At 49.7% G+C, this 144,179-nt stretch overlaps 2 protein-coding genes, 1 non-coding gene and 1 pseudogene across 3 annotated transcripts; 1 reads left to right on the top strand and 3 right to left on the bottom strand.

The window, feature by feature from the left end:
- Positions 1–5,999: 5,999 nt before the first annotated feature.
- Positions 6,000–9,598, bottom strand: LOC142432570 (uncharacterized). The gene is made up of 3 exons (XM_075537795.1): positions 9,499–9,598; positions 8,792–8,923; positions 6,000–6,943 (listed from the first exon to the last, which is right to left on the bottom strand). The coding sequence occupies exons 1-3, from the start codon at positions 9,596–9,598 to the stop codon at positions 6,000–6,002; spliced, it is 1,176 nt and encodes a 391-aa protein (XP_075393910.1).
- Positions 9,599–31,167: 21,569 nt separating this feature from the next.
- Positions 31,168–39,629, bottom strand: PEG3 (paternally expressed 3). Its single transcript, XM_075536537.1, has 7 exons — positions 39,236–39,629; positions 38,973–39,053; positions 38,501–38,572; positions 37,830–37,927; positions 37,437–37,539; positions 36,845–36,937; positions 31,168–36,748 (listed from the first exon to the last, which is right to left on the bottom strand). Exons 1-7 carry the CDS (start codon positions 39,612–39,614, stop codon positions 32,826–32,828), a joined length of 4,749 nt encoding a protein of 1,582 aa, XP_075392652.1. The 5' UTR covers positions 39,615–39,629; the 3' UTR covers positions 31,168–32,825.
- A 6,882-nt stretch (positions 39,630–46,511) lies between these two features.
- Positions 46,512–127,836, top strand: LOC142432569 (G kinase-anchoring protein 1-like; annotated as a pseudogene).
- LOC142432991 (U1 spliceosomal RNA) lies at positions 97,764–97,925 on the bottom strand. The gene has a single exon (XR_012781058.1). It is a non-coding gene; the product is annotated as a U1 spliceosomal RNA (small nuclear RNA).
- Positions 127,837–144,179: the final 16,343 nt, after the last annotated feature.

The raw sequence follows: 144,179 nt of genomic DNA, 5'->3' as shown, positions 1-144,179 counted from the left end.
TGTATTAAAGGGACACCACATTAGTATTGTTGAGAACTACTGACCTAGAATGAGAGCTCAAAGAGGGTAGCAGAATGAAAGATTAAAAGTGCCTTCAGGAGGCCGCCCAAGGTCAAACTGGAGCCAATCATAGGAGCAAAGTGTCAATAAGGCACTGCGACTGTCTGTCTCCCCATAGGAGGCAGCTCCCTTCTTCCACAGAGGCCAATGGGCCAGCATGAGGTTGAGCAGGGCAGACTGATGTTTTCCTTGGGTGGGTCCCATGCCTGTAGGAGTAAAAGTGACAGCCACAAGAAAGACACTAAAACACAGAACAAGTAGTGTACAGACACACACAGGTGTCTTAAAACTGAACAGATTACCTGAGGCTCTACACAACGTCTTGGGGAGAACTCGGCTGGTGGGTTTCCCTGCGGCCAGCACCCAAACACAGCCCCAGAGAGTGCACTCTTCAGAAACAGAAGGTGGTTTGGCCCATAAACCTCTAGGTGTCTCGCTGGGCCCTCCAAATGTTGTAGGCAGGTTGTTGAATAAACAAAATGAACAGAGACTGAGTACAGCTTCAAGAAGTTTATTGAGTTGAAACCCAGACTCAGCGCTGAAGGACCACACCAGACTTTGTCCAGTGCCGAGTGTGGACCTGGGACAAGCTTTTTTAGGCGTAATACATACAGCTGTCTTTTTTTAAAAGGGGAACTTTAGCTTGCAGTTTTTCCATAAAGCTGCGTGTATCAGCACGTGGTTTTTCTAAAAGCTACAGTGCACAAAAGCAGAGTATTTTTCAATAAGGCTGACATTTGCACAAGCTTAGGCACATCCTGTCGTCTAATATTCTTATTTTAGACCCAGACTTAATTTAACTTTTTATTACAGTTTCCTCTTTTTTGTGTGTGGACCTTCTTCTTCAAGCCTGATAGCCTTTTCCAAGGACTAGTTCCTTCTCGTAACATGTCCAAAGCATGTGAGACAAAGTATTGACATCCTCACATCTGAGGAGTACTCTGACTCTTCTTCCTCCATGACAGACTTGCTCATTTTTTTCGGCAGTCTGTGGTATCTGCAATGTGGTCCACCCAGACTCTAATTCAAAGTTATCAGTTCCTCCTTGGCATTTCTCATTGGTCAGCTACTGGGGCCGAGGTCAGGCAGACCTTCCTTCTCAAAGTGGGATCTTTGCTCTTACACTTCAGAGAGGCCTTGTGCAGTGGATTCGCCCAGTGCAATCCATCGTTCGATCTCTTGACTATGGCTTCCATAGGCATCGGTATGGGTCCAAGTGTAACGAACTCCTTGACAATCCCAGTCTTTTCTCCATTTATCACGATGCGGCCTGTTGGTCCGTTGTGAAGACTCATTTTCGTTAGGGCAGTGATTCTCAACCTGTGGGTCGTGACCCCTTTGGGAGTCAACTCTTTCATAGGGGTCGTTAAGACCATCGGAAAACACATAAATATTTCACAATATATAATTACATATTCTGTGATTAATCACTATAATTATGTTTAATCATGTTCAATTTGTAACAATGAAAATACATCCTGCATATCAGATATTTACATTACAATTCATAACAGTAGCAAAATTACAGTTATGAAATAGCAATGAAAATAATGTTATGGTTGGGGTCACCACAACATGAGGAACTGTATTAAAGGGTTACAGCATTAGGAAGGTGGGAACCACTGCTTTAGCGTGAGGTGTTATCTCCACTGACAGGGGTCGTCTTTTGTCTTCATCAGTGAGAGTCCTTCTTCAACGAGGGCTTAATAAGTAGGATGAAGAGATAAAAACATGGTGCACACATTTCCTGACTTTAAACTGTGCAGCATTCCGTTGGTCTGTAGATAGAAGACTGCTTCTTGGTCTTTGTACAGGTCCTCATGAGCATAATTAAGGGTTCTAGAAAATCAATTACTTGAAATTTCAATTTCTTATCCAAAATTTTTTATGATCCCCAGAGTCAAATGCCTTTTGCATATTCCATAAGACACAAGTAAAGATCCTTCTGGTATGCTCCACTTCCGGCCAAGATCCATTTGGACCTCAAGCATGATTCCCCGTCTTCTTCGGAATGTTGCTTGAATTTCTGGCAGTTCCCCATTGATGTGGTGTGGCAATTGTTTTAGAAACATCTTCAGCAGCAGAATTCACCTGCATGTGATATTACTGATATTGTTCAATAACTTGCACACTGCTTGATCACTTTTCTTTGGAGTGTGCTCCACTGTGGATTCCTGCCAGCCGTTTGGCCAGGTAGGTGTCTTGGTTAGACTAGTGGGTGCTGTCGGCGATGTGTCAGTGTGTTGAAACGTTTGACATTCCGTCAGTTCCCAGAGCCTTGTTTTTCACCAATGCCTTCCATGCAGCTTGGACTTCTTCCTTCTGAATCCCAATGACCCAATAGGATTGAGTAAAACTCCCCCTTAAGGCTTCCTAGGCTGAAATTTTTTATAACAGTAAGTCACCACATCATTCTCCCATGGACTTTTTGATTAACAGCCAAGCACTTACCAGTGGGGCCACCAGAGGCTCCTTGGCTAACGCTGTACACTAACAGAGTAAATTTGACTCTTCCCAGTCTGCAGTGTGAAAAACTGGCCATTGCATTTCTTTACTATGAACTCTGTTCTATATTTCATCAGTTTTTGATGGGGTCATTGGTCTTTTTCTTATTTATTTGTGAGAGCTCCTTATGTACTGAGGATATTGATTGTGAATGTTAGGTTTATCATGCCAACTAGGCCAATAGAAATGTGTGGGCAGAGTTTGATTGGAGGGCAATGAGCTAGATGGCTCTGCAAGGCCCGTCCCTGTCTCTTGTCTCTCTTGCTCCCTGGTAATTGGACCAGCAGCATGCTGCTGCTTTAGCTAGTTCTCTGCCTCAACCTGTGTGCTACACTACCTGTGGGACAAGCCAACCCATGGATGATGTCCCTAGAGTTCGAGGCTCCTTCAAGACCTGCTTCTCCACACTGCTGGTGCGTACATTCTTGAACTTGAGGCTGGTGGATCCTGCTGGAGTTCCTCGTTAAAATTCTCATCAAAGAATGTTACACAAGTGACAACTCAAAGGGGAGGAAAGAGATAAAGAAGCCCCTTCACTATCACCTATAAATGAAGGATTCATCACCCCATAGGCCATATCCCTGGAATTGATGCAGTCTGGTTGCCATGGTTCTGCTGTGGGGAAGAATACCCCTGCTTGCCAAAAGAAGGACAAGACAATGACAGGCAGAGATGACTAGAGATGTAAAAATAATGCTCACATCAAATTCTCGATTCCTGTCTAGGTCTTCTGGTCATAGATCTTTTGAGCAAGAAGCCTTTTTTGGTCTGTGAGCCAGTTGCAGTTGGTCTCACTTAAACTAGTGTTTCTGTTACTTGCATCTAAAAAGAGGTTGGTGAAGATATACGGAAACATTCTTCCCTTAGACTTGAGAAGTCTCCTTCACCCACCCACCTACCTGACACCACACTCTTCACCCAAAAAAACCCAACCCAAAACAATTACCACCTGACACATGAGTACTCCCCACCCTTCTTTGCCCTTCTCCTGTGAGGATTTCCAGAAGGATGAAACCACATAGACTTATTTCCCACACAGCGTGCCCTTGGAAAACTCCATGTTCTTTCTTCCATCACTCTTAGGATATCAGTGGAACCACCCCAGTCCTCCCCATACTGGGAAGGAGACTGGGGAGGAAATGACCTGAGAACATAAAAGCAACTCAGAGGATCTGAGGTTATTTCTAAAACCATACTCTCTACTCTCCATAGAGTAGAGGGGCATTTTTTGGAGTAAGAGCACAGCTACAGGCTTGACATCTGAGTGCTTTCCATCATCAATCTTCTCATAAGTCCTCCAGTGGTGAAGTCACCTAATGCCACAACTGAGAACTGTAGGCTTCTGGTGTCTCCCAAAGTCAAAAGAGAATAGCATATTATGATCTCACATTGCCAAGCCATTAAATGATGCTCTACAAATGGTAAGTCACACCCCAGGATGGTTAGTGGAGTCCACTTAGAACGTTTCAGAAGGCTGTGACCAGTGTTTCCCAAGTGGCAAGTCAGCTGGTGCATGCATGCCTCAGGGATAAATATAACACATTTGCTTGCTGTCCAAAAGGTTAGAGATTTGAGCTCATGCAGAAGCGCCTCTGAAGAAAGGCCTTGCAATCCACTTCCAAAAGGCGTTGCCCTTTAAAAAGCCTAGGTGGCAAAGTTCTACACTGACATCCATGAAGTCATCGTGTGTGTGAATCAACTCAGTGGCAACTGTATTTTTAACTGGTAGCATTTCAGGAAACCTTTTCTTCAAGTATACATAAACACATGCTCACACGCACACAGAAGCACGTGTGTGGAATCCCTGGGTGGTGCAAATAGTTAACATTTTCAACTGCTAGCCAAAGATTGGAGGCTCGAGCCCACTCCCAGAGGCACTTTGGAGAGAAGCAGCAAGCATGGGAATGCACTCCTGAAAACCAGCCGTTGAAAAGCTTGTGAAGCATAGTTCGCCTCGACACACTTGGGGTCACCACGAGTGGGAATGTATGTAGTGGGAACCGGATTTCACCACAAAACACCTTTTCCACTGCGAGTCATAGTCACGATGTTGGAGTAAAGTCATTTACTTTGCAGGTCATGCGATCTCTGTCACATCGACTTCACTTTACCATTGGAATGAGAAAGCACTGTGATAGTACATACATGAATGGGCATGGCTGTGTCCCAATAAAACTTTATTAACAAAACCAGGCAGTGGCTGGACCCGATGCAGGGGCCTTAACTTCCTGGAATAATCGCCTCTGTGCCAGCTCCTGCCACAGATAAATCCAAACTGCTCTCTGCTTTCATGAGCACTTTTGAGCACTCTAAACAAGAATGTAAACCGATATGTCTTTCTTTTAAAAATATTTTGTGAAAATATGCATCCTGTCAATTTGAAAAGATCTAAAAATAGCCATAGAACCTTACTTTACATGCAACTTCTGAAGTAATTCTTTCTAAAAAGCAAATGTGCTCATAAACTTCTGATTTCTCATCCATAAAATGGTATCATAATAGTTTGGTATAATAATAGATATTCTCTGATGAGGGTTAAGCATGATGCCTGGCAGGTAGAAAGTCCTTGGGAAATATTAGCTTTACATTTTCAAGAACGTGTTGGTTGCTCTGTCCTAGGCGAAATGAAGGCGTCTGTGAGATGGGCACTGGCCAAACTTGAGACTTGGACATGCATGGCCACCATGGGTGCAAAGATAGTCTCTAAGCGCAATTTTAAAAGTGATGCATTTGACTGTGCTGAAAGTAAAACCCTGTGTCCTGCAGCTATGCACGACCATCCTCACTTTCTTGGGGCTACACTGTGTGGTAATTCTGATAACTCACGAGACCACTGCGCAGACCCTTCTGCAATGCTGCCAATATTCGATATGATTGTTTTAAAATGTCCAATAGCATCTCCATTCACCACATTTGACCGCCGGGCAATTGAAACGTGGCTGCTGCACATGAGAAACTGAATTTAAAATTTTAATTTTGATCAATTGAAATTTTTAAAAAGTTGTTTGTGGGTAAATGGCTACTGCCTCACGTAGCACAGAAAATTAACATTATACCTGGATTCTTTCTCAAACCACAGTAATTTTACCGAATGCAGCAGCACTATGGACATTGTTTGCAAAGAAATCATTTGTTCTGGGGGCTGTCCTGTGCCTTGTAAAATCTTTATCGGCATCCCTGTTTCTGTCCTTTAGATGCTACCCCTCCCCCCAGGGAGGAGAACCAAAAATGTCCCTAGACATGACTCAATGTCTCCATTGGAAGATGGACAGAAATTCCTCCAGTTAAAAGCTACTGGGCTGATAGCACATCTCTGGTGAGAAATGAAGGGAGTCTACTAACAGTTTTCCTTCTATTTTGGTGCTTCGAGAGAGTACAGAGATGTGTGTTCTTGTGAAAGGCTCTTTCATAGACACGGGGCTTACTTGTCCTTTCTATAGAGCATGTATTTTCTGGTGGAGCGTCAAGGAAGTGACCTTCCTGAAGTCTTTCCCACATTTGGCGCATGGATTTGGTTTCTCTCCAGTGTGGGTTTTGCAGTGATTATTAAGGGCCGAGTTCCCACACTCTGTGCACATGTAAGGCTTCTCTCCAGCATGCATTCTCTGGTGTCTTTGGATGCTTGATTTACACCGGAAGGTCTTTCCACATTCCTTGCACTGATAAATATCATCTGTTTCATGGCTTTTCTGGTGCTTGAGGAGGGCCACCTTGTTGGGAAAGGCTCCCTCGCACTCTTGGCAGGCCTCAGGAGGTCCTGGCAGGTGAATTCTCTTATGCTCTGAAAGGTGGGAACCATTTCGGAAGTTCTTCCCACATTCTTTACACTGGTATGACTTCTCCTCTTGGTGAATTCGATGATGCTCTGAAAGGTGGGAGTTACATCTGAAAGCCTTTCCACATATTTTACAGTGGTAGGGCTTCTCACCCGTGTGGATCCTTTTATGCTCTACTAGGGATGAGCTGCGGCTGAAAGATTTCTTACACTCCCCACAATGATAGGGCTTCTCTCCAGTGTGAACTCTCCGGTGGCGAGTCAGTTTTGTGCTCTGCTTGAAAGTTTTCCCGCATTCATCACACTTGAAGGGCTTCTCCCCCGTGTGGATCCGGTAGTGGCTGCTGAGGGTGGAGCTGCTGTTGAAGGCTTTCCCGCACTCCTTACACTTATAAGGCCGCTCCCCTGTATGGATCCGGTGGTGTGTAAAGAAGTACGAGCTATGTCTGAAGGATTTCCCACACTCGTTGCATTTGTGGGGTTTCTCTCCAGTATGAATTCGCTCGTGCTCAATAAGGTGAAGGGTCTGGTTGAACGTTTTCCCACATTCTTTACATTCAAAGTGAGTCTTCCCCCTTTTGGGTCTTGGCTGTCTTGTTACATCTGCATCCTGTGTTTGTCCATGGGTATTTTTCTTGAAGGCCTTCCTTTCCCTAAGAGAGCTCTGTGGTGTTATAGTTGATGGCATGTGGCTCTTGTGGCTTACATGTCTCCTCAAGACCACGGACTCATGGTTTTGCTTGCCACGGGAGATTTGTTTGTGTGATTTGTCTTGTGTGGCCAGGCTTGAGTCAGATTTCTGCTTTCCCTCTGGTCCTCTGTTCTCACTTTCCAAGGCCCTTTCTGACCTAGCAACCTGAGGACCACCCCTCTGGGACACGTTCTTTGACTTTCCTTGTGACGACTCCTTTAGAAGTGATGTCTTCAGTTTACACCTAGCCTCCTTATCTGAAAGAAATTTAGAATGCAAACACCTTGTGTTTTTTTTTCTAAATAGTATAATATACTTCATAAGTACAGCCTAAATAATACTCACAAAGTGAACGTGTGCTCATATGCATAGGACTAGGATGAAGAAAGAGAACTCCAGAAAGCATCACCCCAGAACCTCCCCTCAAACACACACACTCCATTCTCTTTCAGTGATGCCCCACCGAAACTCACCATCCGGGCTTCTAACAGCATGCATTTACCCCTGCTCACCTTTCCACATTATGAAACTAACACTATAGCACTCACCCTTCTGTGTCTGGCTTCTTCCACTCAGCATCCTGTTGTGAGCCGTATCCATATTGTGGATGGAGGGAGGGATAGATGGATGAGAGGTTGGGTGGGTGGGTAGATGGATGCATGAAGTGATGGGTGGGTGGATGAAGGCATCTGGCTTGGCATGACTTTATTTCTGCCTGAAACCTTGTGCCTTTCAACATTTACATCCAACATTCTCTTCCTTTTTCCATTGGAAAACTCCTCCTCGGGTGAGACGCACTCTTTGATAAGCAGTCAGGGGATGGAAGGGGCATGTGACCAAGCAACCGTGGCTAAAAGTTACTGTCATCATACCTCTCACTCAACACGATGTTGTATTCAGAACCTCCCCGTGTGAGCCAACTACCTTATCTCCAGCTTCTCTCTCACAAGATGAATTTCCACACAAACATCTATCATGACAGAGGAACTGAAGATCAGTGAGAGACACTTTTCTGGAAGACAAAGGCTGGATTCTCTATGTCCTGGCTGTTGTCAGTGGGTGCTATCCAGTTGATTCTGACTCATCGCAACCCTGTGTGACAAAGAACTGCTTCACAGATGTTCCTAGGTTGTCATCTCTAAGGGAACAACCCATCACTGGGTTTTTCCCTCAGGAGTTGCTGGTGGGTTCAAGCCACCAGCTTCTCGTTTATCAGCCACGTGCTTAACCATTGTACCCCAAGACTATTACGTGCCAGTAGGAATGGAGGGAAAGGCCACTTGAATAGTAAACCAACAAAGCAGTGATAGGTCTAAAAGCCTAATTTTAAAATGCTGATATGAGCTGGAAAGTGACTTGGTGTGTTTGTTGGGGGGGGGGTGTGCTGGGGGAGGATGGAGTGGGCCCTGAGGAAAGCCTTGAAGAGGAAGTGAGAACTGAGCTGAGAGGTGCATGGTGGGCCCTACAGGCACACAGCATATCCGATGCAAAAGCCTTGAGTTCAGGTTTGTCTTTTGCTGCCCCAAGAGTTTGACACTCTTGGAGCGTGGTACTCCACCCTCACAGACTGGATGGAGGGAAAGGAAGAAGCGTGGTACTGAGGGGGCCAGAGTGGGAGCAGCTCTCAGAGGGGAAGGACAGGAAAGGAACCCCAGAAGACGACACCTCTTGCACCCTGGTCTCTCCTCCCTGACTCTCGGTGTGGTGGGCATCTGGGGAGAATTTGTCATGGAGATTTCCACAGCGTAACCTCCACTCACCAGTGGAGATGTTGTGTATACAGAGTCCCTCGTCACCTCGCAGGGCTGCTCCAGGGCCTTCTCTCTCCTTGACACAAGGCTCATCTCCTTGCTCCAAGCTGGTGATCAACTTCGGCTTGAAAAACCGATACCCTGCCCCGGAGGAGAAAGGGGAAGTGACGTTGGATCCCTCTCAGAACTCATGTTCGACCCAGATGATCGCCGTCCTGTGATAAGAAGGACCTCCAAAGGGGAATGTGGGAGACTGTCTCCCAGCTTCTACCCCATCCTTAGCTGCCCCCACCTGCACCCGCGTCAGCTCAAATGGACATAGGTGGGGATCCGTGATGGGCCCAGAAAGTGGAACAGTCAGCTCATTCCTGGGCTCATTGGTTATCTGGTTGGTTATCTGTGACCACGGGACCAAACCAGTCAGGTTGAGGGGGAAGACTACTTTCAGGAACACCCAAAGAAAAACGCACTCAACTGTGACGGCTGCAAATGAAGAAAGTATGTGTTTCTGCAGCACTGATCCCTGGTCCCTGTAGCACCCAGCTGGGAGCCATGTTGAGACTTTGCACAGAGCCAACCTTAGGATGAAGGGAAGCATACCAAAGCCTCAGTGGGTGATCCCCATCCAAGTGCAGAATGGATCAATGCCTCCCAGAAGCTTCACAACCTTTCATTCTAAGAAAGCCAATAGAGACTCGCAAGGAGACTGTCCTTACCTACGGAGGCTAGGTTCCGATAGTTCTCCAGCATCACCTCCTTGTACAGGTCCTTCTGAGAAGGATCCAGCAGCTGCCACTCCTTCTGGGTGAAGTACATGGCCACATCCCTGAAGATCACTGGCTCCTGTAACACCAAGCCCCACCCCTCGTGTGAAAAGGCTGAGGAGGCCTGCAGAGCTCTACTTTCTGGTAGATTGTGGAAATGAGCCTTTGCTGTGTACTTGTGCGTCATCCTCCCCTTCTGAATGCGCACCTTCGTGGGGTGAGCTCTGGCCCATGGAATGTGAGCAGCGGGGACAGGATGAAAATAGACCTGGAGAAATGAGCTTCCTCTACCACTCGTTCCAGGAGGACATGCCCAAGCTAAGCCCCTGGGGGATTACAGACAGGCAGCGCAGACCCCCAAGGCATCCCACTCATTCAAGAGAAGGCAGCCTAGATGAGGTGGAAGCTGTTGGTTACCACCAGCTTCTACCTCGACCTATGAGCGAACTAGCAAAGCCGCACGTATCCAACCTCTTACCTTGGGCATGACCTTGTGGTACTGGGGGTATTTGTTATGGGACCTTACAGTGGCTATAGATGACTAATACATGCATGTTCCAATTTTTCCCCCTGTGGTATGGGAAAAGGTGAGCACCTGGATGCTATTGGAAACACCATGGATGTTAGAAACCGCAACAGATTGGATGAGGCTCTGTCCCACATAAGCTCTGTCAGGGAGTGAGACTCCAGTTTCCATAGCCGTGAGGTAGATACCATCATAATTAAGAGCCTGGGCTCTGGGACTAGATGACGTGGGTTCGAATCCTGACTTGATTGCTTATGACTCACGTGGCTTGGGCGTGGGGCCTGAGCTTTTGCTTCCGTTCCTATACCCCTGAATTGGGGACGCTAACACCACCTGCCTCGTGGTGCGATGACTGCTCAGCTGCAGACCACAAGGTTGGCAGAGTGAACTCACCCAGCCGAGGAGCCCTGGTGGTGCAGTGGTTATGAGTTGGGCTGTGATCCATGTGGTCAGCCGTTCAAAACCTCCAACAGCTCCACAGGGCAAACACTGGGCTTCCTACCCCCATAAACAGTGACAGTCTCAGAAATCCAGTGAGTTGAGTTTGTTTGTTTAGCAGCACTGGGGAGGGAGACCTGGCAGCCTGAATCGAAAAAGATCATAGCCAAGAAAAATCCAATGATGACAGTTCTTCTGTATCAACTGGGGGTGAGTTGAGTTGGATTTGACCTGACGACACCCAGCAGCCTCACGGAGTTGTTGGATATATTAAACCCATCACCCTGTGTCTGTTCTGACCCATAACAGCATGGTTGTTAGGTTCCATTGAGTGGATCCTAACCCACAGCAACCTGATGTACGACAAAAGGAGACACTGCTCGGCTCAGTGCTGCCCTCAGGATGGTTATTCTGTTTGAGTCCATTGCTGCACACACACTATCCCCTAATTCTGTTCAAATGACTGCCTCTTGGTTCGCAGAGAGGTCCCACTTGGGCACAATGAAGTGTTCTGGGCTTCCTTTTCTCAATACAACCCATGGCGTGTGAGGACCCACGCAGCTGGATGCCTTTTGTAGAGTCAGACAATAAAAGCAAGCATTGTTCCGCTATCAGCCCACGTCCATCAGGCAGCAGCCATGAGATTCCCTTCTCCGCGTCTTCTGCATTCAGCTGCATTTTCTGACCTCTCCAAGCCGATGGCCTGTGCAGCCATGGTTGAATGGCCTGGAGCCAAACTTTTCCTTGCCTGTGATATTAATGATAATATCACAAACTGGATGCCAGGGAGGCGTGAACTGGCTCTACCCCTGGGGCCCTGGGACACAATAACTGAGAAATCCGAATTCACTGCCATTGAGTTGACGCTGGCTCCTAACGAACCTCCAGCACGGGGCAGAACCGCTCCTGCTGACTTTCTGAGAGTATCACTCTGTCAGAGTAGAAGCCTCGTCGCCCTCCTGCAGAGCAGCTAGTGGTTCTGAATTGCTGACCTTGCCATCAGCAGCCCAACCCATAACCTGCGGCGCAGTGGGTTAAGTATTTTCCTCACAATCCAAAGGTTGGCAGTTCAAACCACCAGCCGCTCCACGGGAGACAGATGAGGCTGCCTGCTCCCATAAAGATTTACAGTCCCGGAAACCCCAAGGAGCAGTCCTACTGTGCCCTGCATACAGGGTTGCTGGGAGTCAGAATCAGTTTGATGGCAGCAGGTGCATCTGTCTCCAAGGAGCCCTGGTGGCATAGGGGTACACATTGCACTGCTACCCAAAAGGCCAGTAAATCCAGATGATGGGAGAAAGACGAGGCTTTCCACTCTCAGAAATAGTGACAGCCTTAGAAACCCACGGGGCAGTTCTACCTGCCCTACAGGGCCGCTACAAGTATGCATGAATTCAATGGCAGTGAGTGTGCTACTCACATAATTTCATGTCAACTTGAAGATATATAAAAGTGTAGGGGTGGAAGCCTACCCTGGCACGAATGCTGAAGACAAAGAGGGTGCAAGGGCAAGTGCGGTGAAGAAAGCTGATGGCGCCCAGTTGTCAAGATATATAGAATCGGGTCCCATAGGCTGGAAGATAAACAAGGGGCCATCTAACTAAAAAACAACAAAGCCCACATGGAAAATGCACACCAGCCTATGAGATGACAAGGCATCGAAGGGATCAGGTATCAGGCATCAAAGACAAAAAAAAATCATAGCATTGTGAATGAGGGGGAGTACAGAGTGGGGACCCAGGGCCATTCTGGGGGAAATTGGACAACCCCTTGCAGAAGGGTTGTGGGGAGGTGACGAACTAGTCAGAGTGTAGTGTAACAACGATGAAACATACAAATTTCCTCTGGTTCTTGAATGCTTCCCCCCTCCCCCCACTATCATGATCCCAATTCTACCTTACATAACCGGCTGGACCAGGAGATGTACACTGGCATGCATAGGAACTGGAAATACGGGGAATCCAGGACAGATGAGCCCTCAGGAACAGTGGTGAGAGTGGCAATATAGGGAAGGTGGAGGGAGGGTGAGGGAGAAACGGGAAACAGATGACATGGTCTACATGTAACCTCCTACCTGGAGGACGGACAGCGGAGAACTGAATGAGGAAGACATCGAATGGTGTAAGATATGATAAAATAATTATTTATAAATTATCAAGGGTTCAGGGGGCAGGGAGAGCGGGGAGGGAGGAGAAAATGAGCTGATGCCAGGGGCTCAGGTGGAGAGTGGGTGTTTTGAGAATGATGATGGCAGCATATGTATAAATGTGCTGCACACAAATGATGTATGTACGGATTGTAAAAAGGGTTGTATGAGTCCCTAATAAAATGATTTTTTTAAAGTGTAGGGGTGGAGTCTAGGCTGTCAATCAGGTCACAACCTGATGGAGACTCCTTGTGGGCGTGGCCTTCTCATAAGGAGGATCCTGGGAACCTCCTTGCTCACTCTGCTTTCACCATCCTGCTGGCTGACCCTGGTTGCTGCCAGAGCCCTGAAGGATGTCACCACCACCACTGGATCCACGGGAGTTTGCACCCACCAACCTGCTTTCTTCCTGCATTCTGCACCATTGCTTGTGACTGCATGAGTCTGAAGAAGGACTTGCAGACTGATACCAGACTTATGGATTTGAGTTGGACTAGCCTGGGATCTTCTCTTGAAATATAATTACTACTTTATAGGATTATATATAATTTATGAAATTCTAATATGTCATCACAAAGCTCTTCCTTACATATATGTGTGAGGGCCTCTCTGGACTTGGATCTCTAGTCAACCTGGTCTAACACAGGGAGCTCGGAGTGATTGAATACTTAAGGACTGCTGGTGGTCTGTGAGTTAAGCGACTGCTAAATGCAAGGTTATTGAGGGTAAATTCTGCCCTCTCCTATAGGGTTGCTATGAGTTGGTGTTGACTGGATGGCAGTGAGAGGGAAATTTTCATTAGCAAGTTGTCTTTCTTCTGAGGTACCTCGGGGTGAACACAGATGGTGTGGCATTTACATGATGTGTCAACCTGTGAAGGGGTGGAGTCTAGCCTCTCAATCAAGTCACAGCCCAGGAGGCCTCTGTGTGGGCCTGGCCTTCTCCAGAGGATTCTGGAAACTCTGATGTTCCTCCTTAGAGGCAGGGCACACATGCTTGCTGCGAGACATTCTGGATGACAAGCCCAATGGAGTTACACTGAGGGAGCCAAAGCCCTGGAGCTAGAGGAGCCACATGGAGACCCACCGCTACTGGATCCATAAGACTTTCCACCCACTGGCCTATGACCTTCCTGCATTCAGCATTATTGCATGTGCTGCATGAGGCTGAAGAGTAATTTATAGACTGGAATTGAACATATGGGCTAATATCGGGCTTATGGACTTGATCTGGACTGAGATGGGATGCTTCTTAATATACAATTACTCTTTATATAAAACTTTTTCTTATACACTTAGGAATATCTATGAATTTGTTTCTCTAGCCCACCCAGACTAACACAGATGGCCAGCCTCAGGTTCTCAGTCAAGGGTGTTACCATCTGCACCGCCAGAGTGTGACAAAAGTCCCCCAAAACACTAATGTCGTGAAACGTGAAGGCTGAAGGAGTGTTCGCCAATTCCGTCCTTCCATAAGCCAACCCATGTGTGTGGGTGCAGGAACCCTGGTGGCATCATGGGTTATGTGTTGTGCTGCAAACCACGAGGTTGGCAGTTCAAGACCATCAGCTGCTGCGAGGGAGCAAGATGAGGCTTTCAACTTCCTTAAAGAGTTGCAGTCTCAGAAACCCGCAGGGGCAGTTCAAACCTGTCCGTTTGGTCACAACTTGATAGCAGGGAGTTTTGTTTGTTTCTTTATGTTGGAGGACGAACCAATCATTGGAACAGACTGGATAGTGTGGTTGGCACACAGAGCTGTGGCCCCCGGGATGTGTCATGGAGAAGGCGGAGACCCTGCCCTCACGGTGCAGTGTGCAAGACTGGAGTTAAGTGGGGAAGCCGATAGTATGCTGTCTGGTAGCAACAATCGCTACGGAGACAACAAAGGAGGTCAAGGGACAGACAGAGATGGGGGATGGTGACCAGGGAATCTTCCTGGAGGAGAGGCCATGTGAGCCCCCTCCCTCCTGAGAGTTGAGGGTCTAGAGCAGCTAGACACAGCCAGGGCACAGAGCCAGATGACCTGTGCTACCACCCCAGTGCCACGGCTGGTCGCTGAATGGTCTCAGGAAGATGATGCCCCTCTCCATGAGGAAGGGGAAGGAAGCAGGAGGGGAATGTGTCCCCCAGGGAACCACCCCCTGCCCCCCAACACACACAGGATGGGCTTAAGGGACATACGGAGCCCTCCAGCCATGGCAGAGATTCTGCTGGGTAGAGAGAGTGGGCCCTCCCAAACAGCACTGATCTCCAGCAAAGTGAGAGGCCAGCAGGCTTACCGGTGTCCGTGCTGGCAGGAGTCTGGCTGGCATTCTCCCCGTCTCTTTGGAGTGCTTGCTGGAGGGCTGAGCAGGGGTTCTGACAGGCAAGGCTGGTGGCGTCAGGAGGTTTTGCTGCCCACCGAGGAGTGGGAAGCCCAGTCATTAAAAAAAAAGTAATCATAAATAACAGTGTACTAATAAAGCAATAAAATTAAGTTCATAATTAGAATTTTAAAACCCAATATGGGAACAAGTGACCAGGGCAAACAGATATGGAGTACTTACTCTACGCCAGGCATTGCTGTACAAGACCCCATTGACATGCTAAAGAGCAAGGACATCACTTTGAGGACCAAGGTAACCCTGACCCAAGGCCATGGTATTGCCCATAGTCTCATATGCGTGTGAGGATCCCCGGCGGGGGAGCGTTTGGTTCTGTACTGAGCTGACACCTGGAGGAGCAGAGGTTTGAAAGCATCAGCCATTCCTTGGGAGAAAGGGCTTTCTACTCCCATACATGAGTTACGGCCTGAGACACTCAACTCTGCAGGGTGCCCACGTGTTGGCAGCAACTCAGCGGCGGTGAGTTTGGTTTTGCGTTTCCTCTGTGTGTGGGAGGGGGGCATGAATAAGGAAGACTGAAGGAGGACAGATTCCTTTGAACCGAGATGTTGGTGAAGAAGATCAAAAGGACCTATGGACGGCAGGAAGAAAAAAACAAACGGGTCTTGGAAGAGGTACAAGACCCTTTAGAAGCATGTCTGATGAGACTCTGTCCTGCAAACCTTGGCCTTGCCATGGGGAGGGACCAGTCCCTGGAGAAGGACATTGTGCCTGAGAAAGTAGAAGATCAACAAAAAGGGGGGGTACGACTCTTTGACCATTGAGATGGATTGACACAATGGGGTGCAACCACAGGCTCAAACAGAATGATTGTGAAAATGGTGCAGGACCATGTGGTCTCTCTCTCTCTCTCTCTCTCTCTCTCTCTCTCTCTCTCTCTATTGTAGAGCTGCCATGAATCGGAGCCAACTCTCAGACACCCAACAACACTCTTCTTGGCAAGAACCCTGCTAATCCAATGGGTAAGCACTCAGCTGCTGACCCAAAGGTTGGTGGGTCAAATCCACACTGTAGACTTCTCACATCTGTCACCTGGTGACGCCATCCTCACCTGTACAGTGCCCTTGTCCTTGTAGGTTATGTGTGGGGAGAGGCAGCCTCATGTGTCCCCTGCTTACAGTGACAGGGCAGGCCCTCCGCAAGGGGCAGATGACCAGAACAGCTAGGACACTGGCTCGGGAGCCAGCACCCTGTTGATCAATGGGCTGGTCTTGGGAATGCAATGTCACCTCTCCAAGTGTTGGCGTCCCAGACAGGGAACAAGCCTTTCTCTCAAGCCTCTCTGGGTGGACTCGAACTGAGAGAGACTCGCACTAGCCACTGTGATGCCACCTTATTGACTGCCGGATGACCTGCCTCCTTCCCCCTCCCATCTTGGAAAAGTCCTGCTCGTGATTGATTGTACTCTCATGTTCTCGAGATCAGAGCACTGCAATTCGTAAGGTTGTTCCTTTTGATGTTGTGACCAGGATATTGCTGTTTTATTGATGATAACCAGGTGGTTATCATCAATGCTGTGTCCTGTACCGCTGCTCACTAACTCTAAAGAACAGTAACATTAATTCTGATGTCTGCTTCTGCCCACGCTTGCTTAAGTCCTAGAGGAATGATAAGTGGATTTGGGGCCTTTAAGGACGGACTGACATGTCCACTCAGAACTGCAATCAAAGAATGGCTTTTAGATTCTAGCAGTCCAGTTAGCGCCGAATAAAGACTCTTCTAAATTATAGAGACAGTATGATGCCTGTCATCTTTTTGAACACACAACAAAACCACCAAGACCTTTTGATCTCCTTCCCCGAATCGCTTCCGAGAACGAGTGGCATGCATGGGAGCTACAGAGTGGTTGGAACCGAGGACATGGGGAGAGTGCTGTGACAGCGAGCGGACGCTCACCTATGCCACCGCGTGAAATGTGACTACGCCACTGAACAGAAATCGAACTTGTTCTGTGAACTTCCCCTGGAGCCACCAAAAAAAATAATTATGATTTATTTTCTGGGCATGTATATGACACACATATGCGAACCTTCCAATATGAGTGGGCCCGATCACAGTTCCAGAGGCAAAGCTGGGGCCGTCCAGGGGATCCTCACTCTAGGACAGCATAGAGCTGCCCCCACAGGGTTCCCAAGGCTCTACTCTTTTTTTCCCTCAACACAGTTTTATTGGCACTGCTTCCACATGTCAACGATGCAATAATTCAGTCCTATCAAGAAGAGCCGTGCAGTTGTCCCCACCATCGCTTCTAGAGCACTTGGTTCTTCCCCTGCTCAGTGTCATTCCTGTGGCTATTCTTTTTCTTATAATGGTGGCAACAAGATTGACACGACACATTCTCCCATTCAACAGCCTCTGCCTGCGTCACTCAGCGCCACACATTTCACTCCGAGTGTGGAACAGCCATTATTGAGCTCCTATTCTGTCCCCATGAACACCACGAACAGAAACTCAGTGTCCCCTAAGCACAAAGCCGCTCTCTCCTTCACCCAGGATCAGGCTGTACTCTTTAGGGAAAGCAGACTGCCTCATCTTTCTCCCAAGAAGCAGTTAGTGGGTTTACACCGCTGACCTTGGAGCTAGAAGCTGAGTGCTTTCACCACCGTGTCACCAAGGTAGCAATTGCCATTATTTCGGTACATGCCCAGTGACCCAGTCATCAGGAGAGACCAGTCTCTGGGAAAAGGACATCAGGATGGGTGAAGGGGAGGGGCAGGGAAGAAGGGAACCACCCCACCCTGGACCAGTTGGACGGACACAGCGGCTACAGCAATGGGCTCACACATAACAATCCTCGTGAGGACGGTGCAGGACCAGGCGGTGTTCCGCTCTGTGACTCACTAGGTTGCTGAGTCCGACCCGACCCGACCCGACGGCATCTCCCTATAACGACACCACAGATAACATTTAAAGACCGGAGCGGAGGTCCTACATTTCAGGACACGCACTGCCCTCGAGTTCTTGCTGACTCATGGTGGCCCCACAGAGCAGGACAGAACTGCCCTTGTGCATTTCCTGAGACCATAACCCTTTATGGGAGGAGAAAGCCCCATCTTTCTCCCAGGAAGCAGTTGGTGGTTTCGAACCGCTGACCTTGCAGTTAGCAGTCAGACGTATAGCGTGGCGTAACGACTAGGGCACCCCAGGGCTCCCTGTATTTGAGCTAGTAACCTTAGATTGGGAAAGGGGGGTGTCAATCTCGGCACGGTAGGTTCCCCCTCTGTAAACAATGAAGGCCACCAGCCCTTCGCTGTGAGGATTCGGTGATGAGACGCACGGGTGTTCAAACAATGCCTATCAGAGAGTGAAATGAAGTCCCACCGGAGCCTGGGAACTTCACACTGGGCATGCTGGTGCGCGTGCATTAAAGTCAAGTACGTGGACAAGGCAGATGTCAGGCACCGGTGCTTTAGTGACCGTGCCCAAGGGCTGGAGGCGGCAGGGGGAGAAAGTCCATGTGTGTTTGTTCATGTGGAGGGACAACCTGGCAACAGGTATCGGCAATGGTTGCTGCACTCGGTCGCCATTGACTTCACTGAGGTGTCTGCGTGAAGGATGTGCACTTGACAAGCGTGGGGGGTGGGGTGGTCTTTCTCTCTTCACAACAGTGAACCAACAGTAGCAGCAGCACCCAAAGCAGGGGCTGCAATGGAGCAAGGGCACGGCCTAATTGTTCTCAGGGGGCTCTCTGTCTTCCTTCCAACTTCCCAGCATCTCTGTCCCAGTCTGTGGGGCCTGGGATGCTGGTGCCCGCCCCAGCACTCCTCACTCCGTGCCGGGCCCCCAGACCTGGGACAGGCCTCCCACACAAAAGTGAAATGAGACAGTGGGATCATCAGAGAGGATGTAGCCCCCAAGCCTTGGGGTAGCTGAGAGAACTGGGGCTGGGAACCAACAGGATCATAGCCCCACAGTGAGTCCCTCACTGGCCTCCCCCTCCCACCCCCCGCCCCGCACTTGAACACTTAGAAACATAAATTGAGATCAACACACATGTTCAAACAGTAGAACTAAGATAGGCAGACTCAACCACAGCCCAGCCCCCCTCCCCCCCAAACACACCAACAGACACACTCAGACACCCTCACACTCCCGTGGGTGGACACCTCCCCCCTCTAGAAACTCAAAAGATGCCCCCTCCCTTCAGCTTTGAAGGTGATTTTAGAAATGAGACCCACTCATCCACAGACCTCACCGTAATCATGCTTCAAAGGGGGGGATACTCAGGCACACACGTTGTATTAGGCTGACTTCTCTAGAGAAGCAGAATCAGTGTATAAAGAGAGATTTATATCAAGAAAATGACTCATAACGTGAATGCAGGGAAGGGCAGAGTGAAGACCCAAAGCCCATCTGTAGGCAACTGGACATCCCCCTTACAGAAGGGTCACGAGACAAGCCATTCAGGGTGCAGTATAGCACCAATGAAACAGACAACTTTGCTCTAGTTCTTTAATGCTTCCTCCCCCCACTATCATGACCCCAATTCTACCTTACAAATCTGGCTAGACCGGAGCATGTTCACTGGTACAGATAAGAGCTGGAAACACAGGGAATTCAGGACAGATAAACCCCTCAGGACTGATATTGAGAGTAGCAATACCAGGAGGGGAAAGGGAAGGTGGGGGGGGGGGGAAACGACTGATCACAATGATCTATGTATAATCCCCTCCCAGGGGGACGGACAACAGAATAAGTGGGTGAAGGGAGACATTGGTCAGTGAAAGATATGACAAAAATAGTAATTAAAATAGTAATTTATAAATCACCAATGGTTCATGAGGGAAGGGGTGGGGGAGGGGGGAAACGAGCTGATACTAAGGGCTCAAGTAGAAAGTACTTTGAGAATGATGATGCCAACATAGGTACAAATGTGCCTGACACAATGGATAGATGTATGGGTTGCAATAGGAGATGTATGAGCCCCCAATAAATGTATTTTTTTTAAAGGAAATGACTCACAGGGCTGTTGAAGCAGCAGAGTCCTGCCCGACTCCCCACAAGGGCTTGCTGCAGAGGCAGGTGACCCTCAGGTCTACAGGTCCGATGGCAGACCAGCAAGGGTTCCGGGGTCGGCAGGCAATATGGCGGGCTGTTGGCTCCCAAGTCCAAAGAATCGGAGGTTGAAAAGCCAGATGCAATGCAGGAAGAAAGTAAGCTTTCCCGCAGTGTCCACTTACAAGGGAATTAGGACACCCTCCACCCCACCCCCACCCGAGGACATTTCCTTCCAATTGAATCGGGGCCATGACCAACCCTCCCATCACCGCTCGTTCACTCCAAGCAGATGCCCCTGACGGAGTTGATGCCACAATGTTCGATCACATTGTGAGGTGGGGTGGGGGTGTTAATGACAGCCTCACTGCCAAACCACTGGGAGTCTTGGCCCAAGTCAAGCACATGCAAAGCCTAACTCTCACAAACTGGCAAGACACACTTTCAGATATGCTCCGAGGACACACGGACAGACAAGTGCACGCACACACACACACACACACACACACAGTTGCAGACACACATACACATACCCTGGCCTTGGCCTCCCTCCCCCACACAGGACTACCACCTCAGAGACCCACCTCAGGCTCTCCATCCTGCACCCGGGGCTCACTTGAGGTCCACCATCCTAAGACCAGTCATTCCTCAAGAGGTCTCCCTATCTGCATCCAAGGTGTTCCAGACCCCAAAACTGCTGCCTGAGGGATACTGCCTACACCTCCAAAACGGCCCTCAGAGGCGCACTCCTCTGCCCCAGCAGGTCAAGGCGTTACCTGATCCCCTGGCCCCAAATGGACACCTCAGATGTGCTGTAGCCCTTCTGGATAGCCCTGGCCTCTTGCGTCAGACTAGCCTTCACCAAAGACTGACTTCCCAGCCCCCAAAGGTCTTCTGGACCACACAGGCCCCCCGGGCATCTCCTCCTCTGGCACATTCCCCACTGCCCCCATTCCTTCCATGTGGACTCAGAAATCCACGCCTCCTCCGGCCACAGTGACTGACCCAGGGTCCTCAGACTGATGACCCCTTGCCCTGCGCGGTTTGCCTCCGCCGCTCACCCCACAGCAACACCCCACCCACACGTGGATGGACATCTGATCCAGGGGCCACCTCACTGTCCCTACAGTAGGGTTCTGTCCGTAGATCAGGGTCCTCATGCAGGTGGGGGGATGGAGTGGGGTGCTTGAGAGTGAACTGGGGTCTGTGCAGATGTGCTCTGGGACCTACACAGCATCCCCAAAACACAGCTAAACACATGTACACACCCTGACACATACCCCTTAACACACCCACATAATGCACACTCAGTACATACACACACTGTAACATACGCATAACACAAAGACACACCCTAACACATACCCTTTAACACACCCACACAACGCACTCAGTACATATACACACCCTAACACACTCCACACACAGCACCCCCCACCACAGCTAAACACATGCACACACCCTAACACATACCCCTTAACACACCCACACAGCACACACCCTCAGTACATACACCCTAACACACTTACCACACACCCCTTAACACACAGCACAATACACACACTCCAGCACAACCCTAACTCATCACACCCTAACACACCCTAACATACACACACAAACATACATGCCTTTATACACAGCAACACACACCCTTACTGCATATATCATGCACCCTAACACACCAGCACACACACTAACACACTTTTCCAGTCAGTCCAGCACTGCCACACTCACACCCAGGCCCTGCCAACCAGAACCAAGTCAGAGGCCCCTTGGACTCACACTGCTGCCGGCAGACTTAGACATGCACCAGTCACACAGACACATAGATACCGACTCAGGTGTGTGCACACACTGTCCTTTACCCAGCGCGCGCACATGCACACACAGGTGCAGCCTCCGCACACACATCCCCTCCCACGGACACACTCACCCAGGTACACATTTGCCCACTCACCCTCACACACAAGGAGAGGGGCACACTCTCCTCCCAACAGACAGCTCACGCAGGTCTGGGAAAACCATCTCGGAGAGTCAGCTAGCACCTGCAGACCTTTACAAAGCCGGTCACCGGCCACACAGCCAGGTACTCAACTCAGTCCCACCAAGTCCTACAGTTGGATGCCACGTACCCAGCGGGTGAGGTTTGGGGGGCACAGACGCAGCCTCAAATGTACCAGACCCACCATCACAGACTACTACACACACATACACACACAAAAATGCATGTGCAAGCAGACACAAAACCACTCAGACACATGCAGGGGTACACACGAACTCGGGACCACACTGGAGCAGACACACTCGGGGACACACACACACACACAGACACAGGCAGGAATTCATGACTCACAGATTCGCAGACACCCATACAATCACATACAGTCATACACACCCCACACCCCGAGACACAAACTTGGGACAGAGGCACACAACCCTGCGGTGCCACGCAGTCCCACCAATACGACCCCCGCAGTCTCGCAATCTCCTGCCCTCGCTCCCTCCAGCTCCCTTGCACCCCCCCACCACACACACCCCCCAGGCACTCACCCCCCACCTGGGCGCCCCCCGCATCCTCCCCCCACACACACACACACACACTGGCAGGCGAACATGACCCGCACTCCCGACGCCCTCTCTTCGCCCCTCGCGGGCGCTCCCGCGGCCCACTCACCACCTTCACCTGGAGCTACTGAATGCCTGTGGGTGGAATTCAAACCCGGACCCCAGCGCTCCTGAGCGCCGCCCGCTAAACTGCAGATCCCAGAACGCCCCGCGCCGCGCCGCGCCCGCCGCTCCGTGTCTGCCAAGGGGCTCGAGCCCCCGCCGCGCCCAGCGACCGATGGGAAATGTAGTCCCAAGATCGACACGGGCTGTGCCACGCGCGCTGCGCTGCGGGGGGCGGTGAGGGGTGTCCCCGCGGAAGTGGCCCGTGTCCCCAGTGATAGAGCGACAGACTAGCCCTTAGCAGAAGGAAGGGGCGTCCGGCTGGGGGAGCTCTTCACTGTGTACCCCTCACTTCAATGCCATGGAGTCGATGGGGACTCCTAGGCACCCTATAGGACAGGGCGGGACTGCCCCTGTGGGCTTCTGACACTGCCACTAGATCTAAGTAGAAAGCCCGGTCTTTCTCCCACGAAGCAACTGGTGGTTTCGAACTGCGGGCCTTGCCCTAGCAGCCCAACGAGTGGTGTAACCCCAGCAGGACCAGGGCACGCTCCTCCCAAAAGCTAAGCCCCATCCCGCAGCAGCGCTGCAGTAGGGGTCCAGGTGCACCCTGACACCCCAGCCCCAAGAAAGACAAATGGCCTCCGTCACCTTCACAAAGTTGATGCTGCTTTTCTATGGAGGGGGACCCCAAAAACCAACCTCACTGGTTTCATAGGGATCCTCTAGGACTGGGTGGAACCGTCCCAGTGGTTTGTCAGCGGCTGTACCTCTTGATGGGAGTAGAAAGCCCCAGCATTCTCCACAGAGGCTGGTGGTTTCAAACTGCTGACCTCGCAGACCGCAGCCCAACACCTACCTAACCACTGTGTCTCCAGGGCTTCTATGGACAGAAAAGTACTTTCCAAATACGCAGTCTGCTCTCCTAAAGATTCCCAGGCTGGGACACACTGGGGAACAAGTCTACTCTGCCCTACCGAGTTGCTGTGAGTCAAGGTCGACTTCTTGGCAGCAGTAGTTAATGTGTCTGAGCATCCTGGAAGTCAGAATGTAGATCAGCCATCATTCTGTGGGGGAAACTGAGAACCAAGAAGAGTGGGAAAATTCTCGAAGCTCACATTGAAGGATTCTGGGAGGCGGGGATTCTCATGGAGGCAGGGTGCTAGTAGAGGGAGGCCTTCCCATTGGTGGGTTGGAGCTGCATCCCCATCATTCTCCTTAGAAAAGGTTCCCCCCACCAGGACCCCCGTAATAATGCCATTTTCTAAGGTGCTGCTTTGCTCCGATACTCTTGAAGGTTTAACTGCTTGAAGGCTATCTGCCCCATTCCTTTCAATTTACTGCCCCTTGGACCCATTCCGTTCTGGAGGTTGGTCCCCAACAACTCTATCACCAAAAGAAAAGTGTGCTACATTGTAGCGATCCAGAAGCTAATTGCAACCAAAAGACAATTGGTGTCATGGGATAAGCATTGGGAAGTTGTGTGGAACCTCAGGTTAGCTAGGGTTAAAATTCACCAGGAATAGTCCCACTCGGTCCTACAGACTCCCTGTGAGCGGGAATCGACACGATGACAGTGGGCTCGTTTTATTTTGGAATTCATTGAGACTGCTTTAATACAGCCACACAAGGAAGCACTTGGGAGGGAGCGTGCGGAATTGTATTTGATGACACGGGAAGTTGATCATATACGTTGTTAGGTGCCTTCCAGTCCATTTCACACACAGAACAAAACACCAGTCCTGCACCAGGCTTACAGTCATGGCTGCGATTGAGCCCACTAGTGGCAGCCATTGTGTCAACACAGCTAACTGAGGGTCTTTTCTCTCTCTCTCTCTCTCTCTCTCTCTCTCTCTCTCTCTCTCTCTCTCTCTCTCTCTCTCAATATCTCTCTCTCTCTCTCTCTCTCTCTCTCTCTCTCTCTCTCTCTCTCTCTCTCTCTCACCTCTGCTCTATTTAGCATATGTACTTCTATAGCAGCAGTTCTCAACCTGTGGGTCGCGACCCCCCTTGGGGGTCGAATGACCCTTTCACAGGGGTCGGCCCAAGACCATCAGAAAACACATTTCTGATGGTCTTAGGAACTGAGACGCCGCTCCTCTGTCCGTCTCCAGGCGGGTCCGCCCACACGCAGATATGGCCCCAGTGTGAAGACTGTTACCCATGCTACACCATGCTTCAAGACAAAATGTAATTGATTTGTCATTAAAAATAAATATTACACAGTCTATAATGATATATTGTTCTTGTGATTCTTTGCTATACTTTAATTATGTTCCATTTGTCACAATGAAAATTCACCCTGCCTATCAGATAGTTACATGACGATTCATCACAGTAGCAAAATGACAGTTACGAAGTAGCAACAAAAATGATTTTACGGTTGGGGGTCACCACCACATGAGGAACCGTATGAAAAAGATCATGGCATTAGGAAGATTGAGAACCACTGGTCTATAGGGACTGGGTTCCCCTGATAACAAACCCAAAGTACGGAAGACGAAGTCTCCCTGCCCCCACTCCTAAGGAGCCCTGATTCTGCCTACTTCTTCCAAGACAGACCTGTGTGTGGTATGGTCAATATTCTTCCCCTACACAATTGGCCACGCCTATCCACTCGTTATTTTAGCTTATTGGGTCTGCTCTGTTCACTGTCCACCTTTTGAGGGAAACCTGAGCTCATTGAAAATACCCCGGCTTCGGCCACGTGCAGCTCAGCCTTCAAAGGGCCAGCTTCGCTCGTTAACACTGAACAGCGGTCTCGTGCAGCAGATCAACGCAATGCAATATGTGGTTTGATTGCATTTTTCTTTCTTTTCTCCCCTTCCCGCCACCCCCCACAAAGTGGGTTTGTTTTTTGTTTTTCTATTTAGACAGGTAAGAACGCTGCATCAAATAAAACCCAAGCAAACACCCCTAGTTGTGAGTTGATCTTGACTCAAAAGGACCCTAAGGAATCCTGGTGGTATAGTGGTCAGTGTGTCGGGCTGCTACTGCAAGGGCGGTGGTTCAAAGCCACAGGCACTCCGCAGGAGAAAGACCAGGCCCTCCAGAGTCTCAGAAGCCCCCGGGGACAGTTCTGAACCTGTCCTATAGCTTCACTATGAGTCACAACCAGTGAGTTGGTTTGGGTTTGGCATACAAGTTGGGCTGCTAACTGCAACTTTTCACCATCAACAGTTCGAAACCACCAAGCACCACTTGGAGAAAGACGGGCTTTCTACTCCCTTTAAGAGTTACCATCTCGGGAGCTCACAGGGGCTGTTCTACCCTGTCCTATAGGGACACTCAGAGTGGACATTGGCTAGACGGCAGTGAGAAGGACCCCATAGGGCATCGTAGTGCAGTCCCATTGGTTTCTGACGCTGCAAATCTGCACCGAAGCCCTCTGCCTCAACTCTCACCAACAAACAGCTGGCAACTTCTAGCTGCCCAACGACTTGCTGCCCAACGCCCACCTCATGGTGCCACCAGGGCTCCTTGAAGGCAGGGGGCTGCTATTTCACATCCACGTAATGGTATTGGCAAGCGCTGGCGTTCCAATCGAGTCCAACTCGTCCTGGGGCAGAGGGTTTTCAAAGGCCGAGCTTTTCGATTGGAAGGCCAACGGTTTAGCGTTTACAGATACATCCCAGAAGTATGTGTGGATGAAAAACACCAAGAAAATGTGGCGTGGATTTGAAATAACGCCCCCTGAGGTGAAGCTGTCCCTGTTTCTAAGGAATCCCACACGCAGGCCTGGTAGTGTTCCACTTCTTCTTCTTTTATCCCCCCCTGGTAGTGGTTTTTGCCCCAGGAGGGACCCCCTGGGTCCTGAGGCAACTGAGTGCCTCCCTCCCCCTCACTATCACCTGGAGAACCCAAGGAATGAGTCCCAGGCCGGCGTGGGAGTTGGAAGCGTGGGGTCCAAGGGTGCGTGTGTAGCTCAGTCTCGGGAGGCCAGACACAGCTTCCAGGACCCTCGGAGCGACAAATTGTAGGTCGCACTCGGGAACCATGAGAACAGTTCACTAGCATCTGCTGTGGCTCCCTTCTCACTAGTGGCCAGAGGCCATTCCAGTGGCCCCTCCCATCAGCATGGCCCCTCCGACATCTCCTGTGGGGGAGGGGTAGCTTCCTCGGATGGGGAAGAAGCGTCTCCTGAAGATTTGAGGATGCTGCTCAAGGGTTGTCTCCACTTTCTCAAAATGGGATCTTGACCCGCCCTGCCCCCCAAACACCTGGGAATATAATTTTTTTTTAAATAGGGCCTATGGAGCTTCCGGGTTCTTAGGCTCTTCCCTCAAGACTCCTCACCACCATCTTGCCAATAAGAGCCAGCCAAGATCCCCTGTCTCTACTAGCACCCAAACTCTTCACCTGAGGGATTGGCCAAGGCTATGCATTTAACCGAAACTGGTCAGGGACTTGAAGGAAAACGCCTGTCTTACCAGGAACCTTTGGGCGTGCTGTCCATACGTTGCCCATGCTGTCAGGAGAGACCAGTCCCTGGAGAAGGCCATCATGCTCGGGAAAGCGGAGGGGCAGAGGAAGAGAGGAAGGTCCTCCAGGAGATGGAGGGACATGGTGGCTGCAACACTGGGCTTGGGCACAGGCATGGGGAGAAGATGGCGCAGGACCGGACCGTTCTGTTTCATTCTGTTGCGCACGGGGTCGCTGTGGGTCGGAATTGCCTCATTGGCCCAAGAACCATCAGGAACCAAGCATCCTCAACTCTGTATGGCTGGCTCTCTTTCTGGGTCTGCCTTTCCACACAACCACCCAACTAACCCTCCCTCTAGTGAGTCTGACCGGACAGACACATGGATCACATTAACTAGTGGGCCAGAGCTCAGGGACCATTCATGACCATGGGGGGCGGGGACAGCTATCCTTTTGTCAGGGTTGTGGATGGAGGGTGTGGTAGTTACATAATTTGTCAACTTACAAAGGGGTGGAGTCTAGCCTGTCAATCAGGTCATAGGCAAGGAGGCCTCTGTGTGGGCATGGCCTTCTCCTGAGGATTCTGGGCACTTTGGTCTTCTTCCCTGGAGGTGGACCCACACTCTCTGCTACACACAATACCTTTGAAATGTCTTGACAGTTTGCTACACAGACTCCTGTTGACAAGCCACATGGAGCTACACTGATAGAGCCAGAGCCCTAGAGATGGGCTGGAGGAGCCACGTGGAGACCCCTGCCAGTGCTGAGATGCTTTCTACTGTCCCTGGAGCGACTAGACTTTCCACCCACTGGCCTGATCTTCCTGTATTCAGCATCATTGCATGTGTGGCATGAGTCTGAAGAGGAATTTATAGATTGGCACCGGACATATGGGGTAATAATTGGACTTATGGACATGATCTGGGCTGGGATGTTTACTTAGCATACAATTCTCCTTTGATATGAAGTTCTCTCTTACCCACATATGAGTCTCCCTGGATTTGCTTCTCTAGTCCACCTAGACTAACACAGAGGGAGAGCCTCAGGACCCATAGCGGCCTGCCGCCCATCCTTGTGGTTCACTCCTCTCCTCCCTGTGGCCTCAGCTAACCCCCGTAGCATCTGACTCAGGAGCGCGACTCCCTTCTGCCCCGTCTCATGCAGGGGCCACTTGAAGCCACGAGCTCAAGGCAGAGCCGTGAGTGTTCGGAGTGTGAGGTCAACAGTGTTAATATTAAAGAATATTAGAGAATGTGGGTCTCCCAACTCAAATTCCAAAGTAGTCAGAATGAAGTGGGGGATAAGGTGGTAGGGGTGGTACGCTTTTCGATGAGAGCCAACTCTGGGAATTGCGCAGGGAAACGCCAAGTGGTGGGAAATGCTGGGCCATCTCCTCTGAGCTAGGGACTCAGGGGGCATGGCAACTGGCCTCCAGTGTAAGGGACACGGGGAGCAGCTTGACCCTACACCTCCACAGTCACTCCGGAAACTCAAGTACAGGTACAACCAGGTCCCCTCTCCCCCTCCCGCCCCCCTCCCCCCACTCCCTGGTCTGGTTGCATGGCTGCTTCCAGTGGCAAGGCCAGGCTAAGCATGTGAATGCTGGGAAGAACTGCCAAGACATTTCAAAGGGATTCTAATCCCATATATCTTTATGTTACCTTTATAACAGCCCCCCTGTCCCCCAGTGGAAACGTGGAATGGAGTTGCTGGGTGCATTTGTGAGCCTTATCAAGTTTAAAGATGGGTCTGGGACATGGGTTTTTTAACTTTTTAAACGGCCATTTAAAATGTGGATCAAGTAGGGATTGGAAGGTCCCTTAGAAGGGATTGTTGAATTCTGTGGGTTTTTTGAAAAGTACCCGAATGTCCAGCCCAAGGTGGCTCTAAGGTTTGGTGACGTTTAATGATGGACAACCCCACTCAAACAAGGGAGAGACTGAGAAAGATCTTATTTTTAACTTTATTTGTTTATTGTTGACATTATTACAGATAGATAGATAGATAGAACGATCACACAACCATAGCGACAGAACCAAAAAACCTGTGCACAGAAACAAGATGGAGAAGATACATTGGGATGGTAACAACGGTCTTTGGACGGTGTGAACACGGGTGGATTTCTCGTCGACATGTCTGCGACTTTCCAGTTTCTATGATGCGTGTGTACCGCACGCTGACACTGGAGATAGATGCAACAAGGGTGGGTCGCCAAGACACAATGAAAAGGCCATTCCAGGGAACAGAGACCAAGGAGTGAACCCCACCTCCCACAACGACCACACAACTGTTTCGTTCCCATGGTTTTCCAGATTTCTCCCCTCTTTGACACGCCTCTCCATTCGCAGACGCACCCTGTTAGAATCCAGACCAGTGCACAGGCCATGCTGAAGGAAACAGATCCAGGTGTTGGCAGTAGTTGTTGGGCGTTGGGGATATGGAGTAACTTTCTTTTAAAATTCTACTTGACTGGGTTTTCCAAAGTTTCTATGAGTATGCATCGTTACAGTTGTAATGGAAAAATACATCCATAAACTTGATTACCAAGACACCAAAGACCACTCAAGGAATTGGAGACAAAATATTTAACCATGATCCCACAACGACCACACTATTTTAAAATTATTTTCCACATTTCTTGTCATTTTAGACTTTAAGCACACCTATGGAACACACTGCTATAAGCACAAGCTTGTGTACTGAAACAAGATGGAGGGCTTCGATCACGATGTTAACAGCGGTTGTTGCGTGTTGGGAATATGGGCACATTTATTCTCTTTGCTTTTTAAATTCTCTTTTCGAATTGACTGTACTTTCTGAATTTTTTTCCTTCTGGGTGTCGAATCAGCTTAAAATAGAAACATACATGATAATCTTTGTTATCTGAGCACTGGAATAAGGAACATTTGAACAAATGAAAAGAATTTAATCATAATTCCAAAGGTAACGTAATGAATTTGGAGTACACATCTGACACGGTTCTAATCATAAACCTGTGTACAGAAATAAGAAACACCAAGATAGAGGAGAGTATCATCTATCTTTGGATGGCGGGAATATGGATATTGTTGGGTATCTCTCTCTTTTTTTTTCCTTCTCCACTTTTGTTATTTCCCAAATGTTTGATAATGAATTCAAATGATGTCCACCATGGAAATGGGACCGATTACACACTTTCGTGACTGACTGCAAACATTTTAGGGACACCATGGCAAAGAACACTGGAGGACTTTTAAGAAAATAATGCGAAACTATCAGTCTACAACAACACAACAGCTTTTGACTACAAGCGCACATTTTTTTTAAACACTTAGAATTGTAGTATAAATATAATTTCGTGTCCTGCTCCTTTCACTTACTGGTCCAGGCTGTTACCTAACTCTCCGTGATTATCATGTTCCACAGCTGCACTTAGGCCATCGCTCCCCCTATGGTTTGGCAAGGGAGCCGTTCATCTCATGAATCTAAGGCTGCCGGCAAACGGGTGGGCCCCCTTGACATCTGTTTGCCAAGTTGCCTTCTGGAAGGGTCTGACCCATCAACGTTGCCGGCAGTCATCAGCCCACCCAGCTCAGCCAGGAAGGCATCGGTGTGGACCCACATGGGAAAGGTCCTCCCCGGGGCTAGTGCTAGTGCACCTCCATTTCCAATGCTCTGGTCATTCTAACCCGGGGATCTTCTGTGCAGCTGGCCCTCGGGGACACGAGGTTATCAAAAAGGCCTCCTGCTGTTCCCATGGTGGCCTGCTCTGTTCCTTCTCACCAACCCACCCTTGCCAGCCCCTGCTGCCCTCCCTCCGAGGTCTCGGTGACCGAGCAGGACCCCTTCTTTGGCTTACTCCTAACTCCTGTTTCTCGCTGGCATCTCCCCCTACCCCACCCCACAACACCCCCCCCAACACCCTCCCCTAGGCTTTGGCACTCCCTGCAGTGTCGAGCCTTCTCCCCCCCCTGCCACCCCGACGGGCCCTCATCTTCACGCCCAGGAAGAGGGTGGTCTTCAATTCTGTCCACATCATCTGCTCCACTTTTTTTTTTGCTCACTTCTTCTACAGATCTTAACAAGGTTGGTTGATTTTTTAAATTTTTTTGTTTTGTGGTTTTTTTTGAACTTTTAAAATTTTTAATATTTTTTTATCCCCCCCAACCCCCCTCAGCCAACTCAAGGCCTAAGAATTTCTTCCTCTGGCCATGATGTGGTTGAGGAGTGGGGACGCAAAGGAGGGTGGGTAGTCCACAGACAAGGACGCGGGACATCTCGAGCGAGCCGCGTACCACGAGGCAGATTGGGGGCAAGTGGGACACAGACGACTAAACAAACACAAGGCCCTAGTGGCCAGCTGAGAAATACGCAGGGAGGGCCCAGAGGGGAAGGGACAGATAGCCAACACAACAAATTAAGGCTGCTGGGGAACCTGAGTCCATGTTAAGCTTGGGCTGAATATAAAGAAAGCTTTTTTTGTGTGGTTTTTTTAATTTTATGTTTTTTTTGTAGTTTTCTTTTTTTTAATTAGGAAAGACGGAGGGTCCGGGGAAAGGGGAGAAAAGAGAGTTAAGTTTGCGATAGAAAGCTCTAAGGGGACGGGGTCCTGGGGACCCAGGGTGGCGGCACACACAGGCTCACGATGCGCAGGTGGCCGGAGCCGCCTTGTCACTTTTCACTTAAGGCAAGAAGCGCACAGGGGAGGTGAGGCGTCGCTTATCTGCAACCCTATTTACATCAAGGGAGCTTCTGCTCCCGGGGTTCTCCGCCTTCACTAGCCATGGCTGCTGTGTGCTAGCGAGGGCGACAGCCCACTACTTCAAGGCAAAGATGTACAGATTTGGGGAGGGGGCTGGATGGGGAGCTTCTGAGCTGTGACTTGGGGGACTGCACTTGTAGTGAGTGCTTTTTGTTTGTTGGCGAATTTTTTGTATGAGAGCTACCCTGAGGTACCAGGTAGCAGCGGATCGAATCCGGTTGTCGAAAGGCCAATCCTGGGGTGGTCGAGGCTCATGCAGTGTCCACTGCTGGAGCACTGGGGTCAGGGTAGGCGGGGGTAAGTGGGGGCCAGAGGGAGCTACCAAGTGCTTCTTTTCACCCAACAGTCAAGGGTAGCCATGCCCCTCCCCAGTGTCTCGTTCAGGCCTCCACCCAAGGAGCGAGGAGCGAGAACCAGGCACCTACTGGAGGGGTCAGATGCTCCACAAGCCATCTTCTCGGGATCTGAGTGCCTTACAAACACATTCTCATTTGTCGGTGTTCTCAGCCCTGGCCCCCGGTCCCAAGTCCAGGATGCCTGGGGTCAGGTGACTCTGCCCCTCAAGCTGTGAGGTGCATGGCATTAGCTCCAAATGCATGAAATGAGTGTTGTGCTGATTTGCTGTCCAGCGAGGGAGCACGGTCACAAGGGGGTCACTGACAGTTGCTGGGGGCACTTTCTAGAAGCTTGGATAGTCAGGAGGGTGCCCCTCCTCAAAATCTGTGGATGGAGGGGAGAGGTCGGATGTGAGGGACCACTGTCCCAGAGCACACAGTGAGGTCTGTTGGGGAGGAGTCTCCACGGGCTTTATTTTCACAAGGGGTTTGGTTTGCTGATGTCTGCGAAGGCAAGCACACACCAGAGTCGAACTGGGATTGTCCAGGGTTAGTTTGAATTCTCCACTGTGTCAGAAAGGTCAAGTCCTAAGGTCGGGTCTTCCAGCTTTCACACTTGGATGTTCTCAGCCGGTGTGGGAGTTCTGGTGCCTGGCAAGAGACAGGCGGTCGGTGAAGAACTGCCCGCAGACGTCACATCGGAAGTATTTCTCGTCGTCCCAGTCGTTGGCGCCGGCGCTGGTGCTGGCCTGCGCAGTGTAGCGAGAGCTCTCTCCGTAGCCGTTACCTGGCTCGTGCAGGATCATGCGGGCATGTGTCTTCAGGTGCTCCCGGTAGGCCGAGTTGGAAGGGAAGGTTTCAGCACATTCCTGGCAGTCGTAGTATGGTTCTTCCACCTGGATCTCCTGATCTTCGTCGTCGTCCTCCTCCTCCTCCTCCTCCTCCTCTTCCTCCTCCTCCTCTTCTTCTTCTTCTTCCTCCTCCTCCTCCTCCTCGGGGTCTTCAATTCCCGCACCATCGGGCTCGTCGGCATCATCCTCTGGCTCCTCCTCGGCTCTTTCTTCTGGGTCTTCGATGTCAGCACCATGGGGCTCCTCGGCGGCGGCGGCGGCGGCGGCGGCAGCAGCAGCATTGGCAGCGGCGTCCCCTCTGGGCTGCTCTGCTTCCCCACCGGGCTGCTGGGCCTCACCGCTGGGCTCGGCGGCCTCCCCAGTGGGCTGCTCGGCCTCCCCGCTGGGCTCGGCGGCCTCCAAGTCGGGCTCGGCGGCCTCCACGTTGGACCCCTGAATGCGCAGGACTTCCTGGGGGACCACGGAATTGGCCTCCACCTCCTGGGCCGCTTCCGCCTCCTCCACGTGGAGCTGCTGGTGCTTGACCAGGATCGTGCTGTGAATGAAGGACTTGCCGCACTCCTTGCATTCGTAGAAGGGCCCGTCGCCGGCGGGGAGGTCGAAAAAGGAGGTGTGGACGAACGTGGCTCCGTAGTCGAAGGCTTCGCCCTTCTCGTGCACCCTCATGTGATCCCTCAGGTCGGACTGGCTGAGGAAGGTCTCGCCGCAGGTCTTGCACTCGTGGCTCCTCTCTTCGGCTTGGTCCCTCTGGAACTCGGTGAGGGCCAGGCCCTGGACGACGGTGTCCTCGCAGACCTTGCTCTGCTCCGGCTGGTCCTCGCCAGTGTGGATGCGCATGTGCTCCTCCAGGACGGAGCTGTGGATGAAGTCCTGCCCGCACACCTGGCAGCGGAGGTTCCTGGACCCCGAGGGCCGGCTCTTGGCCGACCGCCGCCGCTTCTGCGTGTGCAGCCGGAAGCGCCGCAGGGAGCCCTCGCTGTACTGCCTGCAGGCGTAGAAGGGCTCCCGCTCGTGCAGCTTCTGGTGCTCGAAGAGGAAGTTGTTGCTGATGAACGACTCGCCGCACTGCGGGCACTCGAAGAGCTGGTCGCCGTCGCTACTGCGCTGAGCATCGCCGAAGGAGCAGGGGGTCTGCATCCCCGAGGGCCCGCACGAGGGCCCGCACGGGCGGTTCTCCAGGAGGCACGCCTGCTCGTGCACTTCCTCGTGGTCGCGGAGGTCGTCGAGGTCGGTGAAGCCCATGCCACAGTCCTTGCACTCGTAGATTGTGCACTCGGACACGCTCTTGCCCGGGCGCCGGTCGAAGCCCAGGCTCTGGACGACGGAGCGCTCGAAGGACGCGGCCCCGTGCAGCCGCTCCCGGCAGTAGACTTTCTGGTGGCAGTTGAGGGCCTCGCGGGTGATGAAGCACTTGCCGCACTCTCTGCACTGGTGGCGCCGGCGCTGCTCCTCCGAGAAGGCCTCGTGGTCCACGAACGCCAGGCTGCGGATGACGGACCGCTGGTAGGTCTGGCTGCCCGAAGGCCCTTCCAGGTCATGGACCTTCAGGTGCTCCCGGAGGTCGGCGCTGCGGGCGAAGGACGCCCCGCACTGCTGGCACGTGTACGGCCTGGAGCGCCACTGGCTACTCTGCGGAATGCCGAATGGGGAGTGGGTCACCGGGGCCTCGCGCTGGGTGGGCTCCAGGTACTTCTTCTTCGAGCGGGCCTTCTGATGCTGCGCTGGGGCCGGGGCCGGGGCCGGGGCCGGGGCCGGGGCCGGGGTGCTGGGGGCGGGGGGCTTGCCCTCCTCCCTGGACTCGCTGGACGCCCCCTCCTTGGTGGGACTGCCATCGCCGTGGGGCGGATCGGCGCGGGGCGCGCTGTGGATGACAGTGTACTTCAGGTAGTCGGCCTCAGCGAAGGGGTTCTCCAGGACCTCGAAAGGGTTCTCTCTGATGTCCATCTTCGGCAGCAGGCTGAAAGCTGACATGGAGGTGGAGGGCTCCTGCCGCTCCTGACCCTTGGCGAGCGGTTCAGCCCCCGAGCGATGTCGGTGTCGAGAGGGCCTGGCTGCGGCGGCCGTGGCCGTGGCCGTGGCAGCCGTGGCCGTAGCCGTGGCCGTGCTCCGGATGACGCCGCACGCGTTCCCTCCGTAGGCAGCGCTCTCCGCGGCCCCAGCTCGCTCGCATTCCATGGCGTCGGTGCTCTGCACGATGGTGCACTCCGCCCGCGACCTCGGCTTACTGAGCTCCACGGCGCTGTGGCTTTTCTGGGGGTCAGTAAAGGCCAATCGGTGAATAATGGACCGATCGCACCGCCTCCCCTCACAGACACGCTCGTGAGCTGGGGATCTCTGCTGCTCGTCGGGGTTGGCGCTAACGGTACACGCTCTCTCCTCCTGCTCCTGCTCCTGCTCCTGCTCAAGGCCCGGCGGTCTTGTAATGGTGTGACTTTTCTGGGACCCGGGGCAGGGCACGCTACAAATGACTGACTTCTGGTACCCCCTGCCTTCACAGCGGTTCTTTTGAGAGTGACGTGTCGGGTGCTCGCCGAGGGCTGAGCTTTGGGCAAAGGCATCCCTGCCGTCTTTCAATTCACAGAGCTTCTCGGCAGCGGGAGCTTCCTGCTGCCGTCTAAGGGCCTGGCCGGGAATAAAGGTCTCCTCCCACACCGTACCCTGGTTTTCAGAGAGGCTTCCAGCGGGGGCCTCCAGGTGCTCTTTCGGGGCGGGGCTACGCGGAAGGGTCTCCGCACGCGCCTTCCTTTCACGGGCGCTCTCCTTCCCGCACGCTGTACGGGGCTCATTGGGGGCCAGGCTGGGCTCAGGGGCCTTCCCGCAGCACTCACGGTCAGAGTCAGAGTCTGAGTCCCCGCTACGGTGGGTTTTCTGGTGGCCGGCTAGGGCTGAGCTATGGAAGAAGGTCTCCTGACAGAAGCTACATTGATAGAATTTCTCCTTGCCGTACATTCTCTCGAGCTCATTAAGGGTTGGGCTGGGCAGGATGGCGTCCTCGTCCTCCTGCGCCTGACACTCCGTGAGGTCCTCTCTCCCCGGGGCTTCCTGGCACTGCCCAAGCGCATCCCTGGAGGCGCTGCGCTCGGAGCGCTGCGCTTTGGCCAGCTTTTTCCAGGCCTCGCTAAGGGCCACGCTATGGATGAAGGATTCGCCGTAGTCATGGAGCCTCTCCCTCGTGTGCTTGAGCTGGTGCTCAATAAACTCAGAGATCACACTGTAGGCCCACCCGCACACATCGCACGTGTAGGGCAGGGCCTCCCAGCCGGCGGGCGGCCACTCGACCGGGGACGGTGAGATGAGGCTGCTCACGCGCCTGGCTTCCCTCACCTGGCTAAGTGCAAAGGGTTTCTTTGCCCTGTCACCTTTCTGACCAGGGGCCATGCCCTTCCCGTCCATGTCCAGGACTCGCTTTCTGAACAGGAGGTGTGAGTTCAGGCTGAGGCCTCCCCCGAGCACGCTCCCCGCACGGCCCTGCTCCTGAATTACCGATTCCCTCCTGCTGAAGGGGGCCTCCATCCAATCATCACCGAGCACCCCGGGGAAGCGCTGGGGCCGGTCCATGTGGTCCCTCATTCTTCCCGCCTTGGTGTTGCGCGAGACATCTTTGATGAACTTCTCCATGATCACCCCGTGGGAGGATTCGTCCTCACATATTCCCCGCCAGTAGCTCGGCTTTCTGGATTCCGGCATGATTCTCAGGCCTGAAAGGAGAGCTGGGGGTGAGTGCTCACGGACCTGTGGGAGTGTCATGGCAGCGCCTCGCCTTGGCCCCAGGGCCAACCCCGCCAGGCCCTTACCTCGGCTGGTGCTTGGGTAGGCGCTTCTCCTGGACCTGGATGAGTGGCCCTGTGTCATGTGAGAGTGTCCGTCGTCCTCAGCCAGCTGGACCCCTGTGCAGGAGGAGGGAGGGTGGCTCACATTAGAGGGGGTAGGAGTCGGGGGGAGGGCCAAGGACCACCCTCTAAAAGACTTAGGATTCTTAAAACCCCAAGTAGATGAGCACAGGCTATGGCAGTCTGAAGGTGCCCCGGTAGCACTGTGGGTTAAGCGCAAGGTCAGGGGTCCACATCCACAGAACAAAGAGGCTCCTGGGAAGATTTACCACCTGGGCAGGTCTACCCTGTGTCTGGACTGACTCGCTGGCAGGATTGGGTTGCTGGTTGCAGCATGCGGCAGGCACCGGTGGGTCACAATGGCATCTGACCGTGCTCAGCCGCCAATTGAAAGGTCAGCCATTGGAGCAGCCGGAGGCTCCTGCAGATCACAGCCCCAGAAACCTTTGTGGGGTCCCCTGGAGCCCCTAGCAGAGCATCCTGCAGCGAGCTCCACATGGACAAGGCACCCAGGCAGTGCACCCGGGGGAGGGGCTGAAGGACGCGGCCCCCTCACCCAGAGAGAGCAGCTTCCTGTAGTTCTCCATGTTGTCCTGGATCGTGTTCGGGGGCTTTCTCTCCTCCGCAAAGTCCACCATGTCCTGGTAGGACTCCACCTCCTGCAATGGCAAGCAGACTGCTCAGCGGATCGCCCGTCTCCGTGCTGGAAACGGGGGCGAGACACACCGAGGGGCATGAGAAGAGGCCGGCCGTGCCAGCCTGCTGAAGGAACCCATCCCGTCTTCCTGGGGGTCCCACCTCGGCGTGACACGGAGGACCCAAAGGATGCCCATCTGGTGGGTGAGAAAAGACTCTTGAAGTGACCGGAGAACGTGACACGACCTAGCAGGGGTCTCGAAGTGCCCACCCTATGGCCTCTCGGGGCAGGGTGGCCACCTGGTGTACATACCTGCGAGGCAGAGCCAAAGTCCATCATGGAGTCTTGGTCACTGTCGTCATCCCTCTCCATCAGGGGGAGGGGGAGGGGGCGGTCACGTGATGGCGACCCTAGGAAGGAACATGGGGCTGCAGCAGCGTGGCCCAGCCCTCTGCAGACCCCAGACCCACCCTGGCCAGCCGCCCTCCCTGGGGGTCTTCCTGCGGGTACGGGCAAAGACTGGGATGGGTTCATGGATCCAAATTTCTTTTCCCGGCGAGGTCGCTGTATGTTCACGTTCAAAATCAAAACCGAAAAACGACCTATTTTAAAAACATGCTGCCCTATAGCTTACCTTTATTTCTCCCCCAATGGTAATCTTGGGCCAATTTTGCTTAATTTTTATGACATCTTTGCTACAAGATCAAGGGGGAGCAGGGGAATCGATTTCCCTTTGGTGCTCTGTGTCTGATGCCAAAGGGCTCAGGGAAGTCCCCCCATGTCCCCCCAGACAACACAGCCAGAGCCCCTGAGGGTCACTCGGGTGTGAGCGTGGGGTTCAAGGCAGGCACGGTGAGGTGGCACTGGCTGGCCGGGAGGAGCCAAAGGTGCGGGAGATGTGGACCAACCTCTGGGAGACACTGCGTGCTGTCCGCACTCCCTCACCCGGCAATGTGCAGTTGAGGAAGGGGCAGGCCACTTACTATTCCGGTAAGTCTGGGCATACGGCCACTGGTCTCTGGATTCCATGTCTCTGCTCCTGCTCCTTCGGCCGCCTACGTGGGAAGTATCAGAGCAGCCTTCAGTGGCGGGGGTGCAAGCCCCTACGGGGCCTCCCTCACAGGCACGGAGCCCCCCAACCCCAGAGAGAAAGCATGTAGCACCCACCCCCATGGGGGTCTGGTCCACAAGCTCAGGCTCTCCCACTGTCTCCACGGAGAGTGGCCTCTTGCGACCCTCTACCTACAGTGTGGAGAACCCCACCCAATCGCACCCTGCAAAGGAACCAGACCCAAGTCTCCAGATATCAAAACCCTCCTCCCCCCTGCACTCTCCCCTTCGAGCTCTGGGGAAGCAACCATAACCGTCCTCTGGGAACCCCAGCCCTGAGGCCACCTATGCAGGCTGATGGCAGCCCCCCCCCCTTCCCCCCAGCCATCGAGGCTAAGTACTTACTGCCAAAGGAGTGCACTGAGCGGGGTGGTGGGGACTCAGTGCCAACTCGGCTCAAGTCATCGTCACTGTGGACCTCGTTGTCTAAAGGGACATCAGGGACGAGTCATTGCCTTGCCACCACCTCCCAACATAGGTGGCTAGTCCATGCCCACCCCACCTGCACAGGAGCAGGGGTCACCCGGTCCAGCCACCTCTCCGCTGAACACCCACCACCAACTGATGCCAACCCCGGGACTGGGCCACGCACCCGCTGGCGGCCTCACCTTCTGGCTGGTACATTTCGTCCTCTTCCTCGTAGTTCTCCAGCAGGCTCACCAGCCTCTCGCAGTTCGCGGGCTTCTGGGCCAGCACCCAAGGCTTCACTCGCTCGGGGATGATGGTCAGGAACTGCTCCAGGACCAGTAGCTCCACGATCTCCTCGTGGGAGCGTGTCTCCGGCTGCAACCAATCGAGGCAGAGGTTTCGGAGCTGGAGCAGGGTCTTCCGAGGCCCGATAAACTCCACGTAGAGGAGATTCCGAAACCTCTGACGAGATAACTCAGAGTCAGAGGTGCCGTCTCCTGCGTCGCCGTCTAGTGCCCACAGGCCCAGGGCCTGGGACTTCTGAGGTTTGGTGATGGACAAGAATTTTGGAGGCAGCATGGCTCTAAGTCAAAGTCTTGCTGCAGCAATAGCACTTAGGCCAACAGGACCGTCAGAACCCAGGGACCTGCAGATCGCAAGGAGACACACATGTGGCCTGGGCGGTGGGTGAGCAGGGTGTGAGGGGCCAGCAGTCGAACCCTTCCTTCTTCCCCCCCACCGACCACACCACCCCTCCTTGCTGACATGTGCAAGTGCATACTGCCTGCCTTGCCAGCACAGACACCACTGGGCTTCCCGACGCCAATTTTCACGCCTCTGTCTGCTTGGCTGGAGATCTTGCTTCTCTGGAAAGCACCAGCCTCCTGCTTCACGAAGCTGCTCTCCCTCCACACCCACGCCCCCCATCTCCTGGACTCTCTCTCTGACCTGTGTTCATTTCCAACCAAATGCCTAGGCTTCCCAGAGGTTGATTTCCGACCTTCCTTCCTTTCTAACGTGACCACGGACAGCCGGTCGCATGTTAACTTCAGGGCCGCCAGCCCGACTGTTCTCAGGCTGGCCTCCTCTCCCGTGTTCCACCTCCGGGAAGCCCTGGGGTGGGAACTTGCAGCAGGACTGGTCTCCGTCGTAAAACCACCCTGCTGGCTCGTTTCGAACAGCGTGATGGGTACCACAGTCAAGAGCACTGGCTGGTGCAGAACCCAGGCAGAGTCAGTGCACGGACAACTGAGCCACGTTCATGGTGGGGACAGTGTCCTCTCCGCCTGGTGCTGCCCAGGGCACGCCTTTACCAGCCATGTGTCGTGTGGGGAGAACTGGACGCTCACGGGCAGCCCTGCACGAGCCGTCTCTTCACGCAGCTCAGGCACAGCGCAGCTTCTCAAACCAGCCCGCCCTTTCTCTGGTCCTCTGACCTTTGTTGTTGTTGTTATAGAACACAGCCACGCAGCAGTGCGGGGCATGGGGTGGGGGTGGGGGTGAGGGTGTCTGAGAAAGAAATCCAGGCTCTGGTGGGTGCTTCGGGGTTTACTTCCATAAAAAACAAAACCAAACCAGCACGTTTCAAGCAGCTGCTCTGGGGTGACGCCGAGCCAGGTCTGACTCCCCGGTGACAGGTCTGGGCATCCCCAGGCTGTGAGTTTTACAAAAGTGGATTGCCCGGCCTTTCTACCGCTCACCTTTCAGTGAGCAGCTACATCTTAACTGTGGTGCCACGCACTGAGGTTCACTGGTTTAAAATTAATTTTGAGGTCTGAACGTGGGCATTTCCATCAGCCAGCAAGTCCCAAACCAGGTTTTGCCACCTAGACCTAAGTGCAGAAAATATAGCCCTGGCTCCTCCTTGCTTCCACCCTCTTCTCTGAGCAAATGTCCCTTGGCACCTGTGACCCTGAACCCGGGGCCTGAAGAGACTGAGTGCCTCTTGCCCTGTAACCTTCCCTTTGGAGGATGGTGACCCTGGAGGCAGCTGGACTTCTCAGAGCACTCCCGAGGACGCCGTGCCATCTGGCAAGAGCCGCCGAAGCACAGGTGGCAAAGGCTGTGCCAAGGGCAGAACCCAGCCAGCGCCCTCCCGATCACGGACCACAGGGGGTCCCTTGGGTATGGAAATCACCTGTTTAGCCACAGAATCCTTTCTGGAATGTCACACCAAACTGTGTCCACTACAAGGCTTCAGGAGCAGAGCCAAAACGCAGGGACCTGCAGGAATCATAGAGACAGACAGACGGGGGGCCGATGAGCAAAAGAAATGAGTGTCAGAACCTCTCGTGTCTGAGGGCTCATACCCTCTCAGGGGTCAGGTCTCCAGCAGCGTGGCGACGAGGCCAAGGCCACACAAACCACACAGTGGGAAGTGGCAGTGGCCCGGCTCTGTGTGCGAGGCCAAAACATCCAGGAATCTGATGGGTGGGAAGGACAGATTGCAGGCTACACTCGGCTGGCTGTGAGTACTGCTCTGTGGTGTCCTAGCCAGACACATGGGCACAGGGTGACAAGAACCAGAGGGATGAAGAGAGATCCAGGTGAAAAGATCCTGCTGTCGTGCAGGATGACCTGTGCGGATACCGCACATCAACTGCGAGCTGGACGTGCCACCGCTCGAGGGTGGAGCTACTAACATGAAACACTCCCTAAGTATGGATCAACGATAGGAGGGAGGGGGGCAAGGGGGGACGGGAGGGCTCCATTAATAAGAGAGAGAAAAAAAGATTTAATTTAGGGAAATGGCATTCACATTAAAAGGAAGAAACTAATCTGTATTGAAATACAAACCTAATGGTCACCAGAGACTTAAAGCAGTGGTTCTCAACCTTCCTAATGCTGCGACCCTTTAACACAGGTCCTCATGTAGTGGTGACCCCCCCCCAACCATAAAATTATTTTCGATGCTACTTCATCACTGTCATTTTGCTACTGTTATGAATCGGGCGAGCCCTGTGACAGGGTCGTTGGACCCCCAGGTTGGGAACCGCTGCTTTAGAGTGGAGATGAAAGCCTAAGGGGGCATGGACTAGGATGAAGGCAGAAACTTCTGGTGGGGAGCCCCAACAGCAACAGTATTGTTTCTGGGAAGAGGGGGGCAGGGCAGGAGAGATCCAGGGGCTTGGCAGAGGAAGGCAGTGTGGTGAATGGTTCTTCCTGCAGACACACCAGGCATGTGTTCCCATAAAACGAGGGTGCTCAACGCAGTGGGGCCTAACGCAGGTCTGAGAGAGCTGTCGGGGTGGGGGTGGGGCATTGACAGAGCCTGCAGGGCGTGTAAGCAGCCTCCCGCTAGCACATCACCACCCGTCCCTGTCAGAACTGAGCGCGTCTACAGAGCAGTCTGGTCCCCTTTCAACAGCTTTAGCCTGGACATTGGTACTTCAGTGGCAAGGCCGGTGGTTCAAAACCTCCAGCCCCTGTAAGGGAGAACGATGAGGCTGCCTGCTCGCGTGAGGACGTAAACCCTACAGGGCCGGTCTCTCCGGCAGTGGGTTTGCTCGGTCTTGGTGGAGCAGCCTGTGGGGCTCGGGATGAGTGACAGCCTTGTTCTGTGGGAAGCACAGCTCTGCTTTCCCATCTACTGGGATGGCCACCTGCTCTGAATGGTCCATGTGACAGCCAGTGGCACGGGAACACCTGGCACGGGGGAATCTAGTAGGGAAATCACGGGATGTTTGAAAACAACAGAAAGTGATGAATACAACCTCACCAAAAATGGGGGGGTGTCGGGGAGGCACATTGGACCTTCAACCAAGAAGCCAATTGGAGAATGTGCATCAGAGGCCCAGGGACAGAGAGTTTGACCTAAATATCTGATGACCTCAAGCCCCCTGACCCCACCAGACAAGAAAGGGTTACAAGGGGCTTCCTTCAGCCCCTTCGGCAGGTGCCTAGACAAAGCCTCTGCTCACCCCACCGCCTGCTTTAAGGGGGCTGGAAGCGAGAGGGTGTCAACATCAGGAGCAAGGCTGCTTTGTTCACCTCAGGGACAGGGTGGTGGCGTGTGGGTACCTCTCGCCCCTGCCTCTCTGCTGGCATGGCTCATGGAGGGAGACCTTGCCCCAAGGTCTTAGTCATCTCCCAGGTGAAGGCCGCTGCACCAGGTCAGTTGGTGGCTTCTTTCACCCCTGCCTCGGCATCTAAATGTGCCCAGATGACAGCTGGGGCTCCGGGACAACTGGTGGGCCAGTCACTGGGCTGAGGGCGGCGGGGGGGAGGGGGGGCGCGGGGGGCTCAGGCACAAGACCTGAACACTCGCTTGGGAGATGTGCTTTGACAAGGGCCACTCCAGGCTGAGCAGCCGGGCGGGGCTAACCCAGTGCAGAGGAAGAAAGGCCACCCCGCTTTGCTACATTGCCCATGCCCCCACCCTCCCCTCTCCCTTGCTCCAGGGCTCACCACTGTCACAAGGGCTGAGTCCTTATGACTTGGGCAAGGACCCATCCTCACTGCTGGCTGTTGCCAGGCAACAACATGAAGAGAAAAAAAAACCCAGCAGCTGGAGTTGTCTTCTGACCAGCCCTTGAGGGATGGAAAAAAGGGCAAAATAGAAGAGACAAAGTTGTCTCCCAAGCCCTTTTGTCCTATCTCACCCCACCTACTGCCACGGAGTCAACACAGTCACCCAGTGACGCTACAGGGCAGAGCAGAACTGCCCCACCGGGTTTCCAAGGCTGCAAAATCGCTCCATCTCTCTCCCTATCCTGAGAAGACATGATAGGTTGTTGGGTTTGTTTTAAAGAGGGACGGGACGAGGCAAGCCACTGAGACATCGCAGGGAGTGGCGGGTGAGCGACTCGTCAGGGAGCTGTGGGTGCTGGGCAGCCGGTATCCTGGAAAGCCCAGCCCAAGTCTCTGACAAGGCGGACACTGGCCCTGGGCCCACCCCCACCCAGCACGGGTCAGCGTCTTAGGCGGTTCATCCACATCCTCCTGTTCTGACTCCATACTTACCACACAACCTCATTACAGCTTCCTTTACTATGTTGGCCTGTCAACAGGGAGAAGAGGTGCTGATCACACAGACTTGAGCATCTGGCAGCCAGCTGGGGACACCTGCACCTCCCAGTGAACCGGAAGTGAGGGGATGGGTACAAGCTATTTCATTCACACCACACTGAGGCCTGAGGCAGGCTGGCCTTTGTCCACGTGCAAACACACAGCAGGCTCCCAAGACCCCTGTGGGTAAGAGCGTGTTTTCTTACTGTGCATAGAAGTGGCGTTCACATTCAGCAGACACTGAGGCCGGGAGGAAGCTACACTTGGCGACACCCCAAAGGTTAGTGCATCTCTCTTCCCAGACAGGATGGACAAGCTGTGGCTATTTTGCTCACATCCCACCTAATGTGGTTTATTAAGACTGGTCTCAGCCCATTAACTGGGGCATAGGTCCTGTCAGCCTCTCTCAAATCCCAGGGCTTTCCCACCCTCCCTCCCCCTGCCCCCAGGCCCAAGGTAGCCCCCTCTCTACCCATTCTTTCGGCCTTCCCTTCTCTGGGTTACAGCCAAAATGGCGCTTAACTTAAAGCAGACATCTGTGTGCCTGTCACCCCACAATGTCAGAACACTCCAGGGACACCCTGCTGTTCTTTGATGGAGCCCAATACTCACCGCAGATCACAAGGCGACTCACCATCTAGCTTCCATGTGCCTTCACGGCTCCCCACTCCAGACAAACACCACGCCACGCCCCCTCTCCCTTGCTTCAGGTATCCCGACCTCCAGCTCCTCTCTGTAACCCTCAGGGACGTCATTCACAGGCCCCCACCTCCCCCTTATCAGAGGGCTCTTCCCATGACCTCAGTCAGGCTTTCTCTGACACCCGATGTGGCTTCACCCTGATTTAAAAGTCAGCTGCATAAAATGAACATTCTCTTTCAAAGGCACAAAACACACCATTTTTTTCCAATGTTTTTAATCCCCACCCCCCAAGATGGGAAACTCCGTTAGAAGACTCCCTGTCCGTCTGTGGACTCGTTTCCAGTGCCTGACGCAAGACAGGCGGCTGCTGGGTGTTTAGATGACGACACGATGACTCTCACACACGCTCTACTCACCCAGTGAGAGAAAGGACAGGCTTGAGCACCCGAGTGCTGAGGAAAGAGGCAGGAAGCTGAGGAGGAGGGCAAGGTGCCAAGGAAGGGAAGTTTTAGTGGGCACGTGGCCCAGCATGGAGAGGGGGGATCTGTGTGCAGGAGGAAAGTGTCTAGATGAAGAAGCAACAAAGGCCTCTCTGAGGATGGGTGTGGTGCTGTGAAGGAGGAACTCACCTGGAGCCAGGCACCCGACGTGTGGACCCAGTCCCTCCTCCTCGTCACACAAGAGCACAGGCAAGAGCTGGGGAAGGAAAAGAAATCATGAGCGGGGGTCCTTGGGCTGCACCCTGGGCGATATTCCCAGCACTGTCCGAGTCAGCTGCTGGGGCTTTCACCTCAACGTTGCTCTCGGAAGTCCAAGGACACCTGTGTTGCAGGTAAAAACTGGCGGAAAAAGAACCTGTCAAGAAGGCTGTCAAGCCTCAGTGCGCACCAAGACACACACCAGGACCCCTAAGTACCCACTAGAAGGAGGCACTGACACTCCATCGCTGCCATTTAGTGGGCGATGACGGAGGGCTACTGGTTCTAGTTTGCTGTGAGTTTAAATATTACAAGGAGCCTGGCCTAGGATCGTGAGGTAATGGTGTTGTTATTTACACATGCACCAGCACTTCAGAGTTACTTTAACAAACAAGTTTCAACACTTGCTGGCGCTCAAATGCTAATTACTGCTATTGGTATACACTTTATAACTAAGTTTCCCTAACACATAACTGGGAAGGGGCAATCCCAAGTGCTACTTTTCAAACTCCAAAAACTCCTTGCGTGGGCTAGGGTGAGAGAGGCATCCCGCCTACACTGGGTAAAAGCGAGTCCAGCGCTGCCAACTAGTCCCTCGAGGGGGCGCTCAGCGCGCGCAGTCCCCAGCGCCGCGGGATCGGGCCCCGCCCGGTCTCCACGTGTGCAGAGGCTCGAGCCCCCTCCCCAAGTCCAGCACACCAGACCTCCTGGGGACCCCAGACCTCCTGGGGACCCCCCCCACACACACACACAGCTCCTCAGTTCTTCATAGGCATTTCCTTAGCCTTCCCACCCTCCGCAGAGTTCCAACACCCCCGCCCCGAGGTGTCTTCTCATTTGCAATCCCACCTTTTCTCTTCAGACTCCTGCACCCCACCTCGTTAGGCACGCCCACCAGATGCCATACCGGGGCTCCTGAACTATAAAACTTCAGGGGAACAGCCTACTCTTGGGCCCGCAGAACCGCTGGTGGATTAGATTCACCAACTTTGTGGTAGAGCCTAACACCTAACCCACGGTGCCATCTGATTAGCTAGATCTAATTCCCATATAATATGTGCTGACCCTGAACCAGGAGACCCCATAGTTACGTGTCTTGAAAACGTGGCGCAGCGCCAACAGGGTAAAAATGGCCGAGCTGCGGCAAACCTGTCCGCGCTCAGGCCCCGCCCAAGTCCGGCCCCCACCCGCCCTGGACCCCACCCCCAGCAGGCGCTACTGGGCTGCGAAAGGCGGGGCCAGGAGAAGGCCCCGCCCCCTCAAGCCCAACCAGCGTCCTGTCAACCCGCAGAAAAAGAGGGAGAGATCGGTGGATCGAATCTCCAAGTGGACATCAACAGACAGCACTTGGCCACGGCCCCAGACCACGGGGACCTCCCACTGCCATTCAAGGTGGCAAGGTGCGGCAAACCCCGGACCCTTTCTCTCAGCCAGCAAGGAAGGCTCAGCCGCAGTACACGTCATCACTCAGAGCCCGCCCCTTTTCAGATGGGCTGTCATTCAAATCGGCGCCTGCGCACTACGCCCCATTTCTCCCCGCCCCCTCCCTACCCCGCCCAATCCACTTGGAGGCCGAAGCCTACGTCATTATCCAAGACCCGCCCCCTGCAGCTCAGCTGTCATTCTCGGAGGCGCCTGCGCACTACGCCCTGGAAGCCACCCCATTGCCCACAACCAGGCGGCATCTCACGTCATCACCCAGGCCCCGCCTCCTGCAGCACATCCGTCATTCCGAGTGGCGCCAGCCCCCTCCGCCCGCGCTCTGCAGCCGCTCTGTCATTCAGACGGTGCCAAAGTGGGCAGTTCTTGGCCCCGGCTCAGGGCCAGCCCCCTGGGGCCACACTGCCATTCAAGTAGGCACCTGCACAACAGGCTTTTCTGAACAATTCTTTGGCCACCCCTGGGCCAGCTGTCAGGACTCGTGTGCAACGTATCTCGGTTATCATTCCTAACAAGGTGACCAAGCACACTGCAGAGTGAAGGGCGGCTGGGCTGGCAGAGAACCGCTGACATGGCAGGGAGGGTGGTGGTCTACAGCCCTCGGACGAGCTAGGCATACTGACAACCTGTAACCCTGTCCTGTACGGCAGTTTGTGTGGACATCCAGGTGCGGCAAGCTACAGGAGCTCCAGCCTGATAAATTGGGCCGTGGCCACGGGCCACGAGCTATCACTCAATCTCAGAATTTAACGAGGCTATGTCATGACGCATGACTACTGCCAGCCTCCTAGACCACCAGAGCGCGCGCGGTTGGCAAGACTCATAGTTCTGGCTCCGCCCACTGCCGCAGGTACAATCAGCCAGTCAACACCATCTGCGCGGCAACCCGCTGCCACACCAAAGATGGCGCCAGATGGGCGGGGCCCCGAAACCCCACCTACCTGCAGCCCCTGCTCTATCACAACTGTCAATGGCCGGTCTAGACAGCGCCTGCGCGGCAAACCTGCTGCCACACCAAAGATGGCGCCAAATGGGTGGTACCATATAGCTCCGCCCAATCGCGGTTGCTAGTCCTATCCAATCGTGGCAAACTTCAACTGCCTCACCAAAGATGGCGCCCAGAGGGGGTTCGGGGGAGGGCCCAAGCACAACGCTGCCCGGCCAATGGCAGTCAGAATAGCACCTGCGCGGCAAACCTATGCTCCCTTACCAAAGATGGCAGAGATGGACAGGGCTCCAGTCCCGCCTACCTGGCCCCGCCCCATGGTAGCCAACCAATCAGGACAGCCTCTGAACAGCACGTCATTGGCCTCCAGGAGACTGTGCTGGGATGGGCTGGGCTCAATGCCAAGTCCCGCCCAGAGCCGCCCCCGCCCGCTTCCCACTGTCCGCTACTCTTCCATTCCTTTGGCCGACTCACTGCGGCAATCTAAGCCCCGCCTCTACTACGAATTTCGAGATTCAGGGCGGGCCCAGGAGAACCCAGCCAACCAGTAGACAGGTGGGAGGGGCAGTCCTCTGTTGCCCCCAAAGCCGGTCAGCAGCGCGAGGGGCGCTCAGCAGTCCACGGCCCCTCCACTTTTCTGGCGAGCGTTTGCACTGTACAGACTCATTAGTGACAGGAATCCTTGGCCCCAGCCCAGGTTGGCACGGTAGCCCGTCCCCCCGACCCCCCGACCCCCACCAACAAGATGGCGCAGGGAGCCCCCCAGGATCCCCAGCCACCTCAACAGCTGGCCCGAGCCCCACCCCCGCCCACGACCCCGAAAAATGGCGCAGCTGCGGCAAACCCTGCCACCCCCGCCCGCGACCCTGGCTCTATAGTCCTCCCCAGAACCTAGGAGACCCCCAAATGGTAACTGGCCACCTGGGCCACTGCCGCTGCCCGCTCCGGCTACCGGCAATAGTGCCACTCGACGCAGCCTTATTCCTGGCTGCGGAGGCCATGCACGATAGCGACCGGGCGGTACGGGCAGCAGGTAGCAGCCCTAGTCCTCCCTGTGGACCAGGTGGTACGGAGGCTGTGAGGACTCACCTCACCTCGCGCACGCCGCCCCGCTGGCACGAGGCTGCTCCTGGAGTCAGCACACTGCGCGCCTGACGCCGTCTAGCACGCCCACCCGGCAACGGGCACCTACTGGCGCCACCAGCCTAGAGTCGACATGTCCAGCTGTCCCGCAGAAACGATCCCCGACTGCCTCGTCCCGCGGCTCCCAAGCGTCTGGACAGAAGCTCTGCCGAGGACTCCTAGTCAAAGGCTCCTCTGCAGAGGCGGGGCCAAGGCGCAGCCAATCAGAGACAGCGCAGCCCAACTCGGGCCCTCGCCACGCCCCCAAACTGTGCCAGTCAGGCCCGTGTTGCCGCGCAACGGCATGGCGCGAAGGTGGGCGGTTGACGTCAATCAGGCAGGGGCGAAGTGGGCTAGTGAGGGCTCCCCCCCCCGTTCAGCAAAGAGGGGGCACGTGGGTGCGACCCCAAGAACGAAATGGCAAATGGGAGAAAGTCCACCTCTTATTCCTAAACCCCAACGCAAGAAAAAAACCGCTAAAAAATTGAGAGTGTACATTTCCCACTTAAGGAAACGAACTCCAGCCACCAAAACCATACACCTCACCACCATCATATATAACAAGCTACAAGCTGGGGACAAGACTGCTTCTCTTGGGACACCAGGAAGGCAAGGGCCTGATGTCCTGAGTAAACAAAGAGCTCCGGAAAACCAATCCCGCCAGTACCAAACCAAGTCTAGGGAAACAAGAGGTCCAGAAAAACCCCACCGCCATCCAGTTGACAGGGGCTCGACAAAGACTCCTTAGGGCAGGGTGGAACTGCCCCTCCGGGTTTCCCAGAATGGGAATCTTTACAAGAGCCGGCAGTTTCACCTTCGTTCTGGTCACGGAGCTGGTGGCTTTCAACTGTCTAGGGGCTTGTTAGCACAGAGACAGAGAGAGTAGCCCACTATGACCACAGAAGACCACAGATGGCCCGCAGAGGGGTTTCCCCCCCACACACACACTGAAGACCAGCCACCACCCAGCCCCCCCACCACCACCCGCAAGCCCTGAGGGACAGGGCAGGCTACTGACCCATCAGCTTCCTACAGGAACCTCCCTTGGGAGGACTCCACTGCTGGGGGGAAGGCGGGAGGCATTTAATCAACACACATGCACATACTTGAGCTGGGGTCTGATGCCATGTTATGTAGGAAAATGGCAGGGGGACCTGAAAGGGACTAACAAGGACCTTTGTCTCAATTGATTTAGGGGGCGGCCCAAGTTGTTGGGTGGTTTGCAGACTGTGAACCAGCAAGTGCTTGCCTTTGTCTGTTTGTGAAGGATCATCACTTGCGTTAAGGTTTTTTAAGACAGCATGCAAGAGACTTGCAAGCCGTTTACCCCTGGGAAAGAGGATAAGGGGGTGAAGGTCACACTCTTGGGATTTCTTAGCCCCCAAATATGGATTTCTCCTTTGATATCACCAAGTTATATAAAGCTCATTAATTAATGTCCCCTTTGACCCAACTATTCCACTCGCAGACAACTGGAGGGAGGGAGGTGAGCAGGGTGTGTACAAGGTGTCTGTAGGGCATCGCTGTGGTCAGCAGAAACGTAGACAAGGATTCAGCCCTATTTGGCTATATCCACCTACCGCAGCTTTATACAGTTAATAAAAATGTCATGTAATTTAAAAGAAAAAAAAACTCCAAAGAAACAGGATGACACAAAAAGCAGGCTGCCCAAGAGCAGAGATCTAAAATGAAATGCCATTGCTTATACTTAAAGACTATAAGGAGTGGTGTGTGAGTGCTTGCGATCTTAAGAAGCTGTTAGACCCGGGTGAGGGATAATTTGCTGCTGCTGTTAGGGGCTGCCACCGTCTGTTTCCACTCAAGGAACCCGTGCACAATAGAATAAAACACTGCCGGGTCTGCCGCTATGTTTGAAACCCAATCACGGAGCCCCTGTGTTCATTCCTCCTCTTGAGGGTCTTCCTGGTCTTTGTTGACCTTCTACTTGACTAGGCACGCCCGTCTGTCTCCAGGGACTAATCCCTCCAGGCAGCGTGTGTGCAAAGCATGTAAGCTGAAGCTTCAGCATCCTGGATTCTAAGGAGCATTCTGGTTCTGCTTCGTGCGAGACACATTTGCTCTGGCAACCTGTGGTAGATGCCATGTTGGTCACAGAAACCTAATGCAAATGTATCCATTCTTATGTGTGTTTTCCTTATTCATTGTCCAGTTTTCACAGGTGCATGAGGCACCCGGAAAGAGCCTCAAAGTGACATCTTTCTTTTTAATCCCTCATTTCCAGGGGTCTGTGGCAGCGGATCTGTCCAATGCAATATGCACTTTGAGGTCTGGAGCGCTGCTTCCTGGTGGCGAAGTGGGTTGGGACGGGGCTGCAAACCACAGGATCGGCACGGAAACCATCAGCCGCTCTGAGGGAGAGAGCTGAGGTTTCTGCCCTCACAGCGCTGCAGTGTCTTGGGAACCCACAGGATCCTATCAGTCAGACTCTAGGGCAGTGAGTTTGTTTCTTGAGTCCTGGAGCTTCCACGTGCCAATTGTGTATCCAGCTGTGTTTGGGCAATCCCCAAATCGCCAGCAGTTTCTTCTTAACTCAGTCAAAACCCAACTCCCTGCCAGCAAGCCGATGCCAATACCCCACTGATTCTCCTTTGCCAGGGCCAAGCAAACAGGAAGTGTGCATGAGGACCCTGCACTTGCTAATTCACACATACCTTCCAAACACAGTCCAGAGCTCCTCTGCTAAACTCCAGCGGGACCAACAAAACGCACTGAGCTACTACCATCAGGTCAATGTGGCTTCCCATTATGTTCACTGGAGGGTCCTGCGACTCCCACAAACGCCCAAGAACCCACCCAACAGAGGGGTTTGTTCTCAGCTCCTGGTGAGTCTCACATCGAGCTATGGGTCAGCAGTGATTTTAACCAAGTCCAAGTACTGGTAGACCTCCATTTCCAACATAGTCAGTGGTAATAACTGTCTTGCTTTTTGTGAGCTCGTCTGTACATCTCAGAATGCGCTACAGTGCTGCAGCAGTAATTGCCGATGGGTGTTCACGCACAGATGCTCAGAGTGATGATCTATGGAGCTGTGGATAATAAAATGAGGTGTCTGCGCCAGAACTGCTGTGCGTCAGCGTTGCTAAGCGGGATCCCGACACAGGTCGGGGGCTGCCTATATTCTATGCTTAACTCAGGACACTGAGCCTCTGGGCTCCTTCTCAAAAGCCGCTGGCCAGAAACACCAGCTTAAGCACTCACTTCTAGCTCACTCCTAGCAAGCCACTCTCTGGCTCCCCTGCCCACCGCCTGGAGGGCTTCTCAGCAGTGCGGTCTCAGCCACAGGGCATTCACAAGGCCTCCTGAGCCCCAAACCTGTGATCAGCTCCCTCCCTCCCAGGACTGGGAGCCTGTCTTATCTGGAGGCTGAAGACTTCCATAAATCCTGTGGCCACCTCTCTCTTTTGAAATATGCAACCAGACATAGAAATACTCCCCTTCTAACCTATATCTATTCCTGGGTGCCATCCCATCTCCTTCCCACACCTTCACAGGCTGCGTGTCTGTCGACCTAAACCTGTGTACGCCACAGGATATGCCTCTGGTGCCTTCAGCACCCTCTCCTGCCTTCCCCTTCACCCCAGGGCATGCCTGTCCACCTGCATGTCTCTTGTTGGGTCACCCACATGAGCAGCAGCGGAGCAGCCCCACCCCCCCACCCGTGTGACAGTCTCAGAAACCCACGGGGCAGTCCTGCTGTCCGGTGGGGCTGCTATGAGTCACAATCGATTCGGTGGGAGGGAGTTTGTTTTTAGGGACCCCACACCGAGCCCCATTTCTCTTGTCTCCGCCCTTGTTTCCGTGATTGGCTTCTACCCGGTTCACAAAGCAGCCCTGGTGGCGCAGCGGCTAAAATGCTCGGGCACACATAGATTAGTGGGCGGTCCACACCAGCCACTCCTGGGGATAAAGGCATGGAGCCTTGCACACCCTATGGGGTTCCTCCCTGTTCTGCGTGGAGGGTCCGGGTGAACTGGGGTGGGCAGGCGGGGGGGAGGGGGGGAGGCCGCTCAGCTAGAGCCCCGCGGGGCTCACTGCACAGAGGAGGCTTGCCTTCTCCCAAGGGGAACAAGGAATCCAGTGCTTCCGTATTTAGCGCCGTGGAGAATACTCCGCGTGGTGGACCCCGCGACAGCTGCCAAAACCGCACCACACCCACCGAGCCCCTCCAAAGCACAGCGACCCTTTAGCACAGAGCCTGGCCACTCCAGAGCGCTTCTTTCTGAGTCGGCACATCTCCTCCGAGGGACTCTGGCGGCTGGGCTGCCAGGTCCTTCTCCCGCAGAGCTGCGAGCCCAGCGGGTGGATTTGATCCTCCCCTCAGACAGCCGCCCCAAACATTTGCCCTGGCACTGCTGGGGCTCTTCAATGCGAAGGTAGCACCACAGGGGAGATTTTCCTGACAGAAAGATGCTTTGAATCTCTCCAGGGCTTTTAGGTCAGCCTCAAGCAAGGCAGGGGCGCTGGTGGCGGAATGGTTATGCATCCCACTGGACTGCTAAAAGTGCAAAGTCAGCAGCTCAGGACCACCAGCCGCTCTTAGAGGCAAAGATGCGAAGCGCTACTCTCCTGTCCCGTTGCCGTGCGTCCCAATCGATTCGATGGGCGTGAGTTTGGCTTTTGAGTTTATCACACAAACCATTCTGCATTAAGGCAACCGAGTCATTGCCAATGGGTTGATTTCCATGCACAGAGACCCACACATCCTCACAGGAGCAGACAGCCTCATCTTTCTCCCCAGGAGCATTACACAGGAGCCACTGCTACAGCCAAACATTAAAATCAGTTACAAACTAGAGAGGCGGGCGAGAGGCAGGCACCCTGCCAGCAGTCAGATGTTACAACAGGGAAACACGGCAAGCCTGGCACACTGGCAGCGTGAAGCATCAGAACTTTCGGCATTTCTGTGTGTTAGGTATTGAATGACGTGCACCCCCTCCCGCCCCAACGCCCCCTTCCCAAATATGACACCATACCCAGTATGATGTAATTACCTCGTGTGGGATGAAGGCTCACCAAACCTCTCTGGTGTGAAAGAGGGAGGAGTTGACTGCAGGTTGGGTTGCATTTTGAGTCAACGCCTTCTGAGATGCAGGAGATTAAACAAGCAGGGATGAGCAGATGAGCAGCATCTTCTACCACCAGGAAAGAAGAGTGTCCCTGCGCTGAGAACCTCCTAGACTCAGGGGGAGAGCCTAAGCTATCTGAAGATCCTCACTGTTGGGATGGGACAAGAGCCTTCCCTTCCAGCTGTCAGAACCAGGCTGCTAGACCTTTCCTTCCAGGGTAGAACTTGGTGGATTCTAACTATCAATTAGTTAGGGGCCAACCGTCATCCAGGTGAACCACTCAGGACCCTATCCAAATGCTGGAAATCCCATATTTCAGACAGTGGGACACAATCCCTGCCTTCACGGGGATCATAGCGCATCAACCAAGCAAAGCCAGCACACAGCCACAGAGCAGGGGCGGGCTTTGGGGGCCAAACAGGGCTATGCTCTTGTTTGCTGCTTGCTTGCCCCCTCTTGTAAAGCCCTTGCTGGGGAGACCCAGGAGATCATAGGTCCTGGCACAGTGCCACCTTTGGTCCTTAGAGCCTGGGGTGGGGAGGCTGTGGAGACCCACATCTGCCCTGCTGTTGTCTGGCTTGTCACCTTGTGAGTAAGCCCTCAATGTACTCCTACTATACCACCAACCTGAGGCTGCTGACCCTTCCTTCAGTATCTCAGTTCCATCTCTGGAGGCAGATTTAGAGGTATTGGACCATGCCCAGATGTGCACAGATGAAATGAAATGAAAAGTAGCCATGAATAAAAGATGCCCTGTGCTCTATGCATGTGTAATGGGGGAGCCTGACCTGGCCCCTGTGGAAAGGAAGGACATTCCACGCCTGATGACCAGGCACATGGAGGTTACACGGAGAAGGGAAAATGGAGACCCGTGTCGTTAGAATCCAGGATGGCTTACACTGAGGCCAGGGAAGCAGCAAAGGGCTAGACCCTACAGTGCTCTATCGGCCTCCTAAAGTCTAGAGTTTCCCAATGGCCCAGCCTTCTGGCAGACAGTAGGAAGACGCACACTCAAAGCTCATCCAGGTTCCCAACTGCTTAAAAAACGGCATGCGTTGCACACACACTCACGTGTCGACATCCGTCGGGAGGATCATAAAGGTCAGGCCAGGTGCACCGCTTCTGCCACGGGGCTCAAGCTCATCAGGCCAGGAGGGAAGCTGTTCCCCTCCGGTTGTTTTTGTCAAAGGCCAATCATGAGATGCCACTAAAGAGAACGGGGAGTTGACAATCACTGAGATGAGACTAAGTCACGTATTGGACATGGGAGATGGACAGACACCCTGGCTACAACAATGGATTTGAGTAAGCCGATGACTGAAAAGAGGCTGCAGCAGGCTTAGGCTCATGGTCGCTGCGAGTCGGGGTGGCCTCCCCAGTAACAAACCCACAGCTGGATAAGCAGGCTCTAGCTCTAGCAGGAAGCTACCTCCTGGAGGTCCCAGTGAACAAGGGCCAGAGGACCTCAAACCTGGGTCTTTCTGACTCCACACTCCACACAGGCCCAGGAGAATGCAGTGACAAGCTTCCAGACACAGCCCCTTGCTGCAAGAAAGATAAAGGGATTAGCCAGTTCAGGAGGACATCCACCTGAGGGCAATCATTCCTATCAACCTGGAAAGCATTCCAAACCCAGAATAGAAGGGAGTTCACCCTCTGTCCTTGAAGTCACTCTGCCGCAGAGCAACCAGACACCACCTGAGCAGAGCCAGACCTGAGGGGGTCCGCCCACTCTCAAGTCTTCTTCCCAACCTCTGGCCTTTTGCTTAGCAGTCCCAAGCATAACCCACTGCGCTTCCAGACGGCCTTCCATCTCAGCTAACTGGGCCTGACTTTGACAGTGCCTTGGAGAAAACAGCGAAACAGCAGCTATCGTGCATCAGTGCCACAAGGGGCTCAAGCACAGGTCCGATGGCGAGAAGGGTGCTGGACCAGGCAGTGTCTCCTGCTGTACGCAGGGTTGCTACTGGTCAGACCTGACTCGACGGCACCTGGAGGCAGCATCGTTTGTTAACCCTTTCCGTGGGGTGAGGCCTGGCACCAAGCACTAAACCAAACCCGCTCTCTGCCATCGAGTCAGTTCTGCCTCGAGTGACCCCATAGCACCGGGCAGAAGGGCCCTGTGGGTTTCAGTGAACAAAAGTCCTGTTTCTCCTGCAGAGAGGCTGGTGGGTTTGAACTGTCGATCGTGTGCTTAGCAGTTGAAGGCTGAACCCAGTGCACCAACAGACCAGCACGATCATATCTGACCCTTGAGACAACTCTTGTGGAGCGGATGCTATGGCTTCCCAGGGCTTCCCAGTGGGAGGGGCACCTGGAATGCTAGTAGTCGCCTGTTCCTGAGCTCCTGACCACACTGGGTACCTTTCCAGGAAGCTGTGGTTAGGTGCCAGTGAGTCGGTTCTGACTCGTAGCCAGCCTATGCACAAGAGAAGGACACACTGCCCGGTCCTGTGCCAGCCTCACAATTGTCCCCACGCCTGCACACACTGTTGTAGCCAATGGGTCCGTCCATCTCACCGAGGGCCTTCTTTTCCACTGCCTAACATTCCAGGCTATTCGATTTGAAAGCCATAATGAAATGGATCATTCTTGAAAGGGCAACAGGCCATCACAACCCCAAACCAGGGAAAGTAGTTCGGGAGTGCTTTCCTCAAAAAAACAAAAACCGCTCTACCATTTACAGGCAACGTTCTTCACACTTCCTAGGAACAAACAATTCCCATGCATTAAAGCCTTCGATTCTAACCACACACACAGCACAACAGGGATTTTCAACCCTACATATACCGTATTTTGAAATTACCCAAACCCACTGACTCTGCTGGTGTTTGGTGCCATCCACTCCATTCCAACTCACAGCAGTCTCATTCCCAGCAGAAGGAAACACTGCCGGGCCCTGTCCTGTCCACGCAGCTGTCTTTATGTGAGAGCCCACTGTAGCTGCCACAGGGGCGTCCGTCTTGCCGAGGGTCTTCCTCTGTTTTTGCTGATGTCACTCTCCAGTCGCTGGGCTCTCCCAAGGCCAGGGTCCTGGAGGTGAGATGAAGCCTGGTCATCCTCACTTCTAAGAAGGCTGGCTGAATTTTGTCCAGCACAGATGCTGCTGCTGCCTCTGGCACTCCCTTCATTCCCATCTTAATGGACACAGGAGAGCACTGCTCCAGGGATCTTGGTGGAAGACGACGGCTTCATCTCTCTGCTTTGGAACAGTTGGTGGGTTCAAACCATTGGCGTTCCAGTTAGCAGCACAATGCTTACCTACTGGTCCACCAAGGCTCCTGAAAGAGTAACAGCTAATATTAATGGAAGGGGATCCAGTGGCATAGTGGGTTAGGCGCTAGGCTGTTAACCTCAAGGTCTGTGGTTCAAGTCCTTCAGACACGCCACAGGAGAAAGATGAGGTGGTCTGCTCCCATAAAGATCATAGCCTCAGAAACTCTGGAGAGCGATTCTACTTTGTCCTCTAGGGTTGCTTGCTATATGAATTGGGAAGGACCCAACAGCAGTGTGTTTTCATATCCAGTAATGTTAACTGGGAATTTTTTGACATGAATTTTCTTCAGCACTTTACAACTATAAGCTTACTTAATCATTGTGACAACTGTCTGAGATCGGTATGCTGATCATCTCTATAAGGTTGCTGAGTCAGAACCAACAAGTTGCTTCTTGTTTACTATTTACAAAGGATAGAAGGGAGCCTCAGAGGCTGGCTGACTTGTCCCAAATCACAGAGGTACACTTACACAACAAGGAGTCAGGAATTAGAGTGAGGCCAACGGGCTCCCACCCACCTACTGCTGAGTCCATTCCAACTCACAGAGACCTTATACCCGGTTACCAAGGCTGTAAATCCTTAAAGGGAAGACAACCTCCTCTTTCTCCTTCAGAGCAGTCAGTAGGTTTGAAGCACTGACTTAATGACCTACCACACCACCAAGGGTCCTTCAGAGCTTACCTTCTACTGGCCTCTCACAAATAAAAACGAAAAAGGAAGTGAGTGCACATGTGACTGAATTTACTGGGTAAGATCCCTCATGCGAGTCCGTCAACCCCATCACCCCAGGGCAGTGGTATGTTTATTGCCCATTTGCAGGATGAACAAAAGGCTCAGAGGATGGCCAATGACTTCAGAACAAGCACATGGGGTGGGACACAGCAGGCCAAGATTAAACCGCTGTCTTACTCCAGATCACCACCCCACCCACCCATCCCAAAGTCACTGTGCCATGAAATTCTGAAGCGGGAAACCCCTGCCAAACCCACCCTGCTGCCGATTTTGTTCCGGGCCACATTGAGCTGAGTTAATAGAAAAATGTTTCATGGTTGAAAAAATATTTTGAGACACATGAAAATGACTTGAAATTTTATTTCCATGTCTGCAAATAAAGCTTTATTGAACACCGAAGCAAACAAACAGACACACTCAGCATTACCAATGAGCTCATTCTGATTCATAAGAACCTTCAATAGCATAAAGCAGAACTGGAGCCTCTGGGTTTCTGAGATTATAAATGTTTAAAAGAACTGACAGCTTCGTCTTTCTCCCTCAGAGAAACTGGTGGGCTCTAACTGCTGACCTGTTGAATAATGGCCCAAGGACTAACCCCCGAGCCCCATCAATACTGCAAACAGCCCCCTCTTTCTCCATCCGAGTAGCGGATGGCTTCGAACTGCCGACTTTGCGCTCAGCAAACCAACGCATACCCCAATAAATACTCCACCAGGTTGGCTCCTTATGTCAATAGCAGAGCTAAGTAATTTTGACAGTGATTGAATGGTTTGAAAAATCTAAAATATTTTCTGTTTTTCTCCATTAACAGCAAAGGGCTGCTGACTCCTGCTCGATGGTATTAAATTGAAAGCGAAATTAAATTTTAATTCAGCTAAATTAAATGTTAGTGAAATGGTGGAGAAGTACATCAAAATCTACTCTTCACACTGAAGAAGATGCATGGCTGCAAAGGGTGCCTGGAGGAGGAGTGAAAACTTCCTTCCAACTTTCAAGGAACAAATAATTTCTCTGTTCCCTAACTCGTTCCAAGTCCTTGAAAACAGTGGCGGACTTCCCAGTCCTTTGGGTGAGCCGGCTCTCCGAGGTTTACAACCCCTAAGCTGTCTTAATTGGCAAGAACCTTAAGAACCTGGCAGAATGAAAAAACAGCTGACAGTTATGGAACTTTCCCAACATGCCCGGTGCGGAGCTAAGTAAAAGTTTTCTATTTAAGCCTCCTGGTGTTGCACCAGTGTAGGGTGCCACTGGAAATTCAATTTTATGGGTAAAACTAGGCTCTGGGGGAGGGGGGGGTTACATCTCCACATCTGGTTAAGCCCCCAGGGGACACTAACGCTTGTGTCCTGCTTCTAGGGAAAGCCACTCTTGACAAGCACACCCACTCAGTTTAATTTAAAAAACCTGCCAAGAGTAAGGAACTACACAACTTTCAGGAAAGGCCGGAAGGATCCCAACTGGTAGCCAAAGAATGTTCCTTGGACACAATGGGACACTACTCTCCTTACAGAGTGAGGAGGCAACTGTGAGACACAGACAGACTGAAAGGAAATTAGGCTGAGAGTCCTTAAGTCAAACACACAAAAGGCCAGATACTCTGAGACCACTTTTATTATTTTTTTCTAAATCCAGAAAAGGTTTTCCTGTCAAAAGAAGCACTTTAATGGTTCCCACGGGGTGGGAAAGAAAGAGATAAAAGGGAGAGCAATAAGCGAGAGGGCAGACAGGTATTAATATGATGAAGGGAAAGATAATATGCCTCAAGAGGGATGCTGGGGAAAGGGCAAGATTTGAGAAGTCGTTTAAGCTGCTAGACGCAAGAGGGATGATCTGCTACTTAAAGCACCACCTAATTAACAACAAGAAGCTTGGAGAGGAAATCATTTTCTTTGGGGGACAGGTGGGAAGATTAGCTTCTTTCCAACTCCTTTGGCGTGATTACCTGCCCGTCTGAGTTTTCAATCTAGAAATCATTCTCGCTTGCCCAAACATAGGATTTTTTTTAAAAAAAGACAGAGAGAGAACTTAATGAAATTTTACCACTGAAATTCTTTCCCCCTGGGAAAGAAAGCCACTAAGCTCGCTGTCTCAACTACACAAAGGCCACTTGGGTGCAAAATGTCATCAGGTAACCCCAAGAAAGCCCCGGGGCGCCGACGGTTTGCCAGGTGACAGACAGGGCTTCTGAGCGTCGCCAGCCAGCTGGCCATCGGTTCACCCACCCTGCGGTCCAGTCACGCAGTTTTCTCTGGACAAAATGGTCATTAGAGCCACGGCCTCCAAGTACTGTGTGCCCTGAATGGCAGGGCACTGACTCACCTGAAGACTCCTGGAAGATGCGCGTCAAGACGCAGCATCAGCGCACTGAGGGTGAATGACTTAATGCGCACACGCACGCACGCACGCACGCACGTGCCGTTCCCGACCCTTGGGAAGCCGCCAGTCTCCAGCAACACGAGGACACCTTGCCCTCAGGGAGTTCACAGCCCCTCAAACTAAACGTCGGACAAAGCCATTCACTGAGCCCGGCCACTGCCTGTCGCGGAAGCTCGAGGCGATGTGTCTTCGGACGCGGGACTTTTACATCGTGATCTAAGCGTCGAGGATGTTGCCACGGTCCTCGTGAGGGCTCTGAATGGATGACGACCCACACTGGAGAGACTGTTGTGTTCAGTAAGATTTTCAATTGCTCCTTTTTTCAGAAGTTGTTCTCCAGGCCTTTCCTACCAGGTCAACTGAGTCTGGAAGCTCAGCTGAGACTTGTCCTAGCAACTCAGGAGAATTCACTGACAGATGGGCGGCGGCTGCGCTAAAAGTATCAAAACAAAACCAACTCATTGATAATGATTTGATTCCGACTCATAGGGATCTTGTTGGATCTCTCTCTCTGGGGAAATACCTCAGACCTTGGCTTCTCGCATGAAAGAATTCACTCCGAAGCCTGGATTGTGATCTAAATGAGTTTTATGAGCGATAGAAGTTTCAGTTTTACACAGGCACCCTCAGGGCACTTAACACCGCCCCCCACCCACCCCCCAGCCTGCGGAGAAGCAGCTCCAGAGGCGGAGAAGTCACCTGGTGGGCTCTGGATCCTGCCGTTTCAATTCCTCAGCTGGGAGGCGTGGTTGACAATACTGGTCAACCCCATGGCTGAATTAAATTCACCTGGCCCAGATGGGCCAATCCAGGTGTAATGCCCACCTAGGTTACCACCCCTGCCTATCCTGAAGCTCGAACCTCTGGGCGTGTGTAATGGACATTCCAGTCCCATAGGACAGGGTAGAACTGTTCTTTTGGATTTCTCAGCCTGTAAACCTTTCAGACAGTAGACAGCCTCCTCTTCTCCCAAGGAGCTGCTGGTGGATTGAGAGGCTGCTCCCCGCAGTTAGCCCGACGCAGAACCAGGTCGCCCTCATGGAAGGTGAGAATTCTGTCACTGAACCCATACACAGTATAGGAATTTCATGAAGTTAAATTTTTGACTTAGATTTTATTATGTTCTCGAGAAAATATAGGACTAGAATGAAAACCCAGAGGGCAGGCACTTGTCAATGTTGTCTGCTGTGATTGGAAACAGTGCCTGGCATAAAATACATGTTCAATAACTGTTTCTCCAGCAACTGACTGACTGCAGTCTCTAACAAGGCGTTCTGTGTCTAGAAGTAGAATTTCTGTTACAGGAAACATTTGATAGAGTACCTGATAAAACCAACGTTTATATTTAATTTCTTACAAAGTAGCCTAATGTATGAAGTTAGGTTGCCAAATTTACTATATAAAAATGAAGGATATCCAGTTAAAATTGAATTTCAGATAAACAACACATAATGTTTTACCATAAATATGTCCAATTTGGACATACTGGGTTGCTTACATTTTATTTGGCAACTCTAGTGAGAAAGCATCCTGTTGTGGTGGAAGAGGTGATGATTTCATTCCTCTAGGAACACTGTAAGAGGGAAAATGATCATTAGGATTTGCGAATGAGTAGTTTCAAGTTATTATGAAGCAGATCTGAAGACCAGCCTTGAAAAAAACGTTGATTTATAAAGTTCCTGACCCTGCGTCGTGTTTGCATTAATTGAATCCTCCCACACAGGAGAAATATATATTGAACACACACTGACTAAGTATGCTGAAAGGATACAACCCTGACACACACACGTTTTCTGATTTTTAACCATGCAGTATTTCCCTTGCTCTATTTGAATGACTGCCTCTTGGTCCATGCCTCTTGGACTATATGAAGAAGAACTCAGCATCAGGTTTAGAGGAAGACTGTTTAACAACCTGTGATATGCAGATGACACAACTTTGCATGCCCAAAGTGAAGAGGACTTGAAATACTTGCTGATGAAAATCAAAGACTACAACCTGCAGTGTGGATCGGAGCTTGTCAAGAAAGCAAAAGTCCCCACATCCGGTTGAACAAAGAAGAGTTGAAGTTGTCAAGGATTTCATTTTGCTTATGTTTACAAACAATACTTTTGGAAGCAGCAGTCGAGAAGTCAAATGGTTTGCGTAAATCTATAGCATCAGAACTCTTTAAATGTTGAAGGTTAAGGATGTCACTTAGAGCACTGGTGTGGCTGATCCAAGCATGGTATTTTCAGTTGCATGATATACATGTGAAAGTTGGACATGAATATGAAAAACCACTGAAGTGATGCATTTGAATTATGATGTTGATAAAGAATATTGACAGTACCATGGACTTCCAGAAGAACAAACACATCTCTTATAAGAAGTACAGCTAGAATGCTTCTTAGAAGTGAGGATAGGGAGACTTCATCTGAGACCAGTCCTTAGAAAAAGACATCATTATTGGTAATGTAGATGGTCTTCCAAAAATATTTTTAAAGAGATAGATTGGCACAGTGACTGCAACAATGGACTTAAACATGACAATGATTATGAGGGTGGAGTAGAACTAAGCAGTATTTGGTTCTGTTGTACATACGGTTTCTGTAAGTCAGCACTGACTGGATGGCACCTAACGGCCACCTAACAACACATGTAATAATGGAAAAATTATTATTCTTATTTCAGAAATGAGAAAAGAGATTCAAAAATAGAAGACCACTTTGCTAAGTTCCCACATTTTCATCCAATTACCCTTTCCGCCCCCCCCCCCAAATTATTTATCGAAAACTGACTGTGTGCTGGTCTGAGGTGTTGAATCTATACACAGTTGGCCTCCAGAGTTGGAAAATTCCATTCTCTGCCCATTCCTCAGTCTCCCTCCCCTTCCTCACTTCAACTGCAGTTTCCATGGCAACAGATTGAACCTGTCTCTATAGCTAACAAGAGCTAAGAGCTCCTGAAGAGGCACAAACCAGAACCATTGACGTCAAACTAGCCAGCGTGGGGGATGGGGATAATTGCCTGAAATCCTAAAACCCTTGTTCTTCCATCAGTGGTTTTTGCAAAGACTTTTGTTTGGCTTTAAATCTGTCCTTGAATGAGGTCTGAGCACAACAAAAAGTTGGTTCTTTGAACCTCTTCAGACTCCATTAAGTCATAGGTTTTCAGTTCAACAGTTGTTGAGAGCCCCAGTAGCATTAATGTTCTGTGTCTTGAACATTGATTGATTCAGTTAGGTCCATCATTCACTCAAGGAGCTTTGGTGATGCGGTGGTTAAGCAGCTTAATGGAGGCTTGAACCCACTCTGGGGGAAGAAGACCTGGTGATCTGCTTCCATAGGATTACAATTGTGGGAACCCTGTGGGGTAGTTCTGCTCGGTCCTATAAGGTCACTGTGAAGCAGAATCGACTTGAGAGCAATTGGGCTTGGTTTTGATTTGGATCAATGAGTGGGAGGCCTTCTATGTGGTAAACAATGCTAGATCCTTAAGAGGTAATTACTATTAAAATGAACACCGTCTCTGCCCTCTTGTTTCTTAAAGACTAGCAAGACAGACATTCATTCATTTATCCCACAGTTTATTCCGATTATAGATGAGACATGTACAAGGATCCAGAGTTGCGGAGTTGACAGGAATGAGCTAGAAAGCCAAACCGTGCTTCCACACTGGCAAAGATGTTTCCTTAAAAGTTATCAATAGAGGTGACATATAATCCAACAGCCTCTCTGTTGTTAGATACTGTTGCGGCAACTCCAATACATGGAAGCTATGTATGACAGAACAGCACATTGCTCAGCCCTGCACCATCCCACAATTGTTATGTTTGAGATCATTGTTGTATCCACTGAATCAATCCATTTCATCTAGAATCGTTCAGAATGATGCCCATTGTCCCCATTGCCAGGTTTGGTCTCTTCTCATAATACGTCCAAAGTATGTGAGACAAAGTCTCATCATACTTGCTCCTGAAGATCATTCTGGTTAAAATTCTTTCAGACAGTGTTAGTTTGGTTTTTGTTTTGTTTTCTGACAGTCTATGGTACTTTCAATATTCTTTGCCAACACCATGATTCAAATACATCAATTCTTTTATGGTCTTCTTTATTCATTGTCCAGTAACCCCACTACTAGATATATATCCTACAGAAAGAAGAAGCATGAATACATGTAGATACATGCATACTTATGTCCATTGCAATATTATTTACAATAGCAAAAAGATGAGAAAACCTAAGTACACATTAATAGATGGATTCATAAAGTGTGGTACATATTATATGTAAGGGGATACTGCCTCATGTTAAAGAATCACTGTGCATCTGCAAAACATTTCACAACATGGATAAACCTGGAGGACATTATGTTGAGTGAAATCTGTCAATGATAAAAGGATAAATACTGTAGGAAACCACTAATTTTTAAAATCCAGACAAAGTTCAGACCAGAAAGAACATTCTTTGATGGTTACCAGGGTGGGAGAGAATATAACTAACTAGATCAGTGGTTCTCAGCCTTCCTAATGCCATGACATACAGTTCCTCAAGTTGAGGTGACTCCCCAACCATCAAATTACTTTTGTAATAATAATATAGCTACTTCATAACTGTAACTTTGCTACTGTTATGAAACCGGAAACCCCTGTGAAAGGGTTGTTCAATACCCAAAGGGGTTGCGACCCACAGGTTGAGAACTGCTGAACTAGATCGTCATTGGGAACTAACTTAGGGAAAGGCAATGCACAGTTAAAGGGAGGCCAGCATAACACAATCAAGATGAAGAAAGGCATTGGTAAGTATGCAAGGGTAAAAAGTAACAATTACCTTATTGCACACACAATCCTATAATAACTTTAATAACATTTATGAGTGGGTACACAGATAGATATGAAAGCTAAACAAGTGTGGGATGGCATGTGGGAGTACACCCATGAGCATGCACAGGTTTGGCAGAGGAGATTTCTACCTATGGATTTGTATGCGCTACAAGTAATTACCAGCATAGAAAGCCATATAATTTTCTGACCAAGGGTGTGAGGGGCGATGCTGGGAGAGTGTAGGGTGAGTGTGTTGGAAAGGGGGAACTGATTACAAGGATCCATATGTGACCTCCTCCCTGTGAGATGTACGACAGAGAAGGGGGGGAAGGGAGACTCCGGATAGGGAAAGATATGACAAAATAACAATGTATAAATTACCAAGGGCACATGAGGGAGGGGGAGCGGGGAGGGAGGGGAAAAAAAAGAGGACCTGATGCAAAGGGCTTAAGTGGAGAGCAACTGCTTTGAGAATGATTGGGGCAGGGAATGTGTGGATGTGCTTTATACAATTGATGTATGTATATGTATGAATTGTGATAAGAGTTGTATGAGCCCCTAATAAAATGTTTTTTTAAAATGACCAATACCGGTCCATTTCATCTCACTAACACCTAGGACATTGATCTTGACACGTTCCACTTCATTTTTGATGACTTGCAATTTTCCTAGATTTATACTTCATAGATTGCAAGTTCCGATTTCTGATAATTCAGTAGATTTTTCCCCCAGGTGTTTGTTCTCATTTTGAGTCATAGCCCATCAGCAAATGAAGGCTGTGCTCCCACAGGATTTAGTCCATTGACCTCATTAGAGTCAGCTCTACTCGGAGAAGGCAGCTCTTTCTCAGTTGTATTTTCAATGCCTTCTGACATACAGGGGCTCCTCTTCTGTCAGTTTCTGACAATGTTCATTAGGCCTTCAGGATCAGACAATGTTTCAGTGCTTCAAATCCACAAGGTCTTCAGAAGGTAATTCCTTCAAAGTGGGCAGCCTATTTCTTCTTCATAGTCTGTTCTTAGTTTGGAAGCTCTGCTGAAACTAACAGTTCACTTTGGGTGACTGCTGATATGTGAAATCCAAATGACATGGCTTCCAGCATCACAGCAACACACAAGCCACCACAGTACCACAAACTGACAGGTAAATTGTGGTCAATGAGAAAATCATATAGTTTACTATGCTGGGAGTGATACAATCCAGAGGAACGGCATTGCATTAATTGTCAAAAAGGCTAATTCAAGATCTTTTTTGAAGCACAATGCTGTCTGTAATAGGATTATATATGTCTGCATTCAAGGAAATCCAACCAAGAGATCTACCAACATCTTCAGTCTGAAATTGTATTGAGATGAATTGGTAATTATTGGTCATTGGAAGGCAAAAGTTGGAAAAAAAGATGAAGGAATAGTAGTTGGAATATATGGCCTTGGTGATAGAAATGAAGATAGAGAACACAAGATAGAATTTTTCAAAACCAACAACTTCATCGAGACATTTTTTTTTTAACAACACAAACTGACTATCCCCATAGGCTTTACCAAATGGAATACACAGAAATAAAATGACTACATCTGTGGGAAGAAATAATGGAGAAGCAGCTAAAATCAGGTCAGGTGAAGAATGTGGCAAGACCACCAATTGATTTTATGAAAGTTCAAGTTGAAGCTGAAGAAAATTGAAACAAGTATGGGAGAACCAAAATACAACTTTGAATATATCCTACCTGAATTTTGAGAACATCCCAAGAACAGATTTGTTGCCGTGAACACTAATGACAGGGGACCTGATATGAGTAGTTAAGGCAAATGGAAGAATCTTAGGGCAGCTGAGGAAAATAGACAAATTGATGAAGTCAATGAGCTGAACAGAAAATTTCAAAGGGCAGCTTGAGAAGACAAAGTAAAAAAAAAGAGTAATAAACTGTATAAAGACTTAGAGTTAAAAAAACAAAAAGGAAGAACATATTCAACATATCTTCAACCGAAAGAACTCAAGAAAAATTCACACTTCAAATTGCAAGATTTCAAGTTTCTATAGGCAAAATATTGAATGATGCAGAAAGCATCAGCAGAAGATGAAAGGAACACAGAGTCATTGTATCAAAAAGGAATAGTCGACATTCCACCATTTCAGAAGGTACCATATGAGCAAGAACCAATGGTACTGAAGAATGAAGTCCAAGCTGCACTGACATCAATAGCCCAAAACAAGTCTCCAGGAATTGATGGAACATGCATTGAAGTGTTTCAACAAATTGATGAAGAACTAGAAGCCTTCACTGGTTTATGCTAATACATTTAAAAGACAGCTACTTGGCCAACTGAGTAGGAGAGATCCATATTTGGACTCATTCCAAAGAAAGATGACTTAAGAGAATGCTCAAAATAAAGAACAAAATCATTAGTATCACATGACAGTAAAATTTTGCTGAAGATCATCCAGTAATGGTTGCATCAGTCCATTGACAGCTGCCAGAGGTTCAGGCCAAATTCAGAAAAGGATGTGGAACAAGGCATATCATTGCTTATGTCAGATGGATCTTGACTAAAAGCAGAGAATACCAGGAATATGCTTACTTGTGTTTCATTGACTATGCAAAGGCATTCAACTGTGGGGATTCTAATAAACTATAGTTAAACTTGAGTAGAATGGGAAGTCCAGAATACTTCATTATGCTCCTGCAAAACTTGTACATGGATCAAGAGGCAGGTGTGTGAGCAGAACGAGGGGATTCTGCCTACTTTAAAATCAGAAAAGGTGTATCCTCTCACTATACTTATTAAATCTATATGCAGAACACAGAATCAGAGAAGCTGAGTTAAATGAAGAATAATTCAGCATCAGAATTGGAGGAAGGTTATTAACAACATGAGATATGCAGGTGACACAACTTTGCTTGCTGAAAGTGAGGAGGACGTAAAACTATGAAAATCAAGGATGACAGCCTTCAGTATGGATTGTGACTCAATGTAAAGACCAAAATTGTCACACTGGATCAAGAGATAATGTTATGATAAACAGAGAAAAACCTGAAGTTGTCAAGGATTTCATGTTGCTTGCATCCACATCCAATGCTCATGGAAGCATCAGTCAGGTGATCCAAAGATGAGTTGCACTGGTAAATCTTCGACACAAGACTTCTTTAAAGTGTTGGAAAGCAAAGGGGCACCAATGTGTGCTTGAGCCAAGCCACCTCATAAGCAGGTGAAAGTTGGACATTGAAAAGGGAAGACTGAAGAAGAATCTGTGCATTTGAATTGTGGTGCTGGTGAAGGATATTGAAAGTACCACAGACTGCCAAAAGAACAAACAAAGATGTCTTGTTAGAAATATAACCAGAATGTTTCTTAGAGGCAAGGGTGGCAAGACTTTGTCTCATTTACTTTGGACATGTTGTCAGGAGAGACTAGTCTCTGGAGAAGGACATCATGGTTGGTACAATAGAGGGGCAAGAAAAAGCCCTTGACAAGATAGACTGACACTGGCTGCAACAGTGGACTCAACCATAGAGTAATTGTGAGGATGGTGCAGGACTGGGTAGTGTTTCATTCTGTTGTACAAGTCGGAGCCAACTTGATGGTACCTAACCACAAGAACAACACCACGAATATATTCAGGCGTCTAGTAAAACAGTTTGGGGCAAAGTTGTACAGATTTATTTTAGCCATACCAAGCACCTTGAAGGACTGAGTCACCGAGTTCGAGGACTTAGGGCAATAGTCTTAGGGGACATCGATATCAGTTGGCAAAACAGTCTGTCGAAACAAGGCTCTACATCCTATTTTGTTGAGTAGTGACTAGGGTCTTCAAAGCTTGTAAGCAGCCATGTAGGGTACAGCTATTAGTTTCTTTCCATCTGAAGCAAATGAGAGTGAAGAAGATCAGGTGCCAAGAAACAATTCGTCCAAAGGATGGAGGGTCATACAAAGCACAGCTGCCACTGTGCTGAGATTAGAAGAATGAGATGGTGCATGGCCACCAGGATCAACGTCGCACCAGAAGGGTCCTGGAAAGAGGGAGACAAAAATGTAGAACAGGATTCAAAATTATCGACAGACCAGAAAGGGGGATCTGATAGAGATGATTGAACGCCGATACTATGACCTTTGGACACCCTTCAAACCTGGTACTGAACCCACACCCAGAGAACACCAGAGACAGGACTATAAAGCGAACAGTAACACCAGTGAGGAACATGCTGTTCAGAACAATCAGCCAAATAGGACCCAAAGGGAAGCATTTCCTCAGACACAAAGTCCAGAAGCAGAGGAGGGCAGGAAAGATGGACAAGTGAGCCCTGGGAATCCAAGGAGGTGGTGGAAAGAGTGCTGTTACATGGGAGGAATTGCAACTAATGTTATGAAACAAAGTGGGTATAAATGACTTCCAGGAAAATGAATTTGCTTCGGGCTACCGCTGTTACTCGTTGGGCAAGCAGTTCAAAATCACCTGCCACTCAGCGGGAGAAAGACCAGGCTTCCTACTCCCTAAACAAGTTATAGTCTCAGAAAGCCATAAGGACCATTCCACCCTGTCTGATAGGGTTGAGTCTGGATCCAGTCCATTGACAGTGAGGTTGAGGTTTTCCAAAAATTTGCTTTGTAAACTTGTAAGCCAAAACCACAATAAGTTGTTCAAAGAAACTAAACGCCACTGTGCTTCATGGAAATGAACCTGGCCAAACTTAGTCCAGACATTAAACAAATAGTCACAAAACATAGAATATTGACTGAGCAGCTACTCCGTGCCTTGTTGGCACAGTGACCAAGCATCTGGCTGCTAGTGGAAGGTCAGTGATTGTAACGCGCCAGCCACTCCCAAGAAGAAAGTGGAAGCAGCCGGTTTCTATAAAGATGGACCGCCTTGGGAACCCAAGACAACAGTTCTACTCTGTCCTATAGGGACCACTATGAGTTTGAAGCAGTCTGACAGGAATGGGCTTGGTGTTCTGGTTCCTATGTGTCAGGTGCTTTTCAATATAAAGCAACTACCAAAAATAATTGAGCCAGACCATTTGCAATTGAGTCACTCCCAACTCTTGGGTTGACCCCACTCTTAACCATCATACCATAGGGTTTTTAAAGTGATGAGCTTTCCGGAGCAGATCGCCTGGCCTTTCACCAATCTTCTGGTTCATAGCCAAGGCCTCACGCGCCTGGGCCTCCCAGGGATTCCTACACTGGCTACCCACCAGCGAGTCCATTCCAAACCTACGCATTCCAAAGTTGAACTGTGTGGCAGGAGGTCTGCAAGGCTCTAACAGGTCTTTTTCTCAAGCACTTCTGGGTCAGTTCAAACTGCCAAAGTTTTCAGGTATCAGCTGAGCACGTAGTTGTTGATACTACTTATAAACTCCTCAGAGGACTAGGGTGGTAAGCAAACTACACTAGATAGCTCTTCTACAGTGTTTACAATCTAGTGGAGAAAGTGTGAAGGTATGTAAATGAGCCTGTTACTGTTTTGGTTACAAGAAATTGTATATTCAACTCCAACTAGCATAAATGAAAGATAATGTCGTGGTCTAAGGCACTACAGGTAGGGTTGGTCTCTCAAATACACTGAACTATTCTTTTTATTGATGCAGACCTGTGTCGTTTTCTTCCTGCCCAGCACTCCTCCCCATACTTCGTGCACAGATTTCTTCTTTCCTCTGAGGAACTGCTTACCTTCTGTTCTGGTCATCAACCTATTGCTCTGTCCACCACAGTTGGTTCCGAAATGGGCATATGGATCTAAACAGCCTGGGCAGAGATGCTAAAAAAAAAAGAAAGAAAGAAAGTTTAAAAATAGAAGCCAGAACTAAAATGGCTTACCTGAACCTTTACTCAAAAGGCCATTTACAAGAAACAACACAAGAGAGAAATAAACTTAGGCAGGTTTTCCTATCAGCATCAATTAGTAATGTCCATCCAATGAAGACAGCCAGCTTAGCATTTGGTGACCAATTCTGCCAAAACAAGAAAAATTAAGTGTGCTGAACCACTCAAAGGGCCCTTGGTGGCTCATGATAAAATGTTTTCTGTTAATCACCCAGAAGTGCTAAAGGAGAAAAGCACTTGCTGTCTGTTCCCATGAAGATCTGAACCCCAGGAAACTCTATGACCCGGTACTACTTGGTCATACAAGGTAGCTGTCGGTCAGAATGGGCACAACTGAAAACAGGAAGAAAAAGGCGCAAACAACTATAATAACCACAGCATGGAATGTATGAAATATGAATCCAGGAAAATTGGAAGTCAACAAAATGAAACAATGCATAAAGATCAATATTCTGGGCATCGGTGAGTTGAAATGGGCTGGTACTGGCCTTTTTGAATCATAATCATACAGTACCCCGTGCTGGGAATGACAAATTCGAGAGGAATGGCAACACATTCATCGTCAAAAAGGACATTTTGAGAGCCACCTTGAAGAGCACTGCTGTCTGTGATAGGCTGATACCTAATTGCGAGTAAGACCACTTAGTTTAAAGTTATGCATGAATTTTAAAGCCAGTGAGAAAGAAATTGAAAAACTCCACCACTTCAGTCTGAACTGGATCAAATATTCAATCAAGATGCATTGGTGATGGGAATGCAAATGTTGGAAACAAAGAGCAAGGAAATACCATGTTGGTGATAGAAACGAAGCTGGAGATCCCATGGCAGAATTTTGTAAGACCAACAACCACCTCATTTCAGATAGATATTTTCAAAAACGTAAATGGTGACTATACCCTTGGAATTCATCAGATGGACTATACAGAAATAAAATTGACTACATTTGTAGGAAGAGATGACGGGGAAGCTCAATATCAGCAGCCCAAATGTGGCCAGGGGCTATCAATTACTCATATGCAAGTTCAGGTTGAAGCTGAAGAAAGTTTTCAGAAGTCCACAAGAGCCAAAATATGACTTTGAGTCTATCCCACCCGATTATAGAGATCACCTCAAGATCACAGAGGACACGCTGAAGAGTAATGGCCAACGACTGGGTGACTTGTGGGATGAGATCACGATGATCACACACGTTTCGTTTCGAATTTGTTCATTCATTCATCGGAGGTCCCCTTCTTGAAGTTGTGTTGTATGTTTCTCTGTGTTTCAGTCTATGAAACCCAGGATTGATGACCCCATAGGGACAGCAAGTGGAATGAGGGTTTCAGGGGCCAGGGGATACAGTGGTGGTGGCGGAATTAAAAGGGAGACGATGTCAAGGAGTCCAGGAAGAAAGCAGAGTGTTTGGAAATGGATTGTGGCAGCAGATGAACAATTCTGCTTGATATGATTGAACTATAAAATGATATGATAGATGTATTAACTCCCAATCAATAGTAAATAAAAATGTTTGTTTAAAAAAAAGGCAAGAATGACGGAAAAGACCAAAATGGATATCAGAAGAGACTCTGAAACTTGCTCTTGAATACAGAGAGGCTAAAGCCAATGACAGAAAGGATGAATCAGGAGAGCTGGATAGAACATTTCAAGGGGAAGCTGAAAGAGGTGAAAGTAAAGCATTAAAATGAAATGTACAAGGACCTGGAGTTAGAAACCTAAACGGGAAGAACATGCTCAGCCTATATCAAGATTAAAGAAATGAAGAACAAGCCAAGCCTCAAGCTGAAATATGAAAGGATCCTCTAGGATCACCACAAGTCAGAACTGACTTGACAGCACCCAACAACGACACTAGGGTGACTATGAGTTGAAATTGACTTGATGGCAATGAATTTGGTTTGGGGATGAGCAAAATATGGTCTGATGCAGAAAGTATCAAAAGAAGATGCAACTAATACCCAGAATGACAGTATCCTAAAGAAATTGCTTGACACTTTCTCATTTCAAGAAGTAGCATATCATGAAGAAGTGGTAGCATTGAAGGAAGAAGTCCAAGCTGCACTGAAGGTATTGGCAAAAAACGGGAGTCCAGGAATTTAACAGAATACAAATTTAAAGGTTTAAATAAATTGATGAAGCACTGGAAGCACTCACTTGTTTATGTCAAGAAATTTGGAACACAGTTACCAGCCTAAAAGAGATTCATATTTTTGCCCATTCCAAGGAAAGGTGCCCCAACAATGCAGAAGCTATCTAACTATATCAGTAATGTCATATATAAGTAAAATGTTGCTGAAGATAATTCAAAAACAGGTGCCACTGTATATCAATAGGGAGCTGCCAGAAATCCAAGCCGGATTCAGAAGAGATGTGGAATAAGGGCTGATGGCAGATGTATCCTGGCTAAAAGCAGAGATTACCAAAAAGAGGTTTACTTATGTTTTAATTGACTATGCAAAGCCATTTGTATAGATTATAGCAAATTCACATGGCACAGATTGAAAAGTTCCAGAACACGGCATTGTACATAAACTAAGAAGCAGTCATTTGGACAGAAGAGGGGATAGTCCATAGTTTTAAATCAGGAAAGATGTTTATCAGGGTTGTATCCATTCACCATACTTCTTCAATCTGTACTCAGAGGAAATAATCTGAGAAGATGGACTAGATGAATAAATATGGGATATCAACATGGGAAAGGGAAAGTGCTATTGACAGCCTGTGATATGCATATGACACAACCTTGCTTGCTGAACGCAAAGAGGACTTCAAACACTTGCTGATAAAGATCAAGATTGCAGTCTTCAGTATGGATTACGACTCAATGTAAAGAACACCAAACTCCTCAAAGTGGACCAATAAACAACATCCTGATAAGCAGAAATGAGACTGAAGTTACAAAGGATTTAGCTTTATTTTGAATCCACAGTCAATACTCATGGAAGTGGCAGTCAAGAAATCAGCAATGTATTGCATTGGGTATATGGACTGTGCATGACCTCTCTAATGTGTTCAGGAGTAAGGATGTCCCTTTGAGGATGAAAGTATGCCTGATCCAAGCTACGGTATTGCCAATCACCTCATATGCATGCGAAAGCTGGACACGGAGTAAGGCAGACAGCGGAAGAATTGGTGCATTTGAATTATAGTGCTGCAAAAAATTCCAAGAGTACCATGGACTACCAGAAGAACAAACAAATCTGTCTTTGAGGAAATAACAGCCAGGGTGCTCTTGAGAAGCAAGGATGGCAAGATTTAGATTTACATACTTTGGATATGTAATCAGGAGAGACCAGTCCCTTGGAAAAGGGCATCCTGGTTGGTAGAGGGTCAAGGAAAAAGTGGAAGACCTTCCATGAGGCGTAGTGACAAAATGGCTGCAGCAGTGTGCTCAAGCACACCAGTGCCAGGCTGGGCAGTGGTTCTGTTAGGTTGTACTTAGGGGTTGCTGTAACTCTGGGCCAACTCGATGGCCCTCAGTGCAATCACATCACGAGTCAGAGTTGCCTTGATTACACCCGATGACAATTGTGATTCAATACTGGAGCATCCCAGGGAAGATTGATGGAGTATTCCCAGGCTTATTCCCAACAGGTGTAAGTGCCTTTCCCAGATCCTCACTCTGAAAAAGAAAATATCCTACATAACCGGGAATTAAGAGATACTGTTTCTGGAAAGCATGTTTTAAAGCCCCACAGAAATGCAACCAAAGGACTTCACTGGTTAAGATCTTCCCAAGTTTTGGGCACCACTCACAGGGCGGTGGAACTTAGTTTAGTAGGTCCCTGGATATAGACATTCATTCGAAGCAGACAGATATTCCAAGACAGTAGATATGGATCTAGGTAGATGACATTGCAAAGTGGGGAAATGCCACCCAAGATCATGGATTAACTCCCAGATGGTTTCCTATACTTCTTCCCAGGACTTCCCATCACTAGCTAGCCCACTTGTACTATTAAATCTGTTGTCTCTCTGTATCATTTGTAAGGTATCCAGAACTGATCTCCTATTAATAGTCTTAACATTATTCCATTCCAATAATAGATTTTTAAATGCTTTCATTCGATTACCACAAGCAGTAGCAGCTGCAGAATCGACTGCAAAAAACAATTACATTACAACACTCTAATACCATTAAACTCCCTGGATAAAGAATTTCTAGACAATATAATAGTCCTGGATTCATTTCTCACAGAACAGGGTGTCATATCTACTGTAACCAACACTTCTTGTTGAACTCAAATAAATAACCCTGGCTTAACCGAAGCAGAAATGACAGCAATAGGAAAACTACAGGCTGGCTAAAGTAAATAACATCTGAATCCAATTCTATCCTATTTTATCTTTTCAGTTGGCTTAATCTGGGATAATGGAGCCCATGGCACAGAGGCATTTTCCAGAGTCTAGGAATTATCCTTATGATGATCTTGTTAAATTCTCCCTAATAAGACGTGTTTGCTCAGAAGAATTAAATGTCTTGCAGAGCCTCAAATCTGTCGACGATCATTCATCGGCAACAACAAAGATGTTCCGAAGAAGCCAGAGATGCTGAGACAACATACATCTGGGCAAATGAAGATGAAGGCAAGTTCATGAAGAGAAAAGACTCCCCAGAGATGACAGAGCCACACATCTGTGTGGGCCCATCTTCAGAAAACAATCCCGAAGAGACAGCCAAAGTGGGCGGCTGAGTTAACAGTTCTACCCTGTCTTACAGGGTCGCTATGGGGTGGATTTGACTGGATGGCAGTGAGCATGTTAAGACCTTCAGAAGCAGGCCGCCAACCTGTCTCCCAAAACACCTCGGGGTGCGTTCACACCGTCAACCTCCCTGCTTAATATGAAGAAATTCTTTCTAGGGAGGCTTTTCAAAAATAAAGATGAGCTCAGAGGTTTCTTGGAGTGCACATAGGGAGCGCCAGTGGGGGTACAGGGTGTAGAGCTATGGTTCCTTCAAGCCATGAAACTTTGATGAGCGTGGCAGTTACCTAATCGCATGTCAACCTGTGAAGGGGTGAAGTCTAGCCTGTCAATCAGGTCATAGCTGTGTGACCTCATGTGGAGGCGCAAAGGAGATGAATTGCTCACTGGAGGTCAGACACACTCTCTGCTTCGTATTCCTGATGACAAGCCACATGGAGCTGTGCTAGAGTCTTGGAGCTGGAGGAGCCAGCAATGAGACGCTTCCACCGCCACTGGATTCACAACACTTTCCACCCATTGGCTTGTGATCTTTCTGCATTCAGCATCGCCGCATGTGTTTCATGAGTATGAAGAGGAATTTATACAGACTGATATCAGACATATGGGCTAATAATCAGACTTATGGTCTTGAACTGGATTGGACTGAGATGCTTGAGTAATATTCAGTTGCTCTTGCATATAAAGCTCTTTCTTATACGCATATGAGTGTCTATGAATTTGTTTCTGTAGTCCACCTGAACTAACACAATGCACCCTCCAGAATCCATACAGCACCCACTTTCCTGGGCGTTGAAGGCTTGGACCTACCCGTTCAACATTCTCCAACACCATCTCTGGGTCAGCGTCTTCAGAAGATGGTGCATTTGACATGCTCCTAGACATTCGGGAACTCAAGGTCAAGCCAGTTATACTCGGACATCGTCCACTGATGAGAAGACTGGAGGAAAAGGAGGAGGCATCTACCCAGGCATTCACACAACAGACAGTTTTGAGCCTGTGTAACATGGCACACAGGTTAAGGTGTGTCTGAGGTTCATAGGTGCGGCTTGTGCCCTGAGTATCTCTTGAGGGAGGGGAAGGGTGCCGTTGACCAGTTTCTTCTATCAATCATCACAAATGTCATCGCTGCCTGCGAGAAAGCACTCAGTTCATTGAAACTCGCTTTCATATTTCATATTCGAGAGCCCCTGGGTCAAGAAATGAGCCTCGCCCTCCCTACCCCACCCGCCGCTAGCCCAGTGGTTAAAGTGCTGGGCTGTTAACTGTAACCTTTGGTGGTTCGAACCCACCAGAGGCTTCATGGGACAAAGATGAGGCAGTCTGCTACTGTAAAGGTTTACAGCCTCGGAAACCTAACAGGCCAGTTCTGCTCTGTCTGTTGGGGTGGCCTTGAGTTGGAATTCAACTTGACAGCAGCAGTAAAAGCAGACTGTGTGATCTTACTCTGCAGAACAAGTGTGTGTGGGGACAGTGGGGGGTAGGGAGAGCAGAGTGACCGAGCCCACGGCAGGCCAGCATCCATCAGTGAAACAAGGGACATTCGGTTGCCATGTTCACGGAGTTTCTCATGATGTGTGAAGTGAAAGATTAACCAGCTTAACTTATCTTTCCGGGCCGATGCTATGGATAAGTTATCTGAAAGATAAATGTTTGGACAAGGACAGAGCTTCAGGGCTCACCATATGTGCTGTTTGCAATAGATTAACTTCTGCACACATGGAGCTAGAAGCTAAAGACACGACTGTCCTGATGTCTTTATGGATGGGGGCGTATCATGGGGTGCAGTGGTTACCAAAGACTGATGTCAGGGATTGAATTGTGTGCCCCCAAATATGTGTGGTCAATCCTCACCTCAGTGCCTGCAGTGTGAACTCTCATGTGAGTGAGAGTTGTTTTTGTTTTGTTACCAATACAGGATTAGATTAATGTGTGTTTATCAAGCCATATGTATGCTATATTTAATATAATGTAATATATAATATAATAAAACACCAAGCCCACTGACATTGATTCAATACTGACTCACAACAGTCCTCTAGGACAGGGTAGAACTGCTCCTGTGAGTTTCTGAGGTTAACTCTTTACAGGAGTAGAAAGCCCTGTCTTTCATTCATATTTATACTTACACTTCTATTTCTACTTTATATTTTAACTTATACTTATATAAGTTATACCTATATAGCTTATAACATATTTACTTATATGTTTATATTTATATATAAATCTCAGTACCATTGAGTCAAGTCCGACTCATAGAGACCCTATAGGGCAGAGTAGATCTGTCCCTGTGGATTTCAGAGACTATAACTCTTTATGAGAGTACAAAGCCCCATCTTTCTCCCAAAGATCAGCTGGTGGTTTCCAATAACTATCCTTGTGATTAGCAACTCACATGTAGCCAGTACACCACCAGCGCTTCATAAAAAATTAATATATATATGTATTTATATATATATATACAAATACATATTTGCGTGTAGGTACATATATATAATCTGTATTGCATATAACTGTATATACAGACATAAATATCATAGTTCAGATCAGGTGCACCTTATTCCTCCAAGTGACATCTCTTGCTTTGTAACAATTTTCAAGGGGTTCTGTTCTTGTTTTTTACCCTTGCAGATGACAGCCTAGAAAAGTCCATGGGGAAGCTCCACTCTGTCATATGAGGTCAGCATGAGTCTACATTGACATGACGGTACCCAGCAACACTAGCCCACGGGGGCCATTGACACCGTCCAGATGGAGAAGGAAGGTTTCCCCAGATGCCGAGGAAACGCCTGGCTTTCCTGCAGGCCGGGGAATGAGCAGCTATCAGAACCAGTTTTCAATGGGTCCCTCCAGCAGTGGCAGCATTGAATGCCCTTCTGCGAACCAAGCAGTTAGTGCCAACACTGGCTCTGGAAAGTCAGCGCCTGGAGGGTGGACTTAAGTTGGATATCACCATCTCTGAGTGCCAACGAATCTGCCTGGTTCTCGCACAAGAGACTCTGCACTGCAGATGACGTCAACCTACTGGTCCTTGTAAAGCCCACCCAGTGGCCTAGCCAGGGTTGTGGAATGTCTAGCCCTTGGGCCATAGAAGCGCCATAGGAGTCTTTGATACCAGCTAAGGTCATTCGCTTCACACCCAAGAGAAGCAGTTCCAGCCATCACATCCCCAAACTCACGGCCATCAAGTCGACTCTGACTCAAAGCGAACCTATCGGACATGGTAGAACTGCCCTTATGGGTTTCTGAGATTGTAACTCTTTAAAAGGGTAGGGGTCCATTCGTTAAGTGTCTGACAAAATATTGCAGGCTAATTTTTAAGTTGATAATTGGATATGGCCCTTGAATAATGTTAGAAATATCCAAGTGGCCCTGGGCAGAAAAATGGTGCCCCAGCCCTGCCATATCCCTAGCTTGCAACTGCCTGCTCCATACAGAGCCTCTCTGACCAGCATGGCCAGCCCTCACGATACAAACAAAACCAGCTGCCGTCAAGTCAGTTCTGACTCATGCACAAGAGCAGATTGCAACTCTGCTCCAAGGGGCTGCATGCACCAGCCAAACCCAAACCCATGGCCACTGAGTCTAGAACTGCCCCATTGGGTTTCCAAGCTTGAGAAACTGTATAGAAGTCGACGGCCTCACCTTTCTCCTGTGGTGCAACTGACAGGTTTGAACTGCCATCGCTGCCAGAGGCACAGCAACATGGTGCAAGCCACGACACTTGGATAAGTTGTTCTGCTCTTCCGGATAGGCAGAAGTACAGCCACAATGCTCCTTCGAAGCCAGCATGGCGAGACTTCCTTTCTCGTGCTTTGGACATGTTGTCAGGAGGGTAGGTATCTTTCTTGCTTTACCAAGCACGATGGCCTTTTCCAGGCTCTGGTCCCTCCCGATGTTTCCAATTCCACAGGGTCATCCCAAGAGAAACCTAAGGCTTCGGCCTATGGAATCAGTCACTGCAAACCTTGTGAGTAGCAGCAAAATGTTGTCCGTAAAAATACAACCTAGGAAACACTATGGGAGCAGTGCGAGTGCGTCCCTCAGAGCCACTCTGAGTCCGAATGAGTAATTGAGCACAGGTGGTTGACCTTCCATTGCATGTTTTTTATTACTTCCGCCCCTACCTGCTGTTTGTACATGCTACATGCAGGCATGGCTGTCCCATTAATATTTGACCCAGAAGGCAGGAATTTCTGTGTACTCCTCCCCCGATGTGAACTGGGACTCTCATAGATGTGTTGTAACCCTGCAGATGGGAGCCAGGCTTTGGACATGGCCTCAGGAGAGACCAGTCCCTGGAGAAGGACATCGTGCTTGGTAAACTCAAGGGGCAGAAAAAAAGGAAAAAGAGGAAGACCCTTGACCAGATGGATCGAGGCAGTGGCTGCCACGACGGGCTCGGACACGCAATTGTGAGGATGGCGCAGGTCTGGGCAGTGCCGTGTTCTGCTGTGCACCGGGCTCGCTATGAATCGACAGCCCCCACAGCAACAAAAGGTCACCGGTGATGTGTGCCCTTCTGCTTGATTCTGTGCTGATAAACCCCAGTTGATCATAGACCCGGGACTGTCTGCTGTGTGCTCTGCTCAGAATGGCCCTTCACCAAGAACTGGGGACTATGGTGACCTCACAGGAGTTTCCAAACCTGTGACTTCTCAGAAGCAGATCACCAAGCCTTTCTTCTGAGGCACTTCCTCAGGGTGGGCTTCATGTCCAGCCTTGTTGGTTAGTAGCCAAGTTGTTAATCGCTTGTGCCCTACGGGTGCCCACTGCCCTGGGCTAGCTAGGAATGGAAAAAGCTGGCTCACAAGACCAGTGCCTTAGGAAATGTTGCTGTATAACTGACTGCCAGGAATATTAGAGGGAAACTTGTTAAATAGAGGAGGCGGTGGTTGAGTTGGCAAAACAGATGGCTGGCGTTTAGACCTTTCTTGCATTTGGGAAAAGGATGTTCTTCAAACGCTGGGCACGTTCTCAAGAAAGCCGTCTTCTTCATTAAGGAGACAGCCATGCGTACATAGCTTGGCCTCCAGGTAGGGGTTCCGCTCATGAATCAGAAGAAAATTCCCAGGGAGCCTGTAGATGTGAAATTCTCATGCAGACACAGGGCCTTGTGTTGATATTCTAATGAGAGTCCTTGGCAGACCCATCTCTCCAATCAACCTACCTTCTGCCATCCCACCCGTCAAAATCCTGCGGGGCCTCGAACTGGATCAAACTGGTCCAGTGGCTGCCGGGACACGTCGATGTTGCATAGCAACCAAGTCTGTTGCCTGTGGCATACTGACCCGAACAGAAGACAGGACAGCTGTGTCCCCGTCAGAGATGACAGCTGATGACTGCTCTGACTGTGGACGGCTCTCAGAGCCCTGCCAGCAATCCCGTCTCCATCACCGGGCTCCCGGCACCTTCGGAGGATGCACTGTGGCAGGACTGTTGGAGAGCAGCCTCGCTGGTGGGCTCTGGAGTCCTTGTCGTTGATGTGCGGTGCCGACGAGTCAGGTCTGACCCATCATGAGTTGATGCGCCACAGAATGGGACCCCGGCCGGCCCTGCGGCCTCCTGACAATTGTGTCTATGTTTGAGCCCATTGTGGCAGCCACTGTGTCCATCCATCTCCGTGAGGGCCTACCTCCTCTTCGCTGCCCCTCTACTGGAACAAGCACGATGTCCTTCTCCAGGGACTGGTCTCTCCTGATACCATGTCCAAAGTACGTGAGATGCAGTCTCACCATCTTTGCCTCCCAGGAGCACGCTGGCCATACCTCGTCCAAGATTCGTCCGTTTGTCCTTTTGGCAGCCCGTGGTTCTTTCCGTATTCTTTGCCAGCACTATGATCCAAACCCATGGATTCTTCTTTGGTTCTCCTTATCCAGTGTCCAACTTTTAGCACACATTGAGGCAATTTTAAGTACCATGGCTTGGGCCAGGTGCACTTCAGTTCTCAAAGTAACATCCTGGCTTTTCAATAACCAGTTCTTGTGCAAGCGATTCAACCAGTGCAATTATTTCCTGATGACGGGACTGTGGCTTCCATGAGCACTGGTTGTGGAGCCAAGCAAGACAAAACCCTTAACAGCTTCAATCTTGTGTCTGTTTGTCATGATGTGGCCGATTGGTCCTGTCGTGAAGATGCGGGTCTTCTGGACATTGAGTCGTCATCCACACTGAAGGCCGCAATCCTGACTCTTCGTCAGCAAGTGCTTCAAGTCCTCTTCATGTTCAGCAAGCAAGGTGGTGCCATCTGCAAATCGCAGGCTCCCTCCAATCCTGGGGCCACATTCTTCGCCAAAAAACCCATCTTCTCTGGTTGTGGGCTCTGCATCCAGATTGATAAGTATGTTGAAAGCATACAACCCTGTCGCACACCTTTCTGATGGTAAACCACGCCGTGTGCCCTTGCTCTGTTCACACAGCCGCCTCTGGGCTCTGGGGAGCAGCAAACATTCACGACGGCCCAGCCAGCTGCCGTCTCTGAGGCAGGCACAGCTGTGTATTTCCTCAACCGAAAAATCAAACTCACTGCCAGCAAGTCAACTCTGTTTCCTGTTATCATTCGTAAGTGCCCGTCACGTCGGCTCCAACTCACGGCGACCCTGTGTGTGTGCGACACTGCCGATCTGACTCAACGCCACCTTCTGTGGGCTTTCTGAGGAGGCCAATCGTTACGGGGACTCGGCTTTCCCTGGCACAGTGTCTAGTGGGTTTGGGCTGCCGACCTTGCTGTTAGTAAGTAGTCCAATGCTTCCCGAACTTGGGTCAGAGTGCCACCAGACAACAGATGAACAGTTCAGGGTCCGTAGACGGAGAATGCCTCATTGACGGCACTCTGGAAAGCCACACACTGCTGTCAATGCAGGGACACACATTCACTGCAGTGAGGTAGACACACGTGAGCAGGCTACAGTGGTTGGTTTCCTACCTGAGTCCGAATACCACAGGCAAGGCAGCCCATGTTCCCGGAAGCGATTACTGAACTGTGTTGAATGCTTTGAAACTCTTCTCCAAGTCTCTTCACCCCCAGCTCCCCTCTCTCTAGTCAGCTGCTATCTTGTCCCGGGGGAGGGGGAGAGACAGCTGAAGGAGCTCCCCAGTACTATTCTCTTATCCTTTCACAACCATCCTCCACAAGTGCAGAGCACAAGTCTGGCTGTGTCTGGTGTAAAACCCTTCCACATTCTCTAGTGTCCTGAGGACAAAGGCCCAGCTCTTCACCAAGTTCTCCAGACTCTTTGTAACGGGAAAGAGATCAATCACCCCAGGCTTCAGTCTCCTCTCCGCAGTTCTCCTACCAGCCCTGAGGGAGGAAAGACGCATTGAATTCATTTGGGCTTCTGACTTACAAAGCTGTGAGAGAGTGCTTTTGAAAAGCTAACTCTTGATCTTGGAAACTTCCTCAGGTGCGGTTTAAGGACACCAAAGAATTCTTCAAGTTGTGCAATAATTCTCATCCTCCTTTTCTGAATTATTTCTCCTCCAGTGACATAAAGCCCACTGCCCCTAAGCTTCCCAACTAACCCTTGACATTGCCGCTGCCAAATTGCTGCCATGGAGATGGTCCTTTGGCAGAGCACCATGTTCAAGGTGCTTGTGGCTCTTAGATGCACAATGACCCCCATGCACAACAGAACAAAACACCAACCAGTCCTGCGCCATCCTCACCATCGTCCCTAGGTCTGAGTCCCTTGTCAGGGGCACTGTGTCCATCCAGCTCGCCGAGGGCCATCTTCTCTTTTGCTGCCTCTCCACTTCACCAAACATGATGCCCTTCTCCAGGGACAGGTCTCCTGTGATGCCGTGTCCAAAGTGGATGAGATGAAATCTTGCCCTGTTCAAGGTAGAAAATGGAAATACAGTCACGGCTGGTTTGACCCCACTTCAGTTTCTTGGGTTTCTGAAGATCTTGCATTCTGCACCGATGGACGGTTTGTTTCAAGGGTGTGCCCACGGGGTGTCTCTGTCTCCCATTGTTGGCATTGCTCGCAGTATTTCAAAGTGCTCACAATGCTGTTGCCCACCAAGCCCACTTTCCTGCAGTCCTCCTGATTCTCCCTCACAACAACCGTACTGGACAGGGTGGGGCCCATTTCATTGGGTGCCCGAGGCTGTACATCTTTATAGAAGCCCCGTCTTTCTTCTGGGGAGTGGGAGATGGCGAGTTCAGACTGCCGACCTGGTGCTAGGAACGCGGTGCTTAACCCAGCGTGCCACCCACACAAAACCAACACATGGCCCATGCAAAACCAAGCCCAGTGACATCGAGTTGATTCCTACTCATAGCACCCCTACACAGGGTTTTCGAGGCCACAGGTCTTTACAGGGGCAGAAAGCCTCCTCTCTTCCCCAGGAGCAGCTGGTGGGCTTGAACCATGGATGTGGTTAGCAGCCCAGCTTCCACTGTTGCCTTGGGAAACCGACAACCTGTGATAAGACTTGTTGGGCTGTTTGCTTCATTGAGGTGGTCTGGAACGGCACTGGCAGTGCCCTCCGGAAGCTTTCCAGAAGTGATCTGTGATTGGTTGGCTTGTGAGGAGTTTCTTTTCTTTGCTTAGTGAGGAAAAACAAAATTTTATTTGGCTGATTCAGTAAGGGGAAAAGAGAAGTAGGACCTGCCCTCAAAGCTATGTCTCGATTTTGATATTTCTTTTTTTTGATAGTGGAAACCCCTGAGAGTCAGAATGTGGAGGTGGCCCCTGTCTGTCTGGTTCTCACACCATGCTTGCCTCTGGCAGTCCTTTCACTTTCCTCCATTCTGTTGCTGGAGACCTGCTTGAGCTTTCCTTCTCTGACAGGTTTCGGCCTTACCCAGATTCCGGCTGTGGCAGGTTTTCTTTAACTATGTTTCCCCTTAGTTTCTAGCAAATGCTAGGCATGCATTCCCATACCCCACGAGAGAAAGAGAATCAGCTTCTTCCGAAGAGAGAGAACTAGGAGCTGGGCCAGCCCAGACAGCCTAGTCCTTCCCAAACCCCAGGGACTGTGGAGGATTAAGTCCAGGGTTAGTTATCGCTCTCCTTCCTGCTTCTTGGGGCCTCCAGCTCTCCACCCCCACAGCTGTCATTTGATCCCTGGGCACATCTGCAAGCTCAGTAGAGGGATACACATGTGACTGCCTTCCCTCTGGACGAGCCTGCCCAGCAACTCCTCCACAGTCCTGGTGACACAGGGTCCCACGTTTAGAGAAGGGAGTTTTTCCAGCCACCTAGGGTGCAAGGTCCAGCTGTCCTCCAAAATGTCTTTGTATGTGTGTGACACAGGCACATATCTGTCAAACTTACACACACACGTAAACACACATAAATACATACGTATATGAACACAAAAGACATGTACTTACAAACATAAACACATACATATACACTTAAACACAGGCATAAATAAATACATATGTACTTACATACATGCGCACACATAAACACATATAGTACACACATGTAAATACACACAAGTCTACTTACACATACATACATCAGTGTACACTTACATATGTACACTCACACATAGGGGGCTTCAAAAATTCATGGAAAAATTCCATATCTCTTAATTCCATTTTCCACAAACTTTTCGAAGTCCATTCACTCACTCAACTGTCATCTAGTTGATGCCAACTCACAGTGAACCTATAGGACTGCCCCCATGGGTTTCCGAAGCTGTAAATCTTTACACGAGCTGACTGCCTCATCTTTCCCCTAGAGATTGACTAATGGTTTCGAACTGCTAGCTTTGCAGTTAGCAGCCCAACACCTAACCACTAATATATAATATATATACACATTAACCTACATTCTGCTAATAGATACACATATGTCATACACACACACACACACACACCCCTCTAAGGAGCACTCTGGCCACATTTTTCCCGAGACAAATCTGTTTGGTATTTTCTATGCAGTCCACGGTACTTTCAATGTTCTTTTGCTGGCACCAACAGTTCAAATGCGCCGATTCTTCTTCCGTCTTCCTTCTTCAATGTCTAACTTTCGCATGTGTCTGAGGCATGTCAGGTGAGGCCAATCCCTGGAGAAGGACATTATGCTTGGTAACATAGAGGGGCAGCAGCAAAAGAAAAACCACAAGCGGGAGGCCCTGGACGAGATGGATGGACATAGTGGCTGCATCAATGGGCTCACTCATAAGAATGGCTGTGAGGACGGAGCATGGTGCAGGGCCGTGCGATGGTGCCTTTGGCTTGGCGCAGGGTTGCTGTGATCTGGAACGATTTCATGGCACCTAACAGCAACGAACCTCTATCTCTGCCTCTACCTCCTCCTATCTTTTTTACACATCCAGTCACTACGTGGAGGAGCCCTGGTGGAAAAATAGTGGTTACACATTTGAGCTGCCAACCTCGAGGTCAGCAGTTCAAAGCCACCAGCTGCTCTGTGGGGGGAAGATGAGGCTTCCTTCTCCTGGCAAGAGTCACAGGCTGGGAAACCCCCAGAGGCAGTTCTACCCTGTCCTACAGCGTCCTTATGAGTCAGAATCCACTCTATAGCAGTGAGTTGGCATTGCTTTTGTCAGTATATTCTGTTAATATAAGCATGTGTTTTATATATGTAGCTAATATGTGCAAACTCCGTGCGTACAGTTATATCTGCACACAGATGTCCATAACTATACACATATGCAGGTTAGGGGCCATCAGGTAATAGATATCGCTATCACATGTGCAGGTCAGGGGCTTTCAGGTCAGTCTGACACACTTTGGGTGACAGATGCAGGAGAACTGTCTGGTGGAGTTTTCAAGGTTGTCGCCTTTAAGATCTGCTTCCAGTCATTTCTTGGATATGAACTCACTGGGTCATAGGAACAACACCTGGACTCCTGGATTCTCAAACCAGGACCCTTCCTCCCCTTTCTGGCTGGACGGCATTCCTCAGGCCCTTCCCCTGCCGGAATCCTGTGGCTTGGGGGAAGTGCAGACGGTCAGCGCTGGTTCAAACCCCTCCATGTCCTGGAGACCCACTTTCTAAAGGGCACTCCCAAAGCTGGCCAGACCCACCGCCACCCAGGTCCCGTCAGTTCCCGTTGCCGGTGGCCCTGAAGGTCAAGGTCGCAGCACACTGCTCCGTAGCATGTCCTGCAGCTCATCTTTATGGAAGCCGACAGCCTCCCCTTTCTCCCACGTCCTTTTTGAGTGTCGTCCTCAGAACTTTGGGGCTACAATCCTCAAGGTCCGTGTTTCAAAACCGTCAGCCGCGCCCTGGGGAAGAAAGGGCTTTCTACTCCCGTGTCCCTGTGAAGAGCCGCTGTCTCAGAAACCCACCAGGGCATTCCACCCTTTCCTCTCTGGTCTCTGAGTGGTCAACAGGAAGTGTGGTTTGACAGTTTTCAGAGCTTCTTAGCCACTGCACCCACAGCAGGCTTTCGTCAAAATATCTCAAACAGTATCTCAAAATGATATCTCAAAATATGGAAATGTTAGGGGCAGCTCTCCTCTGCAGCCAACAAGAACTTGAGTGTGTGTTGGGGGTGCGTGTGGGGGTGGCTGTCTGTGGAGCCAGGCAAAGGGGCTCAGGCATCTCCCTCTGCTGGGGTGTGAGATGCAGGCTGGAGTCACACACAGCCTTCCCCGCCCTTGGAAGGGCCTCAGCCCTGCTGAACCCAGCTAGAGGGATGAAGGGCGGGAGGCCCCGGACTTCCTTGGGTCCGCTCTGCTCAGGAACATCTCTTGGGAGAGCAGGCGGGCCAGAGGCCCAAGCTCCATTAGTCCTGGGCAGGCCTGGCTGGCTGAGTGGGCTGTGGCCTTCCAGAAAGGACAAGGGGTGCAGGGCCTTCAACTGGGAGAAGGTGGGTTGCTTTAACAGAATGCAAAGCCGGAGAAGATCGCACGGTGCCTCGTAACACTTACGCGTGAACAGCGCGGTGCTCTCCCCTACCCCACCCCAAAATCTGAGTCCACAGCGGCTGCAAGGCATGGGGGTATATGAAACTTTCTGAATTTCTAGACCCAGAGGCGGGGTGGGGGGGGGGGCACTAACAAACTGTGCCATTGTGAGTTGATTCCAAATCATAGCCGCCCCCTAGGACGGGGTAGAACTGTCCTGTGGGTTTCTGAGACACTGTGGGGGCTGCACCCATGAGCTGGAGCACAGGGATCCTTGTGAGGGGGGCCCAGGACCAGGCAGTGCTTCATTCTGCTGTGCCCAGGCAGGGTTGCTATGGGGCGGAACCGACTTGTCGGCACCTAAGAAGAACAAGTCTCTGGGGAATAGAAAGCCTCCTCTTTCCCCCACAGACCCAGAGAGGATGAACCATAGTGCCCCCGATAAAGCTCAAAACCAAGCCAAACCAAACCCCTTGGCCATCCAGTCTTATTCTGACTGTCTGCTCTGCAGTTTCTCTTGCAAACAATGGCTCGCTCTCTCTCCATCCTTCCTCTCCACACCCGTGTCCACAGATCCAGAGACTCATCAGTCGCAAGGTACAGGCCATCCTGTCGTTGTTAACAGCTTTTTAAATGTTGTGTTTCTTATTTGAATTATATTATTTACCTCTGAACTTCTCTACTCTGACATTTCTGCATATGTTTGGTATACAAAAGCCTGGTGAGGGTAAAGACTTGGTGGCCAAGAACGGATTCATCTGTTTTCAGTTATTTCTTATGGGAAAGATTGATTCGGAACTCAACTGCATCGCTTCTCGACACTCCTGGAATGGATTAGCATCAAGGTCCAGGGTCCTACTGTAGCCTGAAACAGCAACACTCAAAACTCCCTCCCATCAAGCTGGTTCTGACTCCAGGCCACCCTAGCGTTAGAATAGCCCCTGTGGGTTTCTGAGACGGCAGCTCTTCACGGATTGATAGCTTCATTTTTCTCCCAGAGACCGCTGACCCTGGGTTAGCAGCTCAACACATATCCATTATCCCACCAGGACTCTTATTTCCTATTTTCTCCATCTCGAGGGTTTATGTGCTGGGCTGCTAACTACTGACCTCTAGCAAGATTGTGGGATTGAAACCACCAGCAGCTACATGGGAGAAAGATGGGGCTTTCTACTCCCATAAAGAGTTCCAGTCTCGGAAACCCATGGGGGCGGTTCTCCCCTCTTCTATGGCGTCACAAGAATCGGCACCGCCTCACCAGCAGTGAGTTTGGTTTGGGAGGGAAGGTTTAGTTGCTATTTTCTAAGCATGTATGTAAAGGCCATCTAACCAAACTGCGGCACGCATGCACAGGGCCGCACGTCCTTCCTGCTTGAGTCTGTATACAACCCATTGGAGCTGGAGCTGAGGCATAGCTTCCCTGTTTTCCACCTGCCAGAGACTGCTCCTACAAGGCAAGGATGACAAGACTTTGCATCACGTACTTTGGACATGCTATCAAGAGAGACCAGGCCCTGGACAAGGTCCTTGTGTTTGGGTCAAGTTGAAAAAAAAACACCCCAAAACTCACTGCCATTGAGTTGATGCTGACTGTTAGTGACTCTCTAGGGTGGGGTAAAACTTCCCCTGTGCGTTTCCGAGATTGTAACTCTTATGGGCGTAGAAAGCCTGGTTTTGAACTGCCTGACCTCGCAGTCAGAAAGCCTGTGAATAACCATAACACCACTAGGGCTCCTTCATAAAGCAGAGAGGCAGTGGGGGAAGAGGAATATCCTTGATAAGGTGGATTGACAACGTGTCTAAAACAAGAGCCATTGCGAGAATGGCACAGGACTGGGTGGTGTTGCCGTCTGTTACGAGCCACAGCCGACTGGACTGCCCCTAACAACTTTCCAATTCAACATCTGTCACGTGTACAGGTGAGCGACCTCAGTCATGTGGAGCAATCACCACCAATATCCATCGTCAAGTTTTCCACTTCTTTATAGAAACACAGTGGTTCCTGAACAATAAATTCCCCTTTCCCCTGCTCCCTCCCACCCCTAGAACCAATTCTTTCAATTCCTTCTTCTAAGACTCAGTGGCAGTTACATAATCTACTGTCAACTTGAGGAAGGGGTGGAGTCTAGCCCGTCAATCAGGTCGCAGCTTGATGACCTCGTTTGGGAGGCACAAACAGAGCTAAACAGCTCACTGGAGCCAGATACTCATTCTCTCCCTGGGAGACCTTCCTGTTGACAAGCCACGTGGAACTACACTGATAGAGCCAGAGCTTGGAGATGGAAGAGCCATGTGGAGACTCACACCAGTGCTGAGATGCTTCCACCACCACTGGACCCACAAGACTTTCCAACCACTGACCTGTGATCTTCCTGCATTCAGCATCATTGCATGTGTTGCGTGGATCTGCAGAAGAATTTGTAGACTGGTAAAAGACATATGGGCTGATATCAGACTTATGGACTTGATCTGGACTGGGCTGGGATGTTTTTTCAATATACAATTGCTTTTTGATATAAAGTTCTTTCCTATACATGAGTCTCCCTGGATTTGTTTCTCTAGTCTACCTGGACTAACACAGTATTTCATATCACTGAGCTCTGACAATAATTGTCCTTTTGTGATAGACTTAATGTCACTCAATGTTTTCAAGGACTATCCATGTTTCAGAGTGCACTAGGGCTTCAAGTATCTCAATGTCCAAATAATATTCCATTATGTGTATGTACCATCTTTTGTTTAGCCAGGGACATTTAGGTTGTTTCTGTTGTGAACTATTTTCGAGATGTAGTTTCAAAATTGACCCCACCCACCTCCAGAGAAACCCAATCAAGTCATGTGTGCAACAAATAGTACACAGTAGAGCCAAGAGTTGAACACCGTACTGCCTCCTCTTTGAAGCATTGATGACTTGCGGTCTCCATGTCAATATATGTGTAAGACAATTTGATGATCAACGTGGTCCCGGAAACATCTGATCATATGTCATGTGAATCAGTAAAGAATTTCAACCTTTACCCACTACTACTGACCCCGCCCGCCCTTTTTGGTTGCTGTGCTTGAAGGTCTAATGTTTCTCTGTACCAATCTCTCTTCCTGGATCCCATTCCCATCTCTGTTCAAGAGCTTCCGTGATTTCCACATTCTCCACCCTCCAGCATCACCCAATCACCCCCCTCTCCTGGGACACAGATGTGCTGTGTGGTGTTGGCCTAAAAAGTCCACCCTGACCCCCCACCAAACTCTCTTCAGCTGCGACGCTCTGTCCCTGCTGCCCTGTAGGGTGGAGTCTATCACCCCTATCTCTACTTCTGTGTTTCCTCTTCTCTCTAAACCCCATTTCAATCAAGTTTTCACCCACACGACTCTATTGAATGCAACCCAGGGATAGTTTACACCTTCCATTCACTTAGCTGCTAACCGAAATGTTGGGGGGAGCCTTGGTAGTCGATTGCCGAAAAGTCGGCCTTTGAAAACTCTTGTGGAGCTCAGTTTCACTCTGAAAATCATGGGGTCAGCTTGAGTCAGAATGAACTCAATGGCAACTGCTTAGCCTGCTGGTTGACTGATCCAGTAGCTGAATATCAGTTCTAAGGAACATTTAACATATTCGTCATCCTCACCTGCCTTCTTCTTCTTCTTCTTCCTTCTGAATAACATGTTGTTGTGTTTTGGGTTGAACTTGATGCAGCAAACTTGGTTCCCATTTGGCAATTTTTATTCATATTGTTCAGTGAAATGGGCTGTGTCTTTGACAATGTGCCGGCATTCTCATTATTTCCATTTTAGGGGTTCTGTTCCCATCAATCTAACTTCCCTCACCTTCCCTACTCACTGTTGCTTTAGGGTAAATTTTGGGTGTTTGGTCTTATAATCCCAGTTGTTGAAAACAACAACACCCCCCCCCCCCAAAAAAAAAAGCTCAGTATTCACTAGTGAAAAAGCATTATCATTTTTTGGGAGAGAAAACATAAGTCACCTCCACGGGGCCTTTGGTAATCCTAGTATTGTTAAACTAACCAGTGGCATAGAATTTAGACTACGATTGAGATAGGGGGCACATTCATAGATGGAGAAGCTTTTTTCTATGAAAATCATGGGTTGCTCCTTTATGCAGATTAAAGAACCAAAGGGACTGAATTCTGTTAAAGGACACACCAGGGGGTTAGACACCAAGCACAAAGTTCAAGGACACCCATTCCCTAAAGCAGAGCTCCATCTGCAGAACTAAAGCACGTCTTAAAAAGCAAGTGTGAAAGTGGCAGGCATACATCGCCGATTATTGGGCAACGTCAAAAGCAAGAGGTTTGCATTGAAGCTAAGACTTTCGGATCCACAACCTTAGGGCAGCAGTCTTCCTGTCTTCTCGCTCCGTAGGGGGTTACCACTTGAAGTCCCAAGAAGAATCTGCAGCAGGGACGTTTAAGGTAAAGGCGGGTTCCTGCCGGTGTTTTCAGACTCAGCTCTCCTTTGTGGTATGCTGCATGTCCGGAGAAGACAAGATCTATAAAGGCCAGGGGCCTCGTAAAGTAGGCCAGCAAGGGCGGAGAAAGATTCTTTTCTCTTGGAAGATCATAAAAGACAATGCCAAGTATTTTCCCCAGGGGCAAGCCACCTTCTCCTCCCCCACCACCCCCAACAGAATTGTGATCTTCTTTGAGACGGACACACCCTACCCCTCCTCTTGGTCAGGAATCTCCAAGAGAGTGTTTTGAACACCGATGGCCACTTTCTGGACAGAACGCAGACCGCATTTCACCGGTGTCGCCAGCCTACCACTGGAATGCTCTCTGGTTTTCCTAGCAGCAGCCACGCTCAGCTCCGGTAACCTTCACCTCCTGCTAGTCATCCCTTGGGCAGCCTTTCCCATAGTGACTCGCCACGGCTTCACGACCAACTCGATGGCAGCAGGTTTAGGATTTTAAAAAACAAAACAAGAACATGCACCTGTGTGCATATGGGGTGCACGTGTACACCTATGGGAAAACCCACCTTCCTGTTCATTCAGACACTGATGACGGAATAACAACGCACTTCCGCATGCTCCTCTACATTCCACACGCGGTTTCAGGCCTTCTCAGCACTCTCTGATCGTGAGGCCTCAGGGTTGTGTGTTCTCCACATTAGCCTCTTCCCAGCTCTGGGAGACGGCATCCAGTTGACCATGGTCTCTGACTCCCAGGGGAAGAAGCTGAGGGGCAGGAGAGGGAAGGCATTTGTTACTAATTGATGGGGTCCCCAGGTGATATAAACTGTGAAGCCTTTTGCTTCCCGACCGACAGTGTGGTGGTGTGAGCCCGCACAGAGGTGCCTTGGAAGAAGGGTCCAGCGACTTGCTTCGGAAAGGTCATCATGATGCAAATGTTTGGGGGTTTCCTACTCGGTCCATGTGGGCTCACCGTGAATTGGCATTGACTTAGCAGCAATGAGTCGGCAGGTGAGCTAGCAGGTCTAATACGGAAGCCAGGATTGGAGATGAGGCAGGACGAGTCCACAGTCCAACCTCTTAACCACTATATCCTAGATGTGGTCTCTGGGACACAGTGTGTCACAATTATTTTTGTCGTTTTCCTCGTTGAAAATATACATGCTTCGCCTGCTATTTCTGGGTGCACCATTCAGGGATGTCGATTGTGTTATTGGAATGGTACAACCATCTTCTCTCTCTTTTTCTAAAGTGTTCTTCCTGCTTCGACTTGAACTTGCTGTCCCTTCAGCTCCTGCCTGGACTTCTGAGTCTCTGTGCTGCACATGATCCCACAAAAATGCTTCTTTGAAAAACACCGTGTCCGAGGCAGAGATTCCTGACGTGTTAAGCCAAAGTATTGTTGAGTTGAAAGAAGACCTCAGGGAGAAATTTGGGTGTAAGGTTTTAAATGTTCATGAGGACAATCGTGTGTGTGTGTGTGGGGGGGGGGTTCTACACGTCTCTGTGGCTCCAGGAAGTGTGGGTTCCAAGAGAATGTGGAATTTTGAGGGACAGGACTCTTTTAGGACAGACTTCTCATCATCCCTGACAGTCTTAGGTAGCGATGTCCCTCCAGGGCACTCAGCGTCTTAGTTACGTGGTGCTGCTCTAAGAATAAGGCAAGTGGACAGGTTTAGCACACAGTTTGGGAGGCTAGACATCTGAATTTAGAGCGCCAATTCTTAGGTAAGGTTTCCTCTCTCTGTAGACTCAGGGAGGAGGCGTGTGTCTCCTTTCAACATCTGTGACCAGCAAGCTTTGGAAATGTCCGTGTGTCAGTGTGAGTCTCCTCCGCCCCCCCCTCGGGTTTAGGAGGTTCTCAGGGTAGGGGCTCTGAGTCCAAAGGGCAGGCTCTGCTCCTGGTTGTTCTCTCTGAGGAGTAGTGTTTTCCTCTCTCTCCGCTCAGTTCTCCTTCCTTTAAATTCTTATAAAAGGTGGTATAGGACACAGTCCAGGGACACTTTCCCGCCATTGGATCAGGACTGTGGCCTGAGTAGGGGTGTTGCTTCCTATCTTTTGTCCCAAATTGCTGACCCCAGCATGAGAGATGATAGCGTTATTGTATAACTGCCAAATCACTGAGAGTCAGAGCCCAGCCAAGAGGATACGTATTTTGGGAGGACAACATTCAATCCATCCCGGACAGTACTTCCTGTATTCAAATACATTAGTTCAGTGTTTATGAAGGTGCTTCACTGTGTATGGATGGTTACCTGGAGAGATACCTGTTACAGTTGGGTCATGGATTGACTGGTATTCCCTCTAAAGAGGAATCCACTTGGCTGGGCCGTGATTCTCAGTGCCATTGCAATTATTCTATGATGTAATTATTGTGATCTGACGTCCTCAGTGTCATACAGCCTAACCTCCATGAGGTTACTGAGGCAGGAGTAGAGGCAGCTGTGTTAAGGCAGGGTCCAATGTACAGCTTAGTTGGTTCCTTGAGACAGTCTCCTCTGAGCTACAAAAGAGATTAAACAAGCAAGTCCAGGTCAGAGAGACCTGACTACTACCGCGAAGGAAGAGCCGGGAGTAGAGCCATCATGTCCTTTGGACTTGGGTCCAAGCACTGAGACACGCCCCCACCCCCGACCCAGGACAAGACTGAAGCCAAGGTGCACGGAGATCTCCAAGGTCCTCGTTGATGTCCAGAGGTGAACAGGACTTTCCTACAGAGCCGAGGACGGAAGCTTTTCCCGAGAGCTGGCCCAGCGGGTTCAGATGCGGAGCCGCCTCCACTGTGAGAGGACCCACCGTGCTTCTGCAGCCCTTCCTGGTGCTGTTAGTGTCAGAGCAGCGGTAGACATGGAAGATGGTTATGAAGAGTCAGAAGGGACTCTATAGCCGTGGGAGCAGTTCTACACTGTTCTATCAGGTGGCCGGGAGCCTTCACAACCTCATGGACTCCTTGTAGCCCATCAACCTTCGGCAAAATCTAGTTTTCAAATGAGGAAACCAAAGTCCTCGGAAGTTGGAGCACTTGGCTCGGATTCCCCCTAGACCCTCCCCCCAACCGCCCTCTGAGAAGAAAGGGTTACATCTTAGAGACCATCTGTCATTGACCCCTCTAGATGCATTCCACCTTGGAATTTTCCTCCGAGCCACAGAGCCAGGCGGGTCGCCAAACCATATATACATGGCTGGGTAGCCAGGCAACGCTGTGCTCTTTCTGAGAATGCTCACAATGTGACCACTGTTCCTCAGACCTCGGGTTCCAGATGGGGAGCAAGGCTTTAATCCCCAGGCTGGCAGCTGTTTGGCATCTCTCGCTCCTGAGACCCGCCTGCTCTGCCCCATCTCCACTCGGATTCCCCAGGGCAGCCACCATTTCACATTCGGCTTCTGACCCTTACACTTCCCTCCTTTCACATTGGGTTGAAATGTCAAAGAAATTGTATCTATATAATACATATAATTTATACACAAGATATAATTTCATATTAAATTATATGTGCCATATATCTTATATTATATTTATGTTATATAAGGTGTAATTTATACTATACTTTATGTAGTATCTCATATAATATGTTATTTTCTATTACATATACCTTTACATGTATTCAATGTAATTTTCACATTTTATTATATGTTACATTATACAGAATACATTTTTGACATGTTCTATATATTATAGAATATCTATATCTATATGTCTTTTACTAGGGGTCCCACTTAGGTGGTGCAGACAGTTAAGTACCCAACTCCTAACTGACAAGCTGGCAGTTTAAAGCCATCAGAACATGGGGCACCTCAGAAGAAATGTCCGGTGATCTATTTCTGTAATCACAGTCTTCCCTGAGATGCCGACACGCAGTCCCCCTTCAGACCTGGAACTGAACTCACCTCCTGGGATTCAGCTTTCCACCAAACCAAAGACAGACCTGAAAGATGACCCACAACATCAAGGAACACATGCTCCTTAGAACAGGTGTGGGGACCATTTGGAGATATAACACCACGCGTGGGCTGTCCTAGTCAAACTAGAGTGAGCTCGCCTCTCGTGGGATTGTCCTGGTGGCACAGTCGTCATGCTTTGGGCTGCTGACCTCAAGGTGGGCAGTTTGAACCCACCAGGTCGTCCGAGGGGAAACGATGGGGCTTTCTACTCCTGGCGAGCACTACAGGCTCAGAAACACCACAGCCCACGTGTCTACTCTGTGCTAGCGGGTCCCTGTGAGTTGAAAGCGACTCCGTGGGAGTGAGTTAATGTGATGGCTAGAACTGCTCCTCTCTGGGGAGGCCTGGGTCAGCTGGTGTAGACGATTCCGTGGGCCTAAGGAGGCCTGCAGGCTGGACAGTCCCCCACCCTCCTTAGAACCACCAACCATTCCAGAACGAAACAGCAGCCTTTGCCCAGCGCCCAGAGCTCAGCACGCAGAGAGGGAGAGCGAAGGAGGATGGATGGAAAGGAGAAACACAAGGAGGAATTGCAATCACCGTCAAGAAATAAAATGTGTTTGAATTGCTGAGTGGAAAACCAGAGAGAGAGAGAGAGATCGGCACACATGGGGACTTGACTTGACTGTATGGTGGTCAACAAAAACAACAGCCTTTTACATGTTTTGTGTGTAAAAAGTTGGATGGTCATCATGCCAACTCTTTGCCCACAGACCAACGTGTAAAGAGTAATCTGAACACAGTGAGGTTCGCACCTTCGAGGGAGCAAAATTTTAAGCAGGCAAGTGGTAGGAGGAAGAGCCCAGACACTTAGAAAAAGAGGCCAGTTGTTGGTGATTAATCGGTGTCGAGTGGTTGGTGGTGGTGGCGGCATGGTCAAAAAACAAGGCCAAGGCGTGTGTGTCACTGTCTCAGCGAAAGATGGAGACCAGGTTGGGTAGAGAAACTCCCAGTTCACTTTTGCAGGCTCTAGACAGAGGGAAACAGTGGGGTTTGCAACCTCCAAACCGCTTCAAAGATTCCCTGACGATCAAACAAGGTATATATACCTTAACTTGCATGTACTCATGCACTGGTAGTAGTTACATGTAGGGCTGCTCACCCCAAGGTCAGCAGTTTGAGGCCACTGGCCGTTCTGTAGGAGAAAGATGAGGCTTTCTACTCCCACGAAGGGTTATAGTCCTTGGTGGAATAATTTGGAAAAGGATATCAGTGGTGGCTGTACAACCTGAAGTGTATAATCACTGGCGTTGAGTTACACATGTAGAAGGGTGGAATTGGAGGATGTTTTGTTGTGTGCATTTTTGTCACAATTAGGGGAAAAATTACATGAATAACAATGAGTACAAGGAAGAAGAAAATGTTCTAGATCTGAATGTGCTGATAATGGTACAGCCCTTCTTGAAATGATTGAATTATTGAATTGTATGGCATGTGGATGAAGTCAGACAATTAATAAAGCTGGTTTGTTTTTTTTAAAGAGTTGGCATCTGGGAAACCCAAAGGGGCCGGTTCTACCCTCTCCTATCACTGCCAGTGCGAGTCAAAGGTGACTGGATGGGGCAGTGAGTTTGAGGTTTTTGGAATCCCTGAAACTATAGGACGAAACAGGTTTAGCAACAGCCTCAAGAGATCATCAACAAGCTTCCCAATGATAAGGATCTGAAATGAGGTGAGCAGGCTTTGCAGGAAACAACCACCTGCACTTCTCTGGGGGATTCTCAGACCCCCAGCTGACAGCCACGGGTCTCCAGCCCCGGCTGGGCAGTCCGCACAGCGCACTCCACTGCTGAGTTCAACAAGCCTGCTTGCCTCCAGCCTGAGAGCACCCTTACTGAGTGATAACGTTTCTCTCTTTTTTGGCTGTTTATAGGGGATAGCTCAAACGCAGCCCCCCACTACCACAAATGATGCAGTCGCGTTTCCCACATTTGGGGAAATTGCAGGGGTCAGCACATGGGGAGTGCAGTGGGTGAGCCTCGCCCAAGGAAACCACCTCATGACCATGGTGTTTCTGCTGCCAGGGAAGTATGACTGATACACTTACAGAGAAATGTTTTGCTGCAAGGGAAGGGGCTGTTAGACCTGGGGGTTTAAAGCATTGAAATCTTAGCAGGCCAAATCCTAGGCTGTTACATGTCCAGCATTTTGATTAGCCCGGGCTAACGCTTTCTTTTCCGGCTCTCAGTTCTGAGGGCCAAGCGGATTCCGACTCGCGGAAACTCCCGGGATGGAGCGGGACTGCTCTGTGAGGCTTCAAGGCGGAGAGGTTTTCAAAGCACATGGTGCCCCTGGCGTGGGTTGGAACTACCAACCTTTCAACTGGCAGTCGCCACACTTGTAACCACTAAGGAATGCAAATCGGAATGGGAAAGTAGCTAGATGAGGGATGAAGGGGGTTGTCTCTACCGAACGCCTCTGCGAAATGAAAATTAGCTGTCCCAGACACAATAAAGACTCGAAAAGAAAGCAGGGGGCTGGAAAGGGGGAACCGATGACAAGGATCTACATGTGACCTCCTCCCTGGGGTACGGACAAAAGAGAAGTGGGTGAAGGGAGAGGTCGGACAGTGCAAGATATGACAACATAGTAATTTATAAATTATCAAGGATTCATGAGGGAGAGGGGAGCGGGGAGGGAAAGGAAAAAGTGAGGAGCTGATGCCAGGGGCTTAGGTGGAGAGCAAATGTTTGGAGAATGATGGGGACAATGAATGTACAAATGTGCTTTACACAATGGATGGATGGATGGATTGTAATAAGAGTTGTGTGAACCCCTAATAAAATGATTCAAAAGAAAAAGAAAAGAAAGCAGGCACCCTAATTAGACACTTAGGGGAAAAATCCAGAACTGAGCATGCTCAGACCCAAGCCACCTAGGCCCAAGTGGAAGCCAACCTGGGCACCAGCAGCAGAACATCACAGGTGCGCCTAAACTCCGTCAATAAGGTCGGCCAATACCCTCAACCACGCCTCCCCAGCCAGTGGGGCTGCAAGGGAATGAGCAGTCCAGGCTGAGGGCAGGGCCCCTCTCTTGCTCAGGGGCTCTCTGGCAAGTCACGCTCTTGGTCTGCACACGTGGTTCCTTGCTCTGGTTGCAGTTCTTTCCACGTGGTTTTCCATACACCCCTCAAGTGGCCACGCTCAGTCTCGAGCTGCCCCAAGCCCCCACCCCCGCCATGTGGCCTTGAACACTTTCCACAGATAGTGGGTACGTTCTGAGACTGGCACACCTAACACTGCCCTTTCCATCCAACAAGTTACATCGGTGGCCAAAGTGCTCCGCTGCGGGAATTCTTCCACCTCTGGGAAGCAAGAACCGTGGTAAAAAACGCCCCAGAAACCTAACAGAAGGACCAGTGAAGGGGAGGTGGGGGAAGTCTGTGAGAACAAGAGGGAGTACACCTTCTCTCACTCAAATGGCAATTAGAGTGCTGTTAACTCACAGTGACCAGGAGTGACAGAGCAGAGCTGCCCCATTGGATGGATGATCATGGGTCTTTCTCTCACGGCAGCAGCTGGTAGGGTGGGTTCTAACCACCACCCTCTCTTTCTCTGGGTCAGCAGTCGAATGCTTCACCGCTGTCCCCCCAGGGTACCTCCAGCACATGGAAACCAAAATCACGGCCATCGAGATCTCAGACCATATTTGGAATAGATCTAAATCCATCGTCTTTCCCCCTCAGCCACATTTCACTGTGTTTTTAGAGGAAGCTTGAACGGTTGCTACCTAAATTGTTCAGTGACACTTCGACCCCAGCTTCTGGCCTCATGAATGTCCTTTGCCCCTGCTGATGGATTTTGGTCCTCTGTTTGCATTGTGGTGAATATATATACCCCAACATTCTCCCACAGGGGCGCTTCCACTGTGACACTTCAGGGGCGTCTGTGACATTTTTATCCCATCCTAACCACCTGTCCCCCTGCCCTTTCCCCCCAAACGTGACACCGCTTGTCACATACATCACTGCCCCCAAAGCAACATCTTCCCCTGCCCCTCCCTCTCGCCCCCTAGCAACCATTAATAACCTTTGGTTTCTGAGCTAACAACAATTACTTTAAGACAAGAAGGTGAGGGGCAGGGAAGCCAGACTCATGGGAACAGCTCCATCGGAAGTGGTATCACCGGGGAGGTGGTGGGGATGGGGCAGACGTCCCCCTACCGGGTGACACTGTAGAGGGTGACACCAAGGTGATTGTCCGTCCGATGTTCTTGCAGACATTTGTTGTTTCCCATACATGGGTCCCCGCCAGATGAACCGGCTCGGTGGCGGCCACAGAGAGCTCAGACAGGACACCGTCTGAGAGGAGGGTGCCCCGCTGGGCGCTGTTTCCTCCTGTTGAGCAGAGGGCCGCTGTGGGTCCAACCGGACAACATCAGCCATGGATCGCAACAAAAGCCAGGTTTCATTCGCCCGGCTGACAGGTAGCAGTGGATCCACAAGGCTGAAACTCTCTGCTCATCAGCTGTCGAACCAAGGTCCTCCTGTAGGTAGGCGTTCTGTGACGTGGCGGCGTTCGTGTTGGGCTGCCAACCAGAAGGTCAAAAATACGAACCGATCCACTGCTCTGCAGGAGCGCGTTGAGGCGACCTGCTTCTGTAAAGATGTACGATTTCGGAAGTCCCCAAGGACAGTTCTGCTCTGTCCCATGGGGTCACCAGGGTTGGAAACAAGGTGACGGCAGGGAGTTTGGTTGGAGTAACATGCTCCGATGAAGCCAGTCTTTATTACCCAATGACAAAGATGCCTTCAAACGCTGTAGGTTTGTCTGCAGGCACAGCAAGCACGTCCTGCTGCTCTTGTGGCCACGGGTGCTGTTCTAGTCTGCGATTTTGCCAAGTTTTCTGGCGCTTTCGCTGCAATACGGTGGTCAGTAGTATTTGAGAGTCCACGGCAATAACTTTGGTTTTTTTTGAGAGTGAAGTCACAATGAAAGAATAGGACAACAGGGGAAGGGGATTGAAAAGGCTTCCGCTCAGTGATGTTGTAAGGAATCGTGCAGTGATTCAATGAGGGAAGATTTTTACAAAGCTATTTCGTGGTCAGTGTTCATGCCATCTAAGCACCATCGACGTCAGGGCAGTTCGCCACGCTCCCCGTGCCATGTGGTTCTCCATGCGAAGTGATAACAAGCACTGCTAAGCATTCCATGGGAGGAGGTGCACAGCCAGGGGCTGACCCCCATCCTAATGAGAAGATTGACACATTGCAAAAATCAAAACCAAACCAAACCATAACCAATGTCACGGAACAACTTGGCCAGCAGTTGTGGAATGGGAGATTGAACTGCGACTAGACCTTCACTGAAAACACCGCCAAAGAGAATAAGTAAATCATCTCGAGCCTCTGTGCACGTGTGTATGCCATCCACGGGAGATCCAACTGAATCTGTCCTTTGGGGACGGAGCTCACTCCACCGACGTGGTCATCACGTCACGGCTCTGCTGGCGGTTTCCAATGAAGAACACCAACGCTCAGCCAAAAGTCTGTGCTCTCACGTGCATCTGTGAGCAGCTGCCTTCAAGGTCATGGTTAACTGCTAAGCCCTCTGGATCCATGCACCACTAGGTCAGCACATTCTCTTCCCAGGGAAGAGGCAAGGGGCCCACTGAAGCTGCTTACTGCTCATTGTGACCAGCACTCCTATGAGACCAGTCCTTTAAACATTCCTGTTTACAGATAAAGCATTTGAAGGGCACACCAGGGCTGGACGTGGCACTGGCATTGCCTCAAACAAATAATAAATAAGCCCACGCCATCAAGTTAATCTCGACTTAGAGTGTGGCCCTGAGGGACAGAGTAGAACTGCCGGACACAGGTTTCCAAGAACGTAATCCTTTCTGTTGTTTTTGTTGTTGTTGCTTTTGGAATAAATGAGACACATGCTTATGTACTTTAACTCTTCCTTGTGACTTGGGTGGAAGTCGAACACAATGGTTTTCTATTTGACTATTCACAGAGGGCTTGTTCCACGCCATTGTTTGCAGTGGCTGCAATGTGACAGCACTGGCCTGACTTCCTGTGTTTAACATTTGCATGTCCTCTTCCTTTGTAATCCCTTCCTGTTTTGTGAGCTTTACCTCCCCCTGCCCCCCCCCCACCCGCCCATGCCGCTCTTGTGATCTCCGATGGGAGGTTGTTCTGAGGTGTCTGCCTACTGTCCGCTTTATAGGTCTGTCTCCCTGGTGCTTGGCTGAAAATTGAGCCTTAGGGTTGAGTTTGACTCCAGACTGGAAGGCTGTCTAGAACCCAGCCTCTGAAGGGTTCCATTTGTCTCTGTTGACCAACAAGCCCGTTTGTTTGTTTTATTTTGAACCTTTTTAGTTTTGTTCACATCCTCCTTACCCCATTCTAGCTAGGACCGCCATTGCAGTCTCTCTCTGTGTGGGCAGCAGTGGCAGCTGAGCCCCCATCTGGTCCTTTAGGTCTCGCATTTGTGGACGTTGAGGTTCACACGGCCCTTTAGGCTTCTGGATGAATTGTTCTCGTGCCAAGACTGAAGTGTTGATAGAAGCAGACTGCCACATCTTTCCCCCTCGAGTGGATGGGCATCCTGGCCCAAAATAGGAATCAAGTGGCACACTCAAACTGGACTCATTGACACTAGAGAACTCCCCGAGCTGCTCGTCAAACCTTGAACTGTAACAATCCTCCACCTCCGCCAAAGCCAGTCACGTGCCATCAAGTTCAGACCTGCGGGGCCAGTTGCAACCAGAAGACTCCCTGAGACTATGATCATGAGACACTCTCTATTTTTACAATTACTTTTTAAAAGTTTTATTGGCATCTATTTCCCATCTCAGACAATTCAATAGTTCAATCATAGTAATAAGAGTTGTACAATCATTCCCCCCCCAAATCAACTATAGAACATTGACTTCCTTCTTGTACCCATTGCACATTCCCCACAAGACATCCCGGGCTTTACAGCAAAACATAGAAAACAGAACCAAAAACCCACTGCACTCTGCAGGAAAACGAGGCTGGTCACATCCCTGGTCTGTGGGAAGAAAGGATTCTCTGGAGGCTTATCCACATGTGGACTCCGTGACTAAGGATTTGGGGTGTCCACTGTCATCCATAGCCTTCCAAATGCGATAATGCTTTAAAATAGCACATTTTACTACAATAACAGATCAGCATACACGATAAAGGATATTACCCATGTGCATACCGTCTATAAGAAGACCAAGAATTCAGCAAAGATGAGAAGATAGGCGGGCAGGGAAACTTGAGCCCTGGAAAGAGAACCACCAGGATGGACGCAAGGGAATGTTGGCACACCGAGACAAAGGTAGCTGCTGGCCCTCGACAATGGGAGTAGAAGTATTCAAGTGGGAACTTTGTTTTAGGTGCAAAATCTCATCAAAAACACAACAAAATATCAGTTAGAGATTGCAAGAAATGCCACAAAACAAAATGTGTATAAATTGTTGCATGGGAAACTAGTTTTCTCTGTCAACTTTCATCCAAACCATAATAAAATGTTCAAAGTAACACATATTATTTTAAAAAGGTAAATAATTTCACCCACAAGTACTACCATCTTTGTGTGTGTGTGTGTGTGTGTGTGCGTGTGTGCGCGCGCATGAAACCAATGGACAACAGTTACTCTGTTGGGGTGGAAGTGAGATTAAGTTAATGGAATTGGAATAACGGGGTGGAAATAATGAGAATGTCATTGTCATTGAAGATGATTGAATTTGTAGTTTTTCTGTATATATTTTCAACAAAATTTAAAATATATACTTTTAAGGGGAGAAGTCCATTTGGGGGCAGAGGAATGCCAAGAGGTCAACCTGTGGTCCATCGTCCAGTTAAGGATACAGATCTAGGCTAGAGTTGACATGAGTGGAGGTTGAGCTGTGACCATGGTGGAGTCATCTGGGGAAAATGCTGTTGGTGGCACGGCCATCAAGTTGATTTCAACTCATGGCGACTCCACGTGCAAGAGAGTAGAAATGCTCCATCAAGTTGTCTTGGCTGTAAAGATGTACAGAAGCACATGACAGATCTTGCTTACACAGAACCACTGGGTGAGTTCAGCCCCCAACCTTTGGGTTAGCAGCAAAGCACTGTACCATGGAACCACCAGGGCCCCTTGGTTTACAGAATCACTCCATTTACCCCTTACAACTCTGCAAGGGCTGTTTCCACCCCTCATCACACCTCACCTAACTCTCAATCCCCAACCCTCCCCTCCCCGCTTGCTCCCACCGGTGCCCATTGCACCAGTAACAAGAGCATGCTTTCAACAAGGGAGGCAGTGATATAGACTTTGTGGTAGTATACAATCTGGTGTCCATTTGGGACTTGAGAGGATTAAGAGTGAAGGGGTGGAGTCTAGTCTGTCAATCGGATCACAGCCAATGAGGCCTCTGTGTGGGCATGGCCTTCTCCTGAGAATTTTGGGAACTCCTGTAGTTCCTCCTTGGAGGCAGAAGACACTTCTCTGTCTCTCTCTGCTCACTTCCTGAGAGATGCTCTACTGAGAAAACACATGGCACTATGCTGATAGACCCCCATGCCCTAGAAACTGGAGGAGCCTCGTGGATTCTCCTGCCAGCACTGAGATGCTTCCACCACCGCTGTATCCACAAACTTTGCACCCACCGGCCTGTGATCTGCCTGCATTCAGCATCATTGCATGTGCTTCATGAGTCTGAAGACTTTATAGATTGGTATCAGACAGATGGGCTAATTCAGACTTAAGGACTTGATCTGGACTGGGCTGAGATGTTTTCTCAATGTTCAAATTCTTATATGTAAACCTCTTTCTTATACACACATGAGGGTCTATGAATTTGTCTCTCTCATCTACCCAGACTTCAATGTCACATGATTCACTGTTATTGTTTGGTGCCATCGCTTCAGAATGGCTCTAAGAACAACAGAACGAAACACTGCTCCGCCCCACTCCTGCTTCATAATTATTGTTATATTTGAGTCCATTGTTGCAGCCACTGTGTCAATCCATCTTCCTCTGTTCTGATGTCTCCCTACTTTGCCAAGCATGATATCTGTTTCCAAGGACTGGTGTCTCCTGATAACATGGCCAAAGTACATGAGGCAAAGACTTCCCTTCCTCAGACCTAAGGAGCATTCTGACCTTACTTCTTCCAAGACTAGTTGGTTCTTCTGGAGTTCCGTGGCACTTTCAGTATTCTTCACCATCATACTTCCAGTGCATCAGTTCTCCTGTTTCTCCATATTCACTGGCCAGCTTTCACATGCACATGATGATTGAAAATGTCCTGGCTTGGATCAAGTATCCATTAGTCCTCCAAGTGACATCTTTTCTCTTTAAAACGTCAAAGAGCAGTGGATGTGGCTCCTGAGAGTGGAAGAAAATACGCATGGGAGCGAAGACCTGGGAGACTGAAGAGTTGGTATTTTAGACATGTTATCAGGAGGAGCCCTGTCCCTGGAGCCGGGCATCATACTCGGGAAAGTAGAGGGTCGGTGGAAAACAATGAGATGGATTGTGTCAGTGCCAGGATCTGAAACATAACAAAGACGGTGATGATGGGTCAAGACTAGCCAGCACTCTGTTCTGTTGGACACGGGGTCACTCTGCATTCACTCCGACTCTCCGGGACTCATCCCCAACACATTGGCGTGTCTTCAGTTAATTTATGCTTTCATTTGTTCCATAACCGTACAAAGACAAACTCTTGTGCTTTGTGTTCACATCACAAAGAGTAAGATTGAAAAGGTTTGTCCTTTAGCTGGTGGACATGTGCCCGGGCTGCCATTTGGGGGGATAGATAGGCACACACAAAAGACAATTTAATCGATATAACCAAGAATAAATAAACCCAAGCTCACTGCAATTGAGTCCGTGCATACTCAAAGCAACCTGATAGGACAGGGGAGAATGGCCCCTGGGGGTTTCCGAGACTGTAACTCCTTATGGGATCACAAAGCCCCAACTTTCTCCCTCAGAGTGCCTGGTGGTTTCGAGCTGCCGACCTTTCGGATTGCAGGGAAATGTGCAACCACGATGCCACCAGGGTTCCCTCAGATACCCAATCGTTGGGTAAACTATGGTGATACTCTTTACATTCTGTTAACTTTGGGTGATATCAGTTGTGTTTACCTTTGTAAGACCTTCATCAGCAAGTCTCTGGGGGAAATTCTTATGGAGCATCAATGATTAGTGAAGCTGTGATAGGAGCTTGTAGCTTAACACAGTCAGTTTCCACTTTAGGGCAGAGATTTCGGAAAACCAGGACAACGTGGTAAGCTACTCTCATTTGTGAACTCCAAAACTCAAAATGAGGATGAAAGAAGTTAGCTCAGTCAAAACCGCCTTTGAAAATTTAAAACATTTTTCTCATTAAGAAAACAATGATAAGAGGACTGGGTCTTTCTTTTTTTGTAAAAAGAAAATGAACTTCTTGTCTATGTGCCAAACCAGTGTTAAAGAACTGATACTGACGTGAAAGACTTCTCAGCTTCCATTGCTGCCTCGTTTCCTAATGTGGTTTTCCTATTTACCTAAAATGTGAAATTTAGGTAAAAATGCCCCTGTTCCTCTCTCAGTTTTCTATTTAAAATGCTCCACACCTGTGTTAGACCGGGTAGACTAGAGAAACAAATCCAGGGACATTCATACGTGTGTAAGAGAGAGATTTAGTATTTATATTCCGGAAAATACACCAGTCCAGTCCAAATCAAGTCCATAAATCTGGCATTAGCCCATTAGTCCAATACTAGTCCCAAAATCCTTCTTCAGACTCATGCAGTCACATGCAATGATGCAGAATGCAGGAAGACCACAGGCCGGTGGGAGCAAAGTCTTGTGGATCCAGGGTGATCCACCGAAGCATCGCCAGGGCTCTTGCAAGTCTCCGTGTGGCTCCAACAGCTCTCCAAGTGACTCAACAGCAGGAAGGTGAAGCGGAGAGAGGGGGGCTCTCACAGGGGCTCAGAAATTCTCCCCGTGGCTTGTCAATGGGAATATGAAGGCAGAGAGAGAGGGGAAGTTTCCAAAATCCTCATGAGAAGGCCATGCCCACAAGGAGGCATCAATCAGGCCGTGACCTGATTGACAGGCTAGACTCCACCCCTTCACTCTTAATACCCTCAAGTTGACATGAGATTATGTAACTACCACAGTACCTTTGCTCTTCCTGTTATTGCTGTGTACTCTCAAGTTGGTTCTGATGCATAGCGATGCTATAAAATAGAACAGAACTGCCCCCACAGGGCTTTGAAAGAGACCCTGGTGGTGCAGTTGTTAAGCACGTGGCTGTTAATGGAAAGGTCAGCAGTTTAAACCCACCCGCTTCTCAAAACGCTACAGGTGTGGCCCTTCGATACCATGAAGATGACAGCCTTGGGAACACCGTGGGACGGTGCCACTCTGTCCTTAGGGGCTCGCTGTCCATCTGAATTGACTCAAGACAAACGGTTTTGAGTTTCAGTGTTCCAGAAGCAGGAAGATCGTTCTCCACAGGAGCTACTGGGTAGGTGCAAGCCACCAACGTTTCCATCAGCGCCAGGGCACCTTCGAGTCGGGTTAACACTGGATGGGTCTCCTTGGGCTGCTGTTGAGAGCTGACATGGACGTTGGAGCAGTGACCTCGGTGGAGTTCTGACAGCCTAGATGAGAGGAAGCGGGCCAGTGGGCAGTGGAGACAAAGCCAACACAAGGTGCGTTCCAGAGAGAAGAAACGAAAAGAAGTGGTAATACGGTGGAGAGACAGTTTGGGTGCGTTTTATTATTAAAGGAGACATAGGACAGTAGTTAGCGAGGGACTTGGGCTCTAGAGCCAATGAAAGAGACCCAAACCATGGACATCAAGCCACTCGTGACTCGGATTTGTACCGTGCTCCCTAGGGCTTCCGATGGCTGAGTTCCGGAAGTAGATTCCCAGACCTATCTCCTGAGGAGCGGCTGGGTGGATTGAACCCAGTTGCAATGTGGAACTGAACTCCTCAGGGTTTGCAATGGCTCTGACTCTGGAAGCCCGTCGCCAAAGCTTACGTCCAAGGAACTTCTGGGAAAATTAGAACCACCAGTCTTTCTGGCAGTAGGTGAGTGCTTAATTGTGTGTGCCACCCAGAAAGTCTAGGCCAGAGGTTCTCAACCTTCCTCATGCAGTGACCCTTTCAGACAGTTCCTCAAGTGGTGGTGGCCCCCAACCATAACATTATTTCGTTGCTACTCCATAACTGTTTGCTACTGTTATGAATTGCCACCAAAATATCTGATGTGCAGGGTGTATTTTCATGATTACAAATTGAACATCATGAAAGCATAGTGATGAATCACAAAACATGTCATTATATATTGTGAAATATTTATTTCTAATGACAAATCAATGAAATTTTGTCTTGAAGCATGGTGTATGTAGCACGAATAACAGTCTTCACGCCAGATACGCGTATGTGCCTGTATCTGCATGTGGGCAGACCCATTGTCTCGGTTCCTAAGACCATCGTTGGAAATATGGGTTTTCTGATGGTCTTCGGAAACCACTGTGAAAGAGTCATTCAACCCCCAAAGGGGTCAAGACCCACAGGTTGAGAACTGCTGGTCTAGGTGCTGCTTGTTGTTAGGGACTAACAAGTTGTCTCTGATACATGTTGTCAGGAGCCACTGAGTTGGTTCCGACCCACAGCGACCCTACTCACAGCAGAACAGAACCCTGCCTGCTCCTGCACCATCCTCACAACTGTGCCTGCTCTGGAGAACAGTGTTACAGCCACTGGGCCAACTCATCTCCCTGAAGGCCCTCCTCCCCTTCGCTGCCCCTCTGCTTTAGCAAGCATGAGGTCCTTCTCCAGGGACTGGTCTCTCCTGACAACACGTCCAAAGTATGTGAGACAAAGTCTCCCCGTCCTTGCCTCTCAGGAGCACTCTGGCCGTCCTTCTTCCAAGGCAGGTTGGGCTGTCCTTTTAGCCGCCCGTGGTAGTTTCAGTCTTCAGATGCATCAGTTTGTTAGTTGCCCAACTTTCCCATGCACATGAGGCCGTTGAAAAGACCACGGGTCAGGCGCACCCTCGTCCTCCGACACGGCAACCCTCCTCTAACAAGGTGAACAGGCTGCGTGGGCAGCAAGTGTGGGCGATGAAACAGTCCAGGGAAGCAGCTGGAAAATGAATTTCCCAAGGGACAATGTGCAAATGCTGGGTCCACTGTTAACTAAATTCTAGCAAACATTGATACTCAGTCTATAAGATGCAGATATGACAAATAAAGATGTAATACATATCACGGCCAAGCATGCTCCCTGGGAGAGTGTTAGCTGACTCCAGGCAGACCTCGTTTTATTGCACTCTGTTTCATTGCGCATCTGGAGCTGTCTGTGGCCTGTTAAGGGGCCAGCTTTGTTCTCTGTTCATTTTCCTGTGGTTTTCTATTGCGTTCGATTTAACCTTGGCTGCGTAGATTCATGGTGGTCAACACATTTTGAGGATGTTTGGATCTCGTGGGGAGTTATAGGGGTCAGTGCAGTAGAGACTGCTTTATAAATCTTGGATATCAAGGATTTCAGAAACGGGAGGATGGATTTCTATCATCCAACCCTTCCCCACTGATAGCCTTTCCTTTGGAAATGCCTTTGCCTTGTGGATGTGTAACCCGCTGTGAGCACATAAATGTTTTTGACGGGAACTGAGGAGACTTGTAAAAAAGGCCCCGGGCCTGAAGGGAGAGCCAGGCACAAGCATTTCCTCCGGAGCATGTGCAGAGCAGCTTCCGAAGGGGCCACAACCCTGCTGGAGTGAAAGCAAATCCACAATCCACGTCCATGGAAAAGAGCCCGACACGTACCGTCAGGGCCAGCCCTCCTTGGAGATATTGCCGGTCCTTTGCCATAAAGCTGGTCGCGTGGATTGGGGAGCTCCCGGTGCGCATGTAAGTCAGGGTGACACGCTAGTCTAGTAGGTGGATCACCGCATTACGAAAAAGTTGGAAATGTGGTGAGAATGACCAAGCTTTGTGGAGATCTATTTTCAGAATCATAGCCATTGAAAACCGGATGCGGCCCTGTTCCACTTGGACACAGGAGTTTCCATGAGTTGGTGGCAAGGGTTCGGATTTCTTTTTTCTTCCTTTTTTTAAAAAAAAATCATTTTTTTAATTAGGAGCTCATCCAACTGATCACAATCCATACATCAATCCATGCATAAAGCACATTTGTACATTCATTGCCCTCATCATTCTCAAAACATTTGCTCTCCACTTAAGCCCCTGGCATCAGCTCCTCATTTTCCCCCTCCCTCCCTGCTGCCCCCTCCCTCATGAACTCTTAATAATGTATAAATTATTACTTTGAAATATCTTACACTGTCCGACGTCTCCCTTCACGCACTTTTCTGTTGTCCGTCCCCCAGGGAGGAGGTCACATGTAGATCCTTGTAATCGGTTCCCCCTTTCCACCCCACCCTCCCTTCACCCTTCTGGTATCGCTACTCTCACCAATGGCCCTCATCCGCCCTGGATTCCCTGTGTTTCCAGTTCCTATCTGTACCAGAGTACATCCTCTGCCTTTTTTAAAAAAAAACAAACTGTGTATTTTCTTTTTTTAATATTTCATTGGGGGCTCTTACAACTCTTGTTACAAACCACACATCAACTGTCTCTGACATATTCGTACGTAGATTCCATCGTTCTTTTCTAGACATTTACTTTCCATTGAGCCCTTGGGATCAGCTCCTCCTTTCCCCCCTCCCTCCTCCTACCCCCAACCCCACCCCTCGTGGCCCCCTGATAGATTGTAGACTGTTAATTATTTTCAAACCTCACTCTGACTGCTGTCCTCCCTTCCCCTCTGGTTTCTGTTGCTCTTCCCCCTGGCTGGGGTGTGTGGTGATGTGCCATTCATCGTGCTCAGTGACCCCTCCCTCTCCACTTCTCCCCCTTCCCCCACCTTCTCCCCCCCCCTTCCCCCTGCCCTTTTGGTCTCTCTATTCCCATTCCTGTGCCGGGTTCCCTGTGTTGTGAGTTTTATCTCTTGCCTGTACCTATGGACATGCTCCCATATTCTAGTCTAGATTGGGAGGTGGCTCTGAGGTCCTGATAGCAGGGGGTGAGGAGGCCTCCAGGGGACAGAGGTGTGCGCTCTGCTGCTCCCTGATCGACTCACTCCCTCCCAGTTCAGGTTTCTTTCTTTCTTCCCTAACCACCACCTCTCCCTCCCAAACAACATCAACAACAACAAAAACTAATGGAATTTGAAGAGTACACTGCTATATTTTACTCAACTGTTGGGCCTGCATTCCATTGTCTTTGCCTCCAGGTTAGCAAGTGAGCACCTCGTCAGCTGTGCCACTAGGCTTCCTGGGTAGACAATAGTCAGCCTGTACTTCACTCATCTCCATTTATCATTCATCCCATCCTCATCCTCCGCATTTATCTCCCACCATTGCCTCAGGAGAATTCAATTCTCTGGATCCCACTTGTCTCCCACAGGAGTGAGGTGTCCCACCAACACTACTACCCTGCTCCAGGAGTCCAGAATCTGGCCTCCATGACGCCACCCCTGAAGAGGGTGGCTTGGGAGAACCACCGTGAGGATGGAAGGTGGGCAGCCTCCTCCCAGGTAGTTCTATTACCAGGAGCTCTGCTGTGTTCTGCTCCGCGAGTCAGAAGCAAGTGGGCTTAATCATTGTCATGGAAACCGCAGCCGGTGTGGGGAGGGGAGCTGACTGTGGAATTGGCCGGAAGCTTCCGAGACTGGAATTTTCCAGGCCTTTGAGGCAGAACGTGTGGGTTGCAAATATACGACACATAATTCTAACTGCAAATAAAATTTAAATCCCAACACGTAAGAATGGCGTCTCTCTGTGCAAACTCACTCCTGGGGAGTCGGCGCTGACTCACAGGGACCCTATAGATAGGCCAAGGTCTGCGTTACTGAGAGCCAGAGCTGTTGATGGGAGTGCAGAATGCCTCACCCATGCCTATCGATGAAGGGAGATACAAGCCTCATAATACTGTTGAGTTAGAGTACACTCTTGTTGTGCAACAGAGATTTGGCGAGTGGGCCTCTGACTCCAGCAGACACATGGCCATGCAGGCCCCCTTGTTGATTGAATGGTGGTGGTGGCGGCGGTGGCGGTGGTGGTGGTGGTGGTGGTGGTGGTGGTGGTGAGGTGCCCTTGAGCTGCTTCCATTCCTAATGACCAAATGTGACAGAGCAAGATGCTGTCCTGCATCGTCCTCACCACGGGTCCTTGCTATGTTGGTGTCCATGGTTGCAGCCACTGTGTCCATCCATCTCTCTGAGGGTCTTCCTGGTTGTTGCTGCCCCTCTACCTTATCAAGCATGATGTCCTTCTCCAGGGACTTGTCTCCCTGACAACGCGCGTCCAAAGTTCATGAGACCAAGTCTCACCATCCTGGCTTCTAAGGAGCATTCTCACTGAACTTATTTAAGGACCGATTTTTTTTTCTGGCAGTCTCTGGGACCTTTGGTATTCAAATGCATCAACTCCTCTGCAATCTTTCTGATTCCCTGCCTACCTTTTAAACACAAATTTTAATTATCTTATTGGGGGCTCATACAACTCTTATCAAAATCCATAATACACTGTGTCAAGCACATTTGCACATTTGTTGTCATCACCATTCTCAAAACAGTTTCTTTCTACCTGAGCCCTTAGTATCAGTTCCTCACTTTTCCCCTCCCTCCCTCACGAACCCTTGATAATTGATAAATTGTTATTTTTCATGTCTTACACTGACTGATGTCTCCCTTCACCCACTTTTCTGTTGTCCGTCCCTCAGGGAGGGGGTTATATGTAGATCCTTGTGATTGCTTCCTCCTTTCTCCCCCCACCTTCCCCATTCTCTCCTTGTATAGATACTCTAATTATTGGTCCTGAGGGGTTTATCTGTCCTGGATTTCCTGTGTTTCCAGCTCTTATCTGTAGCAGTCTACATCCTCTGGTCTAGCCAGATCCTTAAGATAGAAGCGGGGTCATGATAGTGGTGGGGAGGAATCATTGAAGAACTAGAGGACAACTGTGTGTTTCATTGATGCTATGCTGCACCCTGACTGGCTTGTCTCCTCCCTGCGACCCTTCTGTAAGGGGATGTCCAGTTACCTACAGATGGGCTTTGGGTCAAGTCCTCAAGGGCTGCAAGTCCTCTTGGCTTTCCGAAAGCAAGGCGCATCATCTGCGTATCGCAGGTTGTTAAGGAGCCTTCCTCCAATCCTGATTTCGTGATGTTCTTCCTACAGTTCAGCTTCTCAGACTATTTGCTCAACATACAGGCTGAACAAGTGTGGATACAGCCTTGACCCAGAGCTGCCCTGATTTTAAACCATACAGTGCGCCCTTGTTCTGTTCAGAAGACTGCCTCTTGAGCCGCGTGCAGGTTCTGCAGGAGCACAGCGACGTGTTCGGGAACGCCCGCGCCCTGCAGTGCTGCCCATGGCGTTTTAGGATCCGCACAGTCACACGTCTTTGCATGGTCCAGAAAGCACGAGGGGTCATGCTTCCGGCACTCTCTGCCTTCACCCCGGATCCATCTGTCCTCAGTAATGATATCCCTATTATTCCACGCCCTCTTCTGCAGCCAGCTTCAGGGATGGCAGCTCCCCACAGGTGTGTTGCTGCAGTCACTTTTTGAATTGCCAGTCTTCCGTCAGTTTGTCACGCTGTGTTCACCGCTGCCGTGATACGGAGTGCTAGGCCACCAGTGTTTCAAATGCCAGCAGGGTCGCCCAGGCTCATGGGAAGCTCCCAGGTAAAAACCGACTGGGAAGAGGTTCTACCCGGTCCTGTAGGGTCTCTATGAATTGGGATCAACTGAAGGCAGGGAGCTTGGGGTTTTGTTTGGGGGGGAGGGATTAGTGTGAAGAGGGAATGCTTGTCTGATACAGCGTCAGGTTGGAAGGCACTCAAAATCCTACTGGGGAAGAGCTGCCTTTTCCAAGTGGGGTCGACGTTAGTGATGTGGATGGAGTCCAGTTTGGGGGGACCGTCATCCGCTGATGGGTCACGACTCAAAACAAAAAAGAAACTGCAGCGAACACTCAACCGCGATTGGAACGTGGAAGGTCCCAAGTGTGAATCTAAGAAACTCGGAAGTGGCCAGGCGCAAAAGGGAGCATGGCGTACAAAGCTCTCGTGCGCTGCAATGGATTGCTCGTGGTTGTTTTGAGTCGAGGTCTAGGAGCGATGCTTCTTTGGACTCGCCCTCGTTGTGCCTCCTTGGCCCTGTATGATCCCGTTTCATGACCTCCTGTCCTACTTGGGAGCCCTCGCAGCCCCGTGGTTACACGGTGGGTTGTGAGGTGACCAGCTGCACCCCCGCAGCTCTGCAGGACAAGCACTGGGGTTTCTACTCCCCTCAAGTGAAGCCGTCTCGGAAACTCACGGGGCAGCTCCACCCTGCCCTACGGGGTCGAGATGAGTTGGCATCGACTGGATGGCAGCAAGTTTGGTTTGGTTTGGTTTCTCCTACCTCGTCTCTACACGCACACAGACGGCTGACATGTTGGTATTTTGTCCTAGGAGAGAGGGATTTGGGTTTCTTTTACCTCCCACCACATGATCTGGGAGGTGTTTGAATGCTATCTGATGTGGACTTGGGGGCGGGGGCCTAATTTTGGGGAACCTGGGATGATGAGGTGAAGGAGGTGTGTCCACCTTCCTCACCCCTGACCATAATAACTGCCTGTTGATCGCCATGAGAAGTGGCTGCCCTGTGCTCTGGTCCCATCGCCCAGAGCTGGTGACCACAGCAACACCGTGACTGCATTTACATTGTACCCGCACAGGTTCACCGAGACAACGAAGCCGACAGACCACCGTCCGATGAGAGATCACGGTCACGTTCGGTCTCGAATCTAAACGGCGGGCAGGCATGAGCATCACACACACAGGGGTTGACCGTCTTGTTTTTTAAATGTTTTCCCTAATGCTTTAATCAAGTCTTGATAGACACTACCCTTTAAATAAGATCCGTTTGTCTTCTCATTTCGACATGGTTTACCCCCCTCCCCACTGTTTAGGAGGAGTATAATAGATGCCCATGAACCCTTTTGTGTATGATTGTGTGTGTGTGATTTGAAGACTAGATATTCCTGATACCCATGAAGGTGTGTGTGTATGTGTGTGTGTGTGTGTGTGTGTGTGTGTGTGTGTGAGAGAGAGAGAGAGAGAGAGGAGAGAGAGAGAGAGAGAGAGAGAGAGAGAGAGAGAGAGAGAGAGAGAGAGAGAGAGATTTAAAGACTAGATATCCTTCTTATCCGGTTGGGTGTATTTGTCTCTGCCTTAGGTGTCACCTGGTTCAACAGGTGCTCTGGGAAGGCCTCATTACTTTGGAGGGTTCTCAATACAGAGACTCCTTTGGCAAATCCTTCTGGTGTAAGCAAGGCAATTCTGGTGGAAAACAGGTTGCAAACAAACCAATAATGTGCAAGTCTTAGTTTTCCCAAGGTTAAATAGTCCCTCCTTAGGAGAGCTGAAGAAACGGATGTTTCTCGCATCATATCCCTGAATGTTTTTGATCAGGGACTCAAAAGATGGGTTTAGATCGGGGTGGGGGGGCACTGTGAAATGCAATGTCAAATTCTTATTGGAAACCAGGCTCACTGGATGCATCGAGACTCTATTCGGAATCTATTGCTGGAAACAGCTTTTGAACCTTGAACCAAGCCTTGAACTATCCCATGAAACCATCTTAAACTAAACAGTGATTTAGCTCAACAAAGAATGTTTGTCTTGAATATTGCACCTGAATGAAGAATAGAAACCACAAGGGAATGGTTCCCATGCTTCATCCGGGTGAAGCAAAGGAACCATTGATGATACAGGACCAGGCAGTGTTTCGTTCTGTTGTAGGTAAGGTTGCACTGGGTTGGCCCCGACTCTGTGGAACTAAAGAGCAACAACAACGAAGAATGGCCCATACAAAATTGAAAGGACAACAGTGACAAGGACAGATGGACATTTCAGGGCCAGAGAAGGCAAACTAAACCCCAAACATCGAGAAACCAAGCTCATTGCCACCACGGCTAAGCCGACTCACTATATAGGACAGCGTGGAGTTGCCCTGCTGGGTTTCCCAAGACTCTTGAGTGGAGCAGGAAGCTCCCTCTTTCTCTCCTGTGGAGCGGCTGATGGTTTTGAACGATTCTAACCATCCAGTCAGTTACGACCCACAGAGACCTTATGTACAGCAGAGCCAGACACTGCCCAGTCCTGTCCGTCCTCACAACCGTTTTTGTGTTTGAAGCCAGGGAGGCAGCCCTGGTGTTCACCTGTTTTGTTAAAGGGCCTCCCTTCCTCTTTTACACTGGCCACATGTTCAAGCGCTGGGCCGCTAACCATGAGGTCAGCAGTTCGAAATCGCCAGCAGGAGGAAGATGGAACATTCTACTTACTCCCCTAAAGAGTTACCATCTCAGAAACTCACGGGGCCGGAGGGGGGTGAGGGCGGGGGGGGGGGTGGAGGCAGTTCTACTCTGTCCTGTAGGGTCGCCGTGAGTCAGCATCGACTTGATGGCAGCACGTTTGGGTTTGTTTTTGTTTTGTTTTTTGGTTTTAGCTTACATTCTCTGTCCATTCCCATTTTTTTTTCATCTATGGTTTAGGGACTGCTACCTTGCGATCACTTCCAGGTAATCCTCCAGGAGGGAGCAATGGTCAAGACATGCATGAACTAGTGGAAAGGGGGACAGCACTGATTCAGGGTTCAAAGGTTTCCACTTTACCAGGTAAGATGTCCTTCTCCAGGGACTGGTCCCTCCTGACAACGTGTCCAGAGTACATGGGACAGACTCCCCTCCTCCTCGCCTCTAAGATGCATCCTGGACCTTACACTGAGTGGCAGTAAAATAGAAAAGGCAGAGGCAGTGGGGCTGTTTGAAGAGCCCTCAGGGCCACAGGAGCGGTGGCAGCGGTGTCTCTCACTGTCTCTTTCAGGACGGAGGCTGGGCCGGCTCTCTGACTTGTTGCTAGTTACTCGCCAGCTCCTAGTACTGAACATCCAGCAACCAGTGGGGGCTGGGTCATAGTTTTTAAGCCATTGAATTAGCAGCACAGAAGCATGAATGGTGGAATAGATCGGGGAGGTTCCACACACACTTGCAGGATGTTTGTGTGCCAAGACCCAAAGGAACCTGTTTGGGTTTGTTTTTTAAATTGCGCTTTTTTTTTTTTTCATACTCACCATGGGGTGGGGGTGGGGGGCTGCCTACTGAGCCCTTCCCCATCCAGCCAGGCCTCACCCCACCCCCAGCCAGCCCATATGGTATGCTGCTACTCTTTCTGCCCAGCCTGGTCCCTCAAGAGCTCTCATCCCAAGTCTCTGCCAAAGGCAGTGGGCTCAGACCGTCACCATGGAAACCACTGCTGGGTGGAGGGGATGGAGAGGGAACTGCGCAGCCCTGTATTCCAGGCTCTACCGTGATGTGCTGGGCTATGCATTGGTCCTGCCAGCTGAAGGGCTGCAGGTTCGAACCCACCACCTGCTCCACAGGAGAGAGACAAGGTTGTCTGCTTCCCTAAAGACCGACAGCTTGGAGACCCTCGTTTTCCTGAAGGTTAGAGGGTCGCTTCCCTAGGAGAGCAGAGGGCCATTCTGTCTTGTCAAACTTGATGCTCCCCGCTGTCTAGCGGATGGGTGGCCAGTCCGGCTGCTCACCACAAGGTCAGCAGTTCAAACACCGGCCTGGCTCCATGGGAGAAAGAGGCGGCTTTCTGCACCCATCCACAGTTGCAGTTTCGGAGACTCACAGCGGGGGGGGGGTAGTTCTACTCTGTCTTGTAGGGTTGTTAGCGCGCTGTCCTTCCCAGAGAGCCCCAGTGGTTGCAATCTGCTCCGACAGAAGTGGGCAGGTGAAACCAGGAGCCTGGTAGTGCAGTGGGTTAAGTGCTGGTCTGCTGGAGGAAATAAGGACCGTCTCCAGGAGAGAGCTTGACAGGGGCATTGTGCTTTCTTCGCAGGCGCTTTCTTACTCGGGAAACGAAACACTCACTTCCTTCTTTTTTAAATCATTTCACTGGGGGCTCATACAGCTCTTATCACAATCCATCCATCCATCACGTCAAGCACATTTGTACCTAGGTTGCCATCATCCTTCTCAAAACATTTTCTTTCTAATTGAGCGCTGGGCATCATCTTCTCAATTTCCTCCCTCCCTCATGAACCCTTGATAATTTATAAGTGATTGCTATTTTTTCATGTCTTACACTGACCGCTGTCTCCCTTCACCCACTTTTCTGTTGTCCATCCCCCAGGGAGAGGGTTATATGTCGATTATTGTGACTGGTTTCCCCTTTCTCTCCCCCACCCCCACCTTCCCCTTCCTCTCCTGCTATTGCTACTCTCATTATTGGTCCTGAGGGGTTTATCTGCTCTGGATTCCCTGTGTTTCCAGCTCTTATCTGTTCCTGTGTACATCCTCTGGTCTAGCTAGGTTTGTAAGGTAGATTTAGGGTCATGGTAATGGGGAGAGGGCATTAAAGAATTAGAGGAAAGTTGTATGTTTCATTGGTGCTATACTGCACCCTGACTGGCTTGTCTCTCTCTGGTGACCCTTCTGTGAGGGAATGTCCAACTCTCTACAGATGGGCTTTGGGTCTCCACTCCACTTCCCCATAATGCACATTGATATGATTTTTTTTTCCTGGGTCTGTGATGCCTGATACCTGATCCCATTGACACCTCGTGATCACACAGGCTGGTGTGCTTCTTCCATGTGGGCTTTGTTGCTTCTTAGCTGGTTAGCCGCTTGTTTATCTTTAAGCTTTTAAGACCCCAAACAGTATATCTTTTGATAGCTGGGCATCATCAGCTTTCGTCTCCATGAAATACTCACTGTAAGAAATCCCTAGCAACAAGGAACCTACCAGTAACTTTCCTCTCACTCCATCCTTTCTTTCCTGGTAGGACCCCCAACCCTGTGACCAAACCCCACTGCTGCCCAGGATATTCTGGCTCCTAGCCTCCCCGGAGAGGTGTTCCCAAGGCCACAAGTCTTTGCGCGAACAGACAGCCTCATCTTCTTCCTCCCTTGAAGCAGCTTGTGGGTTTGAACCACTGACCTTGTCATTATCAGCCCAGTGCTTACCTGACAGCGCCACCAGGGCTCCCAGCTGGGCTTTCTGAATCTGAACTCAAAAGGCATCACTTGGTGAAGGACCAGAGACCCTCTTTCGGGCTACTGCCCATTGGTCTCCATAAAAGGGGATGGGCAGGGTTCAATCAGCCCCTGGTTGGTCCTCTACGCAGGCATGTCTCACGCAGAGATAATGCTCGTTGCAGAACGCACCCTCCCGCCCCACCTCACCCCACGCTCTGCTGGCAATAGAACGAGTGCTATAGTAAAGGGACCCACACGGGAAGTTATGTTGACACCACCCTGCCCTGTATTGCTTTAATTAGATTGACACCACCCTGCCGCCTATTAAAAGGAGCCCTGGCGACATACTGAGTTCCAAACGGGGCTGCTGGCCATACAGTCAGCAATCGATACCACCAGCTGTGCCCACAAGAGAAAGACGAGGCTTTCTGTTCCCAGAAAGATGGGCAGTCTCAGAAACCCGCCGAGGCAGCTCTTCTCTGCCCTGATCGACGTGGCAGCTGCGAGTCTGGTTTTGAGCTCTGGTGGGCTACTAAGGGAGCGTGAGTGGGAAGGAGACCCGGCGGTGGAGTGGGCTGCTAGCCATGGAGTCAGCAAGTCAAACCCACCGGCTGCGGCAGGAGAGAAAGACGAGGCTTTCTGTTCCCACGGGGAGTTGCGGTCAGTGCTGAGATCTGGCCGCTTCTTGCCGGTGGGGAGACCCAATACCTCATTGGGGGGTGAGTTTGAAGAACTGGTTGTTGATGGCACTTTGCAGCACGGTTTCCCTCGAAGGTGGGTGGCTGGGCAGCTGCCCGGTGTGGACATGACCAATTTACATTTCTGACCTCTTGTGTTTTTCCATGCTTGGCTGCAGCTGTGCCCACATGTCCTACAAATCCATAATTCAGCCCTCTCCGGGAGAGGTCTAGTCGTCACCCTATTCAACTCCAGAACATGCTCTCCTTCCTGGTGCTCATTGTGATTCATGTCGTTTTTATGGTTTGCTAATCGTGTCTCCTGACCCTCGTCCAACGTTCCCCTGCACGCCGGCGGCGTCTAAGCCCCAGGGGTGACGTTCCTTCCACCCACAGGAAGCAAAGTGGAAGGAACTTTGCTGTCCCGTTGATGTACTCATGTCTTAACACGGGTGATGCTTCTGATGGAACGCAGCCTTTGTCTCCCCTGGCGTGTGTGACTTCAGTCAACAAGCACAGAACGTAAAGAGAAGACGTGCCGAAGCCCCGGAGGGGGACACGCTGTCATTCGTTTCAGCGTTGCGTGACACCCCAAGTTCCCACGCGAGAGGATGAGTCAGCTGTGCAACTGCCGAAGGCATTCATGGAGCTCTAAGCATTGTCAGAAGCACGGCTGTCCGTTCAGCAGAATCGGAGAGTGGTTTTTTCCAGAGATTAATAGAGTCTGTTCAAAGAGAAACTGCTTGTTTCTCATCTATCAAACACAACGGCCGGTGTCTAATTGGCCTGCCTTTAAAGGAGTATAATCTTCCTCATGCACTGAAAAGATAGCGGAGGATAAATCATACCCCGCCCAGGAGGCGCGGATGAAAGCAAAGCATCAAAAAGATAAAGGGAGGACATGGATCACGGGACAATATGGGAATATCTTAAATAAGAGGGTGCTTTTTTTTGGGAGGGGGGCCTTTAAAACATTTTTATTTTTTTTCCTTCACGTGCTAAAACTCTTTCTTATAAGATGATCTAGTTCGGTGTGCCTCTTCTCTTGTTCTTATGTGTTACATTGTTAAATCACTGTATCTCTTTTTTTCCCTCTACTTAAAACGGTCATTAGGGCAGCTGGCCAGTCGTTAGATTATGTGAATCCCAACCCTGCTTGCAGTATCGGAAAGCGCCGGGCGGTTCTACCCTGTCCTCCAGGATCACGATGCATCAGAATTGCCTCCATGGTGGTGAGCTTGGTTCTTGGTGTGTGAAGAAAAACACCTGAGCTCAGAGAACCCATCACAATGATCTACATAGAACCCCCTCAGGGAGACGGACAGCAGAAAAGTGGGTGAAGGGAGCCAGCGGTCAGTGTAAGACATGGAAAAAATAATCATGTTTAAATTTTCAAGGGTTCATAAGGGAGAGGGGGGCGGATTGAGCTGAAACCAAGGACTCAAGCAGAAAGAAAATGTTTTGGAAATGATGATGGCAACCTATGTACAAATGTGCTTGACCCAATGGATGGATGGATGGATGGATGGATGGATGGATGGATGGATGGATGGATGGATGCATGGATGCATGGATGCATGGATGCATGGATTGTGATGAGAGTAGTAAATCAAGAAAATGATTTAAAAAGAATCCGAGCTATGAAGAGACTGACCCAAACGTGACATGGAGGCAAAGGGGGCTCGTGCGGTTGGAGGATGGTGCCCGCCCAGGCGAGGCTGCCACACGACCTTCACCTTGTGAGAGAGACATTGTCTGCAAAGCCTGCATTTCTCTCCATTCTCCTCATTGTCTCTAGTTTCATGGAGACTTTTGGGGTTTTATTTTAGTTTGTTAATCAAAATGGATACAGGGTAGAGGTTCAAAATAAACCTAATGCTCACATTTCCCAGAGGGCTGATTGCTTTGAGCAGGTCAGAAAACAGCCACCAGGTAGCTACTGGCCAGAGGCACTGCCGAGCCCTTAGAAGGCCTCAGCTCCAGACTGAGGTGTGACCCGTACGGAGTTCCAGGACTCCAGGCATAATGAAAACAGCAATGCATCCAAAAATAGTCCCTGGAAAGTTTCCAGATGGATTCGTTCTGCCCATTCGTTTTCAGGGTTGTTTTTTTTTTTAAAAAAGGTGTAATGCATTCTTTAAAAATAAACCCTCAGTAGGTTTAATATCGGTTCATTCTGTTTGTTAAAAAGTGGTTCCGGAATTTTTTTCACAAGTTTTATTGGCACTTAATTCCCAGACCATGGAATTCAACAGTTTGGTCACATCCAGAGTTGCTGTACAGTCATCCCCACAGTTTTAGAACATTTTCTTCATTTTGGCACTCATTGTTCCTCTAACCTCTCCTGCCAAACCCTAAGCCAAACCCAAACCACTCACTGCCAGCAAGTCAAGCCCACCAAGCAGCGGGCAGTTTCGAACTGCTGGCCTTGCGCATTGTACCGCCCAACACGTAACCGCTACCCAGGAACCACGACTCCAGTTATCGTCTCTGTAGATTTCCCCATCCTGGATTTCTTATACTAAAAACAAAACATCTAACAATACAAACAAAGTGAAACAGAGGGGGGAAAAACCTTAATTGGAAAGAAAGCAGGAAAAAAAACTAGAACAAATTTAAAATGGGTCAAAAGGAAGATCAAGTGCTTGGATGCTAAATTCTGACCTAAGGGCATCTGCAGGAGTGCCCTTTCCAGTGCTCTCTGCGTGCCCAGCTTTCCATCACTGGTGGAGTTTGCCTTTGAGGCTGTCTGTCCTATGGCCAGTGGGTAGTGTCTGTCGGCAGAGCTTACCTGGTGCGATGGTGCCGCACAGGCTTCACCTGGGATTCTAGACCATGTCGGAGTAGGCAGAAAGGCCTGGTGGTCAGTTCCCAAAGAACCAGCGCATGAAAACCCTGTGATCACAATGGCACCACCCTCTTGTTGGGCCTCTGCAGCACGAAGTGGCGAGGGGAGGGGTGGCTGGCGCCGTGACCGGTGGCCACAAGGACAGTTGCTGCTTTTCTCACCAGCAATGGGCTCGAACGTGGCCACCCTTGTGAGGATGGCGCAGAACCGGGTGGTGTTTCGTCCTGCTGCACATCCGGTCACTGTGAGTCTGCATCACCTATCTGGCACCTGGCAAAACACCACCAATGTGTGCTTCGGGTCAGATCAACCCACAGAGACCCCATGCAGCAGAGGGGAGCTGCGCCACGGGGTGCGCACACGGGGTGCGCAAGGTTGCAACAAAACAACAAGAGCAAACTTGTAGTGATTTGGGTGAACGTTTGCAGAGCGAATTGACTTCCACGCAACCATTCATAGACATGTTGCTCCCTGATGCTGATTGAAGTCCCTGCCATCGCTTCCTCTCTATGGGGCCTGTTTCCCCTTCCCCTCCTTTCCTCTCCCTGCCTGCCTGAAAGCTTGATCTATCCCTGGGCACATGCCGCCCTCTGGGTCTTGTCTGGTTGACTGTGTATGGATCGAATATCTCCCTGATGTTGCTGCTCCCTTCACAGGCCTGCCTATAAGCTGAGTCACTGGAAGGGTTTGCTTAAAATTTTTTTTTAATTTAGTGATTTTATTGTGAGCTCTCCCAGATATAAAAATCCAGAATTCAATTCGATCAAGCATAACTGTACAGTTGCTGCCACCATCCTTTTCCAAAACATTTTCTTTCTTCTTGAACTTTTTGATATCAGCTCCCTTTTATCCCATTCCTGCCACCACCCTACTCCCCAGGGACCCTTATTATTATATATTATTATTTTTTAATTTTAACTTTTGCTGTATCTCACACCATCCAATGTATCCATTGAGGAGAGTAGATTGCCAGAACTTTCTTCCTGCTGAGTGGCTGATGGATTTCGAACTGTCAACCTTGTGGCAGCCTGGCACTTTGAGAGCACTGTGTCAACCTGGCCCCTTCAACAGCTCTTACTAGTCTTTCATCTTGTGCTTGTTTATTTCAGCAGCATTGGGGGAAAATGGAATTTCTCACCCTGGGATTATAAAAGCATTCCTCTGCATCTTATTTAGTTTGTCACCAATATTTTCTTTCCTGCGCTGGACCCAGAAAAGAAGCTGCTCTCTGTTCCAGACATTGGCCCCCAACCCCCTTCCTCTCTGCACCCAGAAACTGTGGTCCTCCATGGAGAAGACTCCTTATCCCCATGGTTTGGGGGCAGGAGTGCATGGGTGAAGGCCACATTTGAAAGGCAGGTTCCGCTGGAAGACACGTGTCTAGTTGCTAGCTTGTGGCCACCAGAAGGAAGTAGCTCAGATGTTGCCACCAAGCTCAGGCATCAGAATGCATCTTCATGCAGAGAATGGCTGGGGACTCTCTCCGGATGCATTAGCTAAGCACCCAGCTGGGGTCCACACAACACAGACGTGGCCTCTTTAGCAGGAAGCAGCTGAATTTCTTGGAAACAGCACAACACCGGCCTCTGCTCTGAAGACAGGCACTTCCAAACATGGACATACTTGGCAGCGAATAACTCCTAAAGAGATTACACGTTCCTTAGTGACACAATGGAAAGGTTAGCTGTTTAAACCCACTGAGAGCCTTCATGGGAGAAAGATGTGCTCCCATAAAGGCGGGTGCTGTTTTAGGGTACCAGAGAGCTGATTCTGATTCATAGTGACCTGAGCCCGTGTGATATAGAACCACCCCATGGAGTTTTCTTTCTTTCTTTTTTGGCTATTATTCAGAAACATTTATTTATTTAACAGTTTTATTAGGACTTCATCCACAGGACACACAATTCAGTAATTCCCTCAAATCAAGCAAAGTGGTATCATCATCCCCACATTTCTTTCCTAAGCCATATTCTTCTTCCTTGTACTCATTGTTGTGCACGGAATAATTTTTTCCTAATTGTGGCCAAAAAAATAACACAACAAACATTCTTCGATTCTGCGACTTCTGCATGCATGACTCGGTGCCATTGATTACACTCTCGTGGTGTACACCCACGATAGGTGTCCTTTTCCAAATCATTCCACCACCATTAACCTACACTCCGCAGGAGCTTTCCTTGTCCGACCAGTAGAGAGGGACTCCGGAGAAGAAAATTGGCAAAAGTGGAGCCAGAGAGCTGAGCAGCTGACATCGGAAATGTTTGAAGCACATCTTCAAAAGGCATTGTTGCTAAATAAATTAGAATCCAAGAAGCACACAAAAAAAGGAGTATGAAAATTCTGAATGCGCTTCAACTCAATCAAGGGGCAGGAATAAAAGATAAAAATTTTAAAAATCATCGGGGAAAAGACAAACCTCTTAGGTATCGCTAATAGATTTTCGATCTGAAGAGCAAAGTTCACAAAGAGGCTGAGGAATTGAGTTCTTCTCCAACTTTGTCACATGAGGGAGGATGCTTCAATAGACTGGAAGATGAGGTTCATCGAATTCTTATTAAAGAAAGGGACCGCTAGCAGAATATAATGGAACAGATAATTGTGCAACTCGGGAACATAACCGGGAAGTGGTGCTGAAAGACGGGAGAATTGAAGGACTAATGTTGGAACTTGAAAGGGAAGATGCTGAGACCCAGAGGCTGAAAAGCGCGCTCGCTCAATGGGAAGCAAAGTAGAAGGCAGTAAAGGCAAGGAACGCAGTTACTGAAATGGCTTCAGGAGGGGAATGAAAGCTAAAGCAGAACTACTTCTCCAAGTTGATGAATTGCAGAGGTCAAGGATGAACTAAGCATATGGGTCCCTTCGCTTCGTGCTGCATTAGTACCGGAGAGATCTAAAGTGAAAGCATTAGGAGCAGAATTAGCCAAATATCAGGGCAGCAGAAAAGCAAAAAGAAGCTCTGGACCGGCCAGGGTAGAGGATGGCATTAGTCTTGGAGGTCAATACACAATGAAAAACGTCCAGGGTTTTAGAAAAATGTCCATCTTTAATGGTGTGCAGCTGCTGAATGATGCAGTCTTGGTTGAAGGAATGAAAAACAACCAGGTCGCCAGCAGTCTATACTTTAATGTCCTTTGGGCTTAAAATGAGAAGAAGAATTTCAGAAGAATTCGGTGATGAATGTCTACTATCCATACTTCGTATCACTTTAGTTTTTCATCCATTAATAAGATTTACTCTTCCACTGAAACAAAACAACAAACCTTTGGGAACTTGAAAGTCTAACACACATTCAGTGTGGAACATGGGTGGAGTTCAGGAGGGAGGCCCGGAGTTGAGGAAAGGATGTGGGAGAGGAGCCTCGGAGAGAAAATTTCTCAGTGAGTGTGAAGAAAGAGGAAGAGCCAAGAGCTTTGAGTAAAGTTTCCAAGAATTCAACATGAGCACTTTTCCTACTCAAGAGGGACGTGTGATCGGGGAAATGCTATCCAACCCAAAGTTGCCACTCGACAGCAGACAGTCGTGCTTCTTAAGGGGCCCGTGATGCAACTGAGGAAACTTGCAAAAGTGCAGGTCTGACTCAGTAGGCCAGGGGTGGGACCTGAGGCTCTGAAAGTCTCCAGAGCTTTGGGGCAATGCTCATGCCGCTGGTTGACCAGCCACAGTTGAGCACCAAGAGTGATGGCCAACCAGTCTCAGGATGTTGTTATCTGGACAAGAATCATCTGGGAGCCTCTGGGGTCAGAACTCGATAGTACCCAGCTACCACTATGGATCATTCACATCAGGCCCACAGTAGACAGATCCTGATGATTGTTGTCCGGTGCCGGTGAGTCCATTCCAGCTCATCCTCACCCCGTGTACAGCAGAACGGAACACGACCCAGACCTTCTCACCATGATTCTCATGTCTGAGCCCATCGCTGCAGCCCCTGTGTCAATGCATCTGGCTGAGGCTCTACCCCCCTTCTCACTGACCCTCTGCTTTACCGAGCCTGATGTCTTTCTGTAGAAATTGGTCCTCCTGACAACATCTCCAAAGTAGGGGAGACATCGTCTTGCCATCCTTGCCACTAAGGCTACTGCCAGTTTTACTTCTTCCAAGACAGCGCGGTTTGTCTTTTTGGCAGTCCACGGTCCTTTCGATATTCCTTTCCAGCACAAAATCCAAGCACATCCATTCTGCTGTGGTTTTCCCCATCCGTGTCCAACTTCCACATGCTTATGATGTCCTTTCCCAGGGGTGGGTCTCTCCTGAACACATGTCCAAACTACATGAGCCTAAGTCTTGCCACCCTAACCTTTAAGGAGTACTCTGATTGTACCTCTTCCAACACAGATTGGGGGGTCCTTTTAGCAGCCCGCAGGTCCTCTCCAGCACTGTAATTCAAATGCACTGATTCTTCATCGTCCTTATCCAATGTCCCACTTTCACAGGCGTGTAAGTCAATGGAAAACACCGTGGCTTGGATCAGGTGCACCTTCGTAACGCAGTTGTTCTTCACTCTAAAGAGGTCTCGTGCAGCAGATTTACCTAATGCGGTGCAGCTTTTGATTTCTTGACTTCTGTTTCCATGAACATTGACTGCAGATCCAAGCAAGGCAACGTCCTTGGCAGCTTCACCTTATCTCCACTTTTCATGGTCTTGTCCATTGGGCCAGTTATGGGGCATGTGGTCTTCATTAAATTGAGCTGTAACACATCCTGAGGGCTACAGTCCGCCTTGGTCTTGATCAGCAAGGGCTTCACGTTCTCCTCACTTTGAGGCGGCAAGGCTGTGTCATCTGCACATCACAGGTCGTTCACAGGCCTTTTCTTCAATCCTGATGCCACACTCTTCTTCATGGACTCCAGCTTCTCCGATGATTCGCTCGGTGTACAGATTGAACATGTAGACTACAGGTTTTTGAATGAACGAGTCGAATGCAGTCTTTTGAGGGATAAGGAGACTCAATAGTAGTGAAACAGTAAGAGTGGAGACAGTGAGAACGTTGACACGTCGCGATGTATACAACATGACACAGGCCATGTTCGACTTTAGGCTACCTTAATGGTACCTGTGTGAGGGTTGGGATGGAGGCCAACCTGTCAATCAGGGGGTAGCCTGGGGATGCCTTCTTGGGGGGATGAGGGTGTCCTTTTTTATAAGAAAGCCAGTGCATACTTCTCTCTCTGGCACATCACTTTCTTGCTCAGACTTCATGGGGACTCTGTCTGTCTCGAGGGGCTGTCCCATGTGGGCCTCTGACCTGGAGAGCTGCCATGTTCCATGGACCTTGGATCCACATGACTATGCATCCACCACTCTGTGATCTCCTCGCTTTTCCGCCTCTCTTTTCTGCAGCATCAGCCAGCAGCTATGTGAGTCTGAAGAGGGCTCTGACTAGCACATGACCCGTGGACTTGAGCGAGGCTGGGCTAGGATGTCTCCTTGACAGAAATGGCCTCTTGGTATAAAGTTCCTTCTCATACACATATGGCTATCACTGGTTTTGTGTATCTAGACAACCCAACACAAGGAACCGATGCCACTGGATGGCTTGTGTAGATATTGTGACCAAGTGTGTGTTTATCTGTGCCTATTGTCAAACCCAAGACTGCAGCGTTCAGTATGGTTTGCAACTCAGTGTAAAGAAAAATAAAATCCTCACTGTCAGAGCAAGACACACCATCCTGATAACTGGAGAAGAGAGCAAAGCTGTCAGGACTTTGTTTTACTTGGCTCCACCACCAGAGCTCACAGAAGCAGCAGTCGAGAAATCAAATGCCATGTTGTATTGAGCAAATCAAATCAAATGCCATGTTGTATTGGGCAAACCTGATGCACACAGCTCTTCAAAGTGCTGAAGAACAAGAATGCTCCTTTGAAGAAAAGACCTCAGGCCAAGGTCTCTCCAATGCCCTCAGATGCGTGACAAGGCTGGGCATTGAATAAGGAAGACCAGAGAGGAATTGGTGCATTTGAATGATGGTGTTGGTGAAGAATATTGAAAGTTCCATGGGTTGCCAAGAGAACAAACAGATCTGTCTTGGAAGAAGTATGGTCAGAATGCTCCTTGGAGACAAAGGGCTCAACCCTAGGAATGGTTGTGATGATGGCCTAGGACCTGTGGGACTTCATCGAGATGCATTTCCCTGGGCGAGCAGGAAATGCATTGCGAGATCCATCAGGGAACTTGAGGAATGACCAACCTGCACAAGACACTCCCGCCCGAACTCTGGCCTGGCCCAGTGTCTCTTTGAGAAGCACACCCTGGGAGACAGTGACAGAGAAGGCTAAGCAGTGGCCTGGCTTCCCCAAGTTCCCAAGGCAGCCCAGACATGCTGGGTGGAAACCCGCTCCCTCTCTGGACTTGGTACCCAAACATTCATTTCCATTCTTTCATTTGTGCCATTCATTCAGATAAAGTCATGAGGTGGCACCTCACCCCCCATAAAAAATTATTTTAAGCCTACATGAACAAGATGGATTTATAAAATATCCAAAACAATTGACTGGAACATTCCAGTGATCCCGTGGAGTGTAAAAGACAGGTCAGAGTGGTGTTCCGTAGACAGCATGAGGTCCCTATGGGTCCGAGGTACCTACCAGTAACGACAAGGATGGAGCTAAAACCGTAAAGGAAATCCCAGGATTGATGAACCTATAGAGATAGCAAAGAGAATAAGGGTTCCCAAGGGAGGAGGGTCATGGGGGTGGTAGTGGGTGAAGAGGGAGGAGGGGCACGGGGGTGGTAGTGGGTTCCCGAGGGAGGAGGGGCACGGGGATGGTAGTGGGTGAAGAGGGAGGAGGGGCACGGGGGTGGTAGTGGGTAAAGAGGGAGGAGGGGCACGGGGGTGGTAGTGGGTGAAGAGGGAGGAGGGGCACAGGGGTGGTAGTGGGTGAAGAGGGAGGAGGGGCATGGGGGTGGTAGTGGGTGAAGAGGGAGGAGGGGCACGGGGGTGATAGTGGGTAAAGGGGAGACAATGATATCAAGGGGTCCATGTAGTAATGGAATGTTTGGAAACAGATTGTGGCAGCCAAATGTACAGTTCTGCCAGGCACGGTTGAACTGTGGAATGACCTATGTATTCATTCCCAATTGATAATAAATAAATAGAACAGTAAGGAGCTCTAAATGAGCACCATCACACACACCCCCTCCCACCACCCCTGGAGTCCAACCCTTCACTGACTCCTACTCCACAGTGAGGCGCAGGCTGCTGTCCGCTAGACTTGGGGAGGGAGCGTCTGTGGACAGTCTCCACAGCTAGTCTTCCCAAAAGACCATACATTTTGAGAGCACCGGGAGCTCCTGGGAGCCTCCCCATATGTGTTTTCGCAGGGCTTGGAAAATTCCAGTCTCAGAAGCTCTTTCTTCCTCCAGGGGGGGCCCCCCTTTCTGTTCCCCACTGGACCGTGGTTTCCATGACAACCACCTGACCCTGCCTCCCTCCTCCGGAGCAGGTAAAGAGCAAGAACAGAGCTAAGCCCCTGGCAGAGACATGTCCCCGTGAGGAGTGGGCGGGCGGAGAGCGGGGGGGGGGGGGGGGGGGGAGAAGGGAGCATTGTTGTTGTCCTGAGATGCCTGTTCTGACGCGTGATGATTCTATGCACAACCGAACAAGACCCTGTCTGATCCTGCAGCATCCTCTCAGTCACTGCTGGGCTTGAGCCTCTGGTGGCAGCCCCTGTGTCCACCCATCTCATTAAGGATGCTCCTCGTTTCTGATGACCCTCGGCTTTAGCGAGCATGACAGTCCTTCTCCAGGAACTGGTCCCTTCCTGATAATGTATCCGAAGTACTTGAGACAAAATCTTGCCATCCTGGCTTCGAAGGAGCCTTCTGACGGTACTTATTCCAAGACGGGGCTGTCCTCCGGGCCGTTCAGTGTTCATTAGCAATGCGGCCATTTAGCCTTCCTCGTTCATTGACCAGCCTCCGCCTGCCTGTGAGGTGATAGAAAACATCACGGCTTGGATCAGGCACACCCGAGTTCTCCAAGTGACAGCTTTGCTTTTTAATACCTTAAGGAGGTCATTTGCGACACGGTGACCCAAGGCAAATGGGGTGTTTGATTTCTCAACTCTCAGCTTTTGTGGACTTTTGTTGTGGATCGAGGTGAAATGAAATCCTTGACAACTTCGCTCTTTCCTGTTTGTGGGGATGCGGTTTGTCGCTCCAGTGGCGAGGCTTTGTCTGTCTGTGGTCTTTACGTTGACGCGTTATCCACCCTGAAGGTTGTCGGCTTTGGTCTTCGCACGTAAGCGCTTGAGTCTTCTTCATGTTCTCGAAGCAGCACGTAGCGTATCGCAGGTGGTCAGTGAGGCTTCCCCCAGTCCTCGTGCCACACACTCTTCCTCAGAGAGCCCAGCTTCTCCCAGTCTTTGCTCAGCATCCAGATCAAATAAGTACAGTAAGAGGGTACAGCCCTGATGGACACCTTTCCTACTTGGAAACCATGCAGTGTGTCCTTGTCCTGTGCCAATGACTGCTGCCTGGTCTCTATCATACAGGTTCCACATGAGCAAATGGCATGTTCTGGAATCCCCGTCTCCTTTTCAATGTGATTCACAATTTCCCACGGCCCTTTACATGACTAATCAAACACAATGGAACGTCTCTCTGGTAGTCTCTGCTTGCAGCCAGGATCCGTCTGGCATCAGCAATGACGGCCTGCATGCCATGGCCTCTTCTGAATCCAGCTTGAATTTGGGGAGCTCCCTGTGGGAGGGCTGCTGCAGCTACTTTCGAATTACCATCAGCAGAACTGTGCTTGCATTGAATATTTATGAGATTGTTCCATAATTTTCACAATCGTTCGCATCACTTGTACAGAACTGTGGGTCTCTCCCCATCAGTTGGCCAATATACTCATGTGTACCTATTGTTAGAATCAACCCCCCTTGTTTCTTTTAGTAACTAAGAAACTAAACCCCAAACAACTCCCTGTCACCAAGTCAATTCCCACAGATAATGATCCTATAGGGCAGGGTAGAACTGCCCCCTGGGGTTTCCAAGACTATAACTCTTTAAGGGAGTAGAAAGCCTCATCTTTCCCTCTCGGAGCGGCTGGTTGTTTTGAACTGCTGACCTTATGATTAGTGGTCCAATACGTAACCACTATGCCACCACGGCTTCTTAATAACTACAACTAGATCACCGAAATAGCTGTTGCTCAGTTGAGTTTTGACTCATAGCCACCGTCTGGGACAGAGTAGAACTATCCCTAGATTCTCAGTCTAATGGGAGCAGACGACCAAGTATTTCTCCATTTGGTTAGCGGTGCAGCGCTTAACCTGCGTGCCACCAACGCTTTGTGTGAATAGAAACGACAGGTACAAAACCTCAAAGTCTGCTGCCGGGCTCGTGCGATATTGGAAGACAGTGGATACCATCGCTCTTGACTCTTTCATGAAGTCCCCACCGGTTGCTACAGAAAGGTTCGGGCATAACCCAAACAAATAGGAAAGAGGTTCCGACGGCAGAAGCCCTTCTGACTGGAGGCTTGCAGTCTTTCAGAAATCGTTTGAATGTCAACATCGGGCCCAGTTGCCAGGTAAAACCTTGGTTCAACAATCCACCATGGAATTTTCCCCCTGATTAATGAGCTCAACGCTGGATTGGGATCCAAGATATATAGACATTTCGATCCAACTCAGGAAGGGGGATGGCCTTCTCGGAACGAGAGCACAGCCCAACCAGTGTTCCAGAGACCTCTACTTACAAGCCGCAAAAATATTAAATATTGGTCATCTCGTTCTGTAGATCAAGTCTCGGATATTCGTCATTCATCAGCTTCCCCCCCCTTCTTCTTTACCTCCTGCTTTCTGGGGTGATGCATACCTGCACCCTCGTTTTCTAGGTCCCCAGTGTGAGGTTCTGCCCTCGGTTCTGGTGCATAGATCATGGTTCTGGCCGGAGACTTTACATTTCGATGCGTGATGCTTACCGACTCCTACCGAGGAAAACTGTACACACCCCGATCGTGACTGCTTGATGGAGAAGAAAGATTCTTTGTTTGTTTGTCTGTGTAACCAGCAGCTTTATTGGAACCTAGCTCTCCCAGACAATCAAGGAGCTTGTTGGAACACTGGTTAAGCTCATGGCTGCTAATAGAAAGGTTAATGGTTCAAATCCATCTGTGGCAATTATGTAATTTTTCGTGTCAACTTGAAGATACAGAAGTGTAGGGGTGGAGAGTGGCCTGTCAATCACATCACAGCCTGATGATGCCTCCGGGTGGATGTGGCCTTCTCATGAGGAGGAACCTGGGAACATCCTCTGCTTCATCCCAGGTGGAACCACGCTGTGATCTGAGTGAGCCCCATGAGAGGAAGACCTGGTAATCTGCTTCTGTAAGGATTTCAGCCTAGCAACCCATCCAGTTTAGAAGGAGGCCAAGCCAGGATTCAAACACAGACCCTAGAATCTCTTCATATGAACGATGTAGGTCCTATGCCCACCGTAGGTTCACAGGCAATCCGCAAGACGAATAAACACGCAAGACTCGGTCATGTCCTAGCTCATTTGGGAGGTTCGAGTAGCGCTCCATTTCAAGGTACCCAACCCATAGCTCACCAAGCAGCAGCTGGCTTACCTGGAACAGATGAAAACTTGGGATGAAGCAGGAGTAAGAAGCAGGAATCTCCTCGAAGCACCTGACTCTAGGCTTACTTTCTTTCTCAGTGCTGGATGCTCATATTTGTTCAAACCCACCCGAATGTCCCCTCCACTCTTCTCAGGGCCCCACTCCTTCCAAGCAGTGTCCTAGCTCACTTAGCTATGGGGAGGCTGTGAAGTATAACTCTACGCCTGCAGGGTTGGGCCAATACTGCGGCGACAAGATACTAACGAGATTCCTCTTTCTGTCTGTCAAAAATATATTTATCACAGCGTAGAAGATCCTACGGGGACATTCTACTTGGTCACTTGGGTCACTACACGTTGGAACTGACTCAGTGGCACTGAGTACCCCCCCCACCCCACCATGCAAGTCTCCCATGTAACGTGCACAATGCAGTGCTTTTTTGGCTTAATAGCAGAATTGGGCAACTACCATTGCAATCAATTTTAGAACATTACTCCTCATAACATGCACATGCACACACACACACACACACACACATACACACACACGCACCAGTCACTTCCCATTCCGCCCCCCCCCCCCATTTTTTCCTCTTCCCTACGAGCCCCAGGCCAACACTAATCTATCTCTAGCTTCTGTAGGTTTCTCTATCCAGGACATTTAAGATCATGGAACCCGCAACAGAGGGTGCTCTTTCGCAGTGTAGCATGCGTCCATGCGTCATTCCTGGTTAGGACTGGATACGTTCACACAGTGTGGCGATACCACATTCCGTTGAGCCATTGGTGGCCGTTCAGGCTGTTTCCACCTTGGGACACTGTGAGCAATGCTGTTGTGCACATCGACGGAGAGCTTGATGTTGGGGCAGAGGCTTTCGTTTAGTCGTTGGGCTGAGTGCTCGGGCTATGGGTAAGCTTTTGAGGAGCTGCCAGACGGGTTTCTGAAGCCCCAGCACCATTTTCCATTCCCACTAGCAATGTCCGAGTGTTCCAGGCCTTGCATGTCTTTGTCAACACTAGTGTTGTTGTTGTTGTTGTTAGGGATCTCTGGTGGCTTATGGTCATGAGTTGGGCTGCTAACGATGAGGTGAGCAATTAGAAACCACCAACCGCCTCACAGGAGAGAGACAGGGCTTCCTACTCCTGTACAGCGCGACCATCTCAGACACTCGAAAGGGGTGATTCTACCCTGTCCTATAGGGCTGCTATGGGCTGGCGTTGACTCAGTAGCAGTGGGTTTGGTTTGTTGTATTATTGTTATTGCCACTCTAGTGAGTGTGAAAGGAGTCCTAGTGGCACAGTAGTTACCTGTTGGGCTGAGAGCCACAAGATCGACAGTTCGAAACTACCTCCATGGGAGAAGATGGCTCTTTCTACTCCCGTTAAGAGTGACAGTCTCAGAAATCCACAGGGGGTAGTTCTACCCTCTCCTATAGGGTTGCTATGTGTTGCCATTGACTCCATGGCAGTGAGTGGGTGTGCAGTGGAGATTTAAATTTCCACTGGAGGAACATGGGGCTCTCTACTCTCACGAAGACTTAGAGTCTCACATACTCCCCGGGACACTTTTGCTCTGGGCTGTCGGGTCGCTGTGAGTCTGAATAGACTCAGTGGCAGTGAGTTTGGTTGATTGATTGATTTGTTTGTTTGAATAGGATTGAGCACTTTTATCTCCTTTAGAAAAATGTCTCTATTCAGGTCCTTCATACAATTTTTTTAATCGTCTGTTCATTATTAAGTCGTAAGAGTTCTGTAGCTGTTGATAAAGCACCCCTCCCCCACTTTGTAGACTGTCTCTGTAATTTTCTTGGCACAGTCCTTAAAAGCTCCTGATTTTGAGGCATCTGATGCATCTGATGGGTCGTGTTTCCTGTGCGTTGGGTGCGCTACCTAAGGAGACTTACCAAAAGCCTTGAGCAAACCAAAATCCTCAGCCCTGGGGCAATAGGCAACATGACAAGACTGGGGACGATGATTGATGTTGTCCACAATTCCCAATGCCCACGGACGCTTACTCTCCCTGCCCTGGAGTGGATCCCAACTCCGTCACCCCATAGGACAGAGCAGAATTGACTGTGAGTTTCAGAGGCCATACATCTCCAAGAAGCAAACGGCCTCATCGTTCTCCTGAAGAGCGGCTGGTGGGTTCAAACTGCTGACCTTGAAATTAGCAGCCCAAAGCAGAACCCACTACACCACCAGGACTCATGGGAACGGCAGTCAAGTAATCAAACGCTATACCGCAACGGGTCCAACTGCTGCAAAGGACCCCCGTTAAAGGCTGGAAAGCAACGATATCACTAAAGGGCGCCTGACCCATGCCAGGGCACGCTCAGTCACCTCGTGTGCACAAAAACGCAGGCTGATAGGTGCAGAAGGCCAAAGAAGCGATGCCCTTGAAACATGATGTTGGTGGGAAGGGGGAGGTGTGTCCCCTTGGCTAGGCCACGGTTCTCAGAAGTTTGGGGGTTATGATGCAGTCATCCCGGTGATGAGATCCGATGGAATGCAGTTACCTCCATGACGAGATCTGCTACGAGCAGCCAATTAACGGAAAGAGAATAATGAACCTGGAGGTGTGCGGAGAGAGGAAGGTGGTCTGTGAGGGGGGCGGTTATGTGTCAAGCTGGCTACGCAGCCCTTCTCCATGGTTTGGGGTTGTGTGACGATGTGATCTGGCGAGGAAGTGATGCTGTGATCTGGTCCTTTGGGAACGAGGAAGCCATCCTCTAATTCTTTCAATCTGAGGTGGCCGCCCTCTATTCTGGCATAACACTGATTTCCCCACAAAGACCCACCTTGGTCTTTTGTTAGCCATGGACTCAATTCCAACTAATTTGCCATCCTATCCAAAAGACGCATTGCCATGGAGTGGATTCTGACTCACAGCAATGCTACAGGTGAGAGCAGAACTGCCCCTTTGGGTCTCTGAGGCTGCCAATCTACCAAAGCAGAAAGCTCACTTTGCTCCCTTGGAATGTCTGGTGGACTTGAACTACTGACCTTGCAGTTAGCAGCACCACATGTCACCCACTGTACCACCAAGGCTCCTTTATAAGGTGACCAGACGTCCCGCTTTTGAACAATTTGTCCCGCATCCCGCGGCGTTTTAAAAAAGTCCCGATTTTTGGAAAGAATGCAGGACAAGCTAGGGAACGGCGGGAGAACGGGAAGGGAATCTACATAACACATAACTCCATTCAAATAGCTGCTGATTTGTCGCCCGTAAATGTGGAAAATATTGCTATTAAAATATATTCTTATTTCTATATATACACTGTGCACGTTGAAATGCTTAAAGAATTTTGTGAAACTGCGGAGGTTGAATATCAGAAAATACTTGGATACAGTAAAACACACTAGTTAGCTCTTTTGCCAGCTGTCGAAAGCATTTTGAAAATATACGATCCGTTGAAATCCTCCTTTCTATCACAGGATAAATGTCCTAGAATTTCAGAAGAGTTTTTTGAAAAAGAATCTTCAAAGATTTGGCTAGAGTTTGTACACAATCAAATAGCTCTTTTTCAAAATGCTATAAAACTTACTGAAGGTGAGAAAATTTCAGTAATCGAAGTAGCAAATGAAGTTAATAATTTAAAATTTCCGTGTCAAGAGCAGTTAGAAAATAATTTGCTTCCGTTAACTATTCATACTAGTATAAGCCAGCTAGAAGAACAAGGTGCAATAAATCATGCAGCTATCATGAAGCACGTTAAAAAGTTCTATAGTAACTGCATAGATTATTTAGAAGAGTGGACAGTAGATTACAATGATATAGAACATTTTCATTGGGTTACATTAAAACAAGAATTTAATTGGAATGATGTGCAAAATTCATCTGATCATACTACTCAAAATTTCCCATATAGTAATATTTCTGAAAATGATCTTTTTAATGAGGTATCATTATTTAAAAATATGTATTGATAAGGAAAAGGTTAAATCGTGGGCATCAGCAAAAATCACAATAGAGAATAAATGGTTAGAAACATTTCATCATTTTGCAACAAACCATGTTCCATACAATAATGCACTAAAAATTGTGGAATATGCGCTGTACTTACCAGGAACTAATGCTGCGACTGAACACATAATTTTCTACAGTAAATAAAGTGTGGACATCAGAAAAATCTCAGTTAAGTATTGAGGCACTGAAAGCCATTTTATGTGTGAAATATAATTTAACAAATTCTTGTGAAAATTTTCATGACTTTTTAAACAACGTCAGCAATCTACTAAAAAATTCACTCAAATGAGAAATATGCTAAAGAATAAAATAATACTATACATAATTTTTAATGTATTATATTTGTAAATTGTACTTATGTTGAAATTTTTAAAAATTACAATACTATTTTTGCGTTCTATGAAAATTTTTGTTGCTTCATGTAGACCAAAGTTTTAACCAAAATCACATACACACACCCCTCAGTCACTGGTGTCCCGCTTTACCCATGTTAAAATCCGGTCACCTTACTCCTTTCCCACCCTGTAGCAAAAGAGAACCCTCCGCCTTCTTCTCTAGGCTGTAAATGCCTACAGGAGGAGAACTTCAGATCGTTCTCCTGCGGTCAGGCTGGTGGATCTGAATCACTGGCCTTTCCATTAGCAATCACGTGCTTAAGGGTTGTACCACCAAGACTTCATGTACATCTCTCTCTGGCACTAAGCTGGGAATCCTGGTGACATAGAGGGTTACGAGTTGGGCTGCTAACCGCAAGATCAGCAGTCCAAGCCCACCAACCCCTACGTGGGAGAAAGATGAGGCTTGCTACTCCCATGAGTATTTATGATCTCAGAAACCCACAGCTGCAGTTCTACTTTGTTCTATAGAGTTGCCATGAGTCAGGATCCACTCGATAGCAATGAGGTTTTGTTTTGACTTGCCATCGAGTGGATTCCAACCCACAGAAATCTTATAGCACAATGTAAAACTCTTTCTGTACATTCCCGAGGTGGTCAGCCTTCACGGGAGCAGGAAGCCTCATCTTTGTCCCACAGAGATGCTGGTGGATTTGAATCACTAACCTTGTGGTCAGCAGCCCAATGGATAACCCACTATGCCACCAGAGCTCCTTCCATAGATATCGCTATAGATGTGGATAGGGCTAGGGATTGGGATAGAGACAGAGATAGATAGAGATGGAAATCGATGCAGAAATAGAGATAGAGATGAGGGTATCCACTTCGATAAGGACAGACTTGGAAAGCCTGTGTCGGGCCTCTGTGAATCAGAATCGACTTGATGGCCATGGGTATGTAGAGATAGATAGACATAGATATGGCTACAGATGATATAGAGACACAAATGTAAATAGAGATAGAAATGAGCCTGTCTGCTCCCACGAAGATTCACAGACTTGGAAACCCTGTATCGGGTCTCTCTGGATCAGAATCGACTCTAAGGCAGGGGATATGTGTAGACACAGATATAGCTCTAGCTGATAGTGATCAGATGGAGATAGAGATGAGCCTGTCTGCTTCCCTGAATATGCTCTGGCTCAGAAACCCTATACAGGGTCTCTGTGAACCAGAATAAACTCAAAGGCAGTGTACACATATACAGACACAGATATAGCGCTAGATGATAGAGATACAGATATAGATGAGCCCGTCTCAGATACAGTCTCTGTGAACTGGAATTGACTCGATGGCCGTGGAAACGTATAGATCTGCAGACAGATTTTAGATGTGCGTGGGTGCTACAGGTACAGAGAGAGCACACTGGGCACCAACCGTTCCGTGCTCCCTAACCCAGGGCTGGGGTTGAGAACGCACCCAGAACTCCGTGGGAGGGAGACCTGATTTGTGATCGGTGATAGTCATTGCCACCAAGAAAACCCACAGGGCGGTTCTATTCTGTGACACTGCGCGCCACGCAGGATCCACTGGAATGGCACCTCTCAGCAATGCATACAAAGGCGCACTGGGGGTGCAGTGGTGACACGTTGGGCTGCGATCCCCATGGTTGGCAGTTCGAAACCACCAGCAGCCCCTTGGGAGGAAGACTGGGCTTTCTGCGCTCCTAAACAGTTACAGTCTCTGAAACACACAGGACAACACGATGAGTCAGTATGGACTTGATGGCAGTGACTTTGCTTTTACACACACACACACACACACACACACACACACACACACACACAAGCTTTGGAAAATTCTATAAGAATCCTATTAGCTTTCAGTTGACTCATTTTCCACCCGGGTTCTGAAGCAGGATCTCTAGCCTACATACATTGCAGTGGTGGACTCACATGCAACAGAACACACACCGCCTCAGCCAAGTCCACGTGGCCAAGTCAGTGGCTCGGGCTGAGTCCTCCACGTTGTGCTACCTTTGACGACAACCTTCTCCAAACCATTGCATCTCCTCGAACCGAAGCCCACAGCCCAGGCCGTGTTTCCAAGCACACCAGGCCCAGGATCAAAGCCGTGGCAGAGGAGCACACCTTGGTTTGGAGCGTCTGCCCCCCTAAACCTTTCTGCCCGTGGAGAGGAGTCCGACTCCAGCTGTCGTTATAGAAACAGAAGCTGCATTGAGGAGGAAAGTCCCATGAAAGAGGCCAAGAGGAGCCCCGAGAAGGAAATTTCCCAGGCTTTGGGATCGCCTGTGTGTGGGCCCCAAATCCCAGCCTACCACACCAACCAAAAAAACGAGAGAGAGAGAGGAACAAGCTACCACGGAGTGGCTTCCCATTCACCGAAAGCCTATATGAGGTTTCTGAGAGCAGATTCCTCATCTCTCTCTGGAGAAGTGGGTTTGAAGGCCTCTCAAGGAGGCAGGTCGTGGGGAAGCGGTGGGGAGAGTCCGATTTCACAGGCTCCTGTCTGCCTTGTAGGGAAAGAGGCGGAAAGGCCTTGAAGTGCTGTTGTTATCTTCTAGAGTGCCTGCCGGAATGCTGTCCCCCGCCCCCCCACCCCCCAGAACTGTCCACTGGGAATTTACTGCCTCCAAGGAGGAAAACCGTCCTGGTGATTTGCTTGGAATTTCTGGGTTGTCTTCCGAGAGAAGGTGGCAGCAGCACGGGTGACTCCCTGTTTACTGATGGCTTCATTTCTGCTCAGCCGCCTCTATCGCACAGATAAGCGTCTGAGCTCTTGACCGGAAATGGTGGAGACGGCGTGTCTTTCTGGCTGTGCATCCTGGTTCCCCACCCGTGGGACGGCGGTGGGGGGGGCGGGGGGGGGGAATCCCCTTGGGGAGGAAGACTTCTTCAGACATGTGCCTGCCTTTGGCAAAGGATGGACGCCTGGCCTCCTTCTCTGGAGCCTGACATACCATGCTGAGATCTCCTTCGAGATGATGTTCTTAGATCTGATTCTGTTTCCCCCCTTGACCTATATGTGTGCCCTGGACCGACCAGTGTGGAGAAGCCTGACCTCGCTTCCCCACAAATAGAATTAAAGTTTCTAAAGAAAGACTCAATCCCTTGAATTGGAGTAAAGGAAAAGCCAAAGTCGGATTTTATATATATATATATATATTTATAGCATAGGTAGTCAAATACATAATAAAAATGTGTACATGATAAATAAATAATTTTAAGTTATTAAATTAGACATGATAAATAAGTATGTGTTACAAATAAAAATTAAATTAGAAATGAATAATTATAAGTTATAAATAAAATTAACTGAGAAATTATAGTTATTTATAGATACATTTGTAAATTGCAAATAATTAAAAATAAATTTATGTATTAGAAACAAATATATATAATATATATGCCACTGCAATGAGTCAATTCTGTCTCATGGCAACCCTATAGCACAGATCAGCACTGCTCCTGTGGGTTTCCTTGGCTGAAACGCTTTGTGAGAACAGCCTCATCTTTCATGCGAAGAGCAGCTGGTGGATTTGAATCACTGGCCTTATGGTTAGCAGGCCAAAGCATAACCCAGTAAGCCCCCAAAACAAAGCAACACTCCCTGCCATTGAGTCAGTTCTGATTCACAGAAGCCCCTATAGGGCAGAGCAGAACTGCTCCCCCTGAGCTGTAGAGAGCCTCATCTGTCTTCTACATAGCGGCTGGTGGATTAGAATTCCCAACTTTACAGGTAGCAGCCCCACGTGTACCCACTACACCACCTTTGGCTTCGAATATGCCACCAGGGCTCCAGAAATACGTGTCTGACTTTGGTTTTGCATGTGTGTGTGTATACATGATCTATGACTTTATATAATATCTAGCTTTATATGTGTGTGTGATATAAGATAGATATGTATCACATCACCAAGACACTCTGGCGACACAGTGGGTTAGGCATTGGGCTGCTAACCACAAGTTCAGAGGTTCAAGCCCACTCCTTGGGGGAAAGGGAGGCTCTCTGCTTCCACAGGAGGAAGACGAGGCCTTCTACGCTGGTAAAGAGTTATAGTCTTGGAAGCCCCTCGGGCAGTTCTACCCTGTCCTGTAGGGTCGGCATGCATTGACATCGACTCGACGGCAGTGACTTTGGTTTTATCTGCTTTCATAAAGATGCACGTTATTGGAAACCCAATACAGGGCTGAATTCACTCAATGGCCATGAATTTGACTTTTAGTTTTTATACATTTTATGTATATAGGGATACATATTTATATTTTATATATAAAGGAACATTAAAAATGTGACTACAAATTGAGAGAAAACTTTATTAAACAGTGGTATCAAAACACGAAGCTATAGTTTCTTGACACATCTTCAGTCTAAGTCTATATGCTTCTGAAGGCACTGTTTGCATCCCTCTTCCCAGAGTAATAATAATAAAACAACAACAAAATAATATGCTCTTCAATTTACACCAAGTCAAAAAGGCAGTTTCAGTCCCCCAAGGGATTTAAGTTGTGTTCTTCAGAACAGCTGAGCTCTGGGAACGGAGAGAAGTCTGGATGGCCAAGCTCTGGGCTGTGGGGGCGATGAAGTAAGATTTCCCAATGAAATCCTCACAGGACAGCCCTTCTTCCTTCCAAGAATGCACAGATGCATTAGTGTGATGAAACTCTGTGGACATCTCCTGGTCTTTTTCTCAGGAATGCCGAGAGGGAAACAGAGATAGATACAGGGAGCGATAGAAGAAAGGGAGAAGTTGGAGCCCTAGTGGTACAATGGTTAAAAGCTTGGCAGCTCACTGAAAGGTGGGCAGTTCAAGCCCACCCAACAGCTCCACAGAGACAAACCCAGCCATCTGTTCCCATGAAGATCACTGCCCCAGGCAGTCTGCTTTGCCACACAGAGTCACCGTGGGCCAGAACTGACTCAGTGCAGCGAGCAACCACCCCATTCAACCTCACTTTCACTCCAAACACTTGGCCGTGTACAGTTTTCTCAGTCCCAGAGTTAGTCCACCAAATTTGCAAACCTCTAGAAAGAAGAGTATCAGTCAGGTTTGGAGTAGATTCAGAGACTGATGAGCAAAGTCCTGGGTCAACCTGTCTTTCCACTCCCTGCCACTGGGTTTGGGCCGAGCTCTCTCCCTATCGAGGATGGCATTTTCTCCCACCGGAAGCAGGGTACACTTAGATTTTCTCCTTCTGGACAGCTGCTGCCCATCCAGACATTTCTACATGAACTCTTGACCCAAGAACAAGACTCACGCCCTCCGTCCGTATGGGCAGTCTTTGGCAGTAGCTAGGAAAACTTCCTTCCGGGACACAACCTTCCTTGCCTGCTGAAAGCGAGGAGGACCTGAAGCACTTGCTGATGAAGCTCGAGGATTACAGTCTTCAGTGCGGATGGTGACTCAAGGAAAAGGAGACCCAACCGCTCGCAGCTGCAACAGCAGGCCGCGTCGTGCGTGAGCACTGGAGACAAGACGGAAGTCGCCCAGGGTTTTCGTCTTGCTTGGATCCATAGGCAATGCTCATGGAAGCAGCAGTCAAGCGATTGCATGATACCATGCACTGGGCACATCTGCTGCATGGGACTTCTTTAAAGTGATGAAAAGCAAGGTTGGGACTCCGAGGACGCACGCAGGTCCCCGGGCCCAAGCCAAGGTATTTGCAATCACCTTTTATGCCTGAGAAAGTTGGGCATTGGGTAAGGAAGACTGAAGAAGAATCAATCCATTGGAACTGGGTGCTGGAGAAGAATACTGAAAGGACCAGGGACGGCTGAAAGGACAAACCCAGCTGTCTTGGAAGAAGTATGGCCAGCATGCTCTGGAGGCACCATGGTGGCGGTGATTTGTCGCACATACTCTGGACATGCTGTCAGGCAGGCCAGTCCCTAGAGAAGGACATCGTGCTTGGTAAAGTGGAGGGGCAGGGAAACAGAAAGGCCCACCAGGAGACGGACAGTCACAGTGGCTCCAACAATGGGCTCAAGCCTAGGAACAACTGGTGAGGCCGGTGCAGGATCGGGCAAAGTTTCTTCGGTTGCACATCAGGTCCCTTCGGGTTGGAAGCGACTCCAGGACACCTAACATAAGCAAGAACAACTGCAACACTGCCGATGCACATGGAAGCTGGACGATGAATAAGGAAGACCGGAGCTGATGCGTTGAGATTACAGTGTCCTCGACGGTGAGATGAGGTCTTGGGCACTTTGGACCTGTTACAGAAGGCAGTCCTCTCTGGAAGACAATCGCTGCCGGTGAAGAAATGGTCACATCTGACCTCCCCCAGCCGCCAAGGCCGACCCCCACAAGACAATGGTCAGAGGCGCTTCCACCCTCCACCCGTGTTAACCCTATCCTGACGCTAACCATTCCTCCCGCGGCACTCTGCTTCCCACCCTGCATGCGACTTTTTCTGGCAGGTTCTCGCATTCATTGCGACAGCCACACAGAGACCTTGCTCAGGATTATGGGATTCGTTTGTGGAAATTAACCTGCAAGGTGAGTGAGAAACAGTGGTTCCCTCTGGTCTGATGACTGAGTTGTTTGAGAGCTTGTAAGTAATGTCTTGAGGGCATGTTGCTCCGCAGCAGATCTGCAACCAAAAGGGATTCAGCTCCAGCTCTGTGGGCTGTGCACCTACTTCCCTAAATTAAGTGCCGGGAGGCACGCCACTCCACATGCCAACCCCCTGCCCCATAGCACTCAGCTTGACTTGCTCCGCGGGCGGGCGGGGAAGTCTGGATGGTTGGCTCTTCCCCTACTCCAGGCTCTCGCCGGTAGCGACACCCCCTCATTGATTCGAGAGGCCTCATTTTA

This window comes from Tenrec ecaudatus, chromosome 18 (genome assembly GCF_050624435.1).
Source record: "Tenrec ecaudatus isolate mTenEca1 chromosome 18, mTenEca1.hap1, whole genome shotgun sequence".
Classification (NCBI taxonomy): Eukaryota; Metazoa; Chordata; class Mammalia; order Afrosoricida; family Tenrecidae; genus Tenrec; species Tenrec ecaudatus.
Note: the sequence above shows the minus strand (reverse complement) of the source record. Positions and strands in the feature narration are given on the sequence as shown.

What these genes read in the sequence shown, in the direction of transcription:
- PEG3 (XM_075536537.1), bottom strand. Translation starts at nt 39,614, where the DNA reads ATGCTGCCTCCAAAATTCTTGTCCATCACCAAACCTCAGAAGTCCCAG. An exon ending in CGAAATGTACCAGCCAGAAG is followed by an intron (nt 39,054 to 39,235) that starts GTGAGGCCGCCA and finishes ATGTCCCTTTAG; the next exon opens with ACAACGAGGTCCACAGTGAC. An exon ending in ACTTTGGCTCTGCCTCGCAG is followed by an intron (nt 37,540 to 37,829) that starts GTATGTACACCA and finishes TTGCCATTGCAG; the next exon opens with GAGGTGGAGTCCTACCAGGA.
- LOC142432570 (XM_075537795.1), bottom strand. Translation starts at nt 9,598, where the DNA reads ATGTACTTCACCCAGAAGGAGTGGCAGCTGCTGGATCCTTCTCAGAAG. An exon ending in TCGGAACCTAGCCTCCGTAG is followed by an intron (nt 8,924 to 9,498) that starts GTAAGGACAGTC and finishes CCTCCGGGGCAG; the next exon opens with GGTATCGGTTTTTCAAGCCG. An exon ending in TATACACAACATCTCCACTG is followed by an intron (nt 6,944 to 8,791) that starts GTGAGTGGAGGT and finishes CACAGGATGCAG; the next exon opens with ATGTAACAAGACAGCCAAGA.